Genomic DNA, 129155 nt, shown 5'->3' on the forward strand with positions numbered 1-129155 from the left:
TCATGTGAGGCTTAAATAAGATAAAGTATACCTGGCATGCAGTTTATTATTGTAACTCTAGCTCTATGTAGCTTTAGGCAATTTGATTAATCTCACTGTGCCTCATTGTTCTTGTCTATAAAGTGGAAGTAGTGATTGCACCCCTACTATAGAGCTGTTGTAGAGATTAAATGAGGTGATCTATTTAAAACACTTAGCATAGGGCCGGCCTGTGGCTCACTTGGGAGAGTGTGGTGCTGATAACACCAAGGCCCCGGGTTCGGATCCCATACAGGGATGGCCGGTTCGCTCACTGGCTGAGCGTGGTGCTGGCAACACCAAGTCAAGGGTTAAGATCCCCTTACTGGTCATCTTTTTTAAAAAAAATAAAAAATAAAAAATAAAAAATAAAATAAAACACTTAGCATAGTGCCTGTAAAGGAGTCAATGAAAGCTTAGTAAATTTCAACTATTGTTTTTACTAACGATTATTTATTAGACTTCAATGAAGAGGAAGAGGAAAAGGAGGAGGAGAAATAATGATGGGAATTATAGACCAGTTAAATAGCTGATGATTCTCAGCCAATATTAGGAAGGTCATAGAACTAGTTCTCCCCACTACACCCTATTTATCTCCTGCCTCTCAAGGTGAGACAGACACTAGAACCAGATCTTGCTTCAGGGGCCAAAGGTGGAGTGCTGTTGGGCTGTCAAAGGATGCTGTCTAGGGACTGATAAAGCTGAGTCATTGCTCAGGCAAACAGCATTCCCCACAGGCCAAGCTGAGCACAGCCCCACAGAATTTCAGGGCAGGAGCTACCCACGGCCAGGCAGACCAGCAATACCGGGCACATCTGCCCAAGGAGGCGGCAACACACCTAGGGCTCAGAGGTTAGGGTCCAGGCTCTTAGAAGGCAGTGTCAAGAGCAAGGCCAGTTCCTGATCTTTAAGGTAGTTTTAGAAACCATTCAGGGACTAGCATCTTGTATCTGGGATAAGACCAAAAGGCCAATCCTGCACATTGGTATATACTTTTGGCAGATAGATTAGGGGATATCAGGGAAAGAGTCAGGCTTAGAATTCAGGGCAAGACAGGATCTTAGTCCTTCCAGAACAGACACTGGAGAATGGTAAAAGGAACTTAAAACCAAGGTCAAAGTAGAAGCCATGTTCTTTTTTAACTGGAACTCATGGTGAAAAAAAAAGAGGACATGGGGAACAGTAATAATTGTCATTTATTGAGCACCTTTTATGTGCCAAATGTGGTACTAGGTACCTGGGGGTAAGCTATGTGACTTGGAGCCCAAGAGCAGTGCTGGCACATTGCCTCCTGGGTCCACCTTTAAAAAGGTCCTCCAAATCTCTAGGTATCCTCAAGACAGACTTGAACTGCTCAGCAAGGAGTGACCAAGCTTGCAGGTGGAAATCAGCAAGTCTATCTGTGGAGGCCAGGGTGAGAAGTGTGAGGAGGGGGAAGGTGACTCTCATTGACCCTCATACCATACCTTGCATTTGGCTGTGAGTGGCTAGCTTTGTATCTACACAGAGGTCATGTCTGTAATGAAAGCATAACAACAAAATCTTTCCTGATGTCATCTTTAAATTACATTTGCAAATTATTCAGGTGTTAAGAAATACAATAATATTCATCATCAAGGTGGGTATAACTTAAGCTCCAGTTGCATTGATAGCACATTGCCTATTATCTGATAAGCAGATCTTCAATTTGGATACAACCAGTAGTGAAACTCAGCCAGTTCCCCTATCTGGAGTTGCTGTGGTTCTGTTATATAATAATAAGTTAAAATGCAGCCAGCTCTTTCTCTTCAGTGAGTTTCATCAAATCACAGGAAGTCTACATACAGAATTCCCATTGATCCAGCTTCTGGCCTAGAGCCTGACCTTATCTGAAGGTGATATAATAAGATGAAAACACCAATTACCCTACAACTTAAAGCTGGTATCAGACTTGCTCTTAAAGAGGGAATTGTGGGTTTTTTTGTTTTTGTTTTCTTTTGCTTTGTTTTGCTTTTGGAAAATACCCTGAAAGGTCAATTAAAGAATAAATGGGAAGAGAGCATGCCTGGGGTCCTAGGCAAGGAGCTGAGGGCCACAGCCCCCTCCACCCAGAAGCAGGTAAGAGAGCATACCCAGGGTCCTAGGCAAGGAACTGAGGGTAGAACCCCCACCCAAAAGCAGACAAGAGGGCATGCCAAAAACACCACTCTACACAGGTGGCCCACCATAGCCGCTGCCACAGCCACACCTGCTAAAAAAGAGGCTTAACACCACAGCAGCAACCACTGCCACTGTGCAGGTGGCCCACCAGCCATTCAACTGCATGGACACAAGGAGAGTCACCAGTGGAGGCCAGAAAAAGAAGAGGACGCCTCTATCCTCAAAGCCCACTCAGAGTAATAGAAGAAGCAACTGCTCTACCAGCTGACCAGACATCAATGTAGAGATACAATATGAAAACCCAAGAGAATATGACACCACCAAAAGAATACAGTAATTCTCAAATACCAGCCCCTAGAGAACAAGAAACTCTTGAAATGACTGAAAAGGAATTCCAAGCAACAATCTTAAGGAAATTCACTGAGATATGAGAAGACTCAGACAACATAATGAAATGAGGAAAAAAATCCATGATATGAAGGAGGAAATTTACAAACAGATTAATACCTTAAAAAAAAACATAGCAGAACTCACAGAACTGAAGGATTCACTTAATGAAATAAAAAACATGACAAATAGCTTAAGCAGCAGGCTAGAATAAGCAGAAGAAAGAATTTCTGATCTTGAAGACAATCTTTTCAAAATAACCCAGGCAGACAAAAAAAAGGAAAAAGAGAATCTTAAAAAGTGAAGAAAATCTAAAAGAGCTAGTGGACAACCAACCTTAAGCAAACAAACATTCGAATCATGGGTGTTCCAGAAGGAGAGGAGAAAGGAAAAGGCATGGAAAACCTATTCAATGAAATAATAACAGGAAACTTCCTAGGTATAGGGAGCAATGCAGACCTTCAGATCCAAGAAGCTCAAAGATTCCCAAACAGATTCAACCCAAAAATATGCACTCTAAGACACATTATAGTCAAAATGGCAAAGCTCAAAGACAGAATCTTTTTTTTAAATTTATCAATATACAATGTAGTTGATTTTCATGTCCCTTTACCAATTCCTCTTTACCCCCATCTTTCCCCACTCCCCCTCATCAATATCATATCTGTTCACTTGTCTGAACAAGTTCAAGGAACTGTTGTGATTGTTGTGACTTCTTCCCCCCTCCCCATTTGTTTGTATATTTATTTATTATTAGCTCCCACAAATAAGTGAGAACAAACATGTGGTATTTCTCTTTCTGTGCCTGGCTTATTTCACTTAATATAATTTTCTCCAAGTCCATCCATTTTGCTGCGAATGGTAGTATTTCATTCTTTTTTATAGCAGAGTAAGGGCCGAGCCCGTGGCGCACTCGGGAGAGTGTGGTGCTGATATAGCAGAGTAGTATTCCACTGTGTGGATATACCACAATTTCCTTATCCACTCATCTGATGATGGACATTTGGGCTGGTTCCAACTCTTAGCTATTGTAAATAGTACTGCAATAAACATGGAAGTAAAGGTATCCCTTGGACATGATGATTTCCATTCCTCTGGGTATATACCCAGCAGTGGAATAGCTGGGTCATATGGTAGATCTATCTGTAATTGTTTGAGGAACCTCCATACCATTTTCCCTAAATGCCATACCATTTTGCAGTCCCACCAACAGTCAAAGACAGCATCTTCAAAGAAGCAAGAGAAAAGTGTCAAGACACCTTGATGGAGTCTGGATGTTTTGTCCTCTCCAAAACTCATGTGGAAATTTGATCTCCAAGGTGGCAGTGTTGGAAACTGATTGAGTCATGGGGGCAGATCCCTCATGAATGAATTAATGCTCTCCCTGGGGCAGGGGGGATTAATGAGTGAGATCTCGCTCTATTAGATCCTGTGAGAGCTTATTGTTTATAGGACCCTGGCACCTCCTCTCTCTCTCTCTCTCTCTCTCTCTCTCTCTTGCTTCCTCTCTCCATGTGATCTGCTTGTACCCGCCGGCTGCCTGCCACTTTCTGCCATGAGTAGAAGCAGCCTGAGGCCTGTGCCAGATGCAGCTGTCCCAGAATAATAAGCCAAATAAACCTCTGTTCTTTATAAATTACCCAGTCTCAGGTAATTCTGTTATAGCAACACAAAATGGACTAGAACAGAAAATTGGTACTGAGGAGTGGGGTGTTGCTATACAGATACCTGAAAATGTGGATGCAGCTTTGGAACTGGGTAATGGGCAAAGTTAGGAGGAGTTTGGAGGACTTAGAAGAGAAAAAGACGAGGGAAAGTTTGGAATGTCTTAGAGACTTATGTGGTGGCGAGCAGAATGCTGATAGAAATAGGGACAGTAAAGGCCATGCAGATGATGAGGTCTCAGATAGAAACGAGGAATTTATTGGGAATTGAACAAAAGATAACCCTTGCTACAGGATAGCAAGGAACCTAGCTACATTGTATCCATGCCCTTGGACTTTGTGGAAGGTGGAACTTAAGAGTTGTGAAAGAGAGCATTTGGCCAAAGAAATTTCTAAGCAGCAAAGCATTAAGCAAGCTGCATGGTTGCTTCTAACAGCCTACTCTGAGTTATGTCAGCAAAGGCATGATGTAAAGCCAGAATTTAAAATGGAAGCAGAGCATAAAGATTTGGAAAATTTGCAGCCTGGCCATGAGGTAAAGTGGAGAGCAGGAGAAAAATGCAAGGGTGAAGCAGATAAACTGTTTGCTAAAGACATTATCTTGATGGTGAGGCAGCCAGATGCTAAGAACCAGGACAATGGAAAAAATGCCCTAAAGCCATTTGAGAAGTCTGGAAGGGTGCCCCACCTATCACAGACCCTGAGGCCTAGAAGGACTGAGTTATCCTGGAGAACAGACCTGGGGTGCAGCTGCCCTGGAGAGTAGAGGACTGAAATCTTGGTGGCATCCACGTTGTGTTATTATTTCATTCTAGGTTGTTTGTATTGCTGCAATATAAAGCACCCAACATCTCCCCAATACTCTCAGGGAAGTCCGATATGTCCTTACACCTTTGCTGGTAGAATTATGAGAAAAAAAGGGCCAGGATAGTAGAGGGAGGTGTACCCTACCCTACACGTCCACACACACCCCTGACAGTGAACATGGGTTGTTTTGTGTCTACCCACCACGTGGTCCTAATGAGATTGTTTCCTGGACCACTCCCACACCTGACTGTAGAGATTGGTCCAAGAGGTGGTCCCATACAAGACCAGACCAAGTCCCTCCCTGAGATTGGTAATGAACACTGGGAGAAAGATGCTCATTCTTTACTGGGGTTGGCTGAACTAGAATGATGAAAGGCTCGAATCACCTGTGGTTTTGTCCCTTTCTTCCACCTCTGCATGAAGGAAGTCCATCTTCAGAAGAATATTGGGCAATATACAGAAGGAACAGAGATGAATATGGAGTGTAAGAAACTCCTGATGATATTGTTTGAGCTTCTGGATCAAACCAGACCTGCAGCCTGGAACTTCTTGCCCTTTCCAGTTATATGAGCCATTAAATTTCCTTTTTGATCAAACTTATTTGAAATAGATTTCTGCCACTTTCAATCAAAAATCGATAAGCCCTTCCACTGATACCCAGGTGGAGGTAGCAGCATTCTCTCTCTCTCTCTCTCTCCAATCAAGGCAGAAGTCCCACACAAACTCCACTCTCCCCAAGTGCAGCAGAGATTACACTGTTCGAGCTCCTCCTCAGTAAACCAGTTTCTCTCCGTGCCCCTTTCAGGTGGTCCTAAAAAAGAAGGCAGGGCTAATACTGCCTCGAGAAGGAGAAATATATGACTTACAGACAACAGGAGAAACTGGAGACACTGCTCCTTTAACTTCCAGAGAGCAGAGGAGCAGAGAGTGGGAGTTCAGGACAAACAAGCAGGTGGCAATATGTCATGAAGTTCTCCCTTCAGGCCAAAGAGGGCAAAGGGAATCCAAGAAGGAATCAGAGAGGCTTGTGCTTAGCTTTAGTAATGATGGTGTATCCACACAATGGAATACTACACAGCAATGAAAAAGAACAAACTATGGATAAAAACAATATAAATAAGTCCCACAGACATAATTTGAAGCAGAAGAATCAGACCCGTGTGAATACATACTATATGTGTCCACTCATATGAAACTCAAAGGACAGTCTAAACAGTCATAGAAGTCAAACAGTAGTTACCTGGGGGGATGGATATTCACGATGAGGAAACAGGGGAAAACTACTGGGGAGCTGAAAATGTTCTTTATCTGGATCCAGGTCATGCTTACACAAGTACATACATGTGTAAAAATTCATTGAGCTGCAAATTTTGTACATTTCAGTCTATGCAAGTTATACCTCAATAACTTTTTTTTCAAAAAATAAGGAGCTAGGGGTGGAGGACTGAGGGAGTGGCAAAGCAGAGACAGCAACTTTGTGCTGCTCCCTTGGGAGCTGTGAGTCTATCTGTTAGGAAAAGGGGAGCTGTGATTGTGCAGCTGACCTGTGATGTAATCAGGTCAGATTGTCCTGCTAAACTCCTCCCTAGCATGGCACTTCTTTAAGGGTAAAGTGGGTGTTGGGGAGGAGATGGAGAAATGCCCCTGGGTGTAGAGGAGCATTACCCTTTTAGGGACTAACATAGGTTACCAAATGCCTGTCCATGTATAAGGGTACTTCAAAAAGTTCATGGTTAAGGGAATGACTCAAAGTATAAAAAAAATACATTAAGTTTATGGAAAAATAGAATTAAAAGATAATACTAATCTTTTCATGAACTTTTTTTTTTTTTGGCAGCTGGCCAGTCCAAGGATCCAAATTCATGACCTTGGGTTTATAACACCATGTTATAAGCAGCTGAGCTAACCAGCTAGCCTACCTCCATGTACTCTTTGAAATACCCTCATAAATGCAGGACAAAATGTTCATAAGAGTTAGCATGGGAAAGGGGGCACTACTGGAAGGTGGCCACTCATATTTTATTCTCTGGAAGGATACTTTGATGTATTTTTAAAATTTGTATCCCCTCTGCCTTTCCCTCATTCAAGCAGGTATTCCACACCATGTACCTCCTTCAGCCTTCTCAGGGGAGAGATGAGGCAGGGCAGAGGGCAGAACTGTGAGCCTCTTTGGCTTGTGTGTTCTAAAAGCCTAAGCTCCCTGCAGAAAGAAAAAGAGTAGATATATTTAAGGTCTTCACCAGAGTTATTAAGGAGGGTAGATTTCTTCCAAGCCAAAAAGAGCCTCCTGGTTTGGGCTAGAGAGGGACAGATGCCACACGCACATCCTAGCGCACTGCCAGGAGTCAGGGACACCCCAGAGAGGAAGGGCTGTAGGGAACATCCAGACAAGTGGGCCACGCGGCCCTCAGAAAGGTTTCTGTGTCCCCAGGTGCAACCACAACTATCAGAAAGCCACCAGACCCACAGGCTCTACCAACTCCAGGGAGGATGGCTCAGCAGCAACCTGTGGAGAGAGATGATTCGGGCCCCCCAAAAACATGGACAAACTCCAGAAAGGCTGAGGTTAAGTTTCCTACCAGGCCAGGAAAATGGCAGGATAAAAATACATACCAAATTAAGTTATGGGAGTAAAGTTTTATTTCCTGTAAACCTGAGTCTGTAGATTTATATTCCTGTTACAATTCTATGTGTTTCTGCATCATTTGAATCTCTTATAATGATTTGAATCTTGCATATGTTTGTGTTTTCCTTGCATAATTTTCATTAATTTTGTGTTACCCCATGTCCCTGGATGGGGACCCACAAGGGAAGCAGGCATCAGCTGAGCGTGTTTCCCACTGTCGCTTCCCCGTGACTCTGGTCTGACTACAGACTCCTTGATCTAGTCCTGAGGCTGCACCACAGTGGGATCACTCTTTCTTCCTCCTGGGCTCAGAAAGCTGCCTGTGGCTGCTGGCTGCAGGACTTGCAGGGTGCCCGCCTTCCTCCTTTCTTGCCTTACCTCAAGACAGAGTCACCACCAGCCTCTTGGGGGGCTTTTTACTCTCCAACCAAGCTCCACTAAGTGACAAGCTCTGGGCTTGCTGAGTTTTCTTTTCTGCTTACATCTCACAATGGCAGGAAACTGTCCTCCCAGTTCTGCCCAGGAACCCTAAAGTGGAAATTCTGAGTCAAGAAAGTGCCCCTGCTTCTTCTTTTTGAGCTGGAGTTCTTCCTGTCACTTTCTAAGAAGCATCTGTTTCCATCTCCATTTCTGGCCCAGCAACCCTGACACGGCCCAGCTCACACCAAGAGGAGCAGTTGGAAATGAAGAAGGAACTAACACTCACTACACAGCAATGAAAAACATCTTTTATGTGTCAGGCACTTTATGTATGTCACTTAATCCTAATATCTACCCTTCAGGGCAGGGATTATAGCCATATGACATACGGGAAAACCATGGTTCAGATTAAGCAACTCGCTCCTACTCACGCAGCTAGTAAGTGCCCAACCCAGGATTCATATCTATGTCTGTCTGACTCCAAGACCTCATAACAGGACCTGTCAGTGCCTGATTCAGGCTTCGCCATGGTCTCTGTGGAATCTACACTCCCAGTGCAGCATCTGGGGGTACTGGCTGGGAAACATTGTATGCCCACTGCCAGGTCTGTTTCTCAGTTTCGAAGACCCCAACACAAGAATCTTATTTGTCCAACTCATCTTTTTAATCCAGGTTACACTATCCTGGCCAGTGTAGGGAACACCCTTGGTTCAATTAGCTGGGGCTGGGAGCCCTGCCACATTGATTCTGCTGGGGAAGCTGAGAGACTCAGCAGGTTTTGTAGACAGGAACAGATTTTCTTGGAAGAGGATGTTAGTGATGCAGGCAGCGGTCAACATCTCCAGTACACAGCAGGGGGGTAGAGAGAGGGATTGGTCTGAGCTCCCTCTGACCCATGAGAGACAGGGGTCCTGCTCAGGGTCTATTCAAAGCCATTACCCAATAGAAGTAACTGAAAGCCACTCCTCCTATCACTGTTAGCTTCATAAGTGAACTCAAGGAACTGAGAAGGTACAACATTAGCCTCCCCAACCTGCACACTACTGCCTAAAATTCCATCATTCACTCACTAATTCAATTAGTATTTATTGCACACCTAGCATGTGCCAGACACTGGTATTAAGGGTGGAGCACACAAGAAAAGCCCTGTATTCATGGAGCTTATTCTAGTGAGGGAGATAGAAAATAAAGAACAAATCAAGAATATAGTCTCAGCTGGTGATAAGTGCTATAAAGAAAAATAAAGCAGAGTCAATGTAGAGAGTTGGGGCTTGCTTAGTGTTTTAGCTAGGGTTACATTTGAGCAGAAACTGGAATGCAGTGATGGAACAAGTCATGGAAAGGCCTGAGAGATGCATGTTCCAGAGGGAAATTGCAGCAAGTGCAAAGGGCCCAAGGAGGGAAACAGTTTTAGGTGTTTGAAGAACAGTAAAAAGGCCAAGGGAAGGGCCAGCCCATGGCTCACTTGGGAGAGTGTGGTGCTGACAACACCAAGTCAAGGGTTAAGATCCCCTTATTGGTCATCTTTAAAAAAAAAAAAAAAAAAAAAAAAATGGCCAAGGGAACAATTGAGGTAGGGGGTAACAGGAGATAAAGCCAGAAGGGTTAAATAAAATTTGTCAGCCTCAGTGCTATTGGCATTTTGGGCCAGATGATTCTTTGTAGTGGGGAACTGTCCTGTGCATTGGAGGATATTTAGCAGCATCCCTGACCTCTGTCCACTGAATGCCAGTAACAACCTCCTGCCACCAGGCCATGACAACCAAAAATGTCTCCAGACATTGCCAAAAGTCTCCAGGGTGGGGAGAGTGTGCAAAATCACCCCTGGCTGAAAACCACTGGGTGGTGTAGCAGTTGGGTATAACAAGAAGCCACTAGAGGGTTTAGATAGAGGAATAACATGACCCGATCACTTGTTTAGATCACCCCATTTACTCTGTGGAAATGGATTTAAGGGGTGGGCTGAAGGCAAGAGTAAAATAGGGGAGAACAGGTAGGAGCCTACTAGACTAGAATAAGGAGAAATGACGGTAGCCAAGACTAGACAGTAACTATGGAGGTGACCAGAAGTCATCAAATTTAGTCTGTATTGGAGGTAGAATTGTCAGGCCTAACATCTGCCAGTTGATGTGGGATGCCGTAGCACATATAGTTGGTGCCCTGTCCATGTCCCCTCTGTTGCAAACACCTGCAACTCTGCCTGAGGGCCTTCCCTGGCTACAGCTTGGACCACAACTGACAAGATGAGGATGCCAAGGAGTTAGCCCTTCAAGCAGCGCTGAATCAGTCACAGACAAGCATTGGAGGGTAAATAACTCAGCTTCCCGCACCTTGGGTGGGACTGCCCTGAGACGTGTTCTACACATCCTCCCAAAGGTTCCAGTAGGGTTGAGTCCAAGTTGCCCCACTGCAATGGTAATCTGTTCACTAAAGAACCCTGCATACAGCTATATAGGAGGGATAATTCTAGTGTACAGTTAATAACAAGTTATTATATAATTTCGACTAGCTAGAAAGGAGGATTTTGAATGTTCTTAACACCAAGAAATGACAAATGTTTGAGGTGTTGGATATGCTAATTACCCTGATGTGATCATTACAAAATGTATACATGTATCCAAGTATCACATGGTACCCCATAAATATGTACGATTATTATGTGTCAATTTTTTAAAAAAGAACCCTGCAGTGACAGACATCATTCTCTTTTTTGTCTCATTTCTCTGTTTCCCTATTGGAGTTTCCTGGGATCAGGAAACTCCCAGGAAACTGCGTTGTGTAGTGTATAGTATCATCCTCATATTACCCATAAGGAGGCAGGCTCAGAAAAGCTAACTAGTTGCCCAGGGTCAGACAGCTACTAAGTGGTATATATTGCACTAGTTTTCAAAGAGCATGAGGTAGAAAGTCTACACTGCCTTGGCTCGGCTGCCCAAATGTGGGGTTATGATGATTCCTATTTCCATGTGCCATCGCCTCCCTGCCAGCTGTGTTTCTATTTCCTCACAGCGGAGAGTCTTCTCTTTCTTTCTTTTTTAATTTAGTCTTTTTTTTGTCTTCTGATGGCTGACCAGTACAACAGTAGATATTCTTTTTATTTTTTTTAAAGATGACCGGTAAGGGGATCTTAACCCTTGACTTGGTGTTGTGAGCACCACGCTCAGCCCGTGAGCGAACCGGCCATCCGTATATGGGATCCGAACCCGGGGCCTTGGTGTTATCAGCACCGTACTCTCCCAAGTGAGCCAACGGGCCGGCCCTAACAGTAGAGATTCTTAATGGTACTATCATATATTTGTCACTGATGGAGAAAGTGGAGGAGATGGAGAAAGAAAAAAAAAAAGAGAGACCAAAAACAAGATGGTGGGAGAGAAAATTAAAAACAGCTACTTTGTACTGAGTGCTTACAATGTGCCAGAGACACTGTTTAATTCTTTATGTCATCTCACTATCTTCTCACAAGGCTTGAGAGTAGTATTAGCTAGTACAAGGGTACTTCAAAAAGTTCGTAAAAGAATAGGATTAAAAGATGCTACAGGGGCCGAGCCCGTGGCGCACTCGGGAGAGTGCAGCGCTGGGAGCGCAGCGACGCTCCCGCCACGGGTTCGGATCCTATATAGGAATGGCCGGTGCACTCACTGGCTGAGTGCCGGTCATGAAAAAGACAAAATAAATAAATAAATAAAATCTCTCTTAGGGCCGGCCCGTGGCTCACTCGGGAGAGTGCGGTGCTGATAACACCAAGGCCCCGGGTTCGGATCCCATATACGGATGGCCGGTTCGCTCACTGGTTGAGCATGGTGCTTACAACGCCAAGTCAAGGGTTAAGATCCCCTTACCGGTCATCTTTTAAAAAAAATAAAAATAAAAAAAATAAAAGATGCTACAAATCTTTCCATGAATTTTTTGAAGTATCCTCATATTATCCCCTCTTTAACAGAAGTGGGAAAGGGACAAGTCCTATACACAATAATAAAGAGAAAATCCAGTCAATCTGACACCCGATCTGCCTGGGTCCAGTCCCACCACAGTGCGACTCAGGCTCAGCCTCTATATTTTCCATTTCTTTTCTTTGGTTTTTCTTTTCTTTCTTTCCTTTTACAAAAGAGTTCCACATCCTAATTTCTGAGCATTTCCTGGCTGGTCCCTGGGACGAAATTAAGCCTTATTAAGGAGTTAAAGTATCTAAAGAATATCTGTAGGACATAAGAGTGAAGATCTGAGCTGTCAGAAGTTCCCTCCTGTCTTCAGAAGCACTAACAGGGCTCTGAAGAGAGAAAACAGGTGGTCAGAGTGTCTACAGAGATGAGGCTAGAAAGCAGTCTATGTGTCTGCAATATGCAAGGGAGGTTTTATGGCTGGAGGACTTTATGCGTATGTGACCATGGGTGTGATTCTTCAGCATTATCCATGCAGCAGTGTCACACATTACAAAACCTTACACGTTACAAATTGGATGCACAAAAAAAGTTGCTCTCTTTATTTTCAGTAACTGATCTCACACTGGAGCATCCGTTCCCACCAATGGTGGGAGGAACACTTAAACAGCGGCAATTAGGGGAAATCCTCCCTCTGAAAGGAAGCAGTCTTACTTCAGGGAAATATTCATGGCCCATGTGAAGTTCAAACTCCTTGTCAGAGCTGTTTCTTACCTCCCAAGATGGCTTCAGGATGCAGGGGGCACTTAGGTAGCCTCACAGCCCTGGTTGGGGATGGGGGGCAGGGTCTCATCCTGCTGGCTTCAGCTAATGTTGCGTTGAGATGTGGCTCACCTCACCTTACCTCTGGATCCTCCTGACTGCTACAGTGCGACAGCTAGAGGAACCTGTGGTCTGTTCTCTCGGTGTGGCCAGAACCCATGGCCCCTCTTTTGCTGCCTCAGCCCCACCCAATTCTCACTGATCTGAGTCTCAGCATATCCTCCATCTTATTGATTGATTGATTGACTGGCAGTATGGGGATCCAAACCCTTAACCTTGGTGGTGTCAGCACCACACTCTAAACAGGTGAGCTAACCAGCAGCCAGCCTCCATCCTTTTTAAACTGCCCAGTTGGCAGCCTCTGCTATGGGGTCATCTGGACCCTCACCAGAATATCCAAAAAGTCATTCCATTCTCCATCTCAGATACCGCAAGTAGTCAAGACTCTCACCCCGTCTATACCCTCAAGGAGAACTATATAAATAAATAAATAATAACCCACTGGCCATTCTCTGACAGAGGAAATTAGTCTCTTCCTGGCTTAATTCTCTTCCCAGGATGTGGTCCACTGTGCTCTGGGATTCCCACATTTCTCCCTTCTTTTCCCTCACCACCATCCACCATTGTCCCATCTCACACTGGCCGTAAATAACTGCCAGTATCCTATATCTGTGTTATGCAGAACATTATAGTCCTCTGTGGGCAATATGAGGTAGGGGTGGGATGAGATGGGGAAGAGGGCTACTTTTTATAATCAAACATACCCATTAAGGCATTTTTTCCCCTTAAGCCCAAAAGTAATTCCCTCCCTAAGAAGAATTTTCCCTTAATTTTAGACCAGCCAGCTCAACTCTGGCCAGCTCTACTAAAACTTTTTTGTAATGCCTCATAAGGGTATTTGGTAGTATTATTATCCCCATTTCCCAAACAGGAAAACCAAGGCTCAGCAAAATTAAATAGCAGAGCTGCTGAGTGAATCAACAGCCTAAGCAGGAACTCAAACCCAGGCCTGCCTTACTTTAAAAGTCCATCCTCTCAACCACTGTCCATCCTGGGAGGAAGAGCTGTGTGTCTGCAGCTGGGAGGCAAAGCATGTGTTGAGAACCAATTCCCATGTGGCAGGAAAGGCCCATGTACTGCACAGTCCTCTGTGGAGAGCACAGGCCAGGAGACAGAGCCCTTGAAGCTAGGGAAGGTTGTTCCCAAGGTCCCTACTGGTCCAAAGTCCCATCCTCATGGAGCAGCCTCCCAGACGCATGCTCCTTCCCACGTCAGTCTCTTCCCTAAAAAGAGAGCATCCACAGCAAACACCAATGCTGAGCCCACCCTGAAAACAGTCACCCTGGGGCTGACCACACTGTCTCTAGACCCCAGAGCTGCAGAGGGGCAGCTGCAAACCTGAAGTTCTCTCAGACCATTCTGTTCAATGTGCAACCCTTTCACCTCTACTGGGCAAGCCCAGAGAGGGCCATCAGTATTTGCTGAACTGGGTCCAATTCCAAATCACTACTGTTTCCTCCCTCCTTCATGAAAAAGGACTCCAGCAGGCTGACCTGACCTCAGTGACTGTGAGCACAACTGCCCCCATTTATTGAGCACCTGCTACATGCCCGGCACTGTAAACAATGACCTCATCTCCTCTTCCCAGTTATGTGAGTTCCTTGGAAAGTCAGCCCATTTTACAGATAAGGAAACAGTCTAGCAAGAGCTTAGCAGTTTCTTGAGCTTTCACAGCTTAAGCAGTAGAGGGTAGAATTTGAACCAAAGTTTATGCAACTGTTTCCATTACACAACACTTTCTGTCAGAGGAAATAATCTGCCTCAGGGATGAAATGTCACTCTTCTTTTGGGGGAAGGCATGTAGGATTGTTTTTGGTGTCAAAATATGATCTTAAAAAGCCCACTTCCCTGATGCGGTGAAGGGTGGAGTGAGGGGGATGGGGCAGGGGTGAGCCACTGGGTGTCACGTCACTTCAGAGAACCACTGCTGAGAGGACTGGATCTCTCACTGGACTGAGGGGTAAAAGAGGCTCTAAGACTGGAACTGAAGCTTCATGGGAATTCTCTCTCCAACACCTGGACACTCCCTGCCAGATGACTTTTTATAAATAGATCCAACATGCACATGACACGAAATTCTAAAGATACAAAGTGCTATACAAGGAAAAGGAGGTCTCCCTCCTACCCCTGTCTCCCAGGCCTCCCTCCCTTTACCCTTCCGAACAGGAAGATAATGGTTACCAGTTTCCTATGCCACATCCAAAAGAGAGCCTGTGCATTTACAAGCATAGATGAGTCTCCTCTCTTTTTAATTTATTTACTTTTTTATTTTTATTTTTATTATTTTTAAAAGATGACCAGTAAGGGGATCTTAACCCTTGGCTTGGTGTTGTCAGCACCATGCTTAGCCAGTGAGCTAACTGGCCATCCCTATATGGGATCCGAACCCGTGGCCTTGGTGTTATCAGCACCGCAGTCTCCCCAGTGAGCCTCAGGCCAGCCCTCCTCTCTTTTTATTTTTCACATACACACGTTGTAGCATACTATATAAACCATTCAGTCCCCCTTGCTTTTTTCACTTAGTGTATCTTAGAGATCATTCCATATCTGCATATAGGGAGCTGCCTCATTATTTTTAGTAGCTGCCTGACATTTCATTATATGGAAGTGCCAGAATTATTTCATCAATCCCTTATTGATGGACAATTAGGCTGTCTCGAAGCTTCATTATTACAAACCATGACTATATTATATAGATCAAGTGGGACATGTGTGAATAGATCTGTAAGAGAAATTCCTAGAAGTAGGATTGCTAGTGTTTATTAAATGCAATATGTGCTTTAAATTTTTAATAGATTGTGCCAAACTCCATAGAGGTTGTAGCAATGTATAGCTCACCAATAATGAAAGGCAGCCAAGTGAGTGCTTTTTATATGAAGAAAAGACCTTTAGCTGGAAGATGCAAGCTGAGGGGCAGACCAGTAGCCCCATACACAGCCCAGAAATTCATCCTAGAACAATAAGTGAAGAACACAAGCCAGCACCACCAATAGGCCCTGCAGGCAAGCCACCCATTGCACAGGTGAGCAATCTGAGGCTCAGAGAGGTGATATGTCTCACTCAGGTTCATGGTCTCAAACTCTGTAAGTCCAGGGCCAGTTCCTCTAGACATTATATGCTTCACCCTCTGACTTCAAGCTGTGGTTTCCCGGGTTGATGCGACTACAACTTGAAGAACCCAGCTCCTTCCTATTGTGAGCTGAAGATAGTTGGGCTTCCCACATGGTTCAGAGCTTCCCCTAGTCATTTCATTCCCACCCACAAGAAACCAGGACCAGTACCACACATACACGCTCACCCAGATACTGTTTCCAGCCCGTTTGGGTCCACAGAGCCTTGACTTCTCTGAGGTGGGTAGCAGTGATTACCCTGAATGTTCATCTACCAGCCTAGCAAACTGAAACACTCAACAGACCTTCTCCATGGTTACCACTTGGTGGTGGGCAGTGAGGGGTAAAAGAAGTTAGAGTAACACATGAGCCATGGTGTTTCATCAGCCACTCTGGAAACAGAAGTAACCATGGTGAAAACAGTTCTCTTTTTTTATATTTGGAAAGTGCCTTCACTTCCATTAACTTATTTTACCTCCACAGCAGTTCTCTGAGTTAGACAAGGCAGGGATTCTTATAGTCATTCTTCCCAGTTTGTAGATAAGAAAAAAGAGTTATGGCTTGCCCACTGCTAGAGAGAAGCAGAGACCAGCAGCAGACCCAGGGTTTCTGTGCCTAATCCTGGCCACATTCTGTTCTGCCCCACGATAAGCAGGTCCAGCCACACCTGGGCCAATTTAGCCACAGAAGGAGCAGCCAAAGCAGCCAGGGTGCTGGTGTGCAGAGCAGCATCCCGAAGTGTCCCTGGGCAGTGAGCCTATGGAGGGCACCTCAGGCCTGTTCCCCAAGATCATTCTGTCTCCCTAGGCCTCTGCGTCTGTAATGGAAGACACAGCCTCTAAGATCTCTGAAATGCCTTTGGGGTCTTTTCCCCCTTCTTTTGATATTCCTTTCTTCTGCACTAATCTTACCTAACAGTCACACACCATTGAACTGTTCTCTTGAAAATGCTCTCTGATTCTCTGCCACATGGTCAGGCTGCTCATTTTCCAAACCTTTATGCTCTGCTTTCCTTTTAATTATAAATTCTGGCTTTACATCATGCCTTTGCTGCCATAACTCAGTGTAGGCTGTTATAAGTAGCCAGGCAGCTTCTTTAATGCTTTGTTGCTTAGAAATTTCTTCTGCCAAATACTCTGGGTCAGCACCTTGAAGTTCCACATTCCTTAAAGCATTTGGGAATGAACAAAATGCAGCCAAGTTCCTTGCCAGTTCATAGCAAGGGTGATCTTTGCCCCAGTTTCCAGTAAGTCCCTTTTTATTTAAATCTGAGACCTTCTTAGGAAGGTCTTCACAGTCCATATTTTTATTAGCATTCTGGTCACCACCACTTAATCTCTAAAACATCCCAAACTTTCTCTGGTTTTCTTATCTTCTAAACTTTCACCATTATCTAAGCTTCTTCTAGCCTGTTCCTCCAAATTCTTCCAGCCTCTCCTCAACACCCAGTTCCAAAGCCATTTCCACATTTTCAAGTATTTGTTAAAAGCAACACCCCACTTCTCTAGTACCTATTTTCTGTATTAGTCCATTTCTGTTGCTTATAACAAAGTTCTTGGAACTGGGTGATTTATAAAGAAAATGAAATTTATTGCTTAAAGTTTCAGAGACTGGGAATTCCACAGTCCAGGGAATATATCTGATGAGATGACTCTTTGGTGGTGGCTTTACAGCAATGCAGGGGTTTCACATGGCAGAAAATGGTGGAGCAGAGACAGACTAACCTCTCATGTGCTCTTCTTTTAAAGCCCTCAGAACCGGGTTGCCCCTGGCCACCATTATTAATCCATTCACTATGGCATGGTCATACAATCTAATCACCTCTTCAAGACCCCATCTTTCAATTACTGCAATAGGATTTCCCACCCTCAATAATTACATTGGGGATTTAAGCTTCGATGAGGTTTGGGAGGCATAATCTACAGCAACGTCTATCTCCCAAACTCACTCTAGTACACTAGAAATCCTTTACTTTTGTATCTTTTAACTGAGAAGGAAAGGGCCTCAGAAATAATGTCAGACCTCCATTTCACAGATAAGAAAATCAGGTCCACAAAGGGCAAGTGGTTTGCCATAATCTCACAACTAGGTTTGGAGCTGAACTGGTACTTGAACTCAGGTCTCCTAATTCCCACTCCCTGCTCTTTTCACCTCCTAAAGCCGACTCTATGAGGAATAACTGACGAAGATGCAGAATTTCCAAATTGCAATTTGAGGAAATTCCCCAAGGGGACTTCCTCATCCAAGCTGGAGGTCCACAAAAATGCAAATAAAGAGGGAGATTCTAAGGTGCCTAATAGTCTAGCCTCCATGTCTTCATGCCTAAGTGCTGAGAGAGGTGAGTGGAGGGGGCAGGGGAAGCAGCATGGAGGAGAAGCAAAAGACCAGGGATCCCCATCCCTGAGAATAAAAGCAATGAACAAGAAGCCAAGGGGCTTCCCAGGACTAGCTTTAAAAAGGAGCAAAGTCCAAACCACAATCACAGGCTCCTATAAGATTCCAAAACTTTTGTCATTTCCTTTATAATCCTGTCTGTGAAACTCTTTGAGAAAGGGTCTGTGTGCTGGGCTACATTGACAGCCAAGAAGGGAGGAGGACCAAACATGTCTCACTCCATGGCTATGCTCTGAGAGAGAGAACACCAGTGAAGGACAGAGCATGAGGCTGAGTGTTTGAAGTCTGCTCCATAAAGGGCAGCAGAGCTCAGTGCAGGTATGAGTTACCATCATTTTCTATGTATTTTTTTCCCGACAAGTGAAATAATGCCTAAAGTATCTAGCAAGATGACTGACAGCTAATGGAAAATCACTGTCGCTTCTCCCTCCCCCCCCTTCCCCACCTTCTCAGCTACTGGGAAGGAGAAGACACTGAGGGAAGAAATGCTGGAGCCTGGACATTTGAGGAAATAAGGGGAAGAAATTGTTTTCCGAGCATGTACTTTGTGCCAGAAATGGTATTGGGCCGTTTACTGATTGCCTCATTTAATCTTCTGAGGTGTCCTAGGAGCTAGGTACTCTTGGCCCCATTTCCAGAAAGGATACCAAGGTACAGAAGAGTTAATAATTTGTCCAAAGATATAAAGAGTAAATGCTGTCTGATTTCAACCCCAAGTCTGTTCTGCTTCACCAGGCTTTCTCCTTGAGGCTGGCAATAGCAGAAGGAGGCTGGGGAAGTGCTCTGGCAACAAAAGTTCCTGAAGGGCAGGGGATAGGAATTTTGTAAAGGGGTATCCATGAAGACAGGAAAGCCTCCAACAAACATGCAGAAGAAAACAACAATAAAAGTATCAGAAGGAGTAGGTCTTAAAGTCATCTGTCACCCGGCAATTTTGGAAGAACCTATGCTTGCCCCTGGGCCTCCCTCCCATGGTCCACTCCACCCCCACGGTACCTTGTGGTGGGCTCCTCTAGTAACTGGAGGCAGCAAGCACCACTTCTATCAATAAACACACTATATGTGGTCTCTAGCTGCAAAAAACAAGTGGGTGTGCACAGCGACTGTCCTGTGTGGTGAAGGTGAGAAGAGTGGGGGAGGCCGAGCTGCAACCCTTTGGCCTGAATGTGGTTGGAACTATGAGAGCATGTGTCAGAGTTAGTACCCCTGACATAGTATAATACACTTTAGGTGATGGGGAGGGAAGGGAAGGAAGGGAGGGAAGGGAAGAAGGAAAAGGGGAAGAATAGAATAACACAGAAAGGACAAACCAGAGCTGGACCAAAAGGCAAACGCAAGATGTAGAAGAGTCTCAGATGAGGTTTGAGTCCTGTCTCCACCTGGGCAAGTCTCCTGAGCCTGCTGGGAGGCCTCAGCTTACCTCTGCCCTGCTGCTCCTGCAAATGCGCCAACCAGCCCCAATGGAGTACCTACCCTGAGCAAAGCACCCCCAGAAACCATGAGTGAGACAGTACCTTACTACCTCAGGTGGGAAATATTTAGACATGTAAACAAGGGCAGAGAAGGAGCGAAACCAAAACCAAAACCAAGGAGTAATTCTCCAGTTTGCAGATAGGGAAAATTGAGAGTCAACTGGAGGAAATGACTTTGCTCAGGCTTCTTTTGGGAGCCCAGATTCCTAAAGGATGGGTGGACTTTCCCTGCTTTAGGCATTTTTTAAAGAAGAGCCAGACCAGTCAGAGCTACAGTCATGGGGGTAACTCCAGGTCTGATCAAAGCTTTGGAATCCAGATGGAATAAGGTTTCACTTTCTCTGCCTGCATTTGGTTTCCTAACATCACAGTGTGAAATTTGGCTGGCAGCCAGCTTAGCTTAGGAAAAGAGTGAATGACATGAAAAATTGGGAGGAAGGAAGGGTGAGGGGGAGAAAGGGGCTGCACTAGACAGGAGGGGATCCTAGCAAGGATTATGGTAGGAAAAGGAGTGCCAGAGGTATGGGGGCTGATGAGAACTGGCCCTTTGGACTCGAGAGGCCCATAAATGAGCCTGCTGGGTCAATGAACCCTTTATATGCAAAATTACATGTGTTTATCTGTGTAGGTCTCTACATATCGGTGGAAAGTGTTCATGGCTTTATCAGATTCTTAAATGGCTTCATTACCAAAAATGGGTTGGGTCCAATCTCTCACTTTACAGATAAGGAAACTTAGGCCCAGAGGAAGTAAGCAACTTGCTCAATGTTATCATTAATAAATAATAGAGACCCAGACACAGAAACAAAAATACTGCATGATCTTACTTATATGTGGAATCTAAAAAAGTCAAATACGTGGAAGCAAAGAATAGCACCAGTTACAAGGGGCAGGGATGTGGGGGAAATGGGAAGATATTGGTTAAAGCATACGAAGTTGCAGTTAGGAAGGATGAATAAGTCTAGAGATCTAATGTACAGTATGAGGACTATAGTTAATAATACTGTATTTTATATTGAAAATTTGCTAAGAGAGGAGATTTCAGGTGCTGATACTATACACACAAAGTGATAACTGAGGAGATGAATATGTCGTTTGACTGTACTAATCATTTTACTATGTACTTATACACCAAAACATCATATTGTACACCTTAAGTATATAAAACTTTTATTAAAAGTAAATAAAAAATAATAGAGCTGGTCTCTGAAACTAGGAGTCTGACTCTAGAGAGCCCATATACTTAATCAAGATGCCATAAGAAGTTATTAAGACTAAACCAGCATTGATTTAGCATCTATCATGTTCAAGACATTTGTTGGAAAGCAGAGGAAGAAAAAAAAATCAAAAAGGAAAAGCATAGGACATTGTCACCATTGAAAAGATGACTCACAATGAAGGAGTATATATTTACTTATTTATTGTCCATCTTCCTCCTCTCCCCCAAAACACACACACACAAACAAATCCAGAGGGCAGGTCTTTGATTGCCTTGCTCATCATGGGGTCCAAGTGCCTAGAACAGTGCCTGGCTGACAGCAACTCTCAGTTACAATGTGTAGGGTGAACAGGAAATGATTGAGTGGTGTAGACCATACACACTGAAGGAACAGGGAGGGCAGGGACAGCTCCATAATGTTTGTACCTCACCTTACAGACTCCTAAGCACGTCCAAGAGCAGGTGGTTGATCCTCTCAACCACTAGTGCAGTAGGATAGACAAGCAGGAGTTCCAGTTTTCAAGAACATAAAGTGCTGAGTGAATAATAATGATAGTTGCCACTCACTGAACACCCTTCCTGTACCAGGTACCATCCTGTTTACATGGCTCTCTAATTTGCTCATGGTATCAGTACATTAGAGCCAGAGAATACCTTAGACAGCTCATCAAACCCTGATTCTGCACAGGAGGAAGTGAGTGGCAGAAATGGAATAATAATTAGTTTCTCCTCCCTCCTCTGCTCCCCACAATCCAAAAAATACTCCTGACATTCCCATTGCCTATTCCTGCTGGCAGCCCAACCATCCTACCCACCCACCCCTCCATCCCCACCACCACTTATACACAGCCATACATACACACTTACACACTGCAGAAAGATTCACTGGGATTTAAAAATGAAGAGCATATTGGTCCTGTGTGTTTCCTCACCTACTTTCCTTTCTTCCTTAAAGAAGGAAACTGACATCAAGAAAAGGAAACAGAAATATAGCTCCCTGGGAAAAACGGCCTTGGCAAGATTTTCAGGATTTCTCTAGAAACAATGCATTGTGTTAGAAAGTCCATGAATCCAGACAGACCTGGGTTCAATGTGAGTTCTACCACTGTATAGGCTGTGACCTTAAGCTAGTCACTTTCCCTCCCTGAGCCTCAACTGACCCATATGGTTAAAGAAAGACTTTTTGTAAAAAAAATTTGTTTTTCTGTAATAAAGTTCACTAATTCATATTAAGTAGGGGTCTGATTTAGATTGCTGAAAAGCCTAAAATATAGAATATCCTTAAAGGGATATCTTACTATTAATAAGAACATGATAATAATAGCTAATGTTACTAAGTATTTAACATTCATCAGGCATTGTGCTAAGAGCTTTACAAGCAGGAGCACATTTATAAAGACTTAATTGTCTCAACAGCTGTGTGAGAGGCCATTGTTATTATCACTGATTTATAGATGAGGAAACTAAGACCAAAGAGATTAAGTAACTATCCAAGACCACCTGGCTAATCATAGGAGAAACTGCCAAGTCCCTGCGCTTGTCTCTGCCTTAACCACAGCCTCCCATGTGTTTGGTAACTTAAGTTCAACTGAAGGGGGCTATATGAAGAAAACAATGAAAATAAGCAGAACATTTTTGTGTAAATGTTTTCTAAAGTGCTTGCAATTTGTTTCTTTAAATGGTACACTTTCTAAAATTGTGTTTCTAATGGTAATTGATTAATGAGTTGTGAGGAGGGAATGAGCAGATTGTTGTGAAGAGCTTAGAACAGCACCTGGCACTAGGAAGGCCTCAGTAACTTAGTGATGTGAGTCACTAGAAAGAGTTTGAGCATGGGCATCAGAAACACCGGGTTCAAATCCCACTTAGCTGTGTGACCTTGAGGATGTTAATAACCTCTTCTGATGCCCTGGTTCCTCTTCTATAAAATGAGAATAACAACTACTCTGCCTCAATATCACTGTGAGGAAGAATCGTGACAAGGTCTTCCTATTGTGGGTGATTTAGTCACCCTCAACCACCAAGTTACATATGTGACAGGAGCTAGCAAGAAAACATTCTCAGTACAGGGTTACTTTTTTTTTTTTTTTTTAATTTTTGCTTTTGTTACTGTCAATAAACACTTTTAGATAGTTCAGAAGCCAATTTCAGCCCAGCTCAGGCCAAATTGTCACTAACTCTGAACTACACAAATAGGAATTGATGAAGGTTTACTGTGTTCAATTCTTTGAAATGGAGTAAGGACCCCAGCTCTAATCTGGGGGTTCCACATGGTTTCAGGTTCAAGGAGGTCCCCGACTATGAACACTTTAATGCTGAACGGTACTAGTGGACAGTACACTAAAGTGGGAGCTGGGGCAACTGGATTCTGATCCCAACTATGTGTCAATCATATGCTGCGTGTTCTTAGCAAGTCACTTCTCCTCCCCTGGGCTTCAGTTTCCTCCTCTGCAACCAAAGAACATCGAAAAAATGATTCCTAAAGTCCTTTGCATCTTCCATATTCTGTAACTTTTGTGCCCAAGAAGACCTTAGAATTGAGATGGGATCCCAGAATTTACAGTTTCCTCATTTATAAAATGGGGATAATAATAGTAAATGAGTTGACACATGCTAAGCCTTTAGAACAGTGGCTGGCACAGATAAGCCCTCAGTAAATGATAGCTAATAATGGTAGTGAGTGCTGAAAGATGTCTGTCTGTCACCTCTCTCTCTCTCTCCTCAACAAACCTATAACCAATCATCCCACTTTATAAACAAGGAAATAGAACTCAAAGACATTAAGCAATTTTCCCAAAGATCACTCAGCAAGTCAATGCAGGCGGCTGTGATGAAAGCAAGAAACTTCCCCAAGAGGAATCACTCCAACTCATATCTGGTGAAAAGGTCCCCAATGCCCAGCTCAGATCCACTGCCCCAGTCATAGGGTGGGTGCTCCCACCTCCTTTAGGGACCATATGAGGGGTCTTCAAAAAAATTTGTGGAAAGATTTGTATTATCTTTTTATACTATTTTTCCATGAACTTTTTGAAGTACCCTCATATGTCCAGAGGGCCGTCCTCAATAAAACACCTTGTAAATAACATCTTTCCATGGATGAGAGAAGGGAAATAAGATCTGTAATGCATGAACAGGAACTCTGAAAGTAACCAAATAAAGACCCAGTGGCTTTTGATCTTGTCCTAACTGCCTCTCCTCCTTGCCCCCAAGGAAGCAGCTTTCTGCTCTCCAGGGAGGACCTCTGCCCTGGAAGGTAAAGCTGAGGACACCAGCAGAGGCTAGAAGTTTTCCACTACCCATGCTTGGGCAAAGGCAGAACTGATGAGCTCACTCTGGATGGGAGGGCAATGAGAGAGGAGAGACTCAAATTTCCGGCAGCTATTTCAGTTTTCTTTTCAGTTTTGTGCAATTTCACTTATGATATCAGCCAATGCTTGGCTGCTGTTTTGCAAACTCCTCTTGAGGGGGCGCCCCCTCTACTGGCCCCGACTCCCTATAAAGGTCCAGCCTGAGCTGCAGAGGATCCTGAGATAGCATGTGGATCTCCCACAGCCTCTGTCCACGGATACCATGAAGATCTCCGCAGCTGCCCTTGCTGTCATCCTCTCTGCTGCCACCCTCTGCACTCCTGCATCTGCCTCTCCATGTAAGTCCAGGTCCTGACCACCACAGCCCAAGGAGTCAGACCCTCTGCCTAGAATGCCCAATCCATTCCACTGACTGTCCCAGACCTTGCCCTCTTCTCAGCTGTAGAATATATACTGTTTGAACTCCATTATTTATATTCTTTTTTTTTTTTTTTTTTTTTTTTTGGGCAACTGGCTGGTACAGGTATCAGACCCTATTCCTTGGTTTTATCAGCACCACACTCTAAACAACTAAGCTAACTGGCCAGCCCCTATTTACATTCTTATGTATTGTTTTACCCAGATGTTCTGTTGTCTCTTAGATCTCTCTCTCAGCCACTTCATGGCAGGGACCCCCGATCAAATTTTCTGTGTTTTCAATGCCTACACTCCTGAGCCCTGCAGGTGCTCACTGAGTATGGAGTGATGCTGGAGATATTAGTAAGTAGGGACAGCTCAAGCTGACCTTAAAACATGACTGACTCATGACTGTCACCAGCAGGGTTTCTTTTTTTTTTTCTTTTTTTTTACCAGCAGAGTTTCTAAGAAACTTCTGAACACTTAACTAAAAACCTCGTGAGATAGTCATATTCTCTCCCATTTCATAGATGGGAAAAATGGGGTTTGTTAGAGGATAATAAAAGCTAATTAAATGATTAAATGTCTACTATGGGTCAGGCATTGCTCTGATTGCTTTACATATATCTTATTTAATATTCACAACTACTCCTCGAGTAGCTGTCCTTGACTTACAGATGGGGAAAAAGAGGTCCAGAGAGGGTAACTTGCCCAAGGGCACACAGCTGGGTATTCAAGCTCAGTTATATCTGGCTGGAGAGATAACAACACTGCTCTGCTTGGAAGTGGCAACTGTCCCTTCCCAGCATCATCTTGAATTAACTGATCAAAAAGAAGTTCTTCTCTGTTCAGAACCATTCTCAGCCAGGATTTCCCAGGATGCAATATGCATCTTCAGGACCCTCTTAGGATCCTGGCCGAGCCATGGAGCCTGAGTTTTGTAAGCCTCCCCCCAACCCAACCTAAGTATCAAAGAAACCAACTTCTTAATCCATTGAGGATCCTGGAAGAGCAAGAATGAAGGCAGAGGGCCCAGGACAAGCCAGGAGGACATGCTCTCATGCATGTCCTGAGAGCCAAGGGCAGGGGTTATGGTATAGAGGGAAGGATGCAAGGTTGGCTCAAGATCAGATGAGGAGTTGGGGAGATCCTCTCAGTACTCTGTTGGAATCCTGACTCTGCCACTGTGTATCCATGGCCAAGTCACTTTACTTCTCTCCACCTCAGTTTCTGCCAAGGAGGATAATATTCTTTTCAAGATAAATCATAAGCACAACACCTAGTGTGCACTGGCAATGAATAAAGAGGTTCTCCTTCCTGCCTTCCTTCTTCCAGATGCCTCGGACACCACGCCCTGCTGCTTTGCCTACATCTCTCGCCCACTGCCCCGTGCCCACATCAAGGAGTATTTCTACACCAGTGGCAAGTGCTCCAACCCAGCAGTTGTGTGAGTCTCAGCCCCATGGAACTCTCCAGGGGGATGAGGAAAGGATGCCTTTTGCTCCCAGAGCCAGTCCCCCCAGGAACCCTCTGAGAAGGTGCCCTACCCACACCCACCCATCCTCCAGCTGCTCAAATAGCCACAGTTCCTCCCTGTCTAGTCTCAGAGTCCCCAGCTGTCACATAAAAGGACTAGATGAGGTGTTCTTGGAGGATCCTGCCTACTCTGATGGACTAGGTTCCTAGGTCTCTGACCTTTACTGGTAATAGCTTTTACTTAAATGTGGACTGGAATACCCCTGCATGGAGAAGATCGACTCAGTCATCTAATTCCACTTAAGAACCTGACAGTTCCCCATATCCCACACCCAGTCAAATACACCTAAACCTGAGAGGAACTGGGGAGAGAGGTCAGAGGTCAGGAACCTAATTGCAGTCAAGTAAAAAGAAAAACTGTATCAACGAAAGAAGAAATAATGAAATGAGATACTTCTTTAAATATTCAAGCTAATACATTTGGGAAAATATAATAATAATAATCCTTACTACATAGGAAGTATGTACTATGTGCCAAATGTCTCATGCATTATCTCTAAATTTTACATAAAAGCCCTGACAGATAAGCATAATTCTATGTTTCAGGTAATGAAACTGAGACTCAGAGAGGTTTGTTGACTTACCTAAGGCTGCACAGTAAGTGAGGATGAAGCCTGTCTCTGGAGCCTCCCTTTCTACTATAGCAAGGTCATTAGTGATAGCTGCTTAAGAAATTTAAGATAGAGACTTAATGAAAATGGGGAAATCATGAAATTTCCTATTAAGAGTTTTTCAACCTAAAAATTCTCACGACACTGGCAAAGTTATAGGTATTCAAAGATGGACTTTGGTTCTGATGAATCCCTCAAAGTATAATGGTAATATTTAGCACTACTCATTTTATTTCTGAAAAGAAATATTTTTCAAAAGAAAAAAAATCCTTCACTGAGTACCTATTACAGGCACGCAGAGATTACTAAAACCACCATCCCTGCCTTTATGGGGCTTGGAATAATCTAGTAAGAGGGATAAGACAGACACAGCATCGACAAGGGTACTCTGCAAAATAATATTACAAAAGGTGGAGAGAAGGAACATGTACCGCTTCAGGAGTTAGAAGGGATTTAGAGGAGGTTTGTCACAAAAGGTACTGTTTGAGAAGAGATTTGGACTGGCAGAGAAAAGCCCGCAGGACAGGATATACCAGGCAGAGGGAATGTCTCCAGGACTCTACTTTGGTTTACGTAGAGTCTCCATGTAGGAAAAGCAGGGAGGCCTTCAGTGCCAGGGCAAAGCAGCCAAAGTGTTAGAGCTGTCAAGGTAAATTGAGCTGGAACAGAGACAGCCTAGAGAATAGGGGTCCAGTTAAGAGGCTGTTGTCGTTATCCGTGTTAGTAGTATTGGAGGCCAAACAGCACCTGAAGGAAAGGAGCAAAAAACTTTTGGAGGTGGAATTAGCAAGCCCTGGTAGGTGATCTGAGATCAGAAGCAAGGGAGAGAGAGGAGTCGAGGATGATGGTGAGGTTTCAACCCAGGTGGCTGGAGAAGTATGGGACCACTGTAAGTCTCAAGGAAGAGCTGTTTAAAGAGGAAAAAGCCAAGATGCCAGCAAGGCAAACCTGTGGAAATATCCAGCAAGGAGTGTGAAATAAAGGGTTGGTAGCTGAGGAAAGGGTGTTGGGGATAGAGATATGACACTCTCTTGTAGGAGGAAGGGGTCTTCCAAAAAAACAAGAGGCAATGTAGCATAGTCTTGGTGAGCACTGGCTCTAGAGCTAGTCTACCTTTATTGGAACCCCAGTAACTCCACTTGGTGAGCTTGGGATCCTCACTTAACCTCTCTGAGCCTCAATTTCCTCATCTGCAAAATGGAGTAACAGTGAGAATAATAAAATGCTTAGAATATCACCTGGCACACAGTAGGTACACAATAAGTGTTAACTTATCATCATCATCTAAATGTATTATTATATACATAGAAGTGATAGGTGAAACTTAAGGGATGAATACTATTCATTCACTTATTCAATAAACATCCCTTAAGCACTATCTATGAGCCAGGCCCAGCGCCAGAGACTTGGGAAAGAACACAGAGAAGAGAAAAGGGCAGCAATTTTGAGACTACCTGCTCTTAAGGGGCAGGTGAAAGGAGGGAAGTCAGGCAAGTACAGGGTGACAAAAATGGGGGCAGGGAGGGAAGACTTGGCAAGGAGGGGCTGTTCTTTGGTATCACATGCTGCAGGGAGAAAGAAATGGAGTCCTGAGCAGCTCAGGTATTGGTTTTCTGACCTTTTCACTTACTGGCCAAGGAGAGAGGCTAGTGAGTCTGGCAGGATTTCCTATAGGGCTCCAGGCTGAACAAGGGCAGAGTCTGTGTCTAAAGCTCCCACACCATCCCAAATAAGAAAACAAACACTAGGAGGCATGAGAGCCCAGAATACTCCTTCTGCTCCCTTTCTCATCTCTGCACACATAACTGGAAGAGATGGTCAAGTGGCTCTGAGTGAGGCTCAGAAGAGGGAAGCAGCTTCCCTAAGAGCAAATTTATCCATGACAGAGCTCAAAGAGCAACCAAGAAATCCTCACTTCCACCAGACAACCTAAGCCTTCGCTCTGTCTGAAAACATTTGGGCTCAGGAACGTGCAGAACACACTTTTAAAAATTATTAATATGGTAAATTTTATGTCATGTGTATCTTATCACAATTTTTAAAAGTTTTTCAAAATGCTGTTAGGCGTGGAAATAAGTTAACTATATAAGCTTAGAAACTTTGATAGACATAGATACATGCATATAGAAAGAATGAAAACATTAAGCCAAAAAAATGAATGAGTGATAAAATATTTAAATGAGGTAGCACATCAAAACATATTTGAGCATAATACTTAAACACAGGGAATACATTTACATTTTTAAAAATGTGATAGTAATTATAAAAACAAAGGCCAAATTACAAATTACCTGTGTTGTTTAGGTCATATAATTCCTTCGTTATACCATATAATAATGTGGCATACCATGTGGTTCAATAAGATTTAAAAAATAAACTTCTGGGCCAGCCCGTGGCTCACTCGGGAGAGTGTGGTGCTGATAACACCAAGGCCACGGGTTCGGATCCCATATAGGGATGGCCGGTTGCTCACTGGGTGAGCGTGGTGCTGACAACACCAAGTCAAGGGTTAAGATCCCCTTACCAGTCATCTTTTTAAAAAAAATAAATAAAAAATAAAAAATAAAAAAATAAACTTCTGGACAGCTATACAATAAACCCTTCATTTTCTTCCTATGAGAACTTCTAAAATACTTAATCTGGTGTTCTAACAAGTAAAATCAATGTTCAAACTTCAAAATAATAATAATAATAATAATAATAGTAATAATACTAATAATATACAGGAAAACATGCTAAAGGAGAAGCCAGAATGAGAAAGGGCCAAGTAGGCAGGACTGACCCAGAAGCAACCTGTTAATTGGCAGCACTGTTATCCAGGCCCAAGGTCTCCCCCAGATAGAAGGGTCTCCCAGCAGACAGGTGAGGCAGGCAGCTGGACTGACTCTCATGACCCTCAACTTTTATACTTCCAGCTTATATGAGAGTACTTCAAAAATTTCATGGAAAGATTTGTATTATCTTTTAATTCTAGTTTTCTATGAACTTTATGAAGTAGCATCATACCATCAATGCCTATAGAGATACGCCTTTAACTCTTGAGGCCTCCACGTTCTGGCAGGTTAATTGGTAGAAGGGCTTTGACACTGCCAATATCTAAGGGCCTTCAACCCCTCTGAGTTACAGTGTCTAGTACCATGATCTTCGGTCTCATTTTGCTCTAATCCTCCCTAAAGCAGAGGTGCCACAGCATTCTAATAACAACACATGAATGGTATTTTTCAAAACTCCTCCATACATATCACATTGGAGCTTCACAACAACTGTGCAAAGTAGGAATTATTTCTATCCACACTTTAGAGTTTAGCAAATAGACTCAAAGGCCCTAAGTGATTTGCCCATGGTGATCCCACTAATACTGGTAAAATCAAGACTCAAGTTCATATCCTTCTTTCACTCACCCAACCATGCATACATGTGCTTATGTATTCATTTATCGAGTGTGTACTATGTGCCAGGCACTGTGTTGTCTATGGTCAAATCATATGTTCTTTTAAGCACTTCTCATGTCCCACTTATTCAGCCATGACTCAGTTCCTGGGGGACATATTTTTCTCTCTGCATCTTGAGCACCCAGCACAGGGCATGGAACAGAGGAAGTGCTAAGAAAGTGAGTGGGTGGCCAGCTCAACCCTGGGCTCTAGAGGCACCATATCCTCTTAGCTTTCCAGGCTGCATGTGTTTGTGTAGGGGTTAAAATGCACACTAATTTGCTTCTGGCTTGGAGCCCTTTGATCCAACAGAAGAGGAAATGTCCTCTCCTTAAAAGCCACAAACAAAATTTTATTGAGCTCCAAAAACGCCCTCCTCCAGTACCATCATTATTCCCTTTATGCCTTAATCCACATCATCCCCAAAACTGGCCATCCCAGTGCTGACAAGACCTCACCCTCTTTTCTCCCACAGCTTCATCACCCGAAAGAACCGCCAAGTATGTTCTAACCCAGAGAAGAAATGGGTTTGGGAGTACATCAACTCTTTGGAGATGAGCTAGGATGAAAGACGCCTTGAGCCTGAACTTCTGCAAACTCTCCTGTTGCTGCTTGCTTTTGTCCTAACCAGCTTGGGAGGCTTCTCCTCAATCCCCTACTCTCATGCCGTCCTTGGAGGGCATAGATTCTACCACACGGCAGCAGTTATAAAAGCCCATTTGGGGCCGGCCTGTGGCTCACTCGGGAGAGTGCGGTGCTGATAACACCAAGGCCCCGGGTTCGGATCCCATATAGGGATGGCCGGTTCGCTCACTGGCTGAGCGTGGTGCTGACAACACCAAGTCAAGGGTTAAGATCCCCTTACCAGTCATCTTTAAAAAAAAAAAAAAAAAAAAAAAAAAGCCCATTTGAAGCCTAGAAGAGCTACTGAGGCTCTGCCTTATAAACAGGAATTCTCTAGGCTCTGAGCTTCAGGCCCTCAGCTGGGCCATGGCTCTGTGACCAGGAAGGAAGTCATTGTGCCTCTAGAGGCAAAGAAGGGAGATTAACTGGGCTGCTGAGCTCCCATCTCGGCTCCTCACAAGGGCTGACCGGCAAATACGAGAAATCAGCTTTCATTAAAACCCTCAATGCAATTACAAAGCTGACTCTTGCTTTGATTTCTTCCTCGGGAACCCTCTTTCCCCTTTAGCATTAAGTCTCAGGGGTCCAGGGCTTGCACACAGTCCCTGACCAGTGAGCAGGGCTGGGAGCAAAAGATCTCTGAGAAGGGGGCATAGGCAGGCAGAGCAGTTAAATTAACTAGTGATTTATTCACACTGGGTTGGGGAGGGAGACAATGGTCACTATGTCCCCACCCGCAAATCCCCAAGAGTTTATCTCATTTCATGCCACAGTGCATCCATGTTTCCTCAGACCTCAGTTGGCCCTTCCACATTAGCCTACCCTACACATTATCCCCAGATGGTTTCTTTAACACCACTCTTGCCCCTGCACAAGATTTAATGGAAATCCCAAACACCTCAGGTTCAAGTAAGGAGAATGAGGGGTTTTGTAGTTTATCACAACTGTACCAATCCCTTTAAGTTGGGAATATTCCAACTTTCCCATCTATATGTCCCTTCCTGTGAACATACATTTATTATATATATGTAGCCCTAACTATAGTTAACATTGAGTGCTCACTATGTGCCAGGCATTGGCTCAGTCCCTTACATTCATCATCCTTTTTCATCCTTATAATCCTGCGGGGTAGGTACTATTCTCAGCCCTATTTACAGTAAGGAAAACCCTTGGCAAGAGAGGGAAATGATTTGCCCAAAGCCCCAAGACTCTCTCCCCCTTTAAAAAAAAGTAGGGGAGGAAAATTAACAATTAAAATTTAAACCCACCAGGTCTAATGCCAAAGCTCATACTTTCCTTTTTTTTTCCCCCACTTTCAAACCTACAGAAATTTGCAAGAATACACCCATATTCCTTCATCCAGTTCAAATATTAACATTTTACCACATTTGCTTTATTTGTGTGTGAGAGTATGTGGGGGTAGTTGGTATATACATTTGTTTCTAAACCATTTGAGAGTGAGTTGCAGGTGTCATACCATTTCATCCCTAAAAGTTTCGGTAGGTATCTCCTAATAACAAGGACATTCTACATAACCACGAAATGAGTAGTATAATCAGGAAACTTAACAGTGACACATATTATTTTCTAACGTATAGTCCTAATCAAATTCCCCCAATTATCTCAATAATGTCTTTTATAGCTATTTTTTAAAATCCAGGATCCAATAAGTACACATGTTGAATTTAGATGTCATGTCTTTTTAGTGTCCTTTAACACACTTTCTTGTCTTTAAGAACACTGGTATTTTTTAGGAGTTCAGACCAGATTTTTGTGGAATGATTTGTAATTTCGATTTACCAGATTATTTCCTCATAATTAGAGTCAGGTTAAACATTTTGGTAAGAATACCACAATTCCTGAATTCTCAGTGCCTCACATCAGAACATATGTCAGTGATTACTGGTGATGTTAAGTCTAATGACTTATGGGCCCAGGTTTTCTTGCTACAGTGAGCCGCCTGCTGTGTGCCAGGCATTATGCTAGGCACTGGGGGGTGGGGACAGAATAAAAAGGTAAATAAACCACAATGACTCTTTACCTTTAGGCAGCTCACAGTCCAGTGAGGAAGACAGACCTGATAAACACTTAAAGGGAAGGCAACTGTACAAGCCTGTGGTCACATTGTGTGTGTGTGTGTTGTGGGGAGGAAGCCTGGGGAAGAAGAGAGACTTCAGAGATGAGTTAACGTTTGGTGAAGTTTGAAAGATTGGATTAACAGTTTAACAAGTAGAAAAGGAAGGGAAAGAGCCGACAGGTAGAGGGAACAGCATATGCAAAAGCAGGAGGTATGAAAGGCAGCTCCTTATCACACAGATAAGAGTTCAGTCTCTTGCCACCAAGGAGGGGGCGTGGTATAAACAGGCTTTCCCATCCCCACCATTTTCCTGATGACTGATCCTAAGAACTCCTAACTCTAGCACGGGCTTACTTGAGCTTGACAGTTCACCAAAGGCTTTGACTATCTTTTCGAATTTAGGCCTCACTACAGACCCTCAAGTTAGCCAGATAGTCATGACTTTCCCACTTTTCAGATGAGGAACTGAAGCTCAGAGAGGTAAAATAACCCACTCAAGTCCATAGGCCAGTAGATGCCAGGGCTGGGGCTCAAGAATGGAACTTGAGTGTTCTATTTACCAAAGTGATCTGGTTGCTCAGCACTTGGAAGCTTCTACCACCGGAAGTCCCAACACCTGATCAGTCACTCTTGTGCAACAGAGGACGGGTTTCCTCCAGCTGTGCCCCCACTCCCCCAGCAGCCCTATATTCTCCCCTGCTCAGGTTCCCTCTGACCCCACCAGGAGAAGAGGATGGCGTATGAAAAATCAGCCGATATCTTTGACATCTCTAGGTCAATGTTAATGTACCCATGGCTGGAATATAGAGACAGGACCAAAGGTGAGGCTAGAATGGACAGGAATGGAGTCAGAGGCAGGGGCCTGAAAAAGAAAGGCTACCTTGCTCCCACTGGCAGGCGAGGGTCTGGGTTAGTTCAGCAAATCCAGGGGGAGGTCAGGGCAGGCCCTTGGACACTCTAGTGGCTCCCCACAGCCCTCAAGGTAAGTCTTAGTTCCTCAGCAGGGCCTAAAGAGCCCTCTAAGATAGGACACCTGTGTGTCTCACCAGCTTTTGTTCCCACACCTGCAGCCTGCTCTCTACCCCAGCTCTCACCCTCTAGGTCTTTGCATGAGATATTCCCAGTGCCTAATGCTCTTCCCCCTTACGTGTCTGGTTATCTCCTGCTTGGATTGAAGACTCAGTTTGTGTATAATCTCCTCTGGGAAAACTTCCCTGATCCTCCCAGCCAGGTTAGCTGCCCCTCATCTGTACCAAGTGTGCCTGTATCCATCTTCACATTTGTTCCCCTCTGTTAATCACTAAGAAACATTGCTGTCTCACCAGCTAGACCAGTGGTTCTCAAACTGTGGTCCCAGACCAGCAGCATCAGCATCTTGTTGGAAATGCAAATTCTCAGACCCTACCCCAGATACTTTGGGGATGAATCCCAGAAATCTGTTTTAACAAGCTCTCCTGGTGATTCTAATGCACACTCAAGCTTGAGAAACTGAACGAGACCAACAGTTTTCACCCTTAGCTGCACATTAGAATCTTCCGGGAGCTTTCTAAAATGCCTAGGCCCCATTCCCACATAATCTGATTTACTTAGTCTGATGTAGGGCCTAGACACCTTCAAAGTTCCCCCCAAATAATTCTAATATGCAGCCAAAGTTGAGAATACCCTGCTAGACAAGTTTCTCAAACTTCAGCCTAAATAGGAATCACCTGGGGATCTTTTTAAAATTAAGATCCTGATTCAGTAGTTCTGAGGTGGAGCCTGAGAAGCTCCCAGGCTATGACAACGCTATTGCTCCATGGACCACACTTTGAGTAACAAGGTACTAGACGATTATGAGCCCCTTAAGGGCAGGAATTATGCCTTACACCTCTCTGGTGCCCGGTGAAACACCTGGTACTGGTATCCACTAAATGCTGAACAGATGAATGCCTGAATGAATGATTCTTTAACCACCTTTGTGACTGCTGTCTCATTTGTACCATACACATACTCTTAACCCTCTTGCCAGAATTCCAAAAAGCCATGGCTCCTGTTCATCTGCCCTTGTCCTGCTACCAGGTAAGACCCCTAACTTCTGCTACCCTTGAAGCCGTGTCAGAGTCAGGGGTAGCAAACTGTCCCTTCCCACTTAAGCTAGCTTACAGAACCCTGACACTCACCTCTGGGGCTGCCATTAACTCTGTGACCTGGGAAAAGTCACTCTCTCTCTCTGAGCCTCAGGAGCATCCTCTGCCACAGGCCAACAAGCCCTGCCCACCTCACCTTGTAGAGTTACTATAAGACAAAGTCTATAAAGCCTGGGCTATGCAGGGAATGCTTACGAATGGGAGTTACTTTTATTTATTAACACGGGTACCCTCAGAGTTAGGGTCGTCAGAGAAAATACAGGATGCCCAATTAAATTAGAGTTTCACTTTTAAACAACAAAATTTTTAGAATAAACATGCCTCAAATATTTCATTCATTAACTGAAATCCAAATGGGGGGTGGCTTGTTTTTTTGCTAAATCCAGCAACTCTACTCATTGTGAGTCAATGCTGTTTTCCAAAATCATGACAATCACTTGAGAACTCTTATTATGTTCTTGTCCGTCACCAAGTTGGGAATCACTGGCTGAAGCCCCTTTTCCCGGTTGTGCAGAGAAACCTGTTGTAAAGACAGGAAGGTTTGAGAAGAGACAGGGATGAATCCCAGCCAAATCCTGAAAAAACCCCTGACCCACCCAAAACTTCCACTGCAGCCAGAGCTGCAGTTTCACAGTTGAAACATCATTTGGAGAAGGCCTGCTTTCCCAGCGAAACTGCTGTTTCATGAGGGTAGAGACGGTCACTGCACCCCTAGCACCCAGCGGCATCCTTGGCACATGTGATAGCAGGTGCTTAATAAATGTCTGAGTGAGCAGTGGCCTGTCTTTCTCCACCTCTACCCCACCTCTTGCCTTTTCATCTTTCTGCCCAAATGACCTTTTCAAAGTGCTTTGAGATCCTCAACTAACCAAACTGTGTAATCAGATTGATTTGTAGGATCACCAGTGGTTTCATAATCTGGATCTCTTTTGATCTTCACAACCTTGGGAGGGGAATAGACAAGGATTATTAGCTCCATTTTGCAGATGAGAAGACTGAGACCTTAGTGAGTTGAAGTAACTTGCCCAAGTCACACAGTGGGTTAGGCTCTAGCCATGACTCCAGACCAGATGAGGGGCTAAAGAGCATCTTTCTCATCCCATCCCCTCCTCCCCCTACCCCCAGTACTTAAGGGCCTAGAAGAATCCTCTGACTGCTCTACACTCACACCCCCCAGATGCCAAAGGAAGAGTTTCCCCCAAGTCCAGAGTGCTGGAGACAGCATCTGGACAAGTCAAACTTGGTCCCTTACTGCTACTTCAAGAAACCTGAGATCTACACACACTGGCATACCCTGTATGACCAGCAAGAGAAGCGGGAGGCCAAGAAGATGTTGCAGAAAATGAGAGATCACCCCAGGTGTGCTTTCCCTCCTCCTATTCTCCACACCCTTCACATCTTCTAGGAAAGAGAGGAAGGACAAGGAAGGGGTGGCCCAGGTAGTGGGGCAAGTCAGTCTACTGGTCCCAGAAAAGACCCTGGGGTAGAAGGGTGGCTCAGCATAGGTGGACATCACTGAGCCCTCATCTCTCTTCCTCTGGTCCCATCTCTGAGCTGGGCTGAGGTCCTGTATCAGAGGTGGGGTTGCAACCTGAGGAGGGAAGGTGCAAAGAGACCAAGGCTGCTTGTGCAATTTCTCACACAGGTACCTCAAAGAGGATACCTATGACCAAAAATTCCATCTCCCCATGAGCAAGCTGACTGTAAAATTTCAAGTGAGACCCAGGCCCTTAGAGCCTACCAAGGATCCCCTGAAGTGGCAAAGATTAAAGGTCAGGACCATGGTGGGAGGGGAAATGGGGAGACTCCTTCCCTGTGGGTGCACTTACCTGGGGCTCACACCACCCTTTGATCCTTAGTCCCTGCCTACAAAATGAAGGGTGGGGAGGAAAGTGGACTGGCCTGGAGCTCCTTTCAGTTTGAAGTTGGATAACTATATTTTTCTCTTTCTTCCTTTCCACTGGCTGCTTTGTATGGGCAGGAACTCACAAAATCCCTGAAATCTCCTCGCGAGGAGGAGCAGTTCTATGCAGCACAGGTGAGAAGTGGCAAGGGAAGAGGAAGGTGGTTACAACTAGGAGTTGGCTGAGCTGGAAAGTTATAAGCTGCCTGAGGTGGACAGTGGGAGTGGGGGTGGTATTCCAAGTACAACCTCCAGCTGTGTCCAGAGTATGGTAACTCCTGCGGGTGGTGTCCAAGGCCTCTTCCCTTTTTTCTACCCCTCTTCCTGCAGGCTCTGGGGTGCCTGGGCATCAGGGACAAGTTTGTAATGGAGGCACTATCGCAGGTGGTGAGTCTGGGGGCTGCATGGAGTTCAATAAGGGAGGAAGCAGGGTCTGAGATGTGTGGGCACAAGAGCACAGAGAAGGATCCTCAGGGAGCCAGGATGATGGGTCAGATCCAGTGAGGAGAAAGCCACCAGTACATGGCACATCCCTATCTAATGCCCTTGGCTGCTTAGAAGAGCAGCTTGATCTAAAGGATGGGGAAGGGGGAATATGAAGATCCCCTTGGTCTAACAAGAAAGACACTATCCTGAAAAGCAAGGAAGGAACAAGTATGGAGTTCATTCTCTACCTTAACCAAAACAATGCCCTATTAATACTGGGAGCATGTATTTTTATCCGTTATCTCATTTAAATCTTACAACGACACTAGGAATAGGTATTAGTATCTATATTTTCTAATGAGAAAACAGAAGCTCTGAGAAGCCAAGTGACTTGCCGAAGGCCAAGTGGCTACTAAGTATCAGACAGAGATTTAAACAAAAGTCTAACTACCAAGTTCAGTGTTCCTTCCATTATACCATTCTGCCTCTATTCTGTGTTTGAGCATAGACAGGTCACTATCTAGCCCTCAGTTTTTATTTTGTAAGATGAAAAGTTAAACTGAGATGATCCCTGAAGCTCTGACATTCCATCACCTTATGGTATGTTTCTACCCCTTGCCTCTTAAATCAGGTCCAAACTGGTCCAGAGAAAGTGAAGTATGAGGCCTATCGAACTCTGGCCATCCTGGGTGAGCCACTTTCTCCTTTGGGAAAGGACCGTAGGAAGGGGAGTGTATGCCCACTCCAACCTAGCATTTGGCAGGGTCTGGGAACTATCCTAGGTACTGTTGGGCAGAGAGAGGAAGGGGAGTAAAAAGAGAGAAGAGACTGCAGAATGGGAGAGGGAGGACTCCTGGAATTGTGTTCATGCTCAGCCAGCTGCTCAGGTGTCCTGAGAGTATGGGCAATGCCGTGGTACCTACTATCTGAAACTTCTGTCTTGAGGGTGCAGTGGAAATCAATGGGTCCCTGAGGCTGTGCCCTGACCTAAGGACCCTCCCTGTCCAGGCTGCCTGAATAAGCATGTGATCCGTGCACTCATCAAACAGTTGAAGGGGAAAAATGAGGGTCGAAGGATGGAGACTCTGACGGGGCTACGTGTGGCTCTGAACTCCTGGGCTGCTGTCCCTAAAGATAAGGTGATTGGAAGGAAAGTTTGTAACAGGGGCAAAGCAGGACAGATAATTGATAGCTTTGGCTGGGGGTTGGATGAGGAAGAAGGTAACCTACCTCTCAGCTTGGATAGAGCAAGACATTATCCTTGTGGCATTCCCTCTGGAGTTGAATAGAAGCACATGGCTTGGCCAGTTACTGGTCAGACCATCTCTGAAAAACTGGCTTTCAGAGCTGCAGTTTGTTTGTCTTTAAAATGGAGACAATAATTGTCTTATAGCATTGTAGAGAAGATTAAATGAGATAATGTATGCAAAGCACCTTGTACGATGTCTGTGCCCTTTAAATGGTAACCATCATTATTTTTATCATCCCTAAAATAACCTATGAAAGTAAAACCTGTTAAGGAGGGACAGGCATCAAGAGGATCCTCTGACACTTCTCACAGTTTTTTTCCCCATTAGGGTCCTTTTACTTTGACCCCATCACTGCTCCATGTGTAAAAGAATCTATCATTCATCCATTTATTCAGCAAATATAAATTAAACAGCTGTCATGTGCCAGGCACTGTCCTAGGTCTTTGGGATACATCAGTGAGCCAAAGAGGCAAAGATCTCTGCCCTTGTGGAGCTTGCATTCTAGTGGAGGAAGACACACAATAACCAATAAATTTAATTAGAAAATTATATGGTATGTTAGAGGTGATAAGTGCAATGGGAAAAATTATGTAGCAGGGTGAGGGTGATCAGGAGTGACAAGTGGGGATGGGGATGGGTTGCAACTTTAAACATAGTAGACAAGGAAGACCTCATTTAGAAGGCACATCTGAGCAGACATCAAGCAGGTTCGCCTTACAGATCATCTGAAAGAAGGCACTCCAGGCAGAAGGACCAGTCAATTCAAAGGTAGGAACATGCTTGGCATGGCCAAGGAACAAGAAGGCCTGTGTGGCTAGAGCGGAGTAGAAATAGAGAGAGCAAGAAGGAATGCAGGTCAGGTTCAAGGAAGTTAACCAGGAGACTAGATCGTATGTGACCTTCTGGGCTATTTTAAGTACTTAGGTTTTTACTCTGAGTGGAATAGGGAGCCATTAGAGGTTTTTATGCAGAGCAGTAACATGATCTAACATTTCAAAAGGTTTGCTCTGACTGCTGTATTGCAAAAAGACTGCAGGTGGGGTCCAAGAGTGGAAGTGGGGAGACCAACGGGGGCTACTGAAACAATCCTGGGGAGATATAATGGTGGCTTGGACCATAGTGGTCACAGTGGAGTTGGTAAGAAGTGGTTAAATGCTGTACATATTTTAAAAGCAAAACTCTGACAGGTTGATTGAATGTGAGCTGTAAAAGACAGTGCAGAAACAAGGATGAAGCCAAGGTTTGGGGCCAAGCAACTAAAAGAATGTCATCAACTAAGTTCAAGAAAGCTGCAGGTGGAACAAGTTTGGAGATAACACCAGAAGTTGAGTGTTGGGTAACTCATGTTTGAGATGTCTACAGGAACTCCAAGGGAAATAGCAAGTAAACGATTGGATATATAATTGCTCTAAGCAATTTGCAGTTTAGAAGTCTGAACTAGAGAAAGAAATTTGGGAGTTGTCAGTATATAGATTGCACTTAATGTCACTAAACTAGATGAGATCAAGAACCAAGAATCGAGCTTTGGGGTATCCCAAAGTTAAGAGGTCAGGGGGAAGAGGAAAAATCAGTAACTACTGAGAAGTGGCCAGTGAGGTAGGAAATCAACCAAGAGCATGATTTTCTCAAAATCAAGTGAAAGAATAAGTACCAAGGAAAGTAGAGAAATCAACTACATCAGGGACTGATAATTGATATGTGGATTTAACAATGTGGCAATCGTTGATTATCTTAACAGAGCCATTTTTGTGGAGTGGTAGGGGTGAAGGCCTAATTGACGTGGGTTTAAGAAAGACTGGGAAGAAAGAAACTAGAGACTGCAAGTATAGACAACTGTTCAACTGTTTCCTTTTGCTGGAAAGGGTAGTAGTTGGCACCAGAGGTAGAATCTAAAAGAAAGAATAACAGTATGTTTCTATGCTGAGGGGTAATGACCCAGTAGTTAGAAAAATGATGATTTTGAAGAGAGTGGGAAGAGTTCTTGCAGCAATATCCTTGAGTAGGTGAGAGGAGATGAGATCTAATACACAAGTGGAGAGATTGGCTTTAGATAGATGGTTACAGTCCATAGTAACAAATGAAAAGACCATATGGGTGCAGGTGTTAGAAGTTGGATAGAAGTAGTGGTAGGTGTCTATAGAACTTGTTGTTGCTTTTATTTTCTCAATAAAATAAGAAGCAATCTCATCAGGAGAGACTAATAATAGAGGAAGAAGTATTAGAGGTTCCAGAGGAAAGGGTGTGAATTAAGAGAGCGGGAAACAGAACTGCCCAGGGAAAAACAATGTGATTACCAGGCAGGCAGCATTAGGGGTCTACACGTGGTTTGTGTTCATAACATTTAAAGGAAGATCAGTCATTGTGACTGTGTTTTTCTCCAAGAAGTAGAAGCACAAAGTGGAGAGTTGGATTTAATGAGGACTGTGCTTCCGTAAAGAGAGCACAATGAAGCAACAAGGAGTAAAAGAGTTGAGGTTAAGGCAGGGGAGTGATTATAGCTGTACCATGGAATTTAAGCTGGGTAAAGAGAGATGCAGAACAGTGCAAAGGTGGCAGGCTCAATGGATTGTTAGTCCTTTGTGAAGTCGAACAGTTGTTGGCGTCAGGAAGTGAGCTAGAAAAATAGAGGTGATGGTCAGAGTGTGTAATCCATGAAACGGAGATTATGGAGAAGACGCAGTTGTAGGTAATGATCGGGTCTCCCTGTGGGATTAGTGGCTGAGGCAGAGTGGAGGACAAGGTTATTGGAGGAGAGGTGTTGGATCTCTTACATGTATATCTATTTTTCAATGCCAGGAATTAAGATAGCAGAAGTGTTAAAGAGAGTAACAGTGATCCATCCACAAGATAAAGTCATAGAGAAATGAAGAGATAATGACATAAGAGCTAGTAGTAGATAGCAAAAATAAGAGGAAGTGGGTGAAATAATACAATGGCATGAGATTTATTTTAGGAAGGAGGATGGTCTGAAAGCAGCAATGAATTGTCCTCTTATAAAGCGCAAAGCCTGGCTGAAGACAAATCCCCTCCTCTCATCTCCTTTCTCTCAGAGGACTCCAGTCAGGGATGAAGGGAAGCTGGTGCCTGTGCTGCAGATGCTGATAAAGTCGTCATCAAATGAAGCAGCTCTGGAGGCAGCCCTGTGCTTGGGCTTCCTGAGGCCCTGCAGCAACATGGCTCAAGAGTTCTTGCTGCACTGTATGTGCCAAGGGTCCACGACCCAGCGGATGAAGGTGTGAAGGGCAGGAGGCTGGGCTCCCTGGGCAGCACTGGGCAAAAGGAAGCCAGTGCCGATTTGGGTGAGGTCTTGATCCTGTCATCCTGGTGGTAGAGCACTACCGGCTCCTCTGTGTGTTTATGAATATGTCTATGCATGAGTATGGGGTCATGTGGACATATAATTGTACATATGTCTGTGTATATTGGATATGTATAAGTGTTCATTTATATATACACACACATGTGCACACTTGAACTTGTGGTCTCACTCAAGAGGCCAAGAGGCAGGAGAAAGGGGACCCCACCTGTTCCCTACCTCTAGGCTCAGCCATCAAGTCTGCCTGGCCAACCAGACACCTCTAGGCCCTGTACACCTGTCCCTCTCTCTCCCTTACAGGCACTTAGAATGCTGGTCAAGATGATGCATGTATACTCAGCTGCAGTCATCAGGGCTATCCTGGACCAGCTTTGTTCTTCTAGTATTCTTGAGGTAAGATCTGGGCTACTTTGTTACCTACCCTTTCCCCAGCACTTAGGACAGGGTTGGGAGATAAGAAAGGGAGTCTACCTTTCACGTCTCCACACCCCTGTCCTCAGGACCGCTTTGAAGCCACCCGGATGCTCAGGACCATTGGGTTGGAACAGATCCAGGCAGAGGGTCTAGAGGAACTTACATTTGACCTGCTCAGGAGAAAGATATATAATGAACCCTTCCTTGTAAGTGAAATCAAAGCTCCCAAGCCCTGGCAGACCAAACTTGTCTCCTCTCTGTTCTCTGGACACCTCCCCTAGCTTGGTTCCCACCATACTACCCCTCAAAGTATCACATTCACCCTAACCTACTGCCTGTTCACCTAACACAGCCCACGTTTCCAAGCCACCTTGCCTTTGCTCAGGTAGTTCTCTCAGCTTAAAATGCCCTGAGTCATCCCTCCCTCTTCTGTAAGGTAAAAAACCCCTGCCTCATACTATTCACTTCCACCAACAAACCCCTCTTTCCTTCTGCCTGTTAAAATACTATATCGCTCCTTCAAGACCTGTCCTCAGAGCCACACACTTACTACGCTTAGGACGACCATGTCCTGATCTACACCTGTTGTCCCAGTGAAATCACTGAGTGCTCTGGGCAGTCCCAGTTTGGTCCCCTCACTAAGATAAACTACTTTTGGGTCCCCGTCCCCTCTGTGTTTTCTCACCTCCAGACTTTTGTACATGCTCTCCACTCTGCCTGGAAAATCTGCCCACCCCCAGCTCTCTGCCTGGTTAACTCCCACTCACCCTTCAAGTTTCAGCTGAGGCATCATCTTCTCAGTACCCAACCCTGAGTTAGAAGACCCTCCTATATGCACCTGACAGTACTGTAATTGCTTACTTACTTGTTTGCTTCTGACTGTGAGCTCCTCAAAGCAGAAACCCTACTTGTATCACAAAGTAAATGTTTAATAAAGGCTTGTGAAGCATTCCCTCTCTCTGTTGTTCCACTTTGATCCCTCTGCAGGCTATGAGGCAGGCTGTGGCTGAAACTGTGGAAGAACTCGAGATGAAGCCTATGATGATGAACTTGGTAGAGGCGTGAGTGGCCTGGGCTGGGAGCTCCCAGGACCAAATCCTAGGCTGTGGCAAGGGGGCAGAGGGTTGGTGAAAGCTGAGAAGCTGCTGCAAATTCTCAGCTTTCCCTTGCCTGTTCCCCTTGCTAAGTCACTCTTTGACCCCTGGGGGTTTTGTCTGTCTGTAAAGAGGCTAATAAGGGCCGGCCCCGTGGCTCACTCAGGAGAGTGCGGCGCTGGTAGCACCGAGGCCATGGGTTTGGATCCTATATGGAGATGACCAGTGCACTCACTGGCTGAGCGTGGTACGGACCACACCGTGCCAAGGGTTGCGATCCCCTTACCAGCCCCCCCAAAAAAAGCTAATAATATCTACTAATCAGGGTTGCTATAAAACTCAAATTAACATGACATGAAGGGAACTTTTAAAAGGTAAAGTTCCGCACAGATATGAGTCCTGATCCTCATTTAGTGTCTCGTGGCAAACTGTAGCACCTTTTTGCCCCTCCCAGTCCCTTTCCTGACCCAAGAAACGAGAGGGAAATGACTGAAATTAGCATCACTCATCACCTTTATGCCCAACTTGCTATGTGCTTGAGAAGCAACCAGCCTCCCTCCCACTCCCCCTACCCCTTAACTATGTTGAGTAACCACAACAGTCATTCCCTTCACAGGCAACTGATGAACTCAAATGCCACTACACGCCAGGAAGCAGTCATCTCTTTGGTAACACAGGCTCTGCTTCTTGGACCCCATTTCTGAGATGTGTTAATGACAGGGGTAGTAGGCAGTTGGGTAGCATCACTGAGGGGAAGAAAGGGTTGTAAAGTTTGGGAAGTTTGGAATTTCTTTTAGAATTCCAGCCCTACCAAGAGTTCAGGGTAACCTTTTCTTCAGGGTTGGGGTTGGGTGGGATAAGAAGCAGGAGATGGGTATGAGGGGCATTGCATAGATATTGCAGAAATTTTCTCGACTCTCCCAGGGAAATAACTGGCACTGGAACCCCAAGCAGTGGCCCCAAATGGCAAGGAAAGAGATATCCCAGCTGGGAAACCATGTCTCTCCCATCTCTAGGCTACAGGGTCATCACAAAGGAACTAGAATGGGAAAGAGGATGGGGCATCTTCCTGGGGCTGGCTACTTAGGCACTCTCACTCTGCCTCTGCCAGGGCGTCCTGGGGATCCGCAGTCCTCAAGTGTACCATTTGCTCCTGGACATGCTAGATGCAGAAAACAATGAGGCTGTGAAGAAGAGCGTAAGGCATTCCATTCCAACCCACCTTTTCCTCTCCTCTGCCCCTCCTCCAAGCCTCTCCCACCCATCTCACCATTTGCTCCTTGTCAGGAAAGGGAATGAGCCCTCACTGTCCCTTACCTCATTCCTTGGGGCATAGTGGCCTGTGGCTAGAGCTTCCTTTCCCTTGGGTGCCCAGCCTGAAACCAAGGCGAGCCTAGGGCCATTGTTTCAATGCAGCTACAAGAAACATTAGTCCTTTGTGCCTCAATTGACCCCTGGATCCAAAACAAGCTGAAGAACAAGGTTTTCTTTATACATGAGGTATCTGAGACCAATGTGAAGGCAGAGCCTACAAGGTTACGGAAGGAGCCTGAGAACCCCGAAGAGTTAAATATACAAGATTTTCAACTTGCAAAACTGAACCCCTTGTTTATTACAAAGTCCAGCACCAAGTTGGGCCAAAAGAAAAAGTTACCTGCCTCCCCACCCTGTTTCCCTAAGCCACAAAAACACATGCCACAGGCCATAGGGCCCTGGCAGCCAAGGATCAGGAAACAGCTCCAGACCCTTGCTGAAACCTCCAAATAGGTCAGTTCTTTGGGCCTAGCCCCCACTCTCTCCCTGAGGATTCTTCTCAGGCTTCCCTTCTATAAATAAATGTCACTCTACCTGCCACACCTCTCTGAATCACTACTGCCACTGCCGTCCCCTTCATCAGAGGCTGCAGGGGAAAAGGTCTCCTCACTCCTGGCTCGCTGTTCTTTCCACTCGGCCACATGTCTTTTCATCAGGGGAAAGAAGGAAGAATGGGCAGCCTGTCTTCCTAAGTCAAGTCCTTGTCTGTGCCTAGAATTTGATGACAAAGCTAAAGAGTTGAGCCTCTGCCTAGAAGGGGCTGCTGGGGGAAAACTAGAAGAAAATGCTGGAAAGCTTGGCCCTTGGACCATTTCCTCTTACTAACTTGCCCCGCCCCCACCTCACCTCCCTATTAGTGATCAGGAGATAATTAAGGTTTAATCAAAGCCAACCATCCTCTCTGCTGCCCCTTCTACCTAGGTACCTGCTTTCTACCTCAGGGTCATTCCCTTTGAGAAACCCTATTTACTCTCTAAAATTGCCTTATTCTCTCTTATTTCTACTGAAGTTTCAGTTTCCATTTGCCAGTAGGACCTACTATACCAATCCCAACAAGCTACAACCCCTACCAAGAGAGAAAAGGCCTAGACTTTGGAGTCAGACAAATTTGAAAATCCAATCCTAGGGTCCATCACTTATTTGATCTTCGACTTTGGACAAGTTACTCAACCTTTCTGTTTCTGTTTCCTCACTTATCAAATGAAGAGAATAATACCTATTACTTCAGAGCTCCTGTGAGGATTAATATAAGCCTAATAGTACCTGGTATTACATAGTAAATAATGAAATATGAACTTTTCTCTACTTTCCTCTCTTCAATGTTGTCATGTGAGCCTATGACCCCCAGAGGTCAAAAAAACTGTTTCCTGCTACCCCCGTTACTCCTCCTATCCCACTGGAGTGACCTAAATGGGAGGTCAAGTTCTTCCCATCAAGCATAGAAAGGTCAAAGTAAAATAGATGCTTCCTTCCAATTCCTCAAACCCCACATTCTAGAGTAGTCCAGTCATTCTGAATTCAGTACAGTGTGTCACTCAGATTTATCTCCCAACCTGCCCCACCACTTTTAGATTCATGTTGGCCTCATAGAAAGTTGTAGGTAAAAACCAAGAGTGGTTTCTCTATTCTGGAGTATAAGCAGCACTGCCTGGGAACCCCTCTAATAGAATGGCACAAAAGTCCAAAGATAGGAAGAATGTTCTTTCTTGCCCATTCTGTAGCTTTGGGCCCATGACCAACATAACCCAAACTTCTGGGATGTCAACAGCCCGAGGGTACAAATATGGCCTTATTAACTACATAATTCAGGTTCTCAACTTCTGTAAAATCCTGCCCACAGATCTCCACCCTTCCTCCTCCATATTTCTGGGTGTCTCCCGAGTATGTCTTATTATTCAGCCAGATATCAGTCTCTGCCCAGTAGTACCTCAATCCTAATTTCACCAATCCTCACCAGAAGACTAAGTAGTGAGCATAAAGGTCTCCACAGAGTACCCACCATCTGGTACACCACCAATATATCAGAGCCTTCCCAGTACTAACATTGCCTAAACAATCTTATAATCATACTTACTCCAAGCAGTGGCCAGCTTCTCTCAGAGCCCCAAGATGCCCACCTGTCTCAACCTTATTAGGATCTCTTGGGACTGATCCTTGGACACCATCCAAAATGTAAGCCCCTCTCTTCTCTCTCCTCTGCCCCAAACCTTTCTAATGAGATCTTGGAATTTTTTTGATGACAAACAAAAAGTATGTACACCCTCCACCTCTTTCTTGAACATTCTTATTGATCTCTTTGCTGTAACTGAAGTCTGGTGCTCTCTTGACCTGGCCTCTTCCTGAAATCTCTCAGGTGTTGCTCATTCTCCTACACTCCTTCCGATGTCACCGCTGTCCTGCACCTTTATATAGAAAAGTGTTCCTTTGAGGGTCCTGCTCTCCAGCCAAGTATACCACCCTCTGGCCCACTTCCCCATTTCCTCTTATTCATTGCCTGATCCTTAGTCTTGTCATCTTCCTGATGGCATCCCTTGATCCAGCACCCCACCCTTCAGTTCTTGATCTCAACTACAAACACTTTTCCCTTCCATTCTCTTCAGCTACCACTTCCATGGCCACACCTGGCCCTTGTCATCCCCAGGAATTGCTCCATCCCCAAAATCTTAAACATCTCACTTTCTGACTCAAAATTTCTATCTGTCCAGCTCTTATTATCCTCACTACAAGTTCTTTAAATCTCATCAATAACACTATGCTCTTGACTTCCTTACATTCTATTACTTCCTCTTACTCTTTCTCTTCCTACTCAGCCTAGACCCCATCCATCAACCACTTTCTTCACTCTTCTCATACCTCCACTATTATCTCTCTGAGCAATAAAATCCCTACCCTGAATCGAACTGCCTCTGTTCTTGAAACCGTGTTGCTGAGCAAAGTTGGAGAAAAATCACATATCCATACAGATTGGTACTCCAAAATACTTGCCTCCTACCTTAACTGAACCCCTGTTGTTGCCTGGCAATTTCATGGGTTCCTAGCCACAACACTCCCTTATTCCCCACAGTGGTTATTTCAAGGCTTATCTTCTACCATACCTCCTGCAATCTCTTCCCCCAACTCTCAGCAGACTTTCTCATCATACTTTCTCATCAGGAAAAAAAAAAAAAAGGACACCAGATGGAATTACCTCAACTTCTTGCCACCTCAGCTCTAACCACCTTCGTTTATATTAGGTAAGAACACAGGTTCTAAGACCAGATGCCTGGGTTAGAATCCTGACTGTCACTTACTAGAGATGTGATCTTGGCTAAGTTGCTTAACTTCTCAGTGCCTCTGTTCCTCATTGTTCACCCTCCGGAAAGCTCCTTCCTAAAGGCAACTGAAATCATTTACAATATTCACGCCTTCTGTGAAATGCTCCCTATACTTCCTGGCCTCACAGGATTGTTGTGAATTAAATGAGTTAATACACATAAATTACTTATAACAGTTCCTGGCACACAGTAAGCTCCCAATAAATGTTAGTCATTTGTTACTATTATCAGCATATGCACCTATCCTTACACCTAATTACAATGAAAGAGACATTCTCTTCTTCTAAAGCAAATCCTTCACCAGTGTTCTAGATGCCATTCTTTCAAGGGATTTGGATATCGATTATCCCCATTTTCTTCCAACTATTATATAAACATGCTCAATTTTCATCCGTCTTAAAAATAACCTCCAACAAGACCATATCCCTGTTTAGATGCTTCCTCCTCTCACATTACCTCAGCTTTACCCACACCTCATAATCAAGATTCTTGAATAGTTGTCCACATTACCTGTCTCTATTTCTCCAATTTCTATTATTCATTATCCCACTTCAGTTTGGGTTCAGAATTCAATTCCCTACCAAAACTGCTTTTGCTAAGGTTGTTCTCAACTGGGGGCAATTTTGCCTCCAAGGAGACAGCTGGCAACATTTGGGGACATTTTTGGTTGTCACAACTTGGGGGACAGGGGCTGCTATTGACATTTAGTAAGTAAAGGGCAGGGACGCTGCTAAAGGTGCAATGCACAAAGCAGCTTCCCACATAATTACTCAACCCAAAATGTCAGTATAGTGCCAAGGTTGAGAAATCCTGTGCTAAAATAATTTACAACTTCCACACTGTGTAGTGTAATTAAAGCTTTCTACCTTTTATATAAATGTCATGAATGCTTTGTCTTTTATATGACTCGGCCCAGCTTGAGCACTTGATACCATTAGCTTCTCCTTTGTTGAAATCCACTTTTCCCTCAGATTTCATTGACCACACCTTGCTGGCCATTCCCAGTCTGTTTCAGGATCTTCTCCTCATCTCTTAAATGTCAGTATTTCTCAGGGTTCTGTCCTAGGGTCTTCTCTCTCTACATACTGACCCCCAAAACTAGCATCACCTGTTCCTCTTTTTAAACATGCCCAGGACTCATTCACAGATTTAACTGTTTTGGAGTGGAGCCAAGACATACTTGTATTTTTAAAAATTTCCTAGCTAATTCTAATACACAGTTAGGATGAAGTGCCACTGCTCTAGGCAGTTTTATTTTAATCATACCCACTCTCATCATTTCAATTCCCATTTATATGTTGATGACTCAAATCTCTATCTGTAGTATTCATTAATTTAGTCAATATTCACTGTGTACCTACTCTCTGCCTGACGCTATTCTAGGAACTGGGGTAGAACAATGAGTAACAGCTAGGGTTCCCTACTCTCCTGGAGCTTATATTCTAATGCAGGAGAGAGAAATTAAAAACTACAAAAAGATCATTTCAAATACTAGTAAGTACTATGAAGACATTACAAGAGGTGAAGTGAGAGTGACTGGGGAGGGGCAATATTTTAGATAAGATTGCCAGGGAAGACCTGGGAGGGAGGGAGGGAAGACAGAATTTGTGAAAAGGAACCAGCCATGGTTTCTGAGGAAAGTGAATCCCAGATAAGGAGCATGTGCAAAGATACTGAAGCAGAAGCAAATTTGGTTCTATTAAGTATTATGATTCTTTTCTGAGAGAACACCAAATGGCAGATGACTCTGGTGCAGTGGTAGGGCCTCGAGGAACAAGGGGCCCTAGAATGGGAGGCCACGGCAGCTATTGCGGAGGCTTTGGCAGTGGCATCGGAGGCTGGGGTCATGGCCATGATCAGGCTGGGCTGTGTGGCTCACGGAATCAAGGCTGAGGAGGCAAGGTCACAGACAAGCAGTGATTCCCCAACACCAAGCTGGGCCACTTGGTCAAGGACATGATCAAATCCCTGGAGGAGAGCTCGCTCTACTCCCTGCCCATCAAGGAGTCAGATCAGACTTTTTCCTGGGGACATCCCTCAAGGATGAGGTTTTGAAGATTACGCCAGTGTAAAAGCAGACCCAAGCAAGCCAGCGGACCAGGTTCAAGGCATCTGTTGCCACTGGAGACTACAATGGCCACAACAGTGTGGATGTTAAGTGCTCCAAGGAGGTAGCCACCTTCTTCTGAGGGGCCATCACCCTGGCCAAGCTTTCCATTGTCCTGGTGCAGAGAGGCTACTGGAGGAACAAGACTGGCAAGCCCTACACTGTCCCTTCCAAGGTGATAGGCCACTGTGGCTCTGTGCTGATGCACCTCATCCTTGCCCCCAGAGGCACTGACATCATCTCGGTGCCTGTGACCAAGAAGCTGCTAATGATGGCTGGTATTCCCAGCAGGAAACGAATGATATGAACAAATCAGGAGTTAAGAGAAAGATAGAGTTGGCAGCAGGCTCTGCACTTTAGGAGAATTGTATGTAGTTCAGTGTGACTGGAGGGAATAGTTCAAGGGTGAGCATGCAAAAGAAAAGATGGAGAGGTAAACAAGCTGTACGAAAAGATCCCTGCATTTCGTTTTTCACCTGCCTCCAAATAGGGAGTCATTAAAAGACTGTAAACAGTGGAGTTGGTGTAATCTGATTTCTCTTAACTCCTGATTTGTTCATATCATTCGTTTCCTGCTGGGAATCCCATTTCTTCACCCCAGCCTCTAAACTTGGCCAGTTCCTACTCTGCCCTCCCGACTCACCAAGGTTTTCCTGCTCTCAAGTGACTACACTAAGTGTACTTCAAATCAGCCCTCAAAGCACCTTGTATCCTTCCTTACTGGAGCACTTGTCAGATTAGGCTGTCTGTTTACTTCATCAGCAACACATCCAGCATTGGATCCAGTGCCTTACCCATAGTGAGAGTAGGATAAATAATTCTCTAATGAGTTGCAAATAACATACACATACACTGCATCAACCCTGGCTTGTTGAATCCTTACTCTTCCTACCTAGCCCTTGCAACTCCATATTCCCAGCATCTAGAATACTACCCTATAATACAGCCCTAGAATACTGATCCATTTATTAATGGATCTCAGTAATCAGGAATTTCAGTAATTTCAACAAACTACTCAGGTGATTCTGACTTGCAGCCATTCTTGGGAAATACTATTCTAAACAGAGTAGGAGCTCAATAAATATTTAGAAGTAAATTTTAATTTACTAACATAGAATTCACTTCCTAATTCTTTAGGGTGAGCGTCTGTAGTACTGAGTCCTAAATGTGATAGAACAATGGACTAATGTACAAAAGTCCACAAAAACAAGCAGCTTTTATTGCAGTATTACAAAACACTTTCCATTTTGGCAATATTTTACAATGCACTTAGCTTCAGGGTTGGGAAGGAGAAGGTTGGAAACTAAAGGGGGAAATTTCAATGGACATTTCTAAAAGAAAAACTGTCCCAGCCCTCCCACCCAAATAAAAATGTCACTTAATTTCACTACCCAAGAAGAGGCCACGAGGAAAGCAGCAGGCAAAACTCTGGCAATTTCACTATGGATCATGTCAGAGACAAAGGAACATTCAAAACAGTCATCAGTATGGTCGGTTGCGCTGATCATTTCTGTAGTCGTTTCTAGGAATGAAAAATAAAGAGCCAGACTAAATTCTAATTTTCTACCAAGGGAACACAAGGATGCTGGTGATTAGCATCAGCTAAACAATCTCTGTAAGGATGACACAATGCCTAACTTATTTCTATACTCCTAGAAGGTACTTAAAAAGTGTCTAGTTTATCAGCTTTAAGACTCACAAAGTTCCTAAAGGAAGCTTTGTTTTCACTCTCTTAAAAATTTTCCACCTAGAATAAGGACTCCAAATCACTGTAATATTTCAGGAGATCAGAAACTGTCCCAATTCCAACACTCTAAACAGAAGAGTGGCACAGTGAAATGAGCAAGCAAACACTTTTGATGTATGAATTCTGGATCTGCCACTTACTGTGTGACCTTGGAAAAGTCACTAATTGTCTCTGTAAAATGGGAGGGACATTTAACTGATGGGGTTGAAGAGGGACAAGAAGTATATAAAGTATATAAAAATACTTCACAGGGGGCCGGCCCGTGGCTCACTCGGGAGAGTGCGGTGCTGATAACACCAAGGCCCCGGGTTCGGATCCCATATACGGATGGCCGGTTCGCTCACTGGCTGAGTGTGGTGCTGACAACACCAAGTCAAGGGTTAAGATCCCCTTAGCGGTCATCTTTTAAAAAAAAAAAAAAATACTTCACAGTATCTGCCATACAGAAAGAAATGTTCAACAGGTGATAATTAGGCTCTTAATATTTACTAATAGCTAACAATTATAGTGCTTACTATATGCCAGCAACTAACTGTTAAAATGTAATCTAATACAACTCTACAGAGTAGGTATTATTAGCCCCATTTTACAGATGAGAGTACTGATACTCCAAAGGGTTAAGTAATTTGCCTAAGGTCACACAGCTAATAGTGGTGGAGCCAGGATTTCAACTCAATCTGTCTCCCAACTGCATGCTCTCAACCACACTATACCAATTCTTATTACCCTATACTGCCTCTGGCATACAGATCCTTAGCATAATAATTGAAGTTATTTTACATCATTGGTTCTTCAACTTCTTCTGCCTCCAGACCATTCATGTGTACAACACACTCCATCAGTTGTTTTCATCTGGAAAAGATATTACAAGAATCTCCAGAAAAAACAACTGCAGGCAGGGTAGCACGTATGATTTGAAAAAGAGCACCCCATGAAAGGTGTTCTCTCTCCTTACTTAGGTTAAGAACCCCTGATTTACCTATAGTTTCAAGTTTTATCTCGCAATCTCAATTATCTTTAGCTATGAGAAAAACAATACACACACACGCACACACCCAAATATACAGATTTATGAATAAGAATTTCCAAAACACTTTAGAAATTGCTAAGGAGGCAACTAAATGGATCTATCTATACTGTCAGAGTTGCCAATGGAAAATACAAGTTCCAAAAAGTTAGACAAGAGGAAGAAAATGTGACTAAAGGACTCAAACCCTAAAATCTAGGAGCAGTGAGGTAAAAAGGTTAACAGGTGCATTCTAATACTCACCTTCCTCCCATTTTGCCTCCATAGCCACCTCGGTCTCCTCCATAGCCTCCACCTCGGTCTCCTCCATAGCCGCCACTCCTGTCACCTCCGTAGCCTCCACTTCGGTCTCCACCGTAGCCACCACCGCCACCACTGCCACCACCACGGTCTCCTCCATAGGCCCCCCGACTTCTGTCTCCTCCATAGCCTCCTCGATCTCCTCCATAGCCTCCTCGATCTCCACCATAGCCTCCTCGATCGCCACCATAGCCGCCTCGATCGCCACCATAGCCGCCTCGATCTCCACCATAGCCGCCTCCTCGATCTCCACCATAGCCACCTCGATCTCCACCATAGCCGCCACCTCGATCTCCGCCATAGCCTCCTCGATCTCCACCATAGCCGCCGCCTCTGTCCCCACCATAGCCACCTCCTCTGTCCCCACCATAGCCACCCCCACTTCTGTCTCCACCATAGCCACCCCCACTTCTATCTCCGCCGTAGCCACCGCAGCCGCTTCTGTCTCCACCATAGCCACCACCACTTCTATCTCCACCGTAGCCGCCTCGGTCTCCACCTCTGCCCCCACGACCTCTGTAGCCCCTCTCTCCACTGTAGCCTCTCCCCCGGAAATCTGCAAGGTAGAAATGCAAACCAGTGAGGCCAGCAGAATAAAATAAAACCTCCTTAATGTTAGTTGTTAGATAAGCACCATGTAGATGCTATTAAAGAGCTGAGCTACCTCCTCCTGAGGGACGAGAATCTTCTGGTCTAGGCTCATTGCACTGATTGCAGGAATTCCTTCGAGCAAAGTTCATATTTCCACATGACCTGAGAAAAGGAGGAAAATAAAATGATCCTCTATAGCTTCCAATGGATTCGGAACCCCTTCTTGCACCCTCCAAACCCAATCCCAACCTGTACTCCCACCAAGGTAAATGGGATACTTACGGATTAGGGCAAACCCAATCCCCACTTTTGGGGTCTCCACCTCTTCCCTGAAAGCCTCCACGGCCTCTATAGCCTCCACGGCCTGGGGGTAACGGGAGAACAAGGAGAAAAATCAGCAGCAGACATTAACAAAACAGAGGAAAAGTACCAGATGAAAGAAATAAGAGCAAGTGCCCATCAATACCTGGGCAGCTACTACTTCCCCCCAAATTAACCCATTACAGCAGGACTTTGTAATTCCTTGATTTGGGGCTTTATTCAGTAAATGCAGGAAATGTAAGAACAGACCCCAGGTACAGATTACAGTGCAAATAATGCACTAAAAAACTTCAAAGTCCACTTTCTAGAATACTCTGTTTAGTCTGAGAATCTCAGTGATAAAGGCTTAATGAGAAGACAAATTCCAAATTTGAGAAAATGAACCCATTAGAAATAAAGAAGCTGGCAATAACTATACCAGGGACCTTAAAAACTGGTCAGATTAACTACCTAATTAGGTATTATTTGAACAATTTCCTCCTGACTTCCAGGTAGAGAATAAACTGCTACACGGCTTTCCAAAGGTATTTCTATGACATTCTCCCACTACTTTCTTAACTATTATGACATTTCATTTACCTAATCTCCTATTCAGTATCTGCCCTCATTTTAAGATAGAAGGAAAAAGACCTAGGAAGAGAAAGGAGTAGCAAGTTCATACAAATAAGCAAAGAACATGGACTCAAATTGAAACCATTTGTATAAAATCAAGGCCTATGAGCAGCAAGTATCTTACCTCGCCGCCCACCTCCACTTCCACCTCCTCTCATGAATTCAGGTCTTCTGGTGGCAAATGACACTTTAATGATGTTGCCATGGAATTCTTTTCCTAAGAAAAAAGAAAATGGTTTCGAAGAAATGCTATTCCACACCTCCACCTCCCAACAAAAATATAAAACTGTCTTCAAAATTTTGAGTTTCAAAGAAATAAATGGCATGTCCTAACAAATTTAAACACGAGTGTTCCAAAGAGTCCAGGTAAGAATGCTAAAATATGACAAGCTATTAAATACAGCTGATCTGCTATTGGGAGATAGTCACTTCTTACTAAATTTACTAAGCTTAAAAAACAAGCTCACATGAAAAAAGCCAATGTAGAACAATATGTGATGTATGCTATCATTTCTGTTTTTTAAAGGGAATAAGTATGTGTATGCACGTGTACCTATATATCCACACGTATATTTGTATATGCACTGCCTGCTGCGCTTACCTCTCAGGAGGCGAAATGAGATTACTGGGGATTAAGGCAGAAAAGAAACTAATTTTTTACCATATACCCTTGGTAACACTTGAATTTTTTTTTTACCATGTGCAAGTGATATCCTTAAAAATTACATGTGAACATGTGATAACTTACATATATGCACACATGCACATATTCTGCTGCCCCAGGGTCTTAGAGAGAGGAATGAGTCTTTTTACTTTATATTAAACAAGAAAACTGATGTATAAGGAAAGGTAACCAACGATTCACAAAATGGTTATGAATTCAGGAGACTTAGCTCCCTGACCAAAACCCTAATCATTGTAGCTAACATCTTCCCATGACACCAAATGGTATGACAAGTATTTTGACATAGGAAGCAACTCATTGATCAGTATTCTAAAAGCTGTAATAAGACCTAATAAAGATGTGAACTACAGAGTTAGGCTTAAGAGGCTCATATGCCCTGTAGGTGAAAGTTGCAATAATTTTTGAACATACCATAAACAAAACAAATTGCTTTATGATTCACAGAAATATGTAAAATGCAGAAAAGTAAGGAAGAACAAACATAGCCTTCAAGAGCAAAGTTATGAGGCCTGACAAATTACAGCAAAAAAGTAAAGAATATGGAGGTGGGAACAGACATTTAGGGTATCACAATCTTCGAAGAAGTAACGAAATAGAATTGTGTTTTGGAAGACACAGGTGCAATAATCTCATAACTGGAAAGGACCTCAAGAGTCTATCAATCAGCATGAATTAGTACTTTGGAAACAGTGAGGCCAGCCTGCCTGAGGTTGAATCCTGACCCTTTCACTTACTCCTGTGATCTTAGAAATTACTTAGCTTCTTTGTACCTCAGTTTCATCACCTGTAAAATGATAATAACATGGCATATATCTCATAGGGTTACTATGAAGATTAAACTGAGTTAATCATGTAAAGCTCTTAGAATTGTGCCTAGTTCATAAACCAACGTAAACATGCAGTGTTAGCTATTATTAAATTAGGTGTAGTGGATTGAATTGTGTCCCCTGTAACTCAATGAAGCTTGAATTGTGTTCCCCAAGTTTTATGTATTGGAAACAGCTCCCACTGTGACTGTTAAGAGGATGGGAAATCCTATTATGGTAATTGAAAGGTGGAGCCTTGAAGAGGTATTAGATTGTAGGACCATGTTGAACTGAATGAATTAAAAATGGTGGTTAGGGGCATGGTTCCGAGGGCTTTAAAAGAAGAGGAAAGTCTGCCTCTCTGCTTCCACCATTTTGCAATGTGAGACCCCTGGGTCACTGTTGCCACCACCAGATGGACTTTGGACTTCCCAGCCTCAGAAACAGTAAACAATACATTTTTTTTCTTTATAAATCACCCAGTGTCAGGTATTTTGTTATAAGCATCAAAAATGGACTAATACCTTAGGGTAAAAGAAAAAGAATCAATTTGTAATAACATGAGGAAATGACTGTTAAAATGTTAAATTGGGGCCGGCCCCGTGGTGCACTCGGGAGAGTGTGGCGCTTGGGAGTGCAGCGGCGCTCCCACCGCGGGTTCGGATCCTATATAGGAATGGCCGGTGCGCTCACTGGCTGAGCGCGGTCAAGCCAAGGGTTGCGAACACGCACGCACGCACACACACACACACACACACAATTAAATTAAAAAAGCATGAGATAAAAAACCATATTTGGAGCATCATAATAAACTTAAAAACACAAGAAGAAAAATTAATAAAAAATATCAGTGGCTGTCTCTGAGTAGAGGACTATGAATGCCTTACTCATTTCTTCTACTTTCCCTTATTTTCCTATTTTCAGTGGGGAAAAAAATTCTTGCTATTTCTTCTAAGCATGTATTAACTTTATATTTGAAAGGAAATTAATCTAAATTTAAAAAGAATACACAGTCAACAGGGCCAACTCTCTACACCTATATCAGGATGTCCTCATGCACAAGGCATGATACAAGGAAATATTCTAGACAAACAAGGATAGAGCTCATTTCTAAAGGTATATAAAAACTCCGGCCAGGCTGGCCCCTGGCTCACTCAGGAGAGTGTGGTGCTGATAACACCAAGGCCACGGGTTCGGATCCTATATAGGGATGGACGGTTAGCTCACTGGCTGAGCGTGGTGCTGACAACACCAAGTCAAGGGTTAAGATCCCCTTACCGGTCATCTTTAAAAAAAAAAAAAATCTTCACGTTGCAAACTATAAATAAGGCATACCATCAAACCAGTCAATGGCTGCCTTAGCTGAAGGAGGGTCATCAAATGACACTGTTGCCTCTCCTTTTGGCTTCCCTGTGTCCTTGTCTGTGTAAAGATTTATCATTGGTTTTCCGGTCTTCTTGTTTGTCTGAGGAAAAAACAAGTTGGTGTTAGCATTTTAAGAATAAGTGATCATGTATCATTTAGGTAATTAAATATTTATTTTTTAAAAAATTCACACATCCATACTACAAAATACTATGCGGCTAATATAAAAATGAAGTTATCTATCAGTTCGGAAAAGGAAAACTGTTCAAGCTAAAGTGAAAATCAATCTAGAAAAATGATATAGTATACTGTATAATTTCTTTAAACGCCCCAAATTAAATGTAGATAATGTTTCATGTAAATATATACCCTGTTGAACATTTTAAAAAGGAAGATGCTCACTAAGCAAATCAATAGATTACCACTAAGGAGTGAGTACACTGGGATTTAGCTGATAGGGGTAAGAAAACAAGGGAGAATTTTTACTTTACCAAAATTGTGCACATTTTTCACATATGTATAATTAATTTCTTAAAAAACTATAACTCCCCAAGAAGAAAAAAAATGTGTAATTCCACAGACACCAAAACAAGGACAAAAGCAAACTGATTTCAAGCAAGTGCTACTATCTAATAAACACTGCTCTAAAGGATGCTTTCTAGTTGAAGAGATAAAAAATATATTCATGAAATTAATAGTGCATAAGACACTTAAATGAACAATAAACAATTATAAAATAACATTATGTATTGGGCTACTGTGTAGTGTAGACATTAAACACACAAAAAATTGTTAGTAACAACTTAAGTTTGCATATATTGGCATTTGAGAATCCATAAAATGTTCTCACAATCTCCTTTGGTTCTCACAATTTTAGGATGGAGGCAAAGAATATTTTCAGAGCCCTACGACTAAAGCTAAAGCACGGGTAGACTGTGGGAAGGTAAACACTAGCATGAAAAAAAATCTTCATATATTTAGTAAATTTAGTAAAGATATACAGACAAAGGTAAGCATGTACATCAGAGGATTTTAAGAGACAAGCCTTTTTTGGAGTATACAGGCTTATTATAAAATCTATGTATCTTAACCAGAATATGTCAATAATCATGAAATTTTCAACATAAGCCATACTTTTTACTCACCTTGATAATTCCTATTTGTTTAAAGAACTCCCCCACTTGATCTGTAGATACACCCTCCCCAAGTCCTTGCACAAAGATTGTGTTGTTATCTGAATTATCAGATTCTGAATCTAAGGGAAAAAAAGTTATGGTTAATTTTACATATTCCTTGGTTTTACTATATCCTGTTCAGTAATCAAGAACAATAAGTTTATTGTCCAATATTCAACCGTTTCTATGACCAAAAGGAAAGGACCGATATAAGAAGACTCTTATATCAACATGTAAAGTGTTCACAATAGTTATTTGTAGTAGATAATTCTTACAACCAAATTTTAGGTAAAGTGGATCAAGTTCACACTATGTGAAATAATACATCTAAGATCAATTAAAGGGAGATTTACAAATCTCATTCTTCAGATTCAGATTCAGGACTAAAGCTCATGAAAAGATGAAAAGAATTAGTTTAAATTACCATTCCTTTCTCTGGAGAACTTTAATTCTTTTAAGGTTCTCTAGTAGTAAATTCCCCAAATCTGATACTTTGGACTTCCAAGCAAGCCAAGCAGAATTGCTAGCTTCCCATTCATTTCAATAAGCTTTGTATATATACCAGAGCGTAGAGGTACCTTGTACACACACCTTACCTTACACGTACACTTTTGGTTTAGTACAACAAAGTAAGAAAGATGTACAAAAAATTCAGTCCATCAAAGGATAATTCAGAAATTGCCATCCATATAGAATGCTTTGGCATCTTAACAAAAACAAAAGTTCTGATTTCAATACATATTAAAATTTTGGGGCTCAAATAGATTTTTAATCTCTAAATGATAACTTTCAAAAGGCTCCGCCAGTACATCTGTAGCCTTGAATTTCATTTAAAAATAAAAAGACATAAAATTAGTGACCTCTACCCAGAGTAAGACAATTCTCTCACTTACGAGAGACAATTGAGAGACAATTCTCTCAAAACTCTCAAGTTTCTCAAGCCCACTAAACAGACTACCAATCCAGTATAGGATTCTCTTAAGCACAGCTTTTCTACTTCTAATTACCCAATGATACAATTATTTCATTAAATCTGATTTGCAATAATTAAATAAATAATGCTAATTAGCAGTAAAAATTCAAATATTTCTTCAAAGAAGAAAAAGAAGAGCATGGGAAAGCACAAACATAGCAATTTTCCCCAGCAAACTTTCCCATCAATTCCTGAATTTTTCTTTCTGGCATTTCTTTAGAAATGAAGTCCCTAGTTCTGGCAGCACGATCAAACTAAACCTTCCTCCTATATTAATAACCCCTCCAAACACATACACTTTTCCCTTCAAAAAATAAAAACTAATATTTTCTTAACTACACAGCCACAAACTACCATAAACCTTACCAGCATCGGATCTAGGTCCATAATCCCTGTGACCTAAGGGGAAAAAAAAGAAAAAAAAAAGCTATTTAAGGCAATTCATTTGAAATCATAAAAAAAAATAGTAATAATTAAGCCAAGTCAATGAAAAGTCAATATTTCCAAAATCTTTGAAAGTCAACATCACAGATTTACAAAGTAAATATATAAATTAAGTTTTACTAAAAGTTTAAGAAATCAAGATGAAGGTCAACATTTCCTTAAACTTGTCCTAGACGGCACCTGCCACTGTGGCATTATACTAGTATCACTTTTGTTAAGCTCTGGTTGTGAAGGCTGATTGAAAATCCTAATAATTAAAAAACACCACGTCAGCTACCTTTATAAAAAGAAATATTGTCAAAATCCAGTGAAGGTCTCATTCATTGGTCACCAGACTCTTTCATGCAAATTCACTGTGTAGAAACCCATTGGACTATTCAAGATCAATTCTGGCTTTTTAATGTTTACTTTGATATATATGTGTGTGTATGTGTGTGTGTATATATATATATATAATTTTTTTTAAGCACACAACACATACCAGCCTCAACAGAATAAGAATGGGCTTAAACTGCATCTGTGGAATATTGGTGGCTTTTAGATTTATATAGCATTTCCACTGAAACATTTTGGGATACTCAGCACTTACCACCAAAATTTTTGAAGCCACCGCGGTCACCACCACTGCAGAGGAAAAATTGAAGAAATGATTTCTTCCTTAAGTCTCTAATGTGCTGAGCCCTGGGCTCAATCTACACTTAACTCTCACAAGTAGAGTGCCTAGGAAAACAGTAGCACCTCTAACTTTCCAGTAAATTCCATTTTATAGACTTCAAAATGTCATTTCCATCTAAGTGTTTCCCCAAGGCTCTATTTCCACAAGAAGACTTTTCAAGCTTATTACAGAACATATATTATTTTAAAATCTTCCCAACCCCAAGCCAAAGGGATACCATTCAAACCATAACTTAAAGCTGGACACATAGCATGGAGAATGCTAAAATAGATCAAGTATTCCTCCCAGAGGGATAGTTTTAAAATATGAGAAAAGGGAAAAAGACTAGAAAAATATGAAGAAAGGCTAAGATTTTGATAGCAGAATGGGAGAGGTAAAAACCTGAATATTAGGTTCTGCTGTGATACAAAATAGTGGGTTTTATGAGATGAATTAAAGAAAGTGAGGTACGAATATACACAAAAGTAAGCCTGAAAGTAGTCTTAAAACTTCAAATCATTCAAAAATCTGATAAAATAAGGACTAAAAGAAGCATAACTTAAAAATGCTTTCCTATTCCATACCCACTATAATAGAGTAGATCTCGTCACATCAGAACTACTGAGGTTCATGCTGCCAAATGCTCCATACACCAATCAGTAGCACATATTAGAAACAGAATGCAGCATAAGGTGATGACTTTACTTGGCAAATAAAGTCCACTGCCAGATAAGTCAATGATTCTTGTGTGCATAGCTCTATGTAAGAAATCTAAGAAGGTCTCTCTCACCAAGAAAATCTTTAAATACCCACCCAATAAAAGCTTGTTTCTCTTGACTGAATTACATAATCCTCTGAAATCCATGTGCTGACATGGAAATAAAAACACCCAAAGTTTTCAGATGGTCATAACTGATCTACTACTACTAATCTTATTCTATAACCCAAGAAGCTAATTCAATATACTAATGTCTTTCACTGCTTAAAAACCTCTGCTTTAATGATTATCCTACCCTCTAGATGGCTTTTCTGAGCCATCCTGAGAAAAACCACTCTGACTAAATGAAAAGCATTCTCCCTTTATAATAAAACTATTTCACTATCTTGATGTAAAAATATTTCCCCTTACAACCGACTTGGGTACAAACACATGCATTTTAATTTAATTTGTATATGATTTCCAGATAGCCTTTTAAAGCAAGAGAATAAGGTTACTTTAAGACTATGTCAACAATATGGAACCCAGGTCCTATATATACATAGTTTGCTACTGAAGTCTCTAAAACCCCTACTTCAGAACAGTACCCAAGCCCTCCCTACACTTCTAAATGATATGTATATCACTGCTTAACTTTTTAAGAAAGGGAAGTCGACAGGGTTCTTGAGGTTAACTGCTGAAAATCTTATTACTAGATACCTCAGATTTCTTCAGAGATGATCATTAGAACTCCAAAAAGTGATGAGTAAAGAACTAGTGACAATTTTAACATCACATTCGGATGTCAGGAGGATAAAGCAGACATTAAAACAGGAAATTGGAGGTCACTGTTTTCACAAGTTAAATGCTAGAAGAGATACTTCTTAATTGCCTTGCTGTCATCTTAATGGAATACCAAATTATTTATCTGGCCACAATGGAACGAAAATATGCAATTTCATATATCAGCTAGTTCCTTTCTGGCCAGCAACATAACTTTGAACAGTAAAAAACAAAACAAAACAAAACAAAAAACCAAAAACACCTCTGCAAAAAGAAAGGAATATAAATAAATATATATAATATATATTATAACTTCCTATTCCTCCATATAATGACACGTTAACTTGGCATCTTTAATGAGCATTTCCTTTGAAAATAAGACAACTAAAGATTTCAACATAGTGGCCATAAATATGAAAATACCACTACACTGGAAAAAGAACTAGTCTTCAGACCAAAAGACTCAGGGCATAGTCTTAATTATCTTTAATCGATATTAAAAATTTGGACAACTCAATTATTCTCCCTAGGCTTCAGTTTTCTCCTTTACAAAATAAGGGTCTACATCCTTACTACTCAAAGGGTGACCCATGGAATAGCAACGTAAGCATAGCCTCCGAGCTTCTCAGAAGAGGAGGATATCAGGCCCCACCCCAGGCCTACTTAATCAGAATCTGCTTTTTAATAAGATCCCCAAGTAATCCATATGCATTAGTCTGAGAAGCACTAGTCTAGATAAGCTATAGAGTGAGAGAATGAGAGAGAGAGAGAGAGAGAGAGAGAGAGAGAGTGAGAGAGAGAGAGAGTGTGTATGTGTGTGTCTGTGTGTGTGTGTGCATTAGTCTGAGAAGCACTAGTCTAGATAAGCTATAGAGAGAGAGAGAGAGAGAGAGAGAGAGAGAGAGAGATAGTGTGTGTGTGTGTGTGTGTGTGTGTGTGTGTGTGTGTGTGTGTGTGTCCGTCCGGTAAAGGATCGCAACCCTTGGCTTGGTGTCGCCCGCACTGCCCTCAGCCAGTGAGCCCAGCCCTATATAGGATCCGAACCCGCAGCCTCGGCGCTCCCAGCGCGGCACTCTCCCGAGTGAACCACAGGGTCAGCCTCATAAGCTATAATTTTATGAGATGCTTTCTTTCAAGTTCAAATGTTTCAACCACTTCTCTCTCCTTATTAGGAAAGTCTGTATTAGTCACATTACAATCCCTTATTAGGAAATTTATTATATTAAATACAGTAAATAAACTTCAAGTAGTACTCCCTATTAAATAGTAACACAAGATGTGCCTGTGTTTAAGAATCTTTCTTTCAAACCTGTAGTCAAGTTATAAGTCCCTTTCCTACATACTAAGCCCTTACCAGCAAATTAAGACACAAAGGTGCCTGAACATCTATGAGTCAAAATGTTGCCACAACAAATCTGTTTTCATTCTCATAAAAAGCACCAAACATGTACACATGAAGAATTCCTGAAGTAAGGACATTTTATGAAGTCGTAGACACTTAGCAGAGACATTATATAAGCATAATCAACTTTACTGGCTGAGTGCTCCCTGCATAAGAAAACTAGCTACATATTCTTGACTCAACTATGGAGGTGGTTCTCCCAAGTTCAAAACCACAATGAGCAGCCTACCCTAGGGGTAGACTAAGGGTTCTTTCACCATTGCAGTATTACTTATTTAGAGAAGACGACAGATTCAATTTCAGATGCTTGTGAAGAGAAAAAGTTCTTTGACAGAATCTCTATTCCCAATCTTTAATTAAAAAAAAAAAAAAAAATCCAAATGCATCCATTCAAGGACTAAAACCATCAAGAAGTTAAAGGACAGTGCAGGAATCTTTATTCCTAAAAAATTCAGTATCTAGAGAGAAAAAGGGGCTGAGCTAAAAATTGAAAATATTAGTTTAAAAAACCTGTGCTGTGCTCGAGTTTTCATGCTAGTGAATCCAGAACACTATTTTTTGGTGTGAAGTAAAAACCAACATTAATTCCAAGAGTAAATGACTCACTGGATTTAAATAACATTTTCAACAGTAGCTGTATTTACATTTTATTTCCTCCCACGTTTTATGTGTGGCAAAAGGCTTTCTGGATTCAGCATTTATCAACATTTTAGGAGCCAAGCCAATCTAACATTCCAGAGCTGCACTGTCCAACACAGCGTCCACTAGCTACATTGCTGTTGAGCACTCGAAATGTGGCTATCCAAATTGAGATATGCTCTAAATGTAAAATACATAATGAATTTCTAAGTTTTAGTACAAAAAAAGAATGTTCACTATAACTCATTAAGAATTTTTACACTGATTACATGATGAAGTATTTTAGATATACTGGGTTAAGTAAATTACGTTATTAAAACTAATTTCACCTGTTTATTTCTGTTGTTTTCTTTTTAATATGGCTACTGGAAAATATTAAACTACATAAGAGTATATGGCTTACATTTTATGACCCACATTATATTTGTTGGGCAATCCTGTTCTAGACTGTCACCAGAACATATACACATTTTTAAAGGAGCTAATTAAACATTCCTGTAAGGGGGAGAAGACACTCAAAATTCAGGATAATTTAAGGCTTTACCTAGTAAAGCCTGAAACAACTATTTAACCTGGTGACATTCTAATAATGAAAAACAATTATCTATGCAGTTCTGGTAATTTTACAAGGTATTAATCACAAAGCTAAAATTAAAAAAGCACTAGGAGAATTTATAGCCTTAGCTTCTAGTCCACTAAGATGTCAATGTCAATTATAGATGACAATAAGAAGTTCAATCTTTTTTGCTACAATTGCTTTTTAAAAGAAAAAGATTAAGTTCCCTGTAGTCCCTATAATATTCATCCTTCTCTCTTCCATATTTGGAAAGCTGTTGGCTTCCTCTGGGTCAGAATTCTTCCTACAGCCAAGCAATCATACAATCTATAAGTCTAAGAACATTCCATCCTTGACCATATATCTCTCACCCACGAACTACATCCCTTCTTTAAATATAATCCCAACTAATGCCAGATATTCTTCAAACAGCCCCCAAAAGGTAATATTTTCAACCTTGCTATTTTTACATAAGATGAATAGAAACACAAATGGTTGAAGACTAATGAAAAACGTTTGGGTATTTTTGGTACTTAAATGCAAAACCAAGTGTGAGAAAAGTTTTCAAACTGGGCATTTATACTCAAATTCAAAATGCTTTACACCCCAATAAATAAGCTAAAAAGCACATCTTGAACAAGATGTTGTGACACATGAAAATTATATGAACTTCCAATTTCAGTATCCGTAAATGAAGTTTTATTGAAACACAACCACGTTTATTCATTTACATATTATTTATGGCTGCTTTGGTGCTCCAAGGGCAGGGCTGAATACTTTCAACAGAAACCACGAGGACTGCAAACCCTAAAACATTTACTATCTGGTCTTTAATATAAAAAGTTTGCCAACCCAATGTAGAGAATAATCACTATCCATATGGATTTCTAGAAAAGGTCTTTGGTGAATATCTTATTTATTGACCTCGGAGGGTTGGGGAGGGAGTGGGAGTGTTGGTGAAGAGAGAGGGGGAGGGTTGGTAGGGTGCACTGGCAAGGGTGGTGGGTAGGGCAAGACTGAAGACCCTTCCCTCCCCCAATCTTACCCCCACGTAAACCAGATTAGCATCATTTTGACCAAATATATATTGGCCTTCTACATGAACCCTATGAGGGGGTTCTAACGGAAAATCAAAAACCTAGTTCATGAATCAGTATTTGGGCCACAAATTTCATAATGAAACACACTGCCAAGGAATCGTAAAAGTGCTTAAAAATTGGACCCCTGGTTTGGTTAAGGTACTTCTTCCCTTTCTTTATCAGAAGGATCATTCAAGGTACTTTTAACCCTATGGTTGTAAGATGAATCATATCTCTCAGACGAAAATATAAAGACTTTCCTGCCCATTCCCTATTCTCTTCCTCCTGGAAAGCAGGATTCCACCATTATCAGTCAGACACAGGCATAGTTTAATAGATAATCTATTAGGATATAATTATAACTTCCTTATGAAGAAAATTAAATCTATGATGTACTATAAAACATATCACATTCCATGGCAGCCAATTATTTAAAACATTAACTAGAAAATTAAATTAATACACCTGTTGATTGAGATTCTGTTTTAGGTAGGAGGGAGGCTATTAGGTATAGAGTAAGCACCATTTAAATCACTTTAAATTGTTCATGTATATACGCATGATGGCAGACTGCTCTCTGATAATGAAGAGGCATACAATACATTTGTTTTACTTTGGTAACTGACTTTGGCTATCAATCGAAAGAAGTCTTATAAAACTTTTCAAATATTTTTAGACTTTAGTCTTTCAATAATATCAAAGCACTAAAAGTAGAGAAATACAAGTCAGTGAAATCAAATTCCTGGCTCACTTGAAGAAATAACAGTTTGTAAGTAACCAGTTTTGTTTCTCAGGTCATCTCAGGGGACAGACAGCCCCCAAGGAGCAAAAGAGTGAACTGGTACTGATATATTAGTAACTAGTATCAGTTACAGGCCACTGACAATTTCAATTCCCAAAGGCATAAATTATTTTTTAGCCTGTGTGTTTTACACACAAATTTGCAACTGCAAACCTCACCTGAGGACAGATGTCAACTACTTTTTCATTCCTGCTTTTAGGGCCAAAGTGCTAAACTTAAAGATATACCTAAAAGTAATTTTAAAACCAACTTTCATGACATAAACTTATTTACATAAGTAAATACCAAAACCTAATAACACTAGCAACAGGAGGAAAAAAAGCTGAATTAAAGTCATTCCTTTACCACAGCTTAATCCAGATAAAATACACAATGGTATATGATATTACACTAATTATTTCAGTAAGTATTTATTTAAGAAAGGAGACAAAACAGCTTAGTTACATTAAATCTTTCTCTTATTTGCCAATCCCACCTTTCTACTCTGCTATTGTCTCCTAATACTTTCCCTTCCCACTGGGATTCAAGATTAAGAAATAGCCTCTCTGTCCCCCAATTTAAAATTAACTTACCTTTTATTTTTTACATATAAAACCCTTGGATTTCCCAGAGTCATCTCTTAAAGAAGTTTAGATTCTAGCTCTGATAGAAAAAAACACAGTCAAGTGGTTTAACCACACCATACCACGGGACTTTTCTCTACTGATGTTTAGCATACTCCACATTAAGTAACTACTAACATAATCTATTCTAAGGTAATTTATGTGAGATCTTAAGACTGAAAACAAATGTTGAATTTCTGTCCTCTTCTTTACAACAGAATCCCTTCTTTAAGCCTTTTAACTAAATTAAATTTTGCCATCAAACCAGCTAAGTAACAGCCAAAAAAAAAAAAAAAAAAAAAAAAGATATGTAGACATCTACATCTAAGTACTTACCTTGATCCTGTCATAGGACCTCTTCCATCCTTGTCATATCCCCCACGCCCTCTACCTCCTCCCTGTGACCCGCCATATCCTCTATTATCTTCTCCATACCTACTCACATCACGACGGTCATCTACAAAAAGGAAAACATTACATACATAAATAAATAACCACTGTCATTTCTGACAAAGCCTTCACATAACATATCTTAAATGGCTCTTTAGGGCATTCGTTATGTTCTTTGGAAAATGGTACATGTGCACAGAATTCAAATGCAAGTCATATAAAACCATCTGGAATTAAATGTGTTTGAGAATTATATCTGTGCCAAATTCCATTCTGCTAAAGTCAGACAGCAAAATGGTGATGTGGAAGAGTCTGAGTTAAAACACAACCTTAGATACAAGAATGCTTAACTTAGATGAAAAGCACACCTCTAATCTTAAAAGTTATCTTCACCTCAAAAACATTTAAATGTAAACCAAGCATGGTCAAGGAATAAATGGATTTTCAAACTGAGAGAAGATAAGATATTCAGTGAAGGAGCTACCACTTTTACTCATTCATTTATTCATTCATTCAACTATTCTACAATTGTTTATTGAGCACTTACTATGAACCAAGCCCTATACTAGCACTGAAGGTACAAAAATTAGTAAGATAGAACATTTACCCTTGAAGCATTCATTTTCATGGCATGGACAGATTCCTAAACATCAGTGGTTTGTATAAAGTAATATAGGAAAACAAGAGGAAACAACAACTGGTTCTTCTTAAATGAGGTTAGTGAAGGCTAATACAATTTCCCAAAATCAAGTATGCCATCATCACCAGAAGAACTGATAGCAGAAGCACTGTCAAATGATCAGAGTTCACCGAGACAACAAAGGAAATTCATGTAATATCATAAAAAAGTCATAAGACCATTTGGGAGTCTCCAAAAAGTTCAGAAACAGAAATCTAATAAATTAGTGTTGATGGCCATGAGAGAAGAGAAATATAATAAACCAGTTATGAGACAAAACATGTTCAAGGTCACCCCAAATTTTTACAAGCAGGTAAAATCTTGTGTGGGTCTTTTAATCCAAAACTCAATATACAAGTAATTCTGTGAAGGGAAAAAGAAAAATAATAGAGGTCAGTATATATTACCTTGTGTGTGGTGGCTGTAATTTTCCCTTTGTGAATGATAGGACTGCTGGTTTTGATTATAGGAATCATGCTGCTGATCATAATTTGACTGCTCATCATACGAGCCTTGATGTTGATCATAGCCTGGCTGCTGGTCATACGAATCTTGTTGACCATAGTCTGACTGGTCATATGAAGGCGCTCTTCCACCTTGGCTAAACAGAAATCAAGAACTTGAGAGACTTTACAGAATTATGTTTACTGTAACGAGCTGACTGAAACTTATTTGTAAGAGGCCTGACCAACTAGACCATATTTAATACTAGTTTCTCATGGTAATCATTTAGCTCTTTTATCTACAAAGTCTCCTTATTACCAATGGAATACCCTTCAAAACACAATTTCTCTATCACTGAAGAGGTGCTACATTATGAGAAGAACTACTAGACCAAGAAATAACTATGGTTTTTACTATCTCCTTGAATTAAAAATAAAAAATAAAAGATGCTACAAAGTACAGTAATTTGTCTGATTCTTTAACAAACAAGTGCTGAGTCCTTTTAACAGTTACACTGAAAGGCCCTATATCACTTAATTTTAACAAGTGTCATTTTGTAAAGTGTTTTTAGAACTAATCTCTTAGGGCTGAGCCCGTGGCGCACTCGGTAGCGTGCTGCGCTAGCAGCGCGGCGACGCTCCCACCGCCGCGGGTTCAGATCCTATATAAGGATGATCGGTGCACTCCCTGGTTGAGCGCCGGTCACCGGAAAAAAAAAAAAAAAAAAAAAGAACTAATCTCTTAGAATTACCTTTAGAACCTATAGTACATTTTTCTAAACATCTTCAATGACAGTAAATTTTAGAAAACAGTAATAAATCATTCATATTTTAAGTCTGGTAAGTAAGAGGAAGGAATTTGCTTTGTGAGGCCATTTTTCACCTAAAAAGAAGTCTTGACTATCAAGTAATGAGAATGCTCTATTATTTCTGGCAATTCAAAAGGAAAATTCTAAGTTTGCTCTGAGCAATATGACTATATTAATTACCTACTGTCAGGTTGGGAATGTTAAAAGGCAACACAATTGAATTTGAGTTCCAATGGGTTTACTTAAAAAAGTGGGGGGGAAGATCTTATAACTTAATAGTCACATCTTATTCTGTATCAGAGGATCAGAACAATCTAATAAAGATCAGTATGTTCCCCAATTCTGTATCTAAAGCACAAGAGAACAATGGTCCAAATCCTAGCTCTTTACTTTAAAACAGTTGTCAATCCTATTTCTCTTTGGTCTATATTTAGATGTCATGCTTCCAAAAATGCATTCTTTAAAGAAAGATTCTCCTTAAATTTAAAATTAACCAACAGAGCTTAAAGAGTTACTGCTCCTAATGCAGCATGCCTTCTGGATATCATACCCTACACTGGTACTCTATTTTCTAATTTTCAAAACAGTCTCATATCTGTAAGACTGACAATTGACTTCACAAATCTTTCCCCCAATGCTTTTAATTGAATTTCACTTAGAATAATTTTCTTCACTGCAGAGAGAAAACACTAAATACCTCAGCTGCTGCCTCATTTTTCAGATGTATAACTTCACAGGCTGTACAATCTTAACAACTTTTCTTCACTTCTGTAAAATGGAGTAATTACCAACACTATCTAACAGTAGTATCTGAGGATCAATTACAGGAGGGAATGCAAAAGCATTCCACAAAACATAAAGCACTATAAAAAAAAAAAGTAAGGGGGACTTCTGGTCAAGATGGCAGAATAGACAGCCCCCAGCATCACTCTCTCCCACAAATCAACTAATTTACAACTATTAAAAAGCAATGACAGCCAAGCTGGGGCCACAAGAGCTCAGGGGAAGAGGAGGAGAGACCTATGGAGTGCAGGAAGGCCAGAGAAGCCAGAATGAGAGAAAGAAAAAACCTCTCCGACTGTTTCGAGCCACAGCTGCTTCCAGGCTGGAGCTGCTGAGCACATCAAGCAGGAGATGGCAAAAGCCACAGCTGTGCCCCTCGGATGCATGGAGATGGTAGGGAAGAAAAGGGTATTGGTGGCCCCCAAGACAGCAAGACCACTAATAGGGTTCCCGTGGACCCACAAAGGAGCAAGGAGCCAAAACAACTGAAAAAAAAGGAGCCACTCAGAGGTCAGTGAGTCATTGCAAGGGACTGGCATACAGCCCATCCCATGGGAAATGTTTGCAGCATGGGCAGTGGGGGGGAGACGGGCCCGCCAGGAGAACACTGGGACACAGCAAGGACAGCTGATCTGCTCCCCCAATCAGCGTAGGACCACTCAAAGAAGACTGGTTAGGAATACAGAATTGCATGGGGTGCAGTTTGATGAAAAGACCCAGGCCCAGTATCTACACACCAGGTGCACTGGATTTCACTAAACCCAGAAGTCCTATAAAGTCAACCATTAAAACCTGAGCTGCACAAAAAGCCTTCCCCAGGGAATCAACAGCAAAGCAGCAATTTAGCTTAACCACAGAGCTCAAGTACTGGTCCCCACAGGAAGTTCCTCCACTTTAGAAGCATAGGATAACAAATTAGTTCCAGTGCAGAGTTTAAGTGGTGGGAACAGCAAATAATCCAACACAGAACTGAAAGAAAGAACAGTATCCACAATGAGAGACAGTTTGATATTAACTAGCAAAGGTCTCATTTCACCAAAGAACACCTATAACACCTAGAAGGACCAGAAGTCCCCTGGGCTACTAAGCCAGAAAGGGGGAACAACCAAGCACACAGCCAGTGCCACAGGGCCCACCTGAGGTCCTGAGGCATGGAGCCAGGGGCCGGACCCCCTCCCACAACCAGGCACACAGGCATTGCCACCACCAACTAGGTAAAGAGCATTCCAAAAACATCACCTCCATGTGGGTGGACCACCACCAGCCACCCAATAACCACGGCTGCCACGAAAGCCGCTAGATGCCACAACCACTGTGCAGATGGTCCACCAGCCACTGGGGTGCACTGACACAAGGAGTGTCACCAGCAGAAACCAAAGAAAAGAAGAGGATGTCTCTCTCCACAAAGCTCATTCCAGAGTGACAGAAGAAGTATCTGCTCTACGATAATACCTGAACACACCTCTCAGCATTGGACAGATCATCTAGGCAACAAATCAACAGAGTAACCATTACTCTTTCAGAAGGAGAGAAGAAATCTAAATTAGAGGGGAGAGATTGGACAAGGGGCATAAAGAATAAGTACGATTTGTAAAAATAAATAGGCTAGTAATATTGATTTGATCAACAAATGTTAACACTGAACTCCAAAAATATGTATAATCAATTATGATTCAATAAAAAAAATTTTTTTTAAGTAAGTTGCTATTCTGAAAAATCAGTAAGTACAGTCTCCTCAAAACTAAAAATTAAAAAAACTTTATAAAACCTGCAAACCTGCTGGCAAATATTCACCTACCTACATAGAAAAAATAGAACATATTTTCAAGTATATGTGATATGTGGATAAGTTTTGGCAGTTTTTTTGGAAATCACTGTTTTTCTCCCTGAAAAGGTAATATATTTAAATGGATGAAAAATAAAATAGAAATAAGAAGTAGGCATCGAGAAGTCTCTTCTACAGGTAGGTTTTTATTTCATCTCAGGTATAAAGCAGAGGTCCAAAGTTTTCTAACATTTAAATCATGTACATTCATATACAGCTAAACAATGATTTTACAAATAATACATCATGAAAAGCAAATAACAATACTGCCTATTTCCACATTTTCCATAACACAAAACTGTAAAATCCATACTCCATCAAAACTTTTCTAAAATAAAAAAATGCTTAAAGCTAGGATTTTGTATAGCGAAATGTTTAATACCCACACTGCCCAACACAATCTCAACACTCTTACTCTTTCCTTACCCTCCTGATGATTCCGTGTTTTGTTGTCCCTGGTTATTATATGATTGCTGGCCATACGAACTCTGCTTTTGATTTTCATAACCACCATAGGACTGTGAATAACCTAAGGATGGGATGAGTATACCATTTAGTGACGGCTCTGATTGCTGAATCTCTAAAATAGCAAATTCAACAAACCAGTCCAACCTGATTGGCTTTGTCCATAACTGGAATAACCACTATAATTCTGTCCATATGAGGAATCAGTCGTTTGCCCATAGCCAGAATAGCCCTGAAATTTAGGTAAATATTCAAGTTTCATCACCTACTTAAGATAAAAATAACTATTTATGAAGAACACAATTTACATATCAACCTACTTGTGGTGCTTGTCCATAGCCTTGGTTGCCTTGATTTCCATAAGAAGAATAACTATAAAAGAAAGAAAAAAGTAATATTGAAAGAAATGTACTAGAATCTAAAATCTTAAATAAAAAAATCTGCCTTCATTTTCAACTTTCAACTCAAATACAACCTTCTTTTCTGAGAAATTGTCAATTGGCTTGTCTCTCAGAGTCTAAGTTGAAAGGTGATGATGACCAAAGACTGTTAAAGACATAAATGAAGTCACTCCCAGACCTCTTGAATGTCAAACAAATACCAAAAGTTTTACTTTGACAATCTCCTGCAAATAAACAAAATTTCACCAGAGCAAGAAAATCCCAATAGAATTATGCTTTGGCGGGAAAGGGGAGAGAAGACAAAAACTACATAGCGAGACTCATAATAAATATCTGAAGCAGAAAAATGATGACTTTTTAAGTTAGCACTTTAATCAATTTGGCTACATTTTGACAGATTGATTTCTTCCTATCATTTGTGTAGTTAAATATCTTTAACTTCCTAGAAAAGGCACAGTGTGGCACTAAAAGTCCATTTTAAATGCCTCAGTAATTACAGGCATGTATATCTCCAGACTACTATCATAGAATGAAATTATATTGTAACCCCAGCATAATAGCAGAGCCTGGCACGTAGCTTAATGAACATTTGTTTACTAACTGAATGAATAAATGTACCTTCCAAGGATTTCAATTTTCTTTAATTTTATAGCATGTGAGCTCTAACAAGTCAAAAACAAACTTTCTAAATATATACTATGACCTTCTACTATGCAAAGAAAAATAAAACACTTGCCAAAAAAAAAAAAACTTATTATTTTAGAGCTATCAAGTGCTAACAGAATTCCTTAACTTTTAAAAACATATTTCATTCAATAAATTTGCTAGATGTCTACTTGGTTAGCACTATCTTAGAATAAAAAAGTCAAATCAGTTTTCTTTTAAGGAAGCTTAAAATTTGATAACAGAAGATATCTGAGATGTCATTCTCACACTGAGCTGCAAAACATTTAAAGTTGAAGGATGTATTTCTAGTAAGCAATAGAAGCCTACTGCATGTACATATTCACATAAAAACAGAACTTTATTTTTATTGTGAGCATGATAAGGACTCAAAGAATTCTAATTATTATTATAGTGCTTAAAAAAAATCTGCTCTGAAAAAACATATTAGCATATTATACATCATCAAAAAAATGAAATGCTATTTTTAAGAAACTGTTATAGGTCAACTGCTTAAATTCCTTTCGTAAATGTTTCTTCTAAGAAATTTCCTAAAGAAAACATAATCTTTACAATACCTAGGAGATTTCTTTTAATCTCTAGGTGGCATCTATATTTATTGATGCAAACACTTTCAGAAAAAAGGGAAGGAATGTTTTATACCACCTACTCACACAGGCTGATTACTCTCTTCCCCCGTGACAAACTAATATTTGTCTGAAGACATCCACATACCAAGTCTCAAGAGAGAAGCCTGACTAAAGTCTTTTTTCCTCAGTTCTGCCCTTTCAAAGTATTATTAAAATGCATGTATACTTTACCTTTGCTGCTCACCCCCAGACTGACCGTAACTTCCAGAATCTAAAACACATAAAAAGAATTTTAAATCTTATTTTAAAATTATGCTTCCCTCAAAGGCTGACTTTAGTTCATATAGATGAGATGTGGTAAGAAAGTGTCAAAAATTAATCGCAGAAAGAAAAACTAGAAGTTAAACAGGATAAATCCATACAAACAGTACTTACTTTTTACAATAACTACATCTTTGGAAGCTACTGCTCTATACATGTGTGCTGACAGTCACCATAAACAAGTGAACAAATGTGAAAATCCATCCTTCAAATAAAAACTCAAAAGCTCAAGCTATATTATCTTTATATACCCCTCACCCCAAAAAAATCGGTTAAAACTAATCAGGTCCAAAAAGGGGAAAGACATACACTCTGACAATGTAAATCCTCAGCATTACATTTACTTGTATATCCTCACCACCCCAACATACATGCCATTCCTCCGTACTGAACTGCTATGGCTGTCAGCACCAAAAGGATCTCCAAAGACTTGCTACAAGCAGCTCAGCTAACTTTGACTTATCAAGCTTTCAGGAACTCAGCCCATTGATATAGCAAGTCAGTAATATCTGCTTCCAGCTTCCATTTTGCAATAAAAAATACCAAGGAAGGCATGAATTGAGTAATACAGAGAAAAAAAAAACAAAAACAATTTGAACTATGAGCTTTTCTCAATATGTCAAAGTGTCAGTCCTACTGAAAATCATTGAAGAGGCTATAGCTATCCTTTAGGCTTCTACTCAAAGTCAAATGAATGACCTAAGTTTGTGATGAAAATGAACAATTTAATAAGAAATACTCTTACAACTGCAAAAAATGGTTCTAAGTCTTAAGCTACTGACCATTAGGCCCACCTCACCCAATCTGAAACTAAATCACTATACTCTTGAAATTGCAAAAATGGCTCTAAGTCTCAAACTGCTGACCATTAGGCCCAACTGCACCCAATGTGAAACAAAATCATTATTGCCGAACAGTTCTGAAACCGACCAAAAATCAAATGAAATCAGTAACATTCTTTTTCATTCGATTTATATAAAGCTACAATATGGAAACATTGCCACTGGTTACATAAGAGGGTAACATCAAATTTGCCACTTTGTTGTAAATATCTCCAATCAGACTGAAGATTGTTTTTTTAAATCCTTAATTTTAAGATTACATGAAATCTTGACACAAACTACTTCTATAAATATGGAGAGGGGCATAAGGCTACCTGAAATGAAAAAGAAAACTTACGTCATTGCCACGCCCGTTATAATAAAAGGACCAAAGTCGTAGCTAACAACCAAATAAGAAAAATAGGAAAAGGATACAGAATCTAACTAGGCCATTAAGAGATTAGCTTCAAGGCTGGCCCGTGGCTCACTCGGTAGAGTGCAGTGCTGATAACACCAAGGCCAAGGGTTCGGATCCTATATAGGGATGGCCGGTTTGCTCACTGGCTGAGCGTGGTGCTGACAACACCAAGCCAAGGGTTGAGATCCCCTTACCCGTCATCTTTAAAAAAAAAAAAAAAAAAGAGAGATTAGCTTCACCAAGTCAGAGACTGAAAAGGGTTCTGTGAGGGGAGGGAACATATGAGTAAAACTAAAGATTTTTGGGAATGCACGAAGCTTTAGGTTAAACTATGTCCCAAGGCATGGATATGAGTTCTCCCAGTGACACAGTCTAAAATCACAGCTTATTTTCTTTTGGCTCAGGCAAAACTATAGAAGTATACAGCACGTAGGTCATGTGACCCTATCTGAAATAAATATTAAGGACCTCAACCCAGTCACTTCAACCCTCTGAAATTATAAGTCTGACTTTCGCTGGCTGACTTTAAAATCTCAAGAAGATACTGAAATAAGCATACTGACCAATAAATCTGGCCCTTGTTATAAACACCTGAGTGATTCAAGTACAGATGTATTATATTTATCAGAGAAAATCAGTTTCTAAACACCATCTAAGGCATTTCAAGTAACTACTCATGATTACTTGACATGAGCCTGTATCTGGACCCATAAATTATTTAGAAGTGCTTTTAAATTTCCAAGTATATAGGGTTTTGATACCGTGTTTTTTCTAATAATATTCCACTGCAGCCAGAAAAGGTATTTCATCATTCTTGGTATTTGTCAGGATTTGCTGTTTTGTTTTTTCCCCTTGGTGCATATCCCCTATGTGCTTAAAAAGAAATATATATTTTCTAAATGTTGAGTGAATTCTATAGATACATAAGATTATGCTCATTAGTTGTATCATATTTTACTGTTTGGTCTATTCTTACTATCTGCCTAATATACTAGTTACACAGAGAGGTATGTTTTTAAAAACTTCCCATTTGACTGTATATATTAATTTCTTAAAGTTGTCATTTTTTTGTTTTCTATATTTTGAGGCTATATTATTAGGCACATAAAAGCACAGACGTATCTTCCTGGTGAATTTCCTTTTAACAGAACATTAAGACTAGCACTAAAAATGTCCATACTTTGACAAGAAACATAACTAAATAATCACCTTTTGGTTGGTGTTTGCCTAATTAATCTTTTTCCATTTTACTTTCAACATTTCTTCTTGTTTTAGGTGTATCTTTTTTTTTTTTTTTTTGGCAGCTGGCAGTGGTATACCATTTCTGAATAGCATATATAGAGAACATTTTTTTTACCAATGTGAATATCTTGGTGTTTTAGTACTTTTGGGTTTTATTTATTACTACCCTTATATTGGAACTTTCTACTTAACCATGGTTTTCCTTTTCCTTTCAAGTCCTTGCTAATTCCTATCAGATTTTCTTTGCTCTTTTTTCCTCCTACTGCTTTAGAAGTTAGTCAATTTCTGTTCTTTTAATGTTACCATTCATAATTTCTCTTAGGACTATATTCTATTTTTAACTTGCATTCCAAGTTAAAAAAATTTTGAACCAAGTTCAAAATTATCTTCAACCTACTTTGGAATATAAGGACCTAAACACTCTAATGCCAATCACGGCCTCCATCTATTATTTTGCTTCTAAATTTAATCATTTTAATCTTCAATGTTCTATAGTCAATACTTGCTTTTTATTTACCGTTTCCTTCCTCTACATTGTTTTTTAAATACCACTACTCTTTTCTGGATTTAATTTCATTTACTAGTTCTTTCAGCAAAGGCCTGTGGGTAGTATAAGTCTTTTCAAGATGCACGTCTACATGAGTTTATTTGGATAGAAAATTCAACGTCAAGAGTTTTTTTCCCTCTGAAGTTTGAGGATCATTCATTTTCCAGCTTCTTAAAACTTTTAAGAAGTCAGTTATCAGCCTTACCATTGCTTCCTATTTTCTCTGATATGTTTCCTTGTCGAAGGTATTTCATAATCTGTAGTTTAACATCAATGTATATAGGTATAAACTTATTTTTAGGTCTCATGTTTGAGACTAGCACTTGATTCAAAATGTTCATCTATTTTGGAAAATTCTCAGCTATCAACTATTGATTCCCCCACTGCCCATCTTCTCCTTCTCAAACTCTTATCAGACATATGACAGAATTTCTCAATCTGTTTCCCATGCTTCTTAATCCTTCATTTTCATTTCATTACTCTTCTGAATTGAATCCTGGAAGATAGATCACAATTATCATATCTGTAATTATTTCTTCTGCTAGGTGTGCTATTCAACTTTTTCCAATTCTAGAAGTTATACTTGATTCTTTTTCAAATGTGAGGCCTTTTTTAATAACTTCTTGGTCTTAGGGTTGATTTCAGGTTATTTTTCTTTTACGTTTTTAATAATTTTAAACATATAACTTTCAGATTACCGTTTGCCACTAAATCTCATTTTGAACTTTCCTAAACTTCTGCAATTTTTTACTGTGAACTCATCTTTAGCTTTTTTCTGAGATCCCTTGTGATCTAAGCTGTGACATTTCTTCCAGAAAAGTTTTTTTTTTTTTTTTTTTTTTACAAAGAGCCAACCACAAGTATTACCAGCGTAGAAACAATTTTTTTTTCCTGTTTAGAGAAACAATTTTACGTTGTCTTAAGGTTTCCTATAGCCCAAATTGTGTGAAGCACAGGTCCCAGGTTAAATTCTCAGGAAAGACTTTCACTCAGCGTCCAGGGTTCCTTGTTAAGTCTAATGCTGGTAGAAAGGTTTTTTCTAGTTCATTCCTTCACTGAAAATACAGTCCTTCAAACCTATAATATGTAAGATCCAGTATTTATCCAACAGTCTCAGTTCCCCTTACCTGGCTCTAATGGTCTCAAGGTTTCATCTCCTATCCTTACATAGTTACTTGGGCAATAAAACCTAAGTCTCTAATTGATGAAATCTACCCCCTCCTCTCGACGGTAGCTGCCAAATTAGCTCTATGCCTACCATGTTGGCTTCTACTTCATTTTTGGCAGTGGGGGCTTGCCCTGTCTTTTTCACAAGGTTTTGCATTTTTTGGTGTTTGTGATACAGGATTTTCAAGTTCTCTTGGTCTGCCATATTGCCACAATGAGAAGTATCTTGAATTTGTAACTTTTATATGTATAACTCATATTATTATACTTGTGATTTTAATTTCAAAGGTGTCAGATAATTCACACTTGTAAACAGTATTTGAATGTCAGATTCTGATTTATAATATTCACAATTTTGATTTACTTATTAATTACAAAACTCTTTATATTTTATTAAGTTTATAACTCTGCCCTATCAGACATTTGGAGTGCTTGAGTCAATCTGATAAATTAAATTTACAAGTATAGTCTGGAATGTTAACTAAACTTATTAATGGCATTAGTTGTTCAGAGGAAGTTTAATCTCAAGTTTATTAATTAACTTAGTCATTCATCAAAGAACAAGTCAAAAGCATTATTTTTATACAAAGTCAAAGTATTATTTTTGTATACATATTACAAAATATATAAATAGTATAACAAGACTAAGTAAAAAAATTTTTGTTTTAATTAACTGAACGTTAATTTAGAAACAATCATCTATTAAGTAGTCCTTTTCACACGGAACTTGAATTACAAAGTGACAAATATCTGGTGTCTTGGTAATTAAAAGGTCTGTAATAATGAATAAACCAGCTCACACACTAACATGAAACAACGAAAAGCCTGAGTTTTACAAATGGCAACTCCCCAAAACTTAATTTTCCATAAAAACTACCTAGTCCTATTAAAAACAAGTCATTGTTTTATACCAATAGTTACAATAAAAATCAAGACAGGGCAAAAGTTCTTACTGAGCACTGTCTCCATTGAAACTTGGTAAATTTCTCCACAAGGGTAGAATTTTAATTTGTTTTAAATCATGAGCAGATTACACACCCTCCTGAGGGTGTACTTCTAAGTACTTCTGTGGAGCTCTACCAGACTTCATCCCCAATTATAAGCCTGCTAAAATTCCTTGTTTGAGCAAGGATTAAACAGAAATTGAAAAAAACAAGACATAAATTCAAGGCAGCTTATGGCCTCTTACATTAGGAGATGGACCTCCCTCCTCAAATAGATAGATATTCTAGGGGGGGAGGGAGAAGGGAGGGAGGTTTTGGTGATGGGGAGCAATAATCAGCCACAACGTATATCGACAAAATAAAATTTAAAAAAAATAAAAAATAAAAAATAAAAAAATAAAATTAAATTAAAAAAAGAATATTTTATATAGAAGGAATAACAAACTGGTTTAGGGATTACTTAACAACACTGAATGTAAAGAAAGGATCTAATGTTGGAAAGGTATATTATTATTTCCAGTACATTATTATTTAATGATGACTGTTAAATTGGTAAACTGTCATTTTAAGAGATAGCTTTTTATGGCCAATAACTTTTAATAAAGAATTTATCCAAGAAAAAAAAAAAAAGATAGATATTCTAGCTCCTTAATATCAACGTCAATCTAAGGAAAGTATATGATTCTCCTGTCCAATCTCTTTCTTGATAATTTGTAATCAGACTGCTGCTTCCTTTTGGTCACCCATTTCCATCCTTCTGAAACATCGGGTTACTAGGTTTTTAATACTAAAAGGTTCGCCCTTAATAAAAATGTAACAGACTGCTGGAAGGAACATGTTTCACCCCACCCATATGGCTTCAGGAATTGTTGTTTTTTCACCAGAAAAGTGTTATCTAACTCTCTTGATGGTTTCTAGCAAGTGGCTACCTGAGTCTTCGTGGCCTGTGATGTAGCCCAACAAGAGGACCTGTGTGATCAGCTAGGACTGCTAGATCAAGGGGACATCCATGTTCCAGACTTTTCATTCTGGTTTAGCAGGATCCAAACTGGCTGTCCTGAAGAGACCAATGCCTCTTTTTCTCTTCCACACAACGGGTGGCCAAGCCAATTTAACTGCTTCGTGGAAGAAAGTGCCTTTTCTTTAGTCTGTAGGTTTTAAGGGAAATACCATTCATAAGCCTTACAAGAGCTTATAATAGACAAAACTCACTTTCAAGCTCTTTCAGGAGATAAACAACTTGAGGGGGAAGGGGAAATGGCAAAGGAGGACGAAGAGGAAGCTGAATTACATGGAAACACCCCCAACTCGAATCCGGGTGGTTACTGCAGAGGGAAAGACAGTAAGTACGATTTCGTGTAAGGTAACGTCCTTTCAAAGGGCTCCCAGAGCGTCAAGGCCCCCACCTGATGAATGGGTGAGTCAGGAAGGCCCAGCTCCACTTCACGGATGGGGAAACTGAGGTACGAGGCGGCGAGATGATTGGCCCGAGGCCTGGCTGAAAGATCTGAGGCGGAGTGGAGAACCAGAGGCACCGATTCTCTCAGGCTGATGCTCTAATCTCGGCTCCCCCCGCCCCTATGATGGCGTAGACAGCCTCCGCCCCCCGAATCACACACACCCACCCCCGGGAACGGCAAGTCTCCTCAGGTTCCAAGGACAGGGCCAAAAGACAGGAGGCCCGAGGCGAGCCCGCCGTGATTTGCAGCCGGAGAGCGTTGGGAGCGTGCGTGCCTCCAGTCCAACATGGCGGCGGCCGCGGCCGCCCCCCCACCCCAAGCCTCCCTCAGGGCCGGAGGCTTTCCCTCGGGGCCCTCCGGTGGGCGGGAAAACAGCCCAACCCGCCAGGCCCCGTCTCGTCGCTGCCGCTGCTCGCTGAAGGAGTCACCTACCCGACATGACTAACGGCCGCGGCGCGGAGACCCCCGAGCCCGCCGAGAACAAGGGATACAACGGCCAGGCGGCACGGAGGCCGGAGCTGTACTGAGAGCGGCGCGGAGGATTGAGGCCGACTGCGGGGCCTCGGCAGCCAATCAGCGGACAGCGGGCAGTACCACAGCACAGCGGCAGAAGGGGTGGTTCTACACTACTACCTTTGTTACTAGCCTCTGAACCCTCAGGACTTCAGAGTCCTTGTCTGCTCGCTCCTCCGCGGACGGTACCATTATTGAGAGGGAACTGAGAAGAGAAAGTACCAATGCCACTATCGGGATGGGGGGAGGGGAAGCTGAACCTACTCGCTCCGTCATATTTATAATCCTAATTTCTCACTTTATTGGGCCTGATAGAATTCGACATTTGGAAGATAAAGAGGAAGGACCTGTAAACACAGACTATTTGATTATAAAAGGCCTTCCTTCCCCTAAAATTTTGAATGGTATGCCCTGTTCACTTCACTTTTACGGCCCCAAGCTTGAGCCACCTGGGGGCGTTCGGGGTCGGCGAGTTCTCGGACTGAGAGTCGTGACCAACTCCGATACCTGTTAGCCTCTGGGTTTCTTATAACTACCTTGACGACTAGAAAACAAGGTGGTACAGGAACAAAAGTGTGCATAAAAAACGAAATAAAAAGCCTGAGCCTGAGAATCTGGCGCGGTGGGGGACTCGAGCTTTAGTTTTCAATACTGTAATAACAGCTAACTGTTAATTGTCAGGCACCTTACATCATCTCATTTAATTCTCACAACAGACTGATGAAATATTTCCCCCTTGTTGCAGGTGAGAAGACACAATTCACTTGCCCCAGGTCCTACAGCAAGTACACGGCCAAGATGGAATTTGAAGCGTCGTAACCCGACATCATTACCTGTAGGTTTAACCATAATCCTGTAAGGCCTAGAGGGACCTAGGGTCTGTATAGGAGAAGGGGCTGGGGAAGCTCAGAGAGCCAGCAAGGACATTTTCCCAGAGAGCAAGACATCTGAGCCAAACCCGAGGTGATGAGCAGAAGTTGACCCAGTGAAGAAGTAGGCAAAACTGCTTTCCAGACCAGTTGTTGAAGTAACTCAATATGTTTGGAGTGTATTCTCGAGGGGAGAGTGGTCTTTAGGAGATGACGCCAGAAAAGTAGGGGGCCTTGTAAAGTACATTAGAGTTTGGAGTATCTTGAAGGGAGTGGGAACCACACACTCAGGATTTTAAAGGAGAGATGTAAAATCAGATTTTTATTTTCTGGCTGCAGAATGGAGAATGTATAGAGATGAGTGGTCTGTAAAAGCAGGGAGACCAATTAGGTGGCCAATGCAATAATTCTGGTGGGAGATCAAGTGCCCTGGACTTAAGTAGTAGTTGTGGAGATGGAGGTAAGTGGAGAGATCCCGGAGATACTTAGAGGTAGACTGGATAAGAGCTGGTGATTAATTTGGGTGGGAAGGGCTAGCAGAGAGGGGAGTCTGGGGTGAATTCTGGGTTTCCTGCTTAGACAAGCAGCCAGATGGTAGTATCATTCACTAGGATAGGGAACAAGAGGAGGAGCAGGTTGGGATGGGGGTGGAGGGGTAAGTTTAGAAGTAATACTTTCACGTCAGAAAAAAAGCATGAGGTCATCTCTCCTTATTATACCAGCAGGAATTGTGCCCTCAACTCTAGATAGACAGGATCACAAAACCCTCTAGACAGCTCCAAACAAGCAAGAATAAAGGAATAAAAATTATTTCATGACTAAAAACCATTTAACCATTTAGCATGTCATGTATGTATTGAGGAAGACAACCTAGAGGAGGAGATGGGCATATGCAGTAGCAGGAGAAAATTGAGTTATGGGGGTGCGGGGATCTTCTAGGTTGTTCTTTTTCATCTTTTTTAGAAATTTTTTTAAAGGAGGAAATGCAGAAAGTGTTGCTTATCATTGACTCCTTAAGCTGTATCATCATTCATTCATTTGTTCATTCACTGTTCACTCAACTGCCATCTCTGGAGGTCTACCACGTGTCAGGCCCTGGAAAGCCCCGGAGATAGAGAAATAGGAAGGACAGGTCCTGCCCTCCAGAAACTGAAGTCTCAACAGGGATGGTCTGAACCTGTGATTCCAATCAATGTTGAATGTGCTAGGATTGGAGGATGCAGAGGATGCTCTGAAAACACAGAGGAAGGGCACCTTCCCCACATGAAGGATGGTGAGTATCAAGGAAGGTGTCTTGTAGGAGGTGTCTCCTAAACTGAGCTTTAAAGAAAGAACAGGAATTAGCTAGTCGGGGGTACACCAGGAACATCATGCTCCAGGCAGAAATGGCTGTATTTCCAAAGATTGGGAGAGAACAAAGTTCTGGGAATTGCAGCTGGTTCAGCCTGGCTGGTCTGTGGAGTTAACAGGGATGGGGAGTGGTGATGAATGGGGTGAAAGAGGTAGGTAGAAGTCAATCCTGAAGAGACTTGTGTGCCTTGCAGAGGAGTTTGGACATTAAGTTTAAAACAATGGGGAATCTTCTGAGGACTATTAATCAAAGGTGTGACATTTAGTTTTCTATATTCATTATTTCTTTTAATCTTCTAGACTGGCCTATGAAATTAGTGTTGTCATTGTCCACATCTCGTAGATGAGAACATTGAAGCTCAGGAAGGTGAAATTCTTTAGCAAGTTCACACAGCCAATTAGGGTCAGAAGCAGAACTCACACCCAGGTCTTTGGACCAAGCTCAATGTTCTTTTCACAGTGTCTTTGATATCCTAAACTTGAAACAGAATTCCTCCGAGGTCTGCACTGCTCTGGGACTTCTTCCCAAGAGTCCTTCTCTACAACAGACTGCCTCACAGATCAACTCTCATGCCCTCCTGCCTTCCAGGCTTTTGCCTGGAAATGATCCCACTGGAAATGATTGTCTGCAACAAACTTTGATCATCACCCAGTCATTCTTCATGCTGCAAGATCCTGCCACCTCTACATTCACTATCCTGGCTTCGGTCTGCATATTTCAGGAAGACAGCAGGTATATTTTACACATCAGCTTTAGCAGAAGGTATCTGGGAAGGTCTTGGTACCAGGCCTGTTTGCCCCTGATTCATTCCTCATGTCCTCACATGAGGAGCTAACCCCCTGAAGGTTGCTTGTTTCAGTTTCAGAAATTTCCTCAGGTCATAGCTTCCAGCTAGAATTGGCCAATGGAGACCTGGAGGGAAATTAGATGGGAGAAGACAGGAAGAAAGAGAGGAGCAAGGGTTATTTCTTCACATCCCTGTCTGCTTCCGTGGGTTTCTCAGAGTGCCAGTTTCCACTGGTGACCCTGGCTCTTTGGCTTCTCCCTTCTTCCTTACATCTATGGCTTGTAGAGTCATCTTCCCATTGATAATTTCTGAGTTGCCTCCACCCCCTAGTTGGCTCCCCCAACCTTTCCACCACTGGTGCAGGGCTTTGTAAAGACATTGTGAGGACTGTGAATTTACTTAGTCAAAGGGGAAGCCATTAGAGGGAGCCATTTGAACAGAGAAGCCCAACATGATCTAACTTGTTTTGCCAGGATATTATTCTGGCTAAAGTTTAAAGAACAGACTAAGAGGGCAAGAGAAGAATCGGAGAAGTTATTGCCAGGACCAGAGTAAAAAGCAGACCACAATGATTTTTTGCCTCTTTTGAAATCCTGTGAAACTCACAGTTGTACCACATAATTCAAGGCTTGCGCACCTTCCCAATTTGCTCTCTGGTTGGATTGCATAGTTCATCTCTGAACCTCCAGTGCCTAGTACAGTGCCTGAAACAATAGCCATTTAAAAAACAAAACAAACAAAAACCCTTGTATTTGATGAATGAATAAACAAATGCGAAAAACAAACAAACAGAAAGGCATGACTTGTCTTTCTGGCTTGTCTATAAATTCCTCAAGCTCAAAAACCTTGTCTAGGGCTTTCCTATGTCTTCCATGGGGCACAGAATAAGTGTTCGGTGAGCGTTTGTTGAAAGAATCACAGCCACTTTGTGTGAAGTGCCATAGGCAGTGTGTAACCATCATCACCACCCCACCTCCACCCCAGCTGAGGTGTCCCTGGAGCCCTGCTCCTTTGGCCTTCCTAGAAAGCAGGCCTCCCAGGATGATTATGCAGAGGTTCCAGTGCCACAGAGGGAGGCTGCTTGTAAATGACCTAGCTATGCTGTCCTCTCAACACTGGCAGGCGCTTCCTGTTTGGGGTGGAAAGGAACCAGACACTTTCCTGTTAAGCAGGTCTTTTAAGCAAAGCAGCAGATGCTGAGCAGGTCCTGGCCCAGCCTTTCAGGCCAGATGCCTGGTGATTAGACAGCCTTTATGTGGAAGGGAAGTGGGGCACAGTGCCAGATTGGCCAGGCTTTTATTGTACTCCTTGAAAGTCCCCTGGGTCCTGATCTGAGTAAAAAACAAACCAGAAGAGGCTGACGCCCTGCTAAACTGTAATGAGAGGGGAAATGGAGCAGCTCTGAGCCAGAGAGCATTGCTTGGAGAGGAGGTGCTCATGTGATTGTCCTGGGACAGGCTTGTGTTTGTTGTCTGGAAGTGAGCATGCTTGAGTATGAACCTGTACAAAGAATACATGAGTGTATGCTGTGTCTGTGCACCCAACATCCAGCACTTTATAGGACTTAACAGTTTCTAATTGTCTAGCTTGTTCCCCATAGCACATAGAGGTAGTAGAAAAGGCAGGAATTATTTTTCTCTCATTTTAAAATTTGCAGAAACTTGGAGAGGTTAGTTGACTTGCAAAGGTCACACAGAGTGTGAGAAAGTCAAGATTCAAACCCAGATCTGTCTTGTTCCAAATTTCTTGCTTTTTCCAGCTCTCTGTGAGCATGTGCATGTGTGTGTATGTACAAGGAGGTAGATAGGTAGATAAACTTGTGAATGTGACCCAGACTTGCTGAGACCACATCCTCATGTGCTACAGAGAGGAAATTTCTCTTCCAGAGGCAGAGACAGTTGCTAGAAAGTCAAGGCTTCTGGAATTGAATCACAGCTAAAAATGCAGAGACTATTGTCAATAATGAATCCGAATTATCACAGCTAAAGTCCTCACAACTCTGAGGAAAGTCCCTCTTCACCTCTCTCAAACTGATCTCGTGTCCTCATTATTCATCTTACTATTCCTATTATTGTGGGGGGTTTTTGTTTGTTTGTTTTTGAGGTTGGTCATCCCATGAGCACCTTTCTCTGGAGCCCAGAATTCTTTCTGATAAAATCTTGTGTTCTGCATACTTCCTTGTGGAGGAGGAAGGGGCAGAGACAAATCTGATTGTTCCTCATATTGTGAAGAGAGAAACTGAGGCCCAGAGGAGCATTGTCCAGGTTCATACATCTGCCTGATTCAAGGAGTCCTGCTCCTGTTGCAGGAGGAATGGCCTGAGAGTGGCAGCCGCCAGATATTCCCATGGGCGGGCAATGTGCCCAGGCCCTGGCATGAGTTCCACAGAGTACTGTCCACTCTGGGAGGGCTGGGAGGCACTGTGGATCTGAGCCAAGCCCCAGTGCAGAGAGAGGGAGGGAGGAGAAGCAGCTTTCTTTAAAGAGGAGGGGTGGAGAGGACTGCCAGCCAAGCTGGGGAGGGAGAGAAGGAGAAAGAACCAGATCCTTGGAAAACCTAGACCTATCTTCTTCTTTGGACATTGGTATTTAGTATTTAGTGACTAAATACTAAATAGTCTGGAGTAGGGCTCAGCAATATGAATTTTCAACAAGCACCTCCAGGTGATTCAATGCAGATGACCCAAGAATCACATTGTATAAATTTGACTTGAGGCAAGATGGTGTAGTGTTTACGAGCCTAAAATCTGGAGTTATATCATCTAGGTTGGAATTACTGGCTCCGTTATTAGATTTGTGACCTTGGACAAGTGATGTAATCTCTCTGCCTCAGTTTCCTCATCTTTAAAATAAGGATGCTTATAATAGCAGCTTTCTCTAAAAGAAGTTGCAAAGACTCAGTGATCTGATTTATGTAATCATATAGCACATACATGGTGTATATTAGTTTCCCAACAAGTATTAATCATTATTATTTGTTCCAACTCCTCATTTCCCCTACTCACTCCCACAAGAGGAAGAAATAATGGTATTGTATTAACATAAGAACTTGTCACCACAGAATTGTTTTGGATGTGGGTAATCTTTGGAACATGTTTTGGGAATCCCTGCTCCAAAGCCATTCTCTATTCACTCTCCAGATACCCTCTCTATGGACCGAGGCTGTTTCCAAAAAACTACTCTGCATTTCTCATCTTCCTTTCCTTGGATACTCATCCCATCTCCCCAGTGGGCACACAGCAAGCTGCCTTTCCCCCCCACCCCATCCAAATTGATTCAGCTCAGGATGTGTCCTAGAAAGTGAAAACATACAGCAAGTCAGTTGTGGAGCTTCATAGACCCCTGCATTCTTGAAGATCACAGAATTTAGTACTCTGAGTTTTATGACTAATCTTCAGCGTTGGAAGAGAAGCAAATCCTCCTGCTACCGGTTTCTAACCATGGAAACATGCTGTCTTCCTGGGAAACAGAGACATCCCATGCAAAGGCATAGTTGAAGCCCAGGATGAGTGTGTGGGTGGAGGAATCTCTGTTCTGCATTAATTGTTGCAGGCGTTTCTAAGTCTGGATGGCACCTCAAGGTAACCACAAGCAAAGGTGGAGTGTGGAGAGGTGAGAATGGGATAAAAAAATCCAACCTAGGACACAAAAGGAAAGCAGAGAAAGTCAACTTTCAAATTCAGCAGTGGTGTTAGTTTGTGGAGTCCAGGGATCAGGGGAACCTGGGATGCAGAGAAAGGCAGGATCAGCTTTCTGAGTGCCCAGGCCTGTCTCCTCCCAGACACTCAGCCCTCCAGAGAACCACAGCTTCCCCTCTTCCTCTTGCTTCCTGGTATAACTGAAATGGAGAACCCGTGGGATGTGTTAGAAGCAGGAATGGAGAGATTCTGCCGGAGAAAGAGTTGGCAAATCTGAGTCTGACTCCAGCTTACCCCAGGGTGTCCTTACCAACTGATGCTCCTCAGACCTCTCTGCCCTGGCCCTGCACACACACACACGCCTTTTTCTCTTTGGTCTGCCCAGAGGAGCGTCTGTTTCTAATTGGTACTTCCAGGAAGGATGTCCCCTTTTCATTGGTTGGTTGGGAGGTGGGCGTGGCCTGTTTCCAATTTGTCTCCCTCACAGGAATGCCTGTTTCTAAGATACGTATTCAAAGAACTTTTTTCCATTCCTCCACTCGAGTGGCGTCTTTTTCTAAATAGCACAAAAACACTGTATGCTACTGACGCCCTAAGCCTGAGGATTAGAACACTGCATTGCTTGTTTAGTATTTTATAGATTTCAAATTGGTATTTCTACACACTTTAACTCATCTAACCCCTCAACGACCCCCAGAGGTCGGTATCATTATTCCACTTGCACTTTACAGATCAGTGAATTGAGGCTATAAGAGAGACAACAACCTGCTCTCAGTTACGAAGGCAGATAATCAAAACAGTTTACCTTCGCTCAGAACGAGTTTAGCAAAGGCTTTACCGTAACTCGTCGCACTATATCCTTATAAAGACTGTATGGTGTATACAAAGCCAGACACTTCACATTCATGTTCTCTTTTCATCTTCATGCAACTCTGGGAACTACATTCCATATGCTCTCATTTTACTGATGAGGAAACTGACGATCGAAGGAGTTAAATCCTTTGCCAAAGGTCACACAGCTGCAGCCTACCATTTATTAAGTGTGTACTGCATGATGCCGGGCACCGTGCTGTTATTTACAGGTATTATTGTCTCATTAAATTCTCCCAACAATCACATGATATCGGTATTCTTATTAACCCCATTTACCAATGAGAAAAGTGAGTTCAGAGAAGGCGAGTGACTGGCCCAAGACCACACAGCCAGCAGGTGACTGCGACAGGTTCCAAAAGGCAGATCGGTCACTGCAACAGAAGCAGATCTGTAACTGAAACCCAGTTCTTCTGACCCCAGACCAAGGCTCCGTCTCTCACACGCCAGTGCCTCACTGCCCCCTTGACTGAAACAATCAACGACCCTCAGGTAGGCTGGGACCGCTCTTCATAGAAGTCTTAGGTAGCCACAGCTGCTGGGAGAAGACATTTCTTCCCCGGCCCTCCCCGGAGAGATCCGGATCAACTGGAGGTGGCGGGCGAGGGAAAGGGTCCGCAGGGCGGCGGCGGGCGCATGGCACGCAGTACAGCCGGCGGAAGAGGCTCCAGGTCCGCGGCGCGTTCCGGCGGCGGAGCGGAGTGGGTGGGGCGGGAGTGCCGGGCTCCGGACCCTCCTTCTTCCCTTTCTTCCTCCCTCCCTCGGTCCCGGGCTGGCGGACCCGTGGGCAGGCACTGCCCGGGCTGGACGACCTCGGGCCGGCTCCCAGCGAAGCGCCAGGGAGGAGCGGCCCAGAAAGCGGAGCGGAGCGCACTGGCGAGGCCCCGGGACCTTCCGCGAGCTGGCGCATCCCCGAGGGCCTGGTTACAGCTAAACGCAGTGGGGTGCCCAGCGCCCCGCGGCAGGCGCGGTGGCGAGATGGTGGCGCGAGCCGGCGTCCTGCTGCGCGCGCTGCCGCTGCTGCTGTGGGGCGGCCTGCACGCCGAGCCCGCGGAGCGCACAGGCCAGGAGCTGCGCAAGGAGGTGGAGGTACGGGGTGTGTGCCCGGCCGAGAGAGGTCCGCGTGCTTGAGACCCGCCAGAACTTTACAGTCGGGCCACCTGGCCGTCCTCCCTAAGCGGGCAATCTGCACTACCCTCCCCTGTCCTCCTCCCCTTCACACCTGCACACAAACAGCCGGGGTAGCATTCTCTCCCGTGCCAGGGCTGGGACCACACGGGCACGCGGATCCGCATTGATTGTCGGGGACTGGGGGGGGGGGGGACAGCGACAAGAGCCGATAGACAGGCGGGAGCTGAGAGGGAACCCCCTACCCCAGTTCGGCACGGAGCCACTCTCCCTCACCGCCTAGGCTGGGGAGACTTGACGTTCATTCATCGGATGTCCCCCGAACCGTGTGGAAGCTACCAGGTTGATGAGGCCGAGAGCACTGGCTTCCTGGCTGGTGCTGCCGCTGACCAGCTTGGGCAAGCCATTTAAACTGCTCAGAACTAGTTTCTTCGTCTGTAAAATGGGCAAGAGTAGTGTACTCTTATGAGTAGCTTCTGAGGAACTTCAGGACTGAACTTGAGAAAAGGGGCATTCATGCTGCTACTTTGGACTCAACTGCTTGCTTAGGTGGCACAGGGGAACTTTTTGTGAGGTAGGGGTGGGGATCAATTTGGGGCGTCTGTTTTCTAGGTAGAGGTGATTGTAGTAACACAACAGTAATTTCTTCCTCTAAAAAACATCGCTGTTTGTGTTCTTATTTCTTCTCAAGAATAGGATGGGGTCTCCACTACTTTAAGAAGGGATATAAATAAGTTCCAAATTACTGAACCCAGCGTTCTGATCCCAGACTCTTGCTCCTCTGAGAGCTTCATTCCTGCCCTAAAAATGCCAGTTGAGAGCTTCTCAGTATCCTCCTTTCTCCCCTTCCCTGGAAGGGACAAACTGAATTTGGGAAACCTGTAGAATGAAGAGGGCCCTCTCTGAATGCTCTTCCTTCCATCAGCCAGCTCCCTCAGTGCTCTGGAATATTTGGAAATGACCTTCCTTCAACAGGGGTTCCTCTCTCCAACTTTTTCAGCCTCTCCCCTTCTTGTTCTGTGCTCTCTGTTTTTTTTTTGCACATTCAGGGATTCAGAGAATCACTTTATTTCTCTGAATTTAGACTCTTACAACATCAAGTGCAGAGTCTTCTGGCCCGAGGAGAAAGCTTCTGTCTGTGAAGTCAAGTCTTAGTAAGAGTCCCATTCCACCCCCCACTCCCACCCCCAGTTCAGGTCCCAGGCAATCCTTGGCAAGGGAACAGAGACAATATCTCTGCTGCCCATGCCTGTGGTGGCCCCAGATGGAGTGAATTTCATTTTGGGTTGTGCTTGGGAAACAGTATGTAGCAGATTGGCTCTCTTTCAGTCTATTTAACATAAAGTAGGGGAAGGGATTTTTTAACGCTGAGAACAAGAAATGTTTTAAAAGCATAAAAACTCCAGAAATGTGTAATGGGTGTGTATGAGTCTCTATGCCTATGCATGTACATACGTGTGTGTGTATGTATGTGTGTGTGTGTGTGTGTGTGTGTGTGCAGTTGGGTGTGTGCTTGTGTTTGTGCGCCTATACATGTTTCTGTATATGGCTAATTGCATGGGCTTCGGTGCCAGACAAACCCATATGCCAAACATGGGTAAATCATTTAACCTCTATGAACCTCAGTTTTCTTCTTTGTACAGTTGTGTGTGGTTTCATTGAGATAATATATGTAAAATGCTCAGTGTAGTACCTAGTACACACAAAGCAATCTAGAAAAGGAAGTTGCTCTTGTTGAAGTTATCATTATCTTTATCATTATTTTAGAGAACAGAACTTCAGATTAAAGTCCTGGCTTGGAAACTAGCTCTCCCACAACAATTACACAGACAAAAATGTTAGGCAACTATTTTCAGCATTTATAATAGGCAGCACAGGGCTGCAATTCCTAAGAGACAGCGTTGTAGTTACTATGGCTACATTACAAGTTACCCCACAACTTAGTGAAGTAAAACAACCATGTATTAAGTTCACAGATACTGTGGGTCAGAATTTCAAATAGGGCACATCAGGGTAGCCTGTCTCACATCAGGGCAGCTTGTCTCCAATCTGCAGTGTCTGGGGCTGGAATCATCTGAAGGCTGTTCACTCACATATGTGGTGGTCGATGCTGGCTGTCAGCTGGGGGCCTCATATCCTCTCCACATGGGCCTATCCATATGATCTCTCCGTGTAGGCTAGTTTGAACTTCCTCACAACATGGCAGTTAGATCCCGAGGATGAGTCTTCTGAGAGAATGAGAGAGAAGGATGGGTGGTGGTGGAGTGTATCCTTTTTATAACCCAGAATCAGAAGTTGTGCAGCATCACTTCTGCTGTACTTCATTGGCTAGAGTAGTCACAAGCCCCCACCCAGGTTCAAGGGGAGGGAACATTGACCCCACAATTGGTGGGAGGAGTGTTGAAGTCACATTGTAACAAGAGTGTGGGAATGGGAGATATTGTTGTGGTCATTTAGGAAAATACAATCATCCACAGAAGGGAAACTTATAGAGTGAGCCCCACAGTCACCCCAGCTCTTGGCTTGGGGATAGTTCCCTGACTGCGGTGCCAGGAGCTAGACCCTAAGCAGAGCATAGCAGTCCTGCTGAGCTGAGGTGGCAAAGGTCAGAGTTCAGGGCCTCTGAAGCAGCTGGAATCCATGGAGCAGTGCATTACAGAGGAGGGAGCTACACTGAAAGGGGTTCCCATAAGTCTGTACAGAGGTTTGCTGCAAATCCTTGCCTGAAAGCTGTGCTGGCTTGTGTAGGTTGAGAGTATGCAAGCCTCACCAGAAAACAGCTCTTTGTGATTGAGAACAGAAAAAAGAGTCTAGAAGTTGAGCAGTTCTGGAAGATGGAGGTCTGGCGAAGCTGAAATGGGAAAATACTCTTAAACGCCTTGGGCATCCATCTGAAACAGCAGCGATGCTGGGCTTTAGGAGTGAGGACCATGACCTAAAGTAAAAGCTACTCTAACAAAGCTTAAAAGTGGGTAAACATAAAGTACATTTTTCCCTTTTTATAATTTCCTTAAAAAATAACTGACTGCTTAAAGCAAAATAACATTATAAGTTGGACTTGATAACACATTAAAAAGTAAAAGTTATGACAATAGCCTAAGGGATGGGGGTAGGTGAATGGAATTCTACTGTTGTAAGAATAATACATTTGTGAGTTGGAAGTGTCAGGTGTGAAGTAGGAAATGGGATGTGTCAAGTGGGAAGTGTAAAGTGTTATGGTATCGGTACAATATTCACTCAAAGTGGACTAAACTAGATTATGATGCACTTAGATAAAGGAAGTCACACACACACACACACACACACACACACACACACACCCCAAATTTAAAACCAAGCCTTGATGAGATCTGCAGACTAATTTCTGTCTCTCTATATTTGTATATCCTGGACATTCCATATAAATAGAATCATATAATATGTGGTCTTTTGTGACCGGATAGTTGGAGATTTTAATACCCTACTCCCAGTAATGAATAGAACAAGTATACCAAAAAAAAAAAAATCAGTAAGAATATAGAAGACATGACACCATCAACCATCTTAACCTAATTTATATTAATAGAAAACTACACCAAGAACTCCAGAAAATACATTCTTTTTAAGTACCTGGGACTCATTTACCAAGATAGACCATAAGCTGGGCCGTAAAATAAGTCTCAAAACATTTCAAAAACTGAAATCTTGCAGATTATGTTCTCTTACCAAAATGGAACTAAATAAAAAATCAGAGACAATAAGATATCCAGCAAAGCCCCAAATATTCGGAAACTAAAAAATACATTTCTAAATTACTCACAAGTCAATGAAGAAATCACAGGGAAGTTCGAAAATATTTATAACTGAATAATAATGAAAGTGCATTTAGTATCAGCATTTGTGGAATGCAGCTAAAGCAGTGCTTGGGATGAAATTTACAGCTTTAAATGCCTATAGTAGAAAAGAATAAAGGTTTTAGATCAATGATCTACTTTAAGAAGCTAGAAAAAGAACCGATTAGACCCAAAGGGCATAGAAGGAAAGAAATAATAAAAACAAGCTGTGTGATCATAGACTAGTCCCTTTACTTCTCTGAGCTGCAGTTTCCTCCTCTGTAAAATAAAGGGGCTAACTTTCTTAGATGACTTCTAAGATTCTCTCTAGCTCTAACATTGTTTGGCTTTGGTGTGTTTGTATGTTTGTGTGTCTGTGTGTGTGTGTGCATATGTATGTCTATACATATCACCAACTTGTGTGTTCATATTTGTCTGGAAGTGTCTGCGTTCCCAAGTATGTGTGTGTATCCCTGTACCCCTGTGTGCATGGCTCTATGTGTCCCCTGTGTGCACACAAAGTAATTAAGTTGAAGCCTTTCCGGAGTGGGCTTTGCCACAGAGGAGACTTACTGCTTACAAAGCTGTGTTATGAACAAGTTCATTGTTGCCCACTTAGGAAAATTAGAGCTGCTCACAACACTAGTAAGTAGGAAGAGCCTCCGCTGCTGAGTTGCAAGATTGAGAGTTAATGAATTACATCATTGCCCTGGCCCCTCTCCCATTTCCAGCCAGGCCCTGTCCTGTGCTTGGGTGACAGAGACTGTCCCAAGGGATCTATCTGACATTTTCTTTGCTTGGATCTTCTCTAGAACAGTCGGGCAGTAGTTCCAGGACCTGTCTTCCAGTCGGTGGTCTGTCCATATGTGTGTGGCTACTCCTAGTGTGCCAGTACGAGGAGCTGGATAGTTTGCTTCCCCAGACAGACGTTGGAGCTTCTGTGGAATATCCACCCCCAGATGCAGTGTCTGTTTCTCATACCCCAGAGCCATTCATTTGACTTTTTGTGAGTCAGAAACCCAGAAGCCCAGGCGTGGAAGCCGTTCCCAAGAGCTTAGCTCAGTGACTCATGGGTACAGAGTGAATAGAAGTGCTGAAGAGGCTCTGAAGGGTCCCAGAGGATCACAAGTTGGTAGAAAAGCATTTGTTAAGCCAGTCTGAAAATGAAGGAATCTAGCAAGAGCTGCGTAATAGAAGCAGGAACACAGCAGAGAGAGACAGTTAGACAACTTCTCCCTAAACTCAACCCTGGTTAGGGCATTATTTTGTTCCCTACACTTAGCCCCACAAGCCTAGTGAGGACCATGAGTACATGCAGTGTGGTTATTTGGCATTAGAAAAAGTACTAGATGGGTCTAAGTGGAGAGTGGCCAGCTAATGTTTTCCATCTTCCTTCAGGACAGAAAATGAAAGAAAGAGCAGGGATTACAGCAAAGAGCATCTAGGTTATACCCACATAGAGCTTTGTGAATATGAGACAAGGGACAAGGGAAAGGAGAAGAGAAAGGGACTCAGAAGGGAAGGAAAAGCTTTTGCCCAACATAAAGGAAAGGAGTTGAGCTGGTCCCACTGTCCTGAGGCCTTTCCTAGCCCACAGGAGCCAGGGGGTGAAAGCAAAGCATCCTGGAAGCAGATGTTTGTCTTTTGGAAGGAACATGATTCAGTTTTGTTGAACATCTGTGGCCTGTCAGACGACCTGTTTAGGGTGTGATGGGAGGAGTTGTGATCCCAGCCTGTCTTTGAAAGCTGGAGTTCACTGCCTGAGCAACTTCTTCCCTAGCTCTGCCCTGGGGCCTAATTGCAGAGAACATAGAAGAAATCCAGCTAGAAACACCCCAGTTTTACCTTTTTCCTAGTTGAGGGTCAGCTCCCCAGTGAAGGGAGCAGCTTGGCTCCTGCTCCTTCAGTTTTAAAGCCTCTGAGTGACCCGTTTAAATGTGAGATAAAACATCCTAGGATAGGTGTCAGAGGACTGGGGTTCAAGTATTGGTTCTGTCACTCACTAGGACACTTTAGCAAGACACTGCACTCCCCTGTGACTTAATTGCCTCATCTTTAAAATGGGAATAGCAACACCTGTCCTGTCTATGTTCTTGCAGAGTGAGTGTGAGGTTCAAAGAAGGTGCAACACCTTTAAAAGCTTTACAGTTGTCAAGGACTTACTGTGCTCCTGATTATTAGAAAACATTTTTATTTATAGAACATGTCAGGGCAGAATGCCAACTGTCATCCCTTGCCTCTTACCTTTGCTAATAATGATAAAGATGTACTTGAATGATAAGCATGATCTCACGGAGTCACTATGGAAAAACCAACATCATAATGAAACCTGATATGAGATGTACTATATCATAGGTAAAGCAATATGGTTTCTGAATGAGTTTGCCATTTTGCAATTTTTAAATTCTTGGTTTCATATCTGCTGCTGAAATTCTTTGATGTGGAGGATGTCTAGGAAGATGAGTCCTAGACTCATTTACCAAAGGTCCCTTCCAGCAATAAAGCTCTGTGACTACAGAGGTAGAAATAACATTTTTGGCAGGACAACTGTCATAAAGTTTTCCCAAAGCATCTTCTTATTGGCTTTTCACAACACTCCTGTGAGAAAGATAAAGCAGTATTTTTTCCCCCATTTTATATTTTGGGGCATGGAAAGGTTAAGTAACTTTTTTATAGTTCACACAGCTAGTCAGTTGCAGAAGCAAGCCTGCACTAACAGAACTGGCATATATCTTAGAGCCCTAATCCAACTCCCTCATTTTATAGAAGAGGACCCTGAGGCCCAGAGAGGTACAGCATTTGCCTAAGAACACACAGCAGTAGTACCAGAAATAAAACTGAAGACGCTTAGTCCAATGCTCTTGCCCTGCCAGTCCAATGACTCAGATTCTTGACTCGGGGCTAGGATTCATTTTGCTGCACCTCATTGCTAGTCTTGCCCTGCTCAGAAATGACCAGAATGTCCCCTTCCCTGAGGCACTAAGTGGGCAGGGCTCTACACACCCTCCCACAGCAAGTCAGGACAGAGGCAGCACTAGAACCCCCAGAGCTGTGATTCCACCCAGCTGGCTGGGTCCTGGGAGAACCATTCTCACTTTACCCAGACACCACAGCCACTCTCCAGGAAGGTGGCCCCAGCCCTAACCAAGTGAGTGAGGCATGTTGGCACAAGCTTTTAGGCCAGTGCAGGGTGAGTCACCTAAAGGGGCACAGCCCTCCAGCTTCCTCTCCATTCAGCTCAAGCCTTGGGCTCCTCAGGAGGGAGGATGGGTGGAGAACAGGGAAAAAAGAAAAACCTGGAGCTTGAACTTCAAGGCGGGGAAGAGGGGCCTGGACACTTCCTTTATGAAGTGGGACAGGGATGCCCCCAGGTAGAGCTCAGAGAATCCCTAAGACAACACAGGACAAGCCCGCAGGAAGATGGAAGTCTAGAAGGGAAATGAATCCCCCAAGGGGGTTAGTGGTAGAGCTGGGATAAAAACTGGAGCTATACCTCGCAGTCCTGTGTCTTCTCCTGAGGTTACTTTGCCATGCTACCACCCCTCCTTCCCGACCCCATACCCCAGCTCTTTCTCCCATGCACAGTGGGGTGTTCCACCTTTGCAGGGAGAAACTGAGGCATAGCAAATGGGCTTGCAGAAGAGGGTTAGGGACAGCTCCAGGAGCAGAGGGAGTCTCAACTCTGCCACCTTCTCACACAAGGTTGTGTATCTGCTTCCACTCAACAGCGCTTTAGAGCACTCAGCACTGACAGTATTAAGGGGCCCCTTCCCATATGTAACTTTAAAATGTTTAAATATATGCCTATTAAGCATAAAATAAGTATAAGAGAGTCCATAAACCCTCATAATCTCCATTATAATACATCAATGCTTTTATGGAAACATAAAATGTCAAATTCTTAAAATTTCTTATTCTTTTGGTGCCTCTACTTGGCTGGGGTCCTGGGCAAGTGCTCATTCTACTTACTGGAAATTCAACTCTGCATTGCAACCTACAGGGTCCCAGAGACAGGCAGGAAGAAAGGCCCAGGACTTCCCCTCTGATGGACCCCTGAGAAAGGCCTCCACCCTATCCTGCCCTCCACCCCACCTTGCCTGCCAGAGTACCAGGCACAGCAGCCCAGCCAGGAAACAGGAGACGCCGCCAGTCAATTTTCCCTCCCTCCATCCCCTCTGTCCAAGGCTTCATAGTTCCAGAACTGGAGCCAACTCCCTGATAAGGGCTGGGCGGGTTCGTGCAGAGAGGCATAAGGAAGTGCCAGCCACGTTGACCTGTGACCCAGTCTCTCCCAAGTCACTTGCCTAGCAAAACTGCTCCTAAGGAGACATTACCTCCCTGGCTTCGTTAGCCCTCTGTCCATCCTCACCAGGGGAAAGGGAGGAGACAAGGAAGAGAACCAGACACCTGGGTGAGGTGAGGCAGTCTGACGTAGAAGCACCTGAATTGAAAACAGAGGTGTAACTACAGCTGTTAGGTTGCATTCCAAAAGTCTGTTGTTAATTCCCTCTAAGGGAAATCAACCAGATGAACTGTTTGTTGAGCATTTGCTATGTATCAGGCACTATGCTAGATGTACATTGCTTTATTTTAATCCTTCTGGGAACCTGTGAGGTGAATCTTATTCTCACACTGTGAGTAAAGAAACAGAGGCTCAGAGAGGTTAAGTAATTTGTCCCTGGCCACTCAGCAGAGTCAGGGTTGGGAACAGATTCTCAATCCCAAACCTGGTGGCTATTCCATGACACCACATTATGTTGAACAGTAAATAGTTTTCCAGATTAAGTCACTAGAACCCCTTTAATCCATTATGCATCCAAAAATAGTTTACATTTGTAAAGAGAAAAAAGAAAACAATAGTGCCAAAATACTAATAAATTAAGGCAGAAAAACAATAAAACAGACTTGGAGGGTGTTCTGTTGTCTAGAATGAGGGTTCCTTATGGAAAGTGGCTTTCTTAAGAGGATGTGGAGGTCACCGAAGAAGAGTGTAAATGAAATCCACAAAGAGGAGGCTGGATACTTGCAAAGACTCAGGGACATGCTGATCTTGGCTCTTATTGTCTAGTTTCATTCCCAACTTGTGCCTTTTCCTTGCGGCAGCAGCTATGGTTGGAATTATCTTGAGTTAAGAAACACAGCAAAGGGGCTGGCTGGTTAGCCAAGTTGCTTAGAGTGTGGTGCTGATAACACCAAGGTCCAGGGTTTGATCCCTATACCAGCCAGCTGCCAAAAAAAAAAAAAAATACAGCAAAGAAAAGTGAGTGTAAGAACAAGGAAGACAGAAAATGATTTCTATATAGGTAACGCAACAAGGAGGGGTAAAAATTAAGAGACTGTGTCTGTGTAAGAATTAAGCAGCTGAGGTGACTTTTTTAATACTAGGTGACATTTATGGGGCTTTATCAGTGAGAAGGGCAAGCAGGGACCTACATGCATTATCCTTCCAAAGGTAGTACTGGTGATAGGTGAGAATGAGTCAGACACAGCTGTCGACTGGCCTTAAAGAACTTGGTCACAGGGAGAGCAGCTTTCACGTATGTGAGGGCAAGCAGGGAGTAAAAGGCATGTGGAGTGTGAGATGTTCTCTAATTGTACTGATTTCCCCAGAAGACGTCATCCAGGGCCACGGCTTTACATCGTCTACATGCTGAAAGATTCTGGCTGCTTCTCTGAGCTCTGGGATCACATAGCCAGTGCCACTTTTACATCACCACATTAATCTTATTCCACCCGCCCCCCATCCATTCCTCCCTCAGGCTTCCTCATGTAGTAAGTGGTACCAACTTCCAAGCCAAAAACTTGGAGCCATCCTGCACTCCTGTCTTTCCTTCATTTCCCACAATGAGTCCATCGGCAAGACTAAAACAAATCTGCACTTCTTACTGCGGCTGACAGCCCTGCCTCTCTGACTTCATCCACCCCTGGCTTCTTCACATTCACTGTGCTCAGCCTTCCTCTGTCCCTCAAACATGTCAACTTCGTTCCTAGCTCAGGGCTTTTGCATTTGCTGTTCCCTCTGCCTGGAATAACCTTTCCTACCTCGTTGCATGGCTGGCTACTTCTCATTCTTTAGGACTCGGATCAAATATCAGCTCCTTAGAGAGTCCTTCCCTGACCTCCTGATGTAAAGTTTCTCTAAATTATTCTTGATCACATCACTTGGTTTCTTTTACACCTAGCAGGTGCATGATAACAAATGAATGAATGAAAGAAGGAAGTTGCAGTTTTCTAATTCAAAAAATATATCCCTAAAGTGTCAAGTTTTTATATCAATTATAAAGTTGAGGGTAAGTGCACATGTTTTTCATAGAGCCTTAAATATATCTGCATTTTGGGGGACGAGAGTTGTTTAGGAAGAAGCCAGAGTTAGAGAGATAATTCCCAATCCAGGCATGGAAGAGACAGCACCTGATCATCTCCTGATATGGGAAGATTTTTCTAGAGAGTTTAGATGTTTCAGGAGCAAATCTGATGCACATGAATAGTGTATATCTATATAACACATATTATAATAGCTACTCTGTATGGAGACCTTCCTATATAACAGGCACTGTGTTAAGTGCTTTAAAAGCACTATGAGGATTAATCCTCATCAAAAAAAAAAAGAAAACAACTTGTAAGAAAGTACTATTACTAAACCCATTTTACAGTTGAGAAACCTGTGGTTTAGAGAAGTAACTTGCTAGCTGGAATTCAACCCAGGCCAGCCCAACTCCAGAGCCTGTAACTGTATTATCCAGCATGTCCTGTTACATTTCTAACAATGCCAGGAGATATGCAGGGCAGGTATTGCTGGCCCAGTTTTAGAGGTAAGGAAGCTAAGGTTGAGAGACATTGAGCGACTTGCCTGAGATCATCCACCTAGTTAGTGGTGGCCTGGAATTGAATCCCGGTCCTTTTGACTTTAATCCCAGGACACTTCTGCTGTGGTTTATAGACCTTCTTGGAACAAGAGGCGAAATTGGGCAGGAAATGTGTGCCGTGGACCCTTGGAGACCAAGGAAGGGGAGAGGATGCTGCGTGTTAGGAGAATCTGATGTTCCTCTTTCCCTAGGCATTCCTGGAGAAGTATGGATACCTCAATGAACAGGTCCCCAAAGCTCCCACCTCCACTCAATTCAGCAATGCCATCAGGTAGGATGCAGGGATGTGGGGGACTTCGGGGTGTTAGGGTGCAAACCTCCAGTTGTCTCGCTCCTCCTTCTGGAAGGCTGGCTGGCCAAGCCCCAAGAAGCAGGCCTCCCTGCCCTCACCCCTACCACCTACCTCCCTTTGCGGTCCTGTATCTCAATTCCTCCTGACAGAGAGTTCCAGTGGGTGTCCCAGCTGCCCGTCAGTGGCATGCTGGACCGCGCCACCCTGCGCCAGATGACTCGACCCCGCTGCGGGGTTGCAGATACTGACAGTCATGCAGCTTGGACCGAGAGAATCAGTGCCCTGTTTGCTGGACGCAGGACCAAAATGAGGCGGAAAAAACGCTTCGCAAAGCAAGGTGAGCACTGTTAAAATCCAGCTAGGCTAGGATTCCCCAACGTCCTGAAGCCCCTGGAGAAAAACGGCTCAGCCTGGGACTGGGCTTTGTCAGTAACCTCTCTTCCTTAGGGCGGGAGGGGTGGGCAATAGGACCTCTTGACGTGAGGACCATGATTGTGAATACAGACATTTAAATCAGAATTATTCCTAAATTGATGAATTGTCATCATATGAGTATTTTCCAGATCAAACCCCATCAAGCCCACTTAATTCCTTGATCAATTTTCTACACAGGGCAGTTAAATTGTTTCCAACATTTTAATGTACATTTTACTGAAGTTATTGTCATCAGAGTCAATTCTTTTTTGTTACAATTATCAACAAAGATGTGATCCATCTATCAGTTTTATTTTGTGCATAGCACATTTTTAATAGCTTTACTGAGATACAATTCATGTACTATATAATTTATCCATTTAAAGTGTACAATTCAGTGGTTTTTACTGGTTTTGCAGAATTGTGCAACTATTACCACAATCTTATTCCAGAACATTTTTTTATCACCTCCAAACAAACTCCATGCCTATTAGCAGTTACCCCTGTTTTCCCTCCCTCAAGCCTCTGGCAACCACTCATCTACTTTTTGTCTTTATGAATTTGCCTATTCTGAACATTTCATCATAGTACATTTTACACATTACATTTTCTGCTCTTGTGATGTTCCTTTTATAGCTTTATTTTGTTTCTTTACCTCTTTTTTTTTTTTTTTCTTTACTGAATTCAATATTCCAGGGTCAAATGGTACAGATCTAAGATTTATGAAGATTTGATTCTTCTGTCAATTTTTCACAAACAAGTTTTATTAGGTCTAATTTTAGCATCTTGATTGCTTTTACTAAGTCTAGTTTTCTCTGATCAATTTTTGCAGTTTTTGAGATTTCTTTTTTTTTTTTTTTTTTTTTTAAAGATGACCGGTAAGGGGATCTCAACCCTTGACTTGGTGTTGTCAGCACCACGCTCAGCCAGTGAGCGAACCGGCCATCCCTATATAGGATCCGAACCCGTGGCCTTGGTGTTATCAGCACCGCACTCTCCCGAGTGAGCCACGGGCCGGCCCAGTTTTTGAGATTTCTAATACGACGGAGTTTTTCAGTTAGATTTTCATCAATAATTAATTTTACTGTGAGCATTTTGGGCCATTGCAGTTTTCATTTATTTGTGTTAACTACTTTTACCAGTAATAGTCATTATGAGCAGAACAGAAGGCCCATGGTTCGTTTTCATTTAACTAATCTGTAAGGAAATTGTGGGCATGTCCCTTCCAATGGAAGGGATAACAGTCCCTTCCATTGTTAGAAGGTGCTGCTTCGAGGTGTTTGCCAATCTAATTCTGCTGCGTCTACACATCTAGCCACTCTGGGTCTCCAGTACTGACTGACCCAGCTGGTAAAGCAAGGAATCAGCGATGGGGGACAGGCTCTGGGGTCAAGATTTCCCTGGTGTCAACATGTTCTGCATTCCACTGTGTTTCTAGGCAGCAGAGGGGAAAAGTGAAGTAGCAGAAAGGAGAGACAGGAGCTCAGGAGGTGCTGCTAGAACAGAGAGAGCTGCATCCCTGGACCCAGAGGTCCTGGGTTCAAGTCTCAGCTCTGTGACCCAGGCCATGTCACCTTGCTCACTGAGAGTCTGTTCCCTCAGGAGAGATGGTCCCTGATTACCACGTGGCAGGAGCTTGTGAGAATACAGTGGAAAGTGGGGCAGCACCAGAAACAATCTCAGCGGCTCACTTGGAACCTGAGCTCTAGAGATGCTTCCTTCTGCTTGTATCTCACTTCTCATGCCCTAAGGAAGGTCTAATGGAGTTCGTTTTTCACTCTGCAATTTGGGGCATCCCTTTTGGACAGAAGATAGCGTCACTTAGTTGCCAGATAGAATACAGGATGCCCAGTTAAATCTGAGTCTCAGATGAACAACAAATAATTGTTTTATTTTTATTTTTTAAAATTATTTGTTGTTCATCTGAAATTCAGATTTAACTGGGCATCCTGTATTATTTGCTAAATCTGGCAACCTTGTTCCAGGAACCTGCTCCTTTCTACACCTGCAGGTCTGATTTTTAATCCTTCCTCTTCCGTCACAGAGCTGGTGCAAGTGGAGGGCATGGGGTTGTCCCTGGGGTAGAAAAGGCAGGAGAAAGGAGTGGGTAGTTACTGAGCACCTGCAGCCTGCCAGGCAGCTTTGAGTTGCAGTCTATTTCAGCCTCACATCCTACCATGAGGGAAGTCTTCTAACCCCTCTTTGCAAATAAGGAAACTGAGGCTTGGAGAGATTCCATAATTTGTTATGTAAGTTTGCAAATGGAAGTACTGGGATTCCAGCCCACATTCTTTCCACAGTATCAGTTGCCTGCTAGGAGTCAGGACTCCAAGGTCCTTCCCAGGCAAAGCTAGCTCTCCTCCCCCTCCCCAGCTCCTTTTCCTCCCCTCTTCCTTTTTGGACTTTGGAGCAAGGGTGTGAGAGGTGCAGTGCCAGGTGCTACTGGGCCTGGGAATTGCCATGAAAACCAGCCCTGCTTAGCCAGGAATCTGGGATGCGGCCTGAAGCAGTTGGCCTTCCTCAAGTGAGCAAATCTGGAGGAAGACGGGGAGGGGACTCAGGCTGCTGGCCCCTTCCTTCCCAGCAGTCACACCAGCAACCCCCCACCCTGCTCCCTCCCAAGGGAAACAGTTATTTTCTCTCAAATCCTGTTCCTATTCATTCATCCTCTCTGTCCTTTCCTCAAACACACACGCATGCATACACACACACCCACACCCACACCCACAAGTTTTGCAGAGGATTTAGCCTGACACCTTCATAGGCTACTTGGAATGAGAGAATTGCCCACCCTCCCACCTTCCCTACCTGTGGAGTGAGGGCATCCCCCAGCTGCAAAGAGGCAGAAGGAGCTCCCTCACACTTTGCTAGAGGATTAAAGGTTTGTCAGGGGCACCAGTCACCCACAGCAGGCTGTGAAAGAGCCCAGCGCCAGCCAGCCGGTCTGGTGCCCAGTGAAGACTTACAGCGTGACTAGCAGAAGTGCTATTGGTGCGTAATGAACTCTCAGCCAGCGCCTCTGGACCCCAGGCCTTCCCCCACCTTCCTTATCTCCCTCCCTTCTTTAAAATCATTCCCTCTTCCCTCCCAGAGGGTTGGTCACTGGCTGGGAGGCAGAGGTTGGGTGGCTGCCAGGCCAAACAGGCCCAGGGAGACAGCATTGCCTTGAATGGAGCTTGGCTCAGGGGCGGGAGAAGGGACATACCCCTCCCCCACTTCCAGGGGTAGGGAGGGGAAGGGAGTCCAGCCCCTCTGCTCTGAGACCTTCCTATCCATTTGTAGAATTTAGCTCTGCTTTGCCCCAGAATAGTGATGTTTAGACAGAGTTAGAAGCCTTGAGTCTCAGCAAATATGTCTGCTCATCTATGTGGTATAATGGAAAGAGCGCTGGATTAGGAGTCAGGGCCTAGCTCAGCTGCTCATTCTGTGACCCTGGGTGGGACCCTTCCCCTGGATTTCAGTTACCCCACCCTGGGCCCAGGAGTCCAAGCTGCGAGTCTTCCACTTGAGCTCACAGTCTCAGCCCTTGAGTTTGCAGGCCTCAGAAGTAGCCCATGAGAAACTGGGGATCCGGACTTTCTAGCCACCCTGTTCCTGGGTGCATACTGAACTGCAGATGGACCCAGATTCAGCTGGCTTGGGGCTGGGGCAAGAGGCCAGAGTCTTGGCCCTCAGGGAGGAATTGCAGTTTGGGGCAAAAGGAGAGAAACTCTTAGCAAAGCTGAGATGGAAAATGTTCTCTCAGTCAGTGACAAAACACACCCTTTGTTCTTACTTGTTTTCACCTCAGAGCTCTCTGGAGTCCCTGAGGAAGAGAGGAGGAGAGCAAGGGGCAGGAAAGAACCTCATATAAATGGCTCCTGTGGTTGCTGGCCAGCACAGGCCAGAGGCACTGGAAAGGGCAGGGTGAAGCCTCCAGGAGATGGCAGGATGGTGTGGTGGGGGCAGTCACAGCTGTGGCCTCCACGGCCCCACCTCTCCTCCAGCTGACACTGCAGGCAGGGGCAGGGATATGCTGGCAGCAAGAGGCACAGAACTGTTTTCAGCCTCAGCCCAGTCTGTGGGGAAGAATAAGACCCCAGACTGAGGGGTGCAGACAGACTCCTTCAGGCTGGGACTTTTTCTGGGCAGAAGCTGCATCCCCTGCCTCAGACTGGGACCTCCCCAGGCTAAGCCCCCAGCCTGGGGACTGTCCAGGTCAGGAGCAGTACACTCAGTCTAAGGGCTCCCCTCAGCAGAGGCAGTATCTCCCCAGCCAAATGGGGGCTGCCCAGGGCAGGGGCTGTGTCTTCCCCATCAGTTCCGGGGCTCCCTGGGGAAGGACCTACCTCCCCATCATTCTGGGTCTGTGGGGACCAGACTCAGGCTCTGCAGCAAGTGACATGCCTTTCTGGGTGGCAGGCAACAAATGGTACAAGCAACACCTCTCCTACCGCCTGGTGAACTGGCCTGAGCGTCTGCCCGAGCCTGCAGTTCGGGGAGCCGTGCGCGCCGCCTTCCAGTTGTGGAGCAACGTCTCAGCGCTGGAGTTCTGGGAGGCCCCGGCCACAGGCCCCGCTGACATCCGACTCACCTTCTTCCAAGGGGACCACAACGACGGGCTGGGAAATGCCTTCGATGGCCCAGGTGCTGATGCAAAGCCTCTCTCCACACAGCAGGAGGGGAATCCAACTAGGACAGGCAGGCTGGAGGTGGCAATGGAGCATTCACTCTCCCTGTGGCCATGGCCAAGCCACATCCCCCTCCAATGAAATGGGAACAGTGGTCCCTGCCCTATTATGTACCACATCTGAAGGGACGGTCAGATAAGGTTCTGTATGGGACATATTTTATGAACTCTAAAGAAACTATTTATTCTGGGAGCATCTTCTGAGGTCCCATCATCAATCTCCTGCCTCTAGACAGGCCCATACTTCTCTTGTTCTCCAGGATGGATGTTTTCCAGACCAGAGCCTTAAAAAACATCCACTGCCCCACCACTGCTTCCCCTCCCCATCAAATACCCCCCACCCAAATACCACAGGGCAAGAGGCATTCTACCCCCTGACAGCTATGGAAGTGCTTCACATACCCACAGCCACAGATAGTTCTATTTGTCCCCAACCTGAAGGCTTCTAGATGACATTTAAACTGCTCCACTCCCATTCTGCCCAACACCAGCCTTCAGAACCTACATATGGGCTATTTGCCCATATTTCCTCTCTCCCAATGGGGAAAGGAAACCTGATGGGACCCCTTCAGGGTGGGGATTTAAGCCCTTGTGTGGCCTGGGAACTTGGGCCCCCATCTTCCTTGCACTACCCTGTTTTCCATCAAGCCCACCTATGGCAAAGTCCACTTTCAGGCTCTACTGCTGGGACCCGGGTTAGGACTGGGAGAAATCTAGGCCTTGCAAGAATCCACATGTAGCACACACACATGCTTGTATGTAACTCACTTCACCCATGATACCTACATGCATACCCAGACAGAGTTCACTAGCTAAGACAGCACTGTACAAGGAGTCAGGACTTTGTGCTCCCCAAGCACCTCTCTGATTTGGGACAGATGCTTTGTCTTTTAAATTTTGATCTGCTCCCGTCTGAAACCTGCCCATCTGTCTGCCTGTGAGAGCTGAACAGTGCGAACAGTGCTTGAAACAGCTGGAGGTATGTTCAGAATAGGAGGCATGTATTCCTTCACATGGCCGACTCTCCATGCCCCAGGAGATGTCAGCCTCTCCCCTTAATGTCAGCTTCCTGACCTTTGTCAGTCCCTGTTGGCCTGGGCTCTGAGAAGGCAAAGCTGGAAGGATCCTCAACAAGCTTCTAGGCCAACATTATCACAGCAGTTTGCTCACTCCTGTGTCAGGGCCACCTGCCCCTGCAGAAAGTGAATTGTGAGGGGTAGGGCCCTGGAATCTGCAGGTCTGATAAGATCTGTCTATGTCATACTAAAAGTTTGGGGATCACTGATCCAGTCCAACTCCCTCTGCTCACTACTGTTACAAGCAGGGAAATAGAGGCCCACAGAGGTGCCCTGGCACAGAGAGGGCAAGAACACAAGCATATATACATATATGTGTGTATTTATTAAGTAAAGTATATAGACACATAAAAGTGCACCATATCATATGTTTGCAGTTTGGTGAAGTTTCACACACCAAACACACCCAGCACCAAGCTCAAAAAACAGAACAGAAGGTCCCATCATATCCCGCTTTAGGGGTAACCACTATACCTACTCCTAGATCTTTTTGAAAATAATCCTTATGCAGCACTTATGTGCTAGGCACTGTTCTAAATACCATATGTAACATACATGTGTACAGACACACACAAACATATTTATTCCTCAGAACAAACCTAGGGGAAAAAAAGCTTATTATAGTCATTCCCATTTTCAGATCTGGAAGCTAAGACACGGAGGGGTTAGGCTACCTGTTCAAGGTCACACAGCTAGTAAATGGTAAAACTAGGATTAGAACCCAGGCAGTTTGCCCCCATGGTGTATCTGTACCACACTGCCTATTAGGTATCCACGCCCCACGGCCTGGTCATCTACTCGCCTCTCCACACTTCAGCTTCTGCCAGACTTAACTAGGAGGGAAATTATACAGCAGAAAACAGCCACACGCATTCCAGTGGCATTTGAGCCGGGACGTGGGGACGTGGGGACGCCGCGGGCCGCGGCTCCCCCTGACCCTCTGCGCCGCCTGCAGGGGGCGCCCTGGCGCACGCCTTCCTGCCGCGTCGCGGCGAAGCCCACTTCGACCAAGACGAGCGCTGGTCTCTGAGCGGCCGCCGCGGCCGCAACCTGTTCGTGGTGCTGGCGCACGAGATCGGCCACACGCTCGGCCTCACCCACTCGCCGGCGCCGCGCGCGCTCATGGCGCCCTACTACAAAAGTCTGGGCCGCGACGCGCTGCTCAGCTGGGACGACGTGCTGGCCGTGCAGAGCCTGTATGGTGAGCCCCCCAGCCATGCCCCGCTCCTGGCGCCACCCCTGTCCCCAGATCTCCAGCCCTTGGACGCCGGCTCCTCAAACAGGATTCCTGTCCTAAAGCGGTATGTGGTGCCGAGCCAGGAGGCCTGAGTTCAAGTTCATCCCTGATTAGCAGGTGCTCTTGTGCAAAGCTTTTCCCCTCTGAGACCCCTCTGTTTTACCTTCTCTGAAAACGGAGGATTAAGGCCCTGCTAATCTCACAGGGCTGTTGTGCTAGTGGGTATAAACATGCTTTGTAGCCTGAAAAACCTACACAATGTAGTAGTAACCACTGCTATCTCATAAGTATCTACCATAGACAGGCACTTAACATACAATACACCCATGAGGTAAGTATCTTTTTATTCAGGAGAATGGGGCTCAGAGAGGTTAGGTAACTTGCCCAAGGTCACACAGGAAGTAGCAAATGGACTCTGCTTCACTCCTCTCATAAGTGAAGGAGATTGGTGTAATTATTATTATTATTATTTTTTTTTTTAAAGATGACCGGCAAGGGGATTTTAGCCCTTGGCTTGGTGTTGTCAGCACCATGCTCAGCCGCTGAGCAAACCGGCCATCCCTATATAGGATCCGAACCCGTGGCCTTGGTGTTATCAACACCGCACTCTCCCGAGTGAGCCACAGGCCGGCCCTGATGTAATTATTATAATCGCTACTTCGGGTTTTTTTGTTGTTTTTGTTTTGTTTTTAACTATCTTTCAACTTTATTGCTACTTTGGGGTTTTATGTTTATATATGTGTTATACATATATATATATAATTGCTGTAGTTAGCACACCTTGTGTCCCTGAACTCTGTCCTCGTGCCACCTGTGTTGCCCAGGACTCAAGGATGAGGACCCTCTGCCCTTTTTACTTCCAAACCCTTGCTTGGTCCCCCACTCCAATTTTGTCTCAGTAGGTCCCTCTTTCCCAGGCTGTCGGGTAAGAGAGAAAATTCCTGGGTTTAGTGCAATTATGGTTACCACCAACAACCAGGGACAACTCTTAACTTCCACTGTCACTCTCCTTCCCTGCTCCTCATGTTATATAATTATGAAAGGAACCAAAGGGGAGGTCTTGAGCACACAACATACCCCAACCCGTGTGTGTTCTCCTGTTCTTCTCTCCTTCCCATAAAGGGAAGCCCCTAGGGGGCTCAATGGCCATCCAGCTCCCAGGAAAGCTGTTCACTGACTTTGAGGCCTGGGACCCCCAAAGTCCCCAGGGTAGGCGCCCTGAAACCCGAGGTCCCAAATACTGCCACTCTTCCTTCGATGCCATCACTGTAGGTAAGATGGTCCCACCCATGCCTTGCTTCCTTCTTCCTTCCTCCCCCACATCTTCTGGGGTCTCCAGGGCTGGGAGTACAAGGCGGGAGAGGTGGGTATAAAATCTAGAAATTCCAAGCCACATACATTCTGCAGGATTCAGCCCACACCCAAGCAAAACACTGCTCCCTCCCGCCCACCTGTGCATGCCACATTCTCTGCTTGTCAGTTTGGGAAGCTGGTGTAGAAGACATCCCCTTCAACCCCCTGAAGGTTCTTTGAAAAATCACCTGATAAACACAGATTAATATGAAGAAAAGGCATAACAAATTTTATTATATCATAGTTATACATGACATGGGAGCCTGCAGAATGAAGACCCAAAGATAGAGGGAAAATTGTCCATACTTATGCTTAGGGGCTATGAAGCAGGCACAGCTGTGTAGAAATGTGATTGGACAAGAAAAGTGTGCTCTGATGCTAACAGACTGAGTGCAGAAAGTCGGCAAGGCCTGTCTGTTCAGATTCTTCTTGTCCTCTCTGTGTAGCATTCATTCCTCCAGGGTATGGGGCAGGACCCTTTCTGGAATGGGGGTCTTATGACCTACAATCAGACAAGGTAAATCAGAGAATTTCTTTGTGGTTAGCTCCAAGACAGAGAGGTGGGGGTTGGGGGTTGGGGGGAGGATTAGAGTATATCTGTGGCCCGCCTTGGGGAGGAGGGATTCTGGTCTCTATGGCTTGCCTCGGGGGAGAATGAGGCTGAGAGACAGGAGGGCAGGAGAAAGTCAGAGGACAACTTTGTTTTTGAGGCTGCTGTGCTCTGAGGCCTTCACTTTGGGATGTCACTTTCTGGGCCCCAGCACTGCTTTCTAGGACAGCACATTCCCTGGAAAGCAACAGAAGGCTGATGGTCATTCCTCAGTTCTCTCTTGTCTCTGGGCAGATGGGCAACAGCGACTGTACATTTTTAAAGGGAGCCACTTCTGGGAGGTGGCAGCTGATGGCAATGTCTCAGAGCCACACCCACTACAGGAAAGGTGGGCTGGGCTGCCCCCCAACATTGAGGCTGCCGCAGTGTCACTGGAGGATGGAGACTTCTACTTCTTCAAAGGTACCAGCCCTAGAGCAGCTGGGAAAATTAAGGTCTAGAGAGGGGAGGTGTCCTGCCTAAAGTCAAAAGAGGACAAAAGAGAGGAGGTGTCTCGCTCAGCAAGTCCATGGTGGAGTCTCTATTCCAGCTGGAACCTGTGGCCCCTGGGAAAACTCTACCAGGAGATTTTTTTCAGTGATGGAGTGGGGAGCAGGAGGTGTCAAGGTTGTCCCAGGGAGAGTTTCAGAGAAGAGTCTAGAGGGAAGCCGAGAACTGCTCTTGACCCCTGTAATACAAAAGAAAGAGTCGGATCTTCCTTGAAATCCTGGCTGGGTGAGGTTGGGCGTGTCACTTAATCTTTGGAGCTTGTATTTCTTGAATGGGGGAAATAATAACTTAGGTTTGCTGGGGAAGGAGGATGAAAAGAGAAAAATGACCAAAGAGTGTGCAGTATATAACTAGATACATGTAATGCTTCAGTAAATTGTATTCATTCATTCATTCATTCATTCAACAAATACCGAGTGCTTTCTGTGCATGAGACACAGTCAGAGGTGTTGGGGATACAGAACAGAACAAAACAAAGATCTCTGCCCTCATAAAATTATTAGTAGTAAAGATAGTGAAGAAAGCTTGGGGGCCCACCTGGTTTTACTTTCCTCACCCAGGGAGGGGCCCTGCCCCCTCCCCAATAGATGATAGGTTCATTCAGTGCTGTCTGCCCTCTGCTGACACCTGGTGGAAGTCTAGACCATAATAGTCCCTCTCTTACTACCTCCCCGACCGTTTTTAGTTACTATAACTAGTAGTAATTCATTTGGACTGTCACAAATACTAACAACTGTGAGCTTCAACTTGAGGGGAAGTAGGAGGTGTGGGGGACAGAGGTGGGGTGGGGGACCAGTGGGTGAGATCATCTAGCTCACCCTGGCTCTCCCAATGCCTCCTAGGGAGTCGATGCTGGAGGTTCCAGGGACCCAGGCCAGTGTGGGGTTCCCCACAGCTGTGCCGGGCAGGAGGCCTGCCCCGCCATCCCGATGCGGCCCTTTTCTTCCCTCCTCTACGCCGCCTCGTCCTCTTCAAGGGAGCCCGCTACTACATGCTGGCCCAAGGGGGACTACAGGTAGAACCCTACTATCCCCGTGGCCTGCAGGACTGGGGTGGTGTCCCTGAGGAGGTCAGCGGTGCCCTGCCAAGGCCTGACGGCTCCATCATCTTCTTCAGAGATGACCGCTACTGGCACCTCGACCAGGCCAAACTGCGGGTGACTTCCTCGGGCCAGTGGGCCACTGAGTTGCCCTGGATGGGCTGCTGGCATGCCAATTCAGGGGGCACCCTATTCTGAAGGCACCTAACCACCTCACCACCTAATGAAATGTTGGTGCCCTCCGTTTCCCCTGCCCTGGGGCAGGACCTGTCTTGGAAGCCTCTGAGCCTCCCTGCAGAAGAGCAGGCAGCAGCGCCCCCACCAGGAAGTTTGCCTGCATTTGCTCCCTGAAGAAGGTGGCACTGTCTTTGTGTTGTCCCTACCACATGGAGGTAGGGATGGGATCAATCCAAGGAGAAGCACAAAAGGATCCCGGATTCCACGACCCTTTCCCCCAAGGACCTCTTTCCTCCCCAAGCCTTGGGGATTTTGTTTTTTCTGAAGGTGCACTTTCATCCATAAAGCCACAGCCCTGGGATCCACCAGGGAGGATACAATACTCAACGGAGAGGTTGGAGACTATTTTGCAAGACTGTCCCTTCCCCTAGCTCAGTTTTTGGAAAAGTATGACTTATTTAATCAGAGGCCTCACCCCCAGGACGCTTGGATGAGGGTGAAGGCACAGGGGTCTCCAACCTCAGAGGCTCTTTGGGGGGACAGGACACAGCAGGAGGGACACTGTGCAGGCCTGCTGGGTCCTGGCTTATTGTCTGGGGCTGGAATAAAGAGGTGCCTCCACCTGGTGGGCCTGGAGGTGGGACACAGCCTTCCTTGGGACAGTTCTTCCATCTCTTCCAGCAGAACAGGTGGGCACTGATGTTGGGGGGCCAGGACCATGCTCTTCCATCCAAGCCAGGGCCAGCCAGCTGCGTGTGCATAGTCATGATGGGGGAAAGGGGCCTGCCTATCCTCAAAAAGCAAAATGTCATTGCATCCTCTCCTGCCCCCCAGGCCAAATGGAGGACATGCAGCAGAGAGGTCAGGAGCCTCCCTGGGGGTCAGCATTGCTGCAGGCACTGGGGATGGTTGGGGGAGGCCTTGTGCTCACAATGGCTCCATTCTCCAGGCCACACACGCAGCATTCCCAAAGCTCCTGCTGTCTGGCCAAGAATAGCTGGGATTCCTGGAGAAAGAACCAGCTCCCCAGCCTCCCTGTCTTCTGCCTCAGCCAGTCTCAGCATTTATTTTAGCATCTGGTTCTCTAGTCTGTCCCCGCCCCTCCACACCTGCCAGTGCCTCATCTTGCACACACACCGACCTCAGCAAGCCCGGGCTTCCAGGCGAGGAGAGAACCGTCTGGCAAGGGCTCAGCCCTCAGCTCCCCACGGGCATTCCTGGCCCTACGCCTTCATTTTCTTCTTGGCGCAGTGGGGAGGATGGCCTTTGACTGCCCTTGGATGCAAGTGCCTTGTACCGCCCTGTCCTGCGGAGGCGCGAGGGAGAAGCCTCTTTGCCCACACTCTTCCCTCTGGCTTGAACCCCAGGAGAGGGGAGGAAGGGCCCATCTCCATCCCCCCCCACCCCAGCCACCTCATCTCACCCCCATCTCGAGGCACTGACACTTTGATTAGAGGCTTTATTGAATGATTGGAGGGAAAGGGGCAGGTTTCTCAGAGGGATGAGGGAACTCGGAGATGATTTTCTCTAGGCGATGCCTCTGCCCACCGGGCCAGAAGGATCTGAAATACCCAAGAGATGAATGTGTCTGTCAGGGGACGCGGGTCAGGTGCGCAGGAGGCACTGGGTGCTGCCGCGGGCGGGGAGTCGCAAGTAGCGGGGCTCCGGGTGTTGCTGGGCTCTGGGTTGGGGAGCGCTCGATGACAGGTGGGCACCCCGCATTAGCCGTGGGCCTTCTCGCCCGAGGGGGGCGCCCCGGATGCCGGCTGTGTGGCACGTGCTGGAGTCGGCTCCGCATGGGGGAGAGGAGACGGTTGTGGGCAGTTTCAGGTCAGGCGAGGATGGGGGGCACAAAGGCTGGCGGGGGGCGGAAGTGTGGCGTTCAGGAGCCTTCGGCGGCCCCCGCCTTACCCAGATCCGGGTGATCCAGAACGCAGTGCGCCACGTAGGCCGGGTGGCTGTGCAGACTCCTGCACTTCTTGCAGAAAAGGATCTCACAGCGCGCACAGACCCCGCGGCGCGGCGGCCTCCGCCGCGTCTCCAGCACGCACGGCTCCTCCCGGAGGCCCCGCTTCCTGCGGGCGGGGACCCGAGCGCTCAGTGCCCGCCGCCGTCCCTCCGCCCTGGGGACCCCACCGAGGGTCGCGCGCTCACCTGTCGGCGGGAGCCGCCAGGCCGCCAAGCAGCACGAAGGGGCTGAGCCAGCTCCAGAAGCCGCCGTCGGCGATCCGCAGCAGCGCCACCTGCTGGCTGCTGCACTCCTGGCGCAGCGGGCAGTAGGACACCGAGCGACGCTCGCGGCCCTCGCCCTCGGCCGCCGCCCGGGGCTCCTCCTCGCCCTGGGCCGCTCTCTCCTCGGATGGCCTCTCCTCCTCCTCGTCCTCCGACCCGTCCTCTGCTTCCTCCTGCCCCGCCCCCCTGGCCCGGGGCTCTTCTAGTTCCTTCTTGCACAAGGGGGTCTTCACGCCTGCGGGCGGGGAGGAGGTCAGTGCAGTCCCGCTGGCCCCGGTGAAGGGCTCGGGTACCCTGGCCGTGTGCGCGAGATGCACCGGGCCAGCAGAGCTCCGTGCGGGGCTTACAGAGAGTGCAGGATGTCCGGGGAGGCGCCTGCACTTCCTAGCTGAGGACTGGGGCAAGTCACCTCGCTCTTGCCAAGCTCCGTTTCCTCAGCTGTAAAATGAGAAAAAGTTGTGCGCATCTCAAGGGTTGCTGTGAGGCTGCGATCTACGGACGCTAGCAACGAGGACTGCCAACCGGGAGGACACGATGGGTCCTCACCACCTTGCGGGGGGGGGTACCTTATCTCTCCTTAGGCTGTCAATAAACATTAATTGCACCGATTGTCATTTTAATAGGTGGTTGTTTATAGTTTGTTTTTTTGAATGGGATTTTCTCGCTCAGCATCACCAGTGGCAGGGTGGGCCGCAGGTGGGCGTACAGCGGCTCTGTATGATTAGAAAGGGTGCCTCTTATGTCCTCGGGGTGAACCACTTAGGAAAAGGTGCCTCTTCTTCATCCAGGCTTGACCCCAATTGCCAGTGGACTTCAGCCACCACTGTCCTCCCTTGCTGGTGTCTTTGTTCAGGGCACAGACTCCACAAGTCCAAGCAGTAGCCTCACCAGGCAGAAAGTTCCTGGGCTGACAGGGAAGCTAAGCTAGGCTCCTTCAGGAGCCGTCCACCACCCCTTCAGCAAACACGCAACCAGCACCGTGGGACCTGCTGTCTGCAGCACCTGGATGGCTAGACTGGTAATGAAGAGAAGGGGAGGAGGGGTCTGCTCCTGAAAGGTTAAGAAAGCTTTCTATGGATCCCTGTCCATCTTGTTTAAAGAGGTTGGGTGCAAAGGGTAATGATAATAATTTGTATTCTTGTCCATGAGTATAGAGCACCAACTGCATGCAATCTCCGTGCTAAACTCGCTTGGCTCATCATGCACCTTAATCTTCACAACCCTCTCGGGTATTAGAGGGAAGGGCCTCTGAATTTGATCCAGAACTTTAAAAACCTCTAAAGAAAAATTGTTTCAAAGATTCTGCCAGTTCTTGGTGTTGGTTAAGGTGGAGAACCGGGGTCCATCGCAATTTTACTTAGGAAAACACACTAAGGAGCCTTCAGGTGATGAAAGGCCAGGCCTAGTACACAGCCAGAAAGGGGTGCTGGGGACATTTCAGGAGGAGGAAGAGTAGGAAATGGGGTTGAAAAGGAAGGCTGGGACTTTGAGTGCTGGGCTATGGAGTTTGGAGTTAGTCCTTCAGCAGTGGGAGCCACTGAGTGTTTAGAGGGATGTGCTCAGAGCTGTGTTTTAGATGTTCCCTCTGACAGTACAGAGGGAGACCCACTTAGGAGTCACTACAGTGATCCAGGCCAGAGAAGATAAAGGTCTGAAAGGGAGCAGGTGAGATGAGGGAGCAGATGTCAAGAATATTTAGAAAGGAGAAAGGAGAGGGCTTGTAGCTACATGGATAGGCAATTGAGAAAAGGCTGCACTTGTACTCTGGGGATGCCGTGGTAATGGGTCAGTTAACCCAAGCTAGAGTCAAGAGGCCCTGTCCTCCAGCCCCACCCTGCCTTCAGCCCCACTCACCGTACTTATCCATTCTTCCCAAGACTGTGCTGCCCACTTCCCCTGATCAGGGACTAGGATGTGAAGGGGCCCCCAGAATCCATAGAACTTGGTCTGGTCTCTAGAGCCTCTATTGGATCACAAGCAGTGAGGCTAGAACCTCACCTGCCCATAGGGTTCCACCCAGGAATAACTGCCTTTTCCAGAGTGTCCAGAAGCACTTCTATTAGTCCATTTCTGCTACTTATAACAAAACATCTGGAACTGGTAATTTGTAAGAAAAAAATTTATTGCTTACAGTTTCAGAGGCTGGGAAGTCCAAAGTCCAGGGAACACATCTGGTGAAGGCCTTGTTGGTGGTGACAGTGACACAGGGGTATCTCATGGCAGAATGGTGGAACAGAGAGACACTAACCTCCTCATTCACTCTCTTCTTAAAGTCACCAGAACCACTCTCATTATTTCAAGAATGGATCAATCCATTCATAAGGGTATAGTCCTTACAATCCAATAACCTCTCCAAGGCCTTGCCTTTCAAATATCACAACAGGATTTCCCACTGTCTTAACACTGCCACAGTAGGGACCAAGCCTCCAACACATCAAACTTTGGGAGGACCCAATTCAATCAGTAATAGCACTCAAAACCCAGGTGTCCCCTACCTTCCACCGTGGGAAGGCATTAAAGGGGAGTATTGGGTGGCTTTGGCCCCCCATAGACTGGGTTCAAGTCCCAGCTCTACTACATAAATATAAAAGCTATCTTATTCTTAACATGTTATCTCCCTGACCCTCAGTCTCTTCATCTGTAAGTCAGAGATAGAAATACGGTACCAGACTTTATCTGGCCCACAGAAAGCATTCAAAGCATTGTGTTTATTTGTTTCATCATATTCTTTCCTGCCCTTTCTGTCCTATCCCTATCCTTCCTCACCCCAGGCTCTTCATTCCTCCTACTTCCCAACTCCTCCTATTTCCTATTCCCCACTCCTCTTATTTCTCTAGCTCCAAGGAGCAGAAGGAAATAGTGCCAAGTTCAGTAGGAAGTAGGGCTTGGGGAAGAAGCAAGTGTAGCTCCTGGATATTGTATTTATTGTGTTTGTGCATGTGAATGGGGGTGGGAGAGGGAATAAAATCATGGAGCTTCAGGAAAATTTCTTCCTTTCCTGGGCCTTACAGTGAGCTATGTTGGCAGACAGGAGTGTGCAGGTGGGCAGTGAACACAGGCTCTGGAAAGCCCTCAGTCTGATGGGATGCAGTTGCTGACCTCAAGGAGATCCCAGGCTGATAGGGAAAAATGATAGGGTCTCCTATCCAAGTCTGAAGGTGGAGGACATATTCCAGTTTGGTGGAGGAAGTTTGGTGGGATGGAGAACAAAAAGAGCAGACCCAGCCCCCAGGAGTCTTCTAGTCACATGGGAGCAACACTGTCAAGAACTGTGAAGGATCTGAAATTTTTCCCTACTTGCAAGCTACCAAGTTAGCGTGCTGTAGTTTCATGGGTGATGCCAGAAAACATGAGACTCCTGAGTCAGAGACAAAGGACTTTATTACTAAGCAGCACCAGCATATTTGTGTCAGCTCCCCTTGCTTCAGTGTCCCATGAGTGACACAGATGGCTACTTGTATATGCAGTGAATTGCATTACAAGAGGAACCCTGAGCTTAGGGAATCCAAATCTTTTCTAACGGGTAGTAGGCAAATCTGCTCTTTGCTCCAGTAGGGGACATGATCTCTATGTTCCAAGGTTATTTGCTATGTAAAATTCTTGAAAAGTCAGTGCTTCTGCTAGCAAGACATGCAGAAACACAAAAGACCCATGGAAATTGTCTCTCAATAAATTTACTGAAAGAGCTTATAGCCAGCATGGCTCTTGTTTGCAAAATTCAAAAGCTCACTCCTGCTAATTTAAAGAGAAAGCATAATGAGAGCTCACATAATGGCCAGAAGGCTTAAGAATCGGACAAGAACCAAGAAAGGCTGTTGACTGTGAACACAGCCAAAATCACATAGCAGGAACAATTCAGGAGGCCACTTTTGGGGGCTACCTCGAGCACTGGCACCATGAACAATCTCCTCGAGTTACTCCCTAAGATTTAATACCCCTGGCAGGCACATCCAAACTGATGAGCCTGTGCTGTGGCATTTAGGAAGCATGCCACTGAGACACCAAAACAGGATGTCCCCTTGGCCCAGTCATTCATCTTGTCCTGCCTCCCCAACTCCAATCTGCCAGCAGCCCTTTGCCATCCTTAGGACAGGCATTTCCTCTTCTCAGGGCTATTTTGGGTTTTATGAGACCTTCATAAAAAGTTGGGTTGTCATAACAGAAAACATCAGCATAAAAGCATATTGGAAATTGATCTCACAGAGTAGTAATATAGTCTTCAGTGAAAACATGAGAGCAAGCAGGTAATCCCACTACACCAGGAACCTGTACATGTCTCCTGCACTTGGACATCACCTTGGGAGACCCCTTGACAGAAACCACACTGATAATGAGTGCAACTTCAGAATTGACTGGATCGCTACCCAAAAGAGACTGTTTAAAATCAGGAGAGATTTAGCTAGATTTCATTGGCAATCTCAAGAATTATTTTCTGCCATTCATAGAAATCATACCTAGAGAACAAGATGAAGTCAGTTATCAAAACTACAGCTACAATTTTTTAATACTAAACTTTAAATTTTTAAACTAAGTATAAATAGCTGATTAACTTCTAATGGTGAGGTATAACACAGAGATGCAATATTAATTTTAGTTAAGCAATAAAGATAAAAAATCTATCCAATAAAGTAGTATGCCATTCGATTGGGAATATCTGTAACATCTTACCTTTGTGTAGTGAAAGGCAATGGGGCCTTTTAAACTTTGAGCATATGTCAATTAGGATGGGCAGGTCATCATCAGAATGCCCAACTAACGATGCCTCAAACTTTATAAAATGTATTAGTTCACTAAATAAGACTGAAGGTCGGGGACTCCAGGATGGGTTCAGTGTCTTGACGAGGTTCTGAAGGGCCCTGGCTATTCTCATGTTTCCTCTCTGCCTTCCTTGTCTCCTTTTGGTTGCAAAATGGCTGCAGCTCCAAGCATCATGGCCTCAAGTGACCATGACCAAAGCAGGAAGAAAGGGGACACACGGCCGAGACTTCTCAGGAACTCTCCAGCAGACTTTCCTTTGAATCGTACTGGCCAGAACGAGGGCACAAGTCCATTTCTAAACCAACTCATGGCAAAAAGGAATGGGATTGCCAAGACTGGCCTAGACTAGTTGTAATTGGTATCTCTGATCAAATAGGACTCCTGGAGTATAGTTATAAAACAGTTTCATTTTTGCCTCCTACAGTCCTTTTAAACATGCTGGAGGGAAGAGAACATTTCCTCGCTTTTCTTTGGAGGACAACTCAGGCACTTGAGTGACTTGTTCTGATAACTCTTAGGAAATAGAAAACCTTGTGATCACTGAAAGTTAATAATATGCTACATCTTCTCCTGCAAATAGGATGATGTGGGGGGGCAGACGACATGGGCCTTCCTCTCTCTTTTCCTGCCTCTCCTTCCTCCTCAGCTGGCCAACCATGGTCTCTGTCCTTCCCTGTCCCAATCCAGGTAGTTCCTTGAATTCAGGATACTCTGAATTCTGGGGATCACTTGTTCCCTCCACAGTCCCTAGGAATCGGATGGTCCACTTCCCACTTCCTCTCTATTGAGGCCTGTTTACCTTCCAGGAGGCCCATTGAACAAGATCTCAGATAGCCTCTCTCTATCCTCTCTCTAACGAGTGGCCCACAGAAAACACTCGTGAATTCTTTGTTCAATCTATGGGAGGACCTGCTGATTTCAGTGCACCCATTCTCCTCTGTTCCTGGCACGGAACAGCTAACCAGCCCATATTTCACATTTCCAATTTTCCACGTCAGACCTCAGTCCATTCAGTCCCCCTAATCTCAGGGAATACGTGTCAAGTTCTTTGGTTGGTCCCATTGAAGTCCGTCTTTTTGCTTCACCCCTTGTTGAAGGGGGTGCAGATTAGGAGTGGAGGAAAATGACATGTCTTGATTTTCTATTGCTGCTGTAAAAAATTACCACAAACTTAGTGGCCTAAAACAACACAAATTGATTCTTTTGCAGTTCTGCAGGTCAGAAGTCCAGAATGAGTGTTTGGGGCCAAAAATCAAGGTGTTAGCAGGGCTGGTTCTTTCTGGAGACTCCAGAAGAGAATCTGTTTCTTGCTCTTCCAACTTCTAGAGACTTAGCATTCCTGGCTTCTGGCTCCATCACTCCAATCTCTGCTTTGGTTGCCACATCTCCTGCTTCTGTAGTCAAATCTCCCCCTGCCTCACACTTGTGATTACATTTACAGCCCATCCAGACAATCTAGATAATCTCCCCATTTCAAGAGCCTTAACCAAATCACATCCGCAAAATCCCTTTTGCCATATAAAGTAACATTCACAGATCTGGGGATAGGAAGTGGCTCTCTTTGGAAGCCATGATTCAGCCTACCACAAGACACATAACACAGCTATAATGTTCTCTAAATAAATCTTCTTTACCAGTCCTCTCCTCATCTGCAACAGCCCGACTCTTTGTATACGCTAGGTGGGAGGTCTGAGAGTCAAATGACCTGTTTTTGAATACTTCCTAAATAAATTCTGCATATGGTCTTACTCCTTTTCTGGCTTGCTGCATATATGGTATCTTGGAGCATTGGCAAAAACTTTGATTTTTAACTTGACCATGATTGATTTGGACCTATCATGGTTCTCCCCCTGAGGCTGGGCCCACGTTCCCTAATTTCGAGGAAGCTTCACCTGACACCTGAATACAAATAGGGTTCTATTAGCAAGAAAGAAAAAGAAATGGCTCTTCTGTATTTGGGTAGCCAGCCTCCTTCAAGATGTCTCCCAATAATCCTTGTTTCTGGTTTTCATGCTCTTGTGTAGTCCCCTACCATTTGAAATAAGGCTGGCCTGGGTAACTGTCTTAGTCTGTTTTGTGCTGCTATAACAGAATACTACAGACTGGGTAATTTATAAAAAATAGACATTTATTTGGCTCATGGTTCTGCAAACTGGGAAGTCCAAGAACGTCGCACCAGCACCTGGTGAGGGTGATGCCATGGTAGAATGTGAAAGCTAGCATGAGAGAGAGGCACCAGGGGCTGGACTTGCTTTATAACAACCCACTCTCTTGATAACTAACCTGCTCCCTCGATAATAACAATCCATTAAAGAAGACTCTACCCTCATGACCCAATCACCTCTTGTTAGGTCCCACCTCCCAATACTATTGCATTAGGATTAAGTTTCCAATATGTGAATTTTGGGGAACACATTCAAACCATAGCAATATCCATATAGGATATTGTGGACATGATGGTGTGTGACTTTTGAGACTAAGTAATAAAGGACATTGTGGCTTCTGTCTTTTGCTCTCTCTTGGATCACTCACTCTGGGGAAAGCTGCCATGTCATGAGGATATTCAATCGACTGTACAGAGAGGCCCATGTAGGGAGGAACTGAGGCCTCCCGCTAACAGCCAGACCAACTTGCCAGCTGTGTGAGTGCTCCATCCTGAAAACCCCAGCAAAGCCTTCAGATGAATGTAGACCTGGCTGATATTTTGCTGCCCCCTCATGGAAGACTCCAAACAAGAACCACCCACTTAAACTGCTCCTGAATTCCTGACCCACAGAAACTGAGAAAACTACATATTTACTACCTGTTTACTGTTTTAAGCTGCTAAGCTTTGGAGTAATTTATTATGCAGTGATAGATAACTGATGCAGGTATAGGACCAACAATATCTTTCAAAAGGACTGCTATGGGTCAAATGTGTCTCCCTTAAAGTTCATATCTAGAAACTTGACCCCCACTGCAACACTGTTAAGAGGGTAAGAAATTTAATTATGGTATTTGAAAGGTGGGGCCTTTAAAAAGTGACTGGGTTGTGAGGACTATACCTTCATTCATAAGGTATATCAATATCAATCTATTGACAGTTCAATGGGTGGTCACAGGAGTGGTTCTGATGGCTTTACAAGAAGACTGAGTGAGAACGTTAACTCATTCTTCTTTGCCCATTCTCATCATGTGATACCTTGCATTGCTGTGGAGAGTTCCCACACAGAGGAAGGCCCTCACCAGAGGTGTTCCCTGGACTTTGGACTTCCCAGCCTCTGAACTGTAAGAAATAAATTTCATTTTCTTGTAAATTACCCAGTTTCAGGTATTCTGTTAAAAGCAGCAGAAACAGAGTAATACCAGCACTGACTATGTATAAAGGCACTGAGCATGAATTTTATCCTGATTCCTTGTAGCAGCCCTGTGGAATGATTACCCCCACTTTACAGTGAAGCAAACTGAAACTTAGAAAAGAGATGTGACTTACCCAAAGTCTCACTTTCTAAGGAGTAAAGTCACATTTCAAATCCAGGTCTGTCTTACCTTGTCTGACTCTAAAGCACACTCTTTTCCACTGTGCTACTTGCATTCAACAGTCAGCTCTAAGTTGCTCCTATATCAACCTGGCTGTCTTTTTTTTTTTATAATTTGCAAAGCACTTTTTATTATGTTCTTTCTATTTTCTTCTAGAGGCATCAAGACTACAGTTATTGTACCCATTTTATGGATGAGGACACAAGAAAACTGAGGCTGGGAAAGTTAAAGATCTTGCTTGCTATACCCTGATTCTCAGTTCCTCACTTCATGTGCTCCAACTGGGCTAGCTGGAAGATTAAACAAGCAACTTTATGTTCCCCTCCCCAAACCCCAGCTCCAAACCCCCAGTACTAAAGTTACTGCTATGGGTTAAATGTGGCCCCCAAAGTTCATGTATTGGAAACTTAATCTCCACCCTGATAGTGTTAAGTGGGTGGAAAATCCTGTTATGGTAATTGAAAGGGGAAGCCCTTAAGAGGTGATTGGATTGTGAGGACTCTATCCTTGTGAATGGATTAATCCATTGATGGTTTAATGGGTGGTCATGGGCGTGGTTCTGATGGCTTTAAAAGGAGAACAAGTGAGGAAGTGAGCTCGCTCCTGCTCAGCCATTTGCCATGTGACACTCTGTATCACTGTAGAGTCACTATCAAGAAAAAGGCTCCCACCAGGTGTGTTCCCAGGACTTTGGACTTCCCAGCCTCCAGACTATAAGAAATAAATTCTATTTCTTTATAAATTACCCAGTTTCAGGTATTCTGTTATAAGCAACAGGAAACAGACTAATACATTCTGATAGCAGGAGAGAAGAAAGGAAGAGGCTCACTCGTGTCGACCCTGGGTGGAGGACCAGGAAAGGGCTCAGGAGCAAGTTCAGTTTCCTGGGCCCTAAAGGATGTGTGTGTATGTCAGTGGGGGTCTTCGTTGTCAGCAAGAGAAAACAATCCTGACTATATTGAATAGAAAAGGAAAGGATATTGGATAGCACACAGAATTGCCAAGAAGTTTAAAGAACTAGGCTCCCCAAATAGGCAGCGTGAGAGTAATCTGGGGACCCAGCACCATAGGTGAAATTCTACCACAGAGCATGAATTAAACATTAGACATTAAACTACTGTCCCCTGTCCCTATGGTTCTGGAAACCAGGTGTGTATGTCACCCTGGCTGCCCCCAGAATGAATTCTTCACTGCTTCTGGGTCCCATTGGCTCCCTGTCATGGCCTCAAGTGGGTGGGTCTCATTGGCTGAACCCAGGTCACCTGTCCATGTTCTAGACAACAGGGATGGGGCTTGTTGTGCTTCCAAAGGCAGAACCAGACTCCTTCCAGGTGGGGGACTCCCCAGACAAGCATGAGGGCTCAGAATCTATGCCATAATGTCTGTGTCCTTTATAGGTTACAGGCAGGACCTGTACGGGCTGGAGGGGAGAAGAACTGCACCTTTTTCACTGTATTTTTTTCTTCCAAATTCATTTTGGCTGTAACTGACAGCAAACCAACTCAAACTAGCTTTAGAATAAAAGGGTGGGTGGACCCTTTCTCTGTCACTGCTCCATCTGTGTCTTCCCATTAATTAAGATGTTCTCTGACCCAGTAAAAGTGTGAACACACAATTTTTCATTTTTTAATTTCTAATTTTTTTAATTTCATTTTTTAAATCCCAGCTCAAATCCTATTTCATTAAATCTTCCAAATGGGATGCATCTTCGCCCAACTCACCTTCAGAATTAACTGGATGCCTATCACAGTTCTATTCCATTTAACATGCATATTTAAGTTCTTTTCCTACCCAGAGTTGTCAAAAAATAAAGATGTGCTCAACTGAAAAAAGATAGAAAAGGAATTTCGATCCATGTTATCCAAGGGTTGGCAAGAGCCCAAATCTGCACACAGCCTCTTTTTATATGACCCTTAAGCTAAGAATGGTTCATATATTATAAAAGCATTGTAAAAAAGAAAACAAAACAAAGAATAATATGTGACACAGACAGTAAGTGGTCCTCAAAAGCCTGAAATATTTACTATGTGGCCCTTTACAGAAACTATAAAGCAGAGTCTGAGAAGGGCAGTATGGTTGGAACTATTGATTGTCCCCCTGTCTCCATTCTACCCTTTTGGTAAAAGGATTATCACTGTGCAGTCTCGGGGTGCATGACCACCAGCTGAAGTCCGCCTGTTTTCAGCTTCTCTCGAAGCTAGATGTGGTCAAATGACTAAACTCTGGCCAAACAGCTGTGAGCGGAGTTAATGTACGTAACTTCCACATTACATCCTTAAAAAGAAAACTGGTTGATCCTGCTCTCTCTGTCACCCTTTCCTGTAATCTGGGAAAAGACAAAAGTCTGGAAAGCCAGCATTGGCCACATAGGTAACAACCACAGCCTACGGAGCAACATGATGGAAAGAACCTGGGTCCCTGGACAACCTCACGGGCAGGGCCACCAACTTTCCTTTGGCAGCTGGTCGGTACAGGGATTGAACCTAGGACCCCATCTGCCTACTTTGGATCATCTGTCTACCTCTGAGAGAGAGAAATACACCTTTCTCTTGTGTGAGCCACTGTTTAAGGAGGTCTCTGTTATATATAGTAGCTTAGCCTGGCCCTAACTAACGGAGGCAGACACATGGCTGGCCCAAAGACAGCAAAACAAGGGTTCCAGCATCCTCAGGGGCCTCTCACCTTCCATCTCTGTGCTCTTTGTGTGCCAGCTTCTTTCTTGCCTGTTGTAGAAAGGCTTTCTCTGTGTGGTGGGAACGTGGCTGCAGATCCACATTCTTAAAATCCTAACCATCTGATTGGGGAAAGAACCTGTCGCTATAGCTCCAATTCAGAAAACCCAGGGAAGGGCTCTGTTTGGACTAGCTTGAGTCATATACTCACCTCCTAGATAAGTGGCTCTCAGTCTTTGCGGGTGGGGGAGGTTTGTCCCCCAGAGGACATTTGGCAATGCCTGGAGACATTTTTGGTTGTCTTAATAGGAGAGGGGGGTTGCTACTGGCATTTGGTGAGCAGAGGCCAGGGATGCTGTTAAACACCCTACAATGCATAGGACAGCCCCCCACAACAAAGAATTATCTGGCCCAAAATAATAGTGCCAAGGCTGAGAAATCCTGTTTTGAACTATTCTATTAACTTTTTTTTTTTTTTTTTTTTTTTTTGTAGCTGATCAGTTCAGGGCCTATTAACTCTTTAAGAGTTATATGGACTGTGATCACTGTCTCTCCTCCATTAGCGCCACCTGGTCTAAGCCACCATTGCTGTTCCCTGGATGACTGCAATAGCCTAACTGCCCTCCCCAATCCCACCCTTGCCCCTGCAGTATGTCTCTATGCAGCAGCCTGAATTAGAGCATGTCCCTCGTCTGCTTGAAACACTCCAGTGCATTTTTCATTTCACTCAGAGAAAAAGCCAAAGTCTTTAGCGTCACCTACCAGGCCCTGCATGATCTGGGACCCCATTTCTTCTTTGCCTCTTATCCTACCTCTCTTTGCTATTCTTAGACTATGCCAAGCACGCTCCTTGCACGGGCTGTTTCCTCTATACTCTTCCCCCAGATACTGCAGGGCTCGCTTCGTCAATTCTTTCACATTTCCACTCAAATATCACTTTATCAGTGAGGCCTTCCCTGATCACCTTATGTAAAATAACACACACACCCTCATCTCCTTTACTCCTTAATTTTTCTCCATGGAATTTATCACCATCTGATTTACTAGATTCATTATCAGTCATCCATCACCCAGTAACAGGCGAGTAGCCTCCATGAAGTCAGAGACCTGGTGTTTTTTGTTTATTTCTGTATCCTCAGATCTACAATAGTGCCTGGCACATAGTAGGTGCTCAAGAACTGTTTGTGGAATGAATGAATTTCTGTAGCCATGGGGGTGAAGTTGTTTGATCGACAGCCTGCTTTAGAAGAATCACATGGTTACAGGGGAGGATGGAGCAGGTTCTCCAGAGAAAATGGGGATCATGGCACATAGACAGGGTTCCCGAGACAGCCACTGAGAACTGGGACCTGCTCAGTTCTGTGTGTGTGTGTGCGCGTGCGCGCGTGCACGTGTGTGTGTGTGTGCGCGCGTGCGCGCGTGTGCGTGCGTGTGTGCATGTGTGCGTGTGGTGCGTGTGTGTGTGCGCGTGCGTGTATGTGCTAATGATCTGCTACTTTCACATGTTAATCCTTTATTCTTCACAACACCCCAGACAGGTAGACATTACAATTCCCATTTTACAGTTAAGAAACTAAGGCACAGAGGGGCTAGGGGAAGTATAGGAGAGTCACATAGGGATCTAGGGCTGAACCCACGCTGTCGGCCTCCACTGCTGTTTCTCCTTCATCCCCGTCCTCCAGTGCTCACTGAACACTGAGGAGCATGGCACCCCTGCCCCTGCTTCTCCCCGCATTCCCCAGAAGCCCCGACCTGGTCAGTCCAGTGAGAGAAGCCAGCCCCAGCCTCTCCTATCTGCTGCCCGGGCTCCGGGGCGGGCTCAGCAGGGCAGGCCTTGCCTGTCAGGGAGGGTTAACAAGGAGTGTTTGTAGCAGCCACTGTCTCCAAGGAGAGGAGAGGAAAGCAGAGTGGGGAGGCCGACGCCATGCCAGGCTCCCGGCAGCGGCTGGTGGAGGGTGGGAGGCGGCTGCTTGACCTGGCCAGCCCGGGTGGAAGAGAAGAGTGTCCTGGGAGGTGCTGAACTCTGAACGGACTAGGCAGCGGAGTGAGGTCGCTACAGGGCCACCAAACAGGGAAGGTTCTGGCAGAGACTGAGGAATGTGGGGGGGCAGGGACCAGGCCCAGCTTGGCAGCTGACGCCAGCGACAAGTAGCAGAGCCGGAAGTCCTGGGCTCTTGGAGGGTAGAAGGGGAACTCCTGAATCCGGGAGAACCCCGAGGCCCAGCAGGTGGCAGGTGTGAAGAGGCAGCAGTGGGAGAGAGGAGGTGCCCACCTCCTCCCCTGCTGAGGTTCCAGCCATGTCCCGGCCTGGGGGATCCAGGAGGAGGCCTGGCACCCTGGGGCCTCCTGTGCGCAGCATCCGGCCCTTCAAGTCCAGCGAGCAGTACCTGGAGGCCATGAAGGAAGACCTGGCCGAGTGGCTTCGGGATCTCTACGGGCTGGACATTGACGCGGCCAACTTCCTGCAGGTGCTGGAGACAGGCCTGGTGCTTTGCCAGCATGCCAATACTATCACAGAGGCTGCTCTGGCCTTCCTGGCTGAGGCGCCTACCCGAGCCCAAAGGATTCCCATGCCCCGGGCTGGGGTTTCCTGCAATGGGGCCGCCCAGCCAGGTACCTTCCAGGCCAGGGACAATGTCTCCAACTTCATCCAGTGGTGTCGCAAGGAGATGGGCATCCAAGGTAAACACCCTGGACCCCACCCCCATCCTAGACCCTTATCTTGTGGGGTATCTGTCTCATATCTGAGGTCCAGGCTAGATCTGGGGGTCAGGAGCCTGAGTCCTCCTTCCAGATTGGCCTTGAGTCAGTTCTCTTTTCATGCCTCAGTTTCTCCATCCCATAGTAAACCCTCAATAAATAAATGTGTTAATTCATTAATGCATTCGACAAACATATACCGAACACCTCTTCTGTGTTGAGCACCATGCTGGGTGCCAGGGACCAAGAGGAAAGAGACCCTGTCTCCAAGGAATTTATAGGCTAGCAGGAGAGAATGATGAGCAGATATGTAAATTACAGCCCATGGTGACAAATGCTCAGAGTAGAGGTATGGGTGCCCGGGAGCCAGGGAGGAAACAGTGACCTGATAAGGTAGAAGTGGGGGCTCAGAAAAGAGATTCGGGATGAGTATTGAGGAATAAATAGAAATTTGGGGGAAAGGGAATTCTTACCAGGGGGATGGCAGGGGCAAAGGCACAGCAAAGTGCTGTGTCTGGATGACTGGGAAAAGCTGGGGGTAAGGGCATGGTGGGCGGGTGGGGGCGGGGAGCCAGGGAGGAACCCAGTCATGC

The 129155-nt window shown here is 44.0% G+C and overlaps 6 protein-coding genes and 1 pseudogene across 6 annotated transcripts in view; 5 read left to right on the forward strand and 2 right to left on the reverse strand.

Moving 5' to 3' along the window:
- Positions 1-24586: 24586 nt before the first annotated feature.
- On the forward strand, positions 24587-30861 carry CCL5 (C-C motif chemokine ligand 5). The gene is made up of 3 exons (XM_063113084.1): positions 24587-24662; positions 26056-26167; positions 30774-30861. Exons 1-3 carry the CDS (start codon positions 24587-24589, stop codon positions 30859-30861), a joined length of 276 nt encoding a protein of 91 aa, XP_062969154.1.
- Positions 30862-33732: 2871 nt separating this feature from the next.
- HEATR9 (HEAT repeat containing 9) lies at positions 33733-45295 on the forward strand. The gene is made up of 15 exons (XM_063113295.1): positions 33733-33820; positions 35008-35057; positions 36303-36484; positions 36771-36897; positions 37107-37163; positions 37359-37415; positions 38086-38143; positions 38463-38593; positions 41755-41937; positions 42321-42413; positions 42521-42640; positions 43422-43495; positions 44145-44196; positions 44640-44726; positions 44945-45295. The coding sequence occupies exons 1-15, from the start codon at positions 33733-33735 to the stop codon at positions 45293-45295; spliced, it is 1710 nt and encodes a 569-aa protein (XP_062969365.1).
- A 4595-nt stretch (positions 45296-49890) lies between these two features.
- Positions 49891-50570, forward strand: LOC134387293 (small ribosomal subunit protein uS5-like; annotated as a pseudogene).
- Positions 50571-51652: 1082 nt separating this feature from the next.
- On the reverse strand, positions 51653-82071 carry TAF15 (TATA-box binding protein associated factor 15). Its single transcript, XM_063110914.1, has 16 exons — positions 81925-82071; positions 74804-74843; positions 73239-73290; positions 73066-73150; positions 72880-72982; positions 69001-69194; positions 67861-67981; positions 60899-60933; positions 60232-60264; positions 58863-58972; positions 57688-57817; positions 54986-55078; positions 54211-54292; positions 54002-54090; positions 53281-53893; positions 51653-51785 (listed from the first exon to the last, which is right to left on the reverse strand). Exons 1-16 carry the CDS (start codon positions 81929-81931, stop codon positions 51746-51748), a joined length of 1827 nt encoding a protein of 608 aa, XP_062966984.1. The 5' UTR covers positions 81932-82071; the 3' UTR covers positions 51653-51745.
- Positions 82072-90497: 8426 nt separating this feature from the next.
- On the forward strand, positions 90498-112702 carry MMP28 (matrix metallopeptidase 28). The gene is made up of 8 exons (XM_063112954.1): positions 90498-90608; positions 101517-101596; positions 101767-101954; positions 106433-106657; positions 108732-108977; positions 110136-110285; positions 111211-111378; positions 112308-112702. Exons 1-8 carry the CDS (start codon positions 90498-90500, stop codon positions 112700-112702), a joined length of 1563 nt encoding a protein of 520 aa, XP_062969024.1.
- Positions 112703-114563: 1861 nt separating this feature from the next.
- Positions 114564-116780, reverse strand: C10H17orf50 (chromosome 10 C17orf50 homolog). Its single transcript, XM_063109257.1, has 3 exons — positions 116768-116780; positions 114836-115148; positions 114564-114756 (listed from the first exon to the last, which is right to left on the reverse strand). Exons 1-3 carry the CDS (start codon positions 116778-116780, stop codon positions 114564-114566), a joined length of 519 nt encoding a protein of 172 aa, XP_062965327.1.
- An 11379-nt stretch (positions 116781-128159) lies between these two features.
- GAS2L2 (growth arrest specific 2 like 2) overlaps positions 128160-129155 on the forward strand; it is a 7327-nt gene continuing 6331 nt past the window's right edge. The window contains exon 1 of the mRNA XM_063113288.1: positions 128160-128544. Coding sequence (XP_062969358.1) covers positions 128160-128544 — 385 coding nt within the window. The remainder of the gene's footprint in view (positions 128545-129155) is intronic.

The sequence above is a fragment of the Cynocephalus volans genome, chromosome 10 (genome assembly GCF_027409185.1).
Source record: "Cynocephalus volans isolate mCynVol1 chromosome 10, mCynVol1.pri, whole genome shotgun sequence".
In the NCBI taxonomy this organism is placed as follows: Eukaryota; Metazoa; Chordata; class Mammalia; order Dermoptera; family Cynocephalidae; genus Cynocephalus; species Cynocephalus volans.

Excerpts from the sequence above, each read along its gene's own strand:
- HEATR9 (XM_063113295.1), top strand. The coding sequence starts at position 33,733 with ATGGCGTATGAAAAATCAGCCGATATCTTTGACATCTCTAGGTCAATG. Across the intron at positions 38,144-38,462 it reads TCGAACTCTGGCCATCCTGG|GCTGCCTGAATAAGCATGTG; the intron begins GTGAGCCACTTT and ends CTCCCTGTCCAG. Across the intron at positions 42,414-42,520 it reads GTTCTTCTAGTATTCTTGAG|GACCGCTTTGAAGCCACCCG; the intron begins GTAAGATCTGGG and ends CCCTGTCCTCAG.
- MMP28 (XM_063112954.1), top strand. The coding sequence starts at position 90,498 with ATGGTGGCGCGAGCCGGCGTCCTGCTGCGCGCGCTGCCGCTGCTGCTG. Across the intron at positions 106,658-108,731 it reads AAATGCCTTCGATGGCCCAG|GGGGCGCCCTGGCGCACGCC; the intron begins GTGCTGATGCAA and ends CGCCGCCTGCAG. Across the intron at positions 110,286-111,210 it reads CTTCGATGCCATCACTGTAG|ATGGGCAACAGCGACTGTAC; the intron begins GTAAGATGGTCC and ends GTCTCTGGGCAG.
- CCL5 (XM_063113084.1), top strand. The coding sequence starts at position 24,587 with ATGAAGATCTCCGCAGCTGCCCTTGCTGTCATCCTCTCTGCTGCCACC. Across the intron at positions 24,663-26,055 it reads TCCTGCATCTGCCTCTCCAT|ATGCCTCGGACACCACGCCC; the intron begins GTAAGTCCAGGT and ends TCCTTCTTCCAG. Across the intron at positions 26,168-30,773 it reads TGCTCCAACCCAGCAGTTGT|CTTCATCACCCGAAAGAACC; the intron begins GTGAGTCTCAGC and ends TTTCTCCCACAG.
- TAF15 (XM_063110914.1), bottom strand. Across the intron at positions 60,934-67,860 it reads GGTCCTATGACAGGATCAAG|TGGTGGTGACCGCGGTGGCT; the intron begins GTAAGTACTTAG and ends TTTCCTCTGCAG. Across the intron at positions 54,091-54,210 it reads GATTGGGTTTGCCCTAATCC|GTCATGTGGAAATATGAACT; the intron begins GTAAGTATCCCA and ends TCCTTTTCTCAG.
- C10H17orf50 (XM_063109257.1), bottom strand. Across the intron at positions 114,757-114,835 it reads CTGGCGGCTCCCGCCGACAG|GAAGCGGGGCCTCCGGGAGG; the intron begins GTGAGCGCGCGA and ends CCCCGCCCGCAG.